The 144179-nt window shown below is 41.0% G+C and overlaps 1 protein-coding gene across 2 annotated transcripts; it reads left to right on the top strand.

The window, feature by feature from the left end:
- The first annotated feature begins 50234 nt into the window (after positions 1-50234).
- On the top strand, positions 50235-135986 carry UGT8 (UDP glycosyltransferase 8). Of its 2 annotated transcripts, none has more exons than XM_039337811.1 (6): positions 50235-50500; positions 96802-97625; positions 114191-114333; positions 129647-129723; positions 132667-132886; positions 133798-135986. In XM_039337811.1, the coding sequence occupies exons 2-6, from the start codon at positions 96804-96806 to the stop codon at positions 134159-134161; spliced, it is 1626 nt and encodes a 541-aa protein (XP_039193745.1). In that variant the 5' UTR covers positions 50235-50500; positions 96802-96803; the 3' UTR covers positions 134162-135986. The 2 variants fall into 2 exon arrangements, with proteins under 2 accessions (XP_039193745.1, XP_039193744.1); XM_039337810.1 differs by lacking the exon at positions 50235-50500 and adding an exon at positions 53931-54427.
- The last annotated feature ends 8193 nt before the right edge of the window (positions 135987-144179 follow it).

Below are 144179 nucleotides of genomic sequence, written 5' to 3'. Positions count from 1 at the left end.
TTTAATGTGTACTTTGCCTTCTTTCTGTTGTTTTGTGATATATTTTATTCATGTTAATTCTTAGAATAGAGTTTAGGAATCCACACATCGTTAGTAATTATAACTTCAGCTTCCTTTCCATTTTCATGAATAGTTTTACTCTGCTTGCAGGGAGAGACTAAACATTTGTCTCACGTTGGGTGGCTTCCGACACTGCAAAAAAAAAAAAATGCTTTCTCTTTCAAATGTACATCTGTTACTGTCTCTCAAATAAATTGGTACATCATTACATATTTGTAATCCTGCTTTGGATAATATGATGTGTTGTTGTCATCTTAGATACCTCTTTTTTCCATATCTTTGTGAAATTTAATCCTTTACCTTAGCTATGTAATTCACACACAAAAAGACCAAATATGGCACAGAATTGGCAAAAGCCCAAGGAAAAAAATGATAGGAAAAGTGATATTGAAATAGGAAACTAAAGCCAGGTCAAAGTCCAATGTGGATACAGGGATGAAATTTTTTTTTGAATAAAATGAAAACAAAATAGTGAATAGCAGTAAAGAGGATATCTAGGAAAGAAATTGTTTTCTATTTAGGGGATTTGACATTGCACTGGTTGTACTCCTGGAGCTTGAATATTTCTAAACAGCTGTCATTAATGAGATTTGGATAACTAGATACTGTATATAGAGATACAACTCCTTGGTCTTAAGGACAACAATGACCTTGTTACATTTCATAATTATTATTAACATAATCAGAACAGATGTTCATGGTTCTCTTATTTGTTGCATTCAAATAAGCAGAAACGTATCTTCAATGTCTTGCTGAAAATTGTTTCCATTCTTAAGTTCCATTATTCTTAAATAGAACTTCTTTATTTAGAGTAAAGTCTAGCAGTTTTTGTATGCCTAACAAAACTGAGCAAAAATTGAAGCCAGTTTGGTCTACTCGTTAAGGCACCAGGCTCAAAACCGAAGGCTGTGAGTTCTAGGCCTGCCTTAGCTATGAAAGCCAGCTAGGTGACTTTGGGCCAGTCATTATCTCTCAATCCAATTCACCCCATAATGTTGTTGTTGTGGAGACAACAGAAGAAGGGGGTAGTATTAGATATGTTTCCCTTATTTATAAAAACAATACAGGTAGGATATAAATAAAATAAATCATAAATGTAGGGAAGATAAAATATGGAGATGGGAAGATGGTTTGAATCTGGTTGCTTCTGAAGTCTAGTTATACATAAGAGTTGGGAAAAATTTGATCAGATAACAAGAAATCTGAAAACAACAGAACTACAAATGGTGTCTCTAATCACTGAGCATCCCAGAAGATTCAAACTTATCTTTGACTCTTAACCAAAACTTTGATATATTCAGAAGCAAAAGTGTCAGAATGTTTATTAATCGTGTTGGTAGAAATTCTAGCCCACTGAATAACACCAAACAGCAAGTTGAAATTAGACAGAGATTTATTGGATACAACGGTTTGCAAAGCGTGGTGGACTCCAAATAAATATTTTAGCCACACCTAGTCACAACAAAGACACACGTTATATGCATTCTATCCCAACCCTTGGCCCCTCCTCTGTGGCTTCATTGGCTGAGCTTTAGAGGTTACAATCTTATCAGGATTGCCTAAACAAAATACATTATCCCTGCCCCTTACTATTTTGCTTCACCTATTCCCTTATATGTATTTTAGCATGAAATCCTACAGCTTAGTGTGGAAATCCTATAGCCTACGTGTAGAAACCTTACAAGGTATGTGTACATATAGAAATTGTGTAGAAATCTTACAGCCTACGTGTAGAAATTTTTGTGTAGAAATCTTACAGTCTACATGTTGAAATTTTACAGAGTACCTGTCACTTAACTTTACTTTTTATCCTAAAATTTTATTCCTTACAAATCCACCCTTTTCCTTTTTATACTTAATTAAATTTTAGAATCTTCTTAAATTCTTTTCAATTTCTTTTTTTATGTTCATTCTCTATTATGTTTACTTTTTCTTTAATTTCCTTAAAAGCTAACAGTGTCTGTATCTTTTCCTCCTGTTTGATGCCATCCATTATACTGGTTACAGTTGTATGGACTAAATTTTTAATCATGGGAATTAGGCAGGGCAAACACATTAGTCCTAATAATATTATGCCCACCATGAATAATGCTTGTTTCAAATTGCGAAAGATTCCTCCCAAAAATCCCCCTTCATCTAAAAGACCAGTCCAAGTCTGGACTGGAACATGTACAAGTTGTCTCATTTCAGTGATTAATTGCTTCACCTCTGCACCTGTTTCATCTATTTCTAAGCAACAATTCGTTAAATTAAACTTCCCACATATCCCTCCTTCCTTAGCTAATATATTTTTTCTTTCTTTATAGTGTTATAAGTTAATGGATCGGATCCTGTACCATCTATTCCAAATCCATAACTTACTATATCAGAATGGTTCTTAGTGATTTCCAACTCCATCATATTAGTTCCATATATTCTTTTAAATTGGGTAATACCATTACATCTTGGATAACCTCCTCCAGTGTAATAACACACACAACTCCATGCTGAACATTTAGTAGATCCCGCACAACGTAACCATTGATTGGGGTTCCCGTGTGCAAAGTTCAAATTAGTGGAACATATATATTTATGATTTTGTTTATATGCTGTGATCCAACTAGAGTCTCCACACTTTGTGGTGAGATAAGATAGATTTAATACTGTGCATGCATCAAATTGTATCAAAGCCTTTTCTGTCCCTTTTTCTAATATTTTAGTATTAATCTTTCTTCACCTTCAGGTCTCTGTCTCACTCCTACTTTAGCTAAACCCACATATATACTGAAATTCAAATATGTTGGCATCGATGGATCATAGCACTGTATCTTTTTGTCTCTTCCCTTACAAACTGAATATTGTGTTTTATTTAATTGACATATAGATTGAAATATACACCCCTTAGGTGCTTGGGTATGATATACCAAGCTTTTAATTACTGCGTTTCCTTTGGTGGCGTTGGTAATGCAGGCTTCACATCCTTCTGCTTCTATTGCTCTTCTATATTGCTCCCTAGAGAGGGAGAGGTATACAGCCAGGGACAAATATACAGGACTAGGGATTCGCATTTTATATTAATCTTCTTCTTCTAAACTGATATGTTATGAAGGCATCCTTTTCTTTATCTAAACTGTGATATTTTATGAAGGCTTCCCGTTGTTCTTCCTGGACTAGTTGGATTGAAGGGGTATTGTTGAGTCCTCGGCTTAATGGCAAATGAGCACAGAACATCTCGTGGTTTCAAGAAGTGTTTATTGTGGTCTCTTCTGCTCCGTTACAGCTCTGAGGCTCGCAGGCCTCTCAGCTTCCCTTAAGAACGTTTCCCCGGGCCGAATGGCAACAATTGGTGCGCTCCGCGCCTCGCACATGTGCGCGAAGCCGGCGCCAGCCAGTCTGGTCCCAGGCAGCTTGCAACTGCCCTGGACCATTGCAACGTCCCGAGCCTGCTTTGCAGGCTCAGGACACAACACCCCTTCCCCCCTGGCTAAGACTAATAAACTATATGAATAGTTACACGCAACCTCAACACGAGCGTGGTGTGCCAACCCATGCTCCAAATGGTACCGGTCTATTGTTCTGGGGATTAATACCCAATGCCCGTATTTCCATTGTTCCCAACAACAGACACCCTCTCACTGTTTCTGCTTTGCCAGCAGAGTTATAAAGTCCTCAAGATACTTAGGAGATCTCTTGACTCTCTGTGATCTCCTTAGACCCTGAGAATCCCCAATTTCTTTTTGCACAGAGGATGACATGAATTTGCCCCCTCTTTCAGACCCTGGTGGTCCCCATGGACCATGCCCCGTTGCCTGGTCTGCTTGCTTGTCCACCGGGCTCGTCAGACCAGGACTTTGTTCTCCCAATAACCTGGTTGACCTGCCTAGTTACAGGCTCTCTGGCCCCTCTATAAAACTGCCACTGTTAGGAAACTCTGTAGAGCCTCCCAGGCCCACACTGGACCTATCAAGGGGCTGCATTCCTTCACTCCCTAGTTCCGTAACGGGACTGTCTGGGGTTTCAGTATTTCCCCAAAACTCAATTGCCCCCCCATCTGTGCCGGAAGTGTCAGAATTGGGATTTGCCTCTCCGGCCACCTCCCTATGTGAATACCTCCTTCTGGAAACAGCAGCAGTACTGGGCCAACTAGACTGTTTGTGTGCCAGCTCTCTTGCAATGTTTGAGTTATTAGGATGCTCCCGGTTATTCTCCCTGACTGGAGTGCTGAATGGTATTGGTGAATGATGAGTATGCCCCTTGGGTGATTCCCTGGCTGGAGTAGGCACTGGTGCCTGTGTGCTTTCTAGTTTCCATGGATTCCTGTTTGGAACACTTGCGGAATCTTGGAATAGGCCGTCTGTGGCCTCTCTGTTGGGGCCCGGCTGCTGCCAACGCCCATCCCTTTGCCCATAGTGGTCCCCCTCCCCCCTGGAAAAGGCCCAGGAGTTTCTGAGGGAAAGTCCAGTCTTGTACGCAGCTGGTCGATATGCTGCCAAAGGACACGACCGTCATCCAACGAGACCTCATATGACAAAGGGCCAGTAACCTTGCATACTACAGCAGGAACCCACAAGTGACCAGGCCCGTAGTTACGGGTCCATACCGGGGCACCCACTTGCAGATACCTCGGTGCCCTGGGTTGTGTAGCCTTAGGAGGCAGTCTGTCTGGGTGCAACCTATCAAGTTTGGTAGTCAGTTTGCGCTCCCATCGAAGTTCAGCTGGGCTTTTCCCAGTAGAAGTTGAAGGTGTAGTGCGGTACACAAGAAGAAAGTCTGCCAACCTGTGGTGCCAGTCCCCATAGGTCAGTTTCTTTAAAGCATCCTTGGTGATGCGGACCATCCGTTCAGCCATACCGTTGGTGGAAGGGTGGAATGGTGCAGAGGTGGCATGACGAATCATGTTGGCCTGTAAGAAAGCTTGAAATTCGGAAGAGGTGAATTGAGGGCGATTGTCAGACACCAAAACATCTGGAAGCCCATGTGCAGCAAAAATCCCCCTCAGTACTTGAATGGTCTTGGCAGCGGTGGTTGAAGAGACAGGTACAACCTCAAGCCACTTTGAATAGCTATCAACAAGGACCAAGAAGAATTGACCCTGAAAGGGCCCAGCATTATCAATGTGCACCCTAGACCAAGGTGACTGTGTTTCCTCCCATCTATGTACAGGAGCCTGGGGTATTTCTGGGCATGAGCGCTGACACAGGTGGCAAGCGTGCACCTTAGCTTCTATTTCCTTGTCTAACCCAGGCCACCACAAATGGCTGTGCGCAAGCGCCTTCATTCTTACAATGCCAGGATGGCCCTCATGAAGGGAAGCCAAGACCCTAGACCTCATTGAGGTAGGAATAACAACTCTGCTGCTCCACAGCAGACAACCCTGAAAAGTGGATAACTCATGTTTCTTAAGCCAGAAACTCTGAAACTCAGTAGCTGGACAACTCTCTGGCCATCCAGACAAGACCCAGGATAATACACGAGTGAGTGTGATGTCTGTGGCTGATTCAGCAGCCACATCCCTGGCATTTAAAGGTGACTCAGGCAATGCCTGAATGGAAAGGATGTTGATGGCAGGGGCAGGGTCAGCCTCTACTATTTGTAAGGATAATCTACTGAGGCCATCAGCATGGCCCATTTCTTTGCCAGGTTTGTGAATTAAAGAAAAATCATAGGCTGACAGGAAGATGGACCATCTCAGCATTCTGGGAGAGATGATATGGGGGGTTTCTTTGTTTGTAGTAAACAACCCCAACAAAAGCTTATGGTCAGTGTAGACCGTGAAATGTCTGCCATATAAAAAATCATGGAATTTTTTAATCCCAGCAGCAACAGCCAAGGCCTCCCTGTCTATCTGAGCGTAGTTTCGCTCAGCAGAAGACAAGGTTCTGGAGTAATATGCAACAGGAACCTGAGTTCCATCAGGTCTTAGATGGCTAAGTACTGCTCCCAGCCCATAAGGGGAAGCATCACAAGCGATGCACACAGGAAGAATTTCATTAAAATGTGCAAGCACATTATTGGATATAAGTAAGGCCTTAACCTCATTGAAGCTTGCTTCATGTGCTTGTGACTACTGCCACACTGCCTGTTTGTCCAAAAGCCTATGAAGTGGTTCAGCTACATTAGCTTTGTTAGGAATGAATGTATTATAGAAGTTCAAAAGGCTCAGAAAAGCTTGTAGTTCAACTTTGGAGTTAGGCCTAGGAGCTTGCATAATAGCCTTTAATTTAGACTCAGCAGGATGAATGCCATTGGCATCTATTTTGAATCCCAGAAAATCTGTAGAAGGCACCCCAATTTTACATTTGTCTTTTTTAAGTTTGAGGCCTGTTTCCCGGAACCGCAACAGGACAGCCCTCAATCTCTTAGCCAAATTTTGAGTGGAGTCTCCAGCTATTAAGACATCATCAAAATAGGGGCAAACCCCTGGTATACCCCTCAAGGTATTTTCCATTACGCTTTGGAAAATTCCAGGAGCCACATTTACTCCAAATTGTAGCCTTTTTACTTTGAATGCCCCCCTGTGTGTTACAGTGGTTTGTGCTACAGCAGCAGCTTCATCAACAGGTAACTGTTGATAAGCCTGTGCTAAATCTAGCTTTGCAAAAACACGCCCCCCCTTGAGGGAGGCCAGAATATGACTGACTACAGGTACAGGATATGCATGTTGTTGCAATGCCTTGTTTAGAGTGCATTTGTAATCTGCACAGATGCGAATGTCCCCATTAGCCTTAAGAGGCGTGACTATGGGAGTTTCCCAAGGACTTGAGTCAACAGGTTCCAAGACACCTTGCTGAATCAATTTGTCCAATTCAGCATCAATTTTTCCTTTTAAAGCAAAAGGTACTCTCCTTGCTTTTACTCTGATAGGAGTGACAGTGGGGTCCAGCTTTAAGGAAACTGGGGGCCCTTTGTATGTACCCAGCTGAGGGCTGAAGACATCTGCAAATTCTTTGCAGACTTCTTGTAGACCTAATGTTTGCAAACTGTTAAGCCCTGTAACTTGTATTCCCAAGGCTTCAAACCAATCAAGTCCTATGAGACTCGTGAGGTCAGCCCCAACTATCAATACATCTAATGGACCTTCAAAATCCTTGTATTGTACATTAAGGGTGGCCTCCCCCTTAACACACACCTTGGAGTTTTGAAAGTCTGTTAGAACTATATTGGATGGCCTAAGCTTGGCCTGGAACCCACTGCTAGAGCAAATCTTTCTGAATGTGTGAATGGAAATAATTGAAAGTGCAGACCCAGTATCTAGTTCCATAACCAATGGAACTCCTTGCAACTTCACCTTAAGTGACAGTTTTTTTTTAGTGGCTTGTGTGTGCCTGTCCTATAAATGCTTCTCCGTGATGCACAGAAACCCACCCTGTTTTGGCTGGGGACCCTGATACCTTTTAGGCGCAATTCTTCTCGGGGTTGTACCTTCTGACGGCCCAGACACACAGCTGCTATGTGGCCTTGCTTTCCACATGCTCTACAGATTGCAGAACGGAACCTGTAGTCGGTCCTCTTGTGGCGACCTCCACACCCGAAGCACTTGGGTACAGCTGAAGACTTTTCTTTGCCTTCCTTCTGCTTCCTTTCTTTAGCTGGGTAGAGATGATCCACCTCGTCTTCAGGATCCTCTTCCGAGCTCTCCTGGACTCCCTCATGGTGCATGGAAACAGCTTCTGGAGTGCTCCTGATAGGCCTCATGTTCTTGATTGCCCCACCTGCTGCCTCTTCTGCAGTAACCTCTCTCAAGGCATCTTGGAACAATATGTCTTGCTTTGCAAAAAGTCTCTGCTGCAAGTCTCTGTTCCTAAGCCCACATACAAATCTGTCTCTCAGCCTTTCTTCTAAGTCTTTAAACTCACAAGGTTTAGCTGCTCTTCTCAAAGCTGCAATGTATTCTTTAGCTGATTCACCAGCTCGTTGATCCCTATGTTCAAAAGTATGTCTCCATGCAATAACAGACAACTTGGGCTGAAAATGTTCTTTTAGTAATTTTTTTAAATCTGTGTAGGTAACAGTTTCAAGAGGCGCAGGGGCTGCTAAATTTTCAGAAATTTCAAATGCATCTTGACCACAGACACATAGCAAGGTAGCGGCCTTTAAGCCATCTTCTCTTACTTGGTTTACTCTAAAATAGTTTTCTACTCTGGCCACATAAGACTCCCATCTTTCTGGGTACATGACATCAAATTCAGAGATCCTCCCTATCTTTGCCATTTTCTCCTTTTAAGGAAGGGGACTATCAGCCAGCTTACCTCCAGCGACGCTGTACTGGTAGGCAGGTGCTGAATTTAACGCCGTCTTCCTAGCTGCTCTCAGGACTCCTGGGTAAGCTTACAATTCTTCTTAATTAATTGTAAGGCATCCCACCTTCGTCACCAGTGTTGAGTCCTCGGCTTAATGGCGAATGAGCACAGAACATCTTGTGGTTTCAAGAAGTGTTTATTGTGGTCTCTTCTGCTCCGTTACAGCTCTGAGGCTCGCAGGCCTCTCTGCTTCCCTTAAGAACGTTTCCCTGGGCCGAATGGCAACAATTGGTACGCTCCGCGTCTCGCGCATGCACGCGAAGCCGGCACCAGCCAGTCTGATCCCGGGCAGCTTGCAACTGCCCGGGACCATTGCAACGCAGGACACAACAGGTATCTTTTAAAGTATATCTTACCACTTCGGTCAATATCTCATATATTCCTCAAAAGGTTTCAATTTCTTTTCAATTACTATATCACATGATCCAAAATGTTCTTCACATCCAGTACATCTTACACAGTAAATACAATGGAAACAACAACAACAATCAACATGGCATTTACAGTCACAGTACCAACACATTTAAACAGGAATTTTACAAAGTATCTGTCTATTGGTTAATGGTTATATAGGTGTATTCCAGTTCTTCTCATATTTCATTTATTTAAAAAAAATAACCTTATTTCTTACTGCAAGAATGGGTATTAAATTTCACATCCACCCCATCTTCCTCAAACCAGAATTCTAAGCAGAAAAAAAGTTAAAAAGTTCAGACCCCCCCCCTTTTTTTCTTTTCTGTCCCCCCCACTCTTAAAGCAACACAGCCAGCTGGGGTGGAAAGAGACAGGAAAAGAAGAAGAAATTACACAACAATCTCACCACTAACAAAATAGTTTTCTCTTCTTCACATGCATTTTCCATTTCACTTTTACAGCAACAACAAAAAAATCTGCAGTTTACTGTTTTTTTTAATAATTTTTTTATTTTTTATTTTTCCAAACTCCCCCCCATACATATACCGTGATATTTATCAGATGTTAACATACATTCTTTTTACATTCATATATAAGATACTTTTAATAAAATGAAATAAATACATACACATGACTTTTGGTGTTGCTCGCCCATTTCCCCTTTCACTGTATCCACACTCCTTCTTCTCTATCTTCTTTCTCCCTTTCTTCTCTTCCCTACTTCCCTCTTCTTCCTCTCCTCTTCTCTTTCCTTCACCACTCTCCTCCCCTTTCTCCCCACTTCTCCTTTTCCTCCAACCTTCCTACTTCCTTCTCCCCTCCTTTACTCTTTTCTCTCTCCTCTCCTTTCTTCCCTCTCATCCCTCTTCAGATACAATTCAGGGGTAATGTCCGAGCAACTCCTCTCTCCAAATTTCCCTATCTGTATTATATACAATAAGATTAATTTTCTCTTACATTAATACTTCTATTTATCTAACCTTCTCGATATATACTTCTATAAATATTTATACAACCTCCAGTTATTCAATACTGTGTCGCCTGGGTCTCCCTCCTTATCTGCTCCTTCTTCTTCCATCTAAATTGATGTTAACTATCTTTTAACCGTATTCTCTTTTCAGCCAATCATAAAAAGTTCCCCAGATTTCATAGTAGTCTGACTCTGTCTTATCTTTAATTGTCATTGTTAGTCTATTCATTTCTGCACATTCCAGTATTTTCCCAATCACCTCTCCCTCTGGGGGGGGGGCTTTCAGTGCTTTCCAATTTTGTGCAAACACAATCCTGGCTGCCGTAATTATATGAATAATTAAATATGTTTTCTCTTTATTGTATTTCCCTGGTAGAATACCCAACAGGAATATTTCTGGTCTTAGTTCTATACATTGTTGTATCATCTTTTCTATCCATGTTCTAATTATATTCCAATATGTTTTAGCTTCTACACATGTCCACCACATATGGTAGAAGGAACCTGGTATCTGATGACATTTCCAACATATAGACCTGTCCTTAAACATTTTAGCTAATCTTTCTGGAGACATGTGCCATCTGTAAAACATTTTGTACATATTTTCTTTATACGCAGTTGCCATTGTCAATTTATAGTTTCTTTCCCATAGTTCAGTGGTTCTCAACCTGTAGGTCGCGACCCCATTTGGGGTCGAATGACCATTTCACGGGGGTCGCCAAACAAGGCTGTCTGACATTTTTTCCCCTTTTCTTTAGCTGTGCTATTCCCTCTTATTCTATTGGCTTTTGAAAGCCAATAGAATATTCTCTCTTGAATAGAGTCTAATTCTATTGGCTTTCAAAAGCCAATAGGAATTGTCCAGGCTGTCTCTGCCCTGCTGAGCCTGCCAAAAGCCCCAGTCTGCAAACGGTGCTGCAAGGCGAGCTTTCTGGAAAGCTTCTCTCCCTGCTGAGCAACTACTAAAAGTAAGTAAAAGAGGGCCAGGGGTGGGAGGTGGAAGGCTGGCGAGTGCAGGGAGGGTTGCTGGCACGTGTGGGGCCCAGCAGGTGCCTTACCTGCCTTGGGCTGGGCCAGCTGGTGGCCCAGCCGGTGGTCGGCCTGCGCCGTCGCTGCCGTTTGCCATGGCTGCCCAGGAGCGCCTGGGCCTGCCTGCTGCCGCCCCGAATGGGCGGTGGCCAAGGTAAGGCTAGCGGGGCAGCAGTGGGCGCAGGGAGGGTTGCTGGCATGCGTGGGGCCCGGTGGGTGCCTTACCTGCCTTGGGCTGGGCCAGCTGGTGGCCCAGCCGGTGGTCAGCCTGCGTCATCGCTGCCACTTGCCAGCTACGCCTCGGCCAGTGCAGGGGGCGGCACCACACATGAGCAGTGCTCCCGGGCAGGGAAATACAGGTAGTCCTCGACTTACGACTGGTTGTGGGGTCGCGGCATTAGGAAGGTTGAGAACCATTGTATTAAATAGACGTATAAGACAGAATAATGACATAAAAGGGGTAAAAATTAAGAGGGAAGAATATAAGCTACAAGCATTCGCAGACAATTTAGTATTTATTTTGGAGGAACCATTAGAGACAGGACCTGTATTAATAGAACAAATAGAAAAATATGGTGAGGTAGCTGGGTTGAAAATTAATAAAGATAAAACCAAAATGTTAGTGAAAAATATTACTGAAAAACAAAAAAGAGAACTGGTGGGAAAATTAGATATACAGATTGTAAAGAAGGTAAAATATTTAGAGATCCATCTGACAGCAAGATGCACAACAATTAAAGAGGATAATTATCATAAATTGAAAAGACAAATTGAAGTAGATTTGGATAAATGGAAAAATGTACAACTATCATTAATGGGAAGGATTGCAATAATCAAAATGAATATATTACCACGATTATTGTTTTTGTTTTCAACAATACCAATAAGATTAGATAAGAAATATTTTGAGGGGCTTAATAAAATAATCTTGAAATATATTTGGCAGGGGAAAAAAGGCAAGGATTAATCTAAAAATGTTACAAGATACAAGATTGAGAAGTGGGTTTGGTCTACCTAATTGGGAATTGTACAATCAGGCTGCAGCATTATCATGAATGAGAGAATGGATCTTACTGAGGAATACAAGATTATTGACATTAGAGGGACATGATTTACAGTTGGATGGCATGCTTTCATATGGTATGGAAAAAACAGAATATATAGCTATTTCCAGAGACACCATATAAGGAATTCTTTATTTGTGGTCTGGGAGAAAGTAAAGAGAAAGCATTATTTGAAGATTCCAAATTGCAGTTTACTGTTTCTTTCACAGTCTGGGATGGGGGAGAAACTCACTCACACACACACACACACACACAAACACACACACACACACAGGATCAGCATATCCACACATTCACTTCCATTCAAATTGCTTGTATAAACCCTTTCACATACAGATATTTCATTTCATACTTTCTCCTGACAAACAAATAACTATTATTATAATTTCAAGGAACTGTTCAAAAGCCAATGAGCTCCTTCCCCCCCCCAATTTCTTTTTCTGTCAGAGCTTCCTTATTAACTTTCTTGCAAATGAGACAGCCGGCCGTTATTTGTTTCACAACAATGAAAACTCTCCTGTAGCCATACTTTTCAGAAACATGTCTTCTAAAACCCTCTTGGAGTGTTTGGATTACTTCACGTGTTATGGCTTTATTCAACACCTGCTATCCATCAGGTAATATCCATTTTCCTTCTGCATTCCTTTCCTTTTGTTTTATTATTTGGATTATTGTGGCAACCATCATTTTATTCTGTTGCCTAAATTTCTCTACATCCCTTTGCACATATACCTTTTGTGCCTCCTTTAACAAGTCATCTATACTTTTCCCTGTCCATCCTTCCAATTTTTGTAGTTTCTTACTTACTGTATTTTCTGGCATATAAGACGATCCCTGACTTTGGAGAAGATTTCCATGGTTAGAAAGTTGTCTTATACGCCGGAAAATACGGTATATCCGGCCAGGATTTTACCACAAATTGTATTTTTACCAGAAGAGTATTTGCTGGGTCATCTGGATCAGTTCCAGAATACTTTCTCATTCCGTCTTTCAGTCTTTGGAGGAATGTAGCTGGAGATTCTTCTTTTTCTTGTTCTATCCTTAAAGCTTTACTCATGTTCTGTGCTTTTGGAACAGCTTCTCTTATTCCTCTTATCAATAATACTCTCATATCTTCCATGTTTTGTCTATCTGCAGCATTATTATTATCCCAATTTGGTCTTACTACAGGAAACTTTACATCTGCCACAATTACCCCCTGTGCTTGGGGATTATGTTCCCTAGTCCAGACCAAATGAGCTGCTCTTTGAATTAACTGTCTTTCTTCTGCTGTAAATAACGTGCTCTGTATCACTCCTAATTCATCCTGTTCTGGATCGTATAACTCTATGTAACCCTGGACTAGAGCATGTAGGTTTGCATGTTAGAATATCTGGCATTTATTGGGTTAAGTGTGTCTCCTTAAAGGCTTATGGAAAATGTAGTTTTAGCTAGTCAGTCATCCCATGTTAATGGGTCAGTGGGAGGAGTTTCTAAAGGGCATTAGGAGACTTCCTGGACACAAGCCAGATTGGAATGTCTTTGTCTGAAGAGAAGCATGGGCCATCCAATGTCACCCGATGACCCTGTTCCGCTATAAAGATGGTATGGAGAGAGCATTATCTTCTCACCTATGGGAATGAACAGAGATGTATTTGTCCAGAAATCACCAGCATAAATGCAAGTAATCTCTCTGAATAAATATATTTTTGTTATGAAATTATTGCTATTGAGTTTAACTATCTGACCCAGGTTTACAATGCAACTTAATTCTGGATCAGAATACATCTCATGTGTATATGTTTGCTCCTAACAACAGATCCAGTTCCTCTGCTACCCCTATTGGATCTTCTATCATGCTTTTCATTTCTTTCTTAAAGGCACGTAATTCAGATACCTTTAAAGGCTCATGTACAAAACTGATACGGGCCTGTCCTTGGCCATCTACTCCATTAGGTACTTTTCTTAAAGGAAAAGCCTGTAGTGCAGTGTTTCTCAACCTGGACAATTTTAAGGCATGTGGACTTCAACTCCCAGAATTCCACAGCCAGCATTGCTGGCTGTGGAATTCTGGGAGTTGAAGTCCACATGCCTTAAAATTGTCCAGGTTGAGAAACACTGCTGTAGTGGTTTATCCTTAAAGGGAAAATTCTTTATATCTTTCTTCAATTGTTCCAATTCTTTTACTAATACCTTGTAGGGTCCACCTCTCACAGCTCCCTGGGCTTGTGTTACAGGAGCTGGTAGGGGTGGTGGAATAGGTATTTGTACATTTGTTGGTTGTGGTGGATTAGGATTATAAGGTGGGGGTAAATATTTCATGGATTTTTCACCATCTTCTTCTTCCTCTATTTCATTCTTCTCTTCTTCCTGTAAATATATTGAGGTTATTTTATGAGGGCTAGGGCCACTCATAGTCAAGGTGACCCATTTATCTGGGTTCCAAATTAAAGCATAGTCTAACTCATTGACTAATGATCTACATGTTTTCCTTGACACATACTCATATAAATTCTGACAAGCAAAATAGTCATTTGTTCCTAATCTAGGCCACTCTACTTTTTCATCTTCCCACCAGACAAAACAACACAAATTAACCATATCTTCCTTGGTTATGTCTCGTTTACTAATTATTTCATTATATGGAGGTTTTCCCCAGTTACTCAACAAAATCCCTAATGGACTTTCTTTATCTATATTTAATTTGGGGTTCCTCCTTATTTTTCTCAAACACTTCTTTCCTGGAGTACTCCCTGTGTTGCCCATACTGGTTTACTGCCTCATGTATTCTAATTGAGACTTCACATATATTCCTTAATTCACTTCCCCTGATCCCCCTAGATATGCACTCGCGTGAATCTAGAGTTATCAGAGGTCCACTTTCGCTAAGCGGATACTTGGGATGTCTCACACACTCCCAATCTGTCTCAAATTCACACAGGTCTACCCAGTCTTCCCACCGACTGCCTAGGCAGTGTATACTGGCCACCCCAGAACACTTACCTAGGTCCGTGCACGGAGTTGCCCAGTTCCCGGAAGCCAGCAACACACACACCGGTTCAATTCATATCTCTGTCTAATATCAACTCTATGGGTTCGCCGAGGAAAGCATTGCTGCTCCTTTACCAACAAGATGAGATAGGCTGTCGAAATCTACAGGGCATGTCTTCCACATCACCTTCTGGATCCGGTGCAGACAAACGATCCCGGTCTCGAGCCCCACATCTGGGCGCCAGAACTGTTGGTAGAAATTCTAGCCCACTGAATAACACCAAACAGCAAGTTGAAATTAGACAGAGATTTATTGGATACAACAGTTTGCAAAGCGTGGTGGACTCCAAATAAATATTTGAGCCACACCTAGTCATAACAAAGACACACATTATATGCATTCTATCCCAACCCTTGGCCCTCCTCTGTGGCTTCATTGGCTGAGCTTTAGAGGTTACAATCTTATCAGGATCGCCTAAACAAAATACATTATCCCTGCCCCTTACTATTTTGCTTCACCTATTCCCTTATATGTATTTTAGCATGAAATCCTACAGCTTAGTGTGGAAATCCTATAGCCTACATGTAGAAACTTTACAAGGTATGTGTACATGTAGAAATTGTGTAGAAATCTTACAGCCTATGTGTAGAAATTTTTTTGTAGAAATCTTACAGTCTACGTGTAGAAATTTTACAAATATGTGTCACTTAACTTTATTCTAAAATTTTATTCCTTACAATTGGATATACTATAATCTATATAAGAAAAAATAATTGATTTATTTGAGTTTTAAAAAATCTTTATTGTATCTAGTTTGATAGGTTTTGTGTTTTTAAATTTCTTTTAAAAATTGCCTTCAAAATTTGCCTCATTTGTTATTTTATGAAAAATTCAATAGCAACTTAAAATTTTGCAATAGAATTTCACCAACACAAACATTTTAATTTTTTTCAAAGCCCTCCAGAACTTTAAAGCTATGCTCATCCAAACTTATGCCTTTTAAACAAAAAATGTTAGTTGGAAAAGGTCCTACCAAACTTTTCTTGATTCTCTGGCTATCATAGACTAACATAGCTGTCCTCCTACTTTGTCTACAAAACAATATGTTTCTTTATAAGCATTTGGTTTTGTAAGAAATAGCATAATTGCTTGTGTTGTTTATGACCACCCTGTTGTTGTCTCTGCCTTTACATACAAATGCAATGGTTAAAATTTTTGCAAAACCTCTTAGCAGAGACAAGAGTAGGGCAAATAAATGCTTGTTTCTGCATCAATGAGGTTGCTGATTTGGACAGAGAACAAAACTGATTTTGAAGAAGATGACAGTTTCAGTGTTTGGCAATTCTAATTGAAAAGATCTCATGTATGAGAACTAGAAAGATCTCTGCTGGAGACTTTGGATAATGACCACTAATCAAATACAAATGATATGCTGTGCTGCATCGCTGTAAAGGGGTATTTAGCCAAGGATTTGTTACAGTAAGATACTCATAGATTTTGTTGAAGGAAAAGTCTTCATCATGGTTCAGTCCAAGGCGGGAATAAACAACAAGGCGACTGCTTTAGAAAGAATGTTGCAGTTTATTGAAGAGGAGAGCCAGATAGAAAGATGATTCTGGAAAAAAAGAGAGAGAGCACATGTAGGGAGTGGGTTTTTATACCTTCTTGATCCTTTTGTTTGGAGTTGTTCCTGTGGAATGACCTTTGACCTGAGTCTGAGTGTGGCTTTCTGGTATTCTGATGGTTGTGGATTAATTCTATTATATCCCAAAGGTCATATCCTGCTTCCCTGGGGCTGTGGCTGATGACTCTTAGATTTTTGATGTGAGGGGTTGTTGATTCTAGGGATCTTTCTTCCTAATCCCAGTTTCCTGACTCCAGTCTTTCTAACAAGATTATTACATCTGCATTTCTGCAGACTTGGTTTCTGTTTGGGACAGAGAGACTTGGGGGGGTTGGTTTCTGCCTTTAAATCCTTTAGGGAAATATATTCTGTCTTTTAAATATTTCCAAAAATATTTCTTTCTCTGGGGGGGCTGACTTTCCACAAATCCCCCCTTTGTACCATAATAGTGTAGGTGACACACTTTTATTGGCACAAGATTAAAATTGATCTGATCAGGGAGACTTGGTAAACAAGCTTTAAACTGTTAATGCAAAAAAGGGAGGCACTAATAGAGTTCAACCATGAAGGTTTAAAACCAAGGCAAAAGTTCTGTTAGATGGAAAAGAAATTTATAGTGTCCAATATTCTGTGCCAATTCTTTTTCAAATGTTGAATGTCACTTTGAGCTTCCAGTCAGGTTTTGAAGCACATGCCTCTCAAAATTCTTCACAGGCATCATCAGTACATAACCACTGGCTGCCCATTTTCAAGGGTTGTTTCCTGCCCTAGCTCTTATTTCAGTGCATCCAGGTTTGTAATGTTCAATTGAGGTTAGCCAGAATGCACCCAGGCTATTACATTTTCTTAAATTGCACATAGTGAGCCCTAGGACTCCCAATCCACTGGTAAGTCCACCAGTGCAAGATATTCAGGGCTTAGGTTTGGAGATCTTTTTCCTGCTACTTCCCTAGTCAGGGCATATGAATTGCAGATCACCTGAGGGGGCCTGGTTCCCTCCCCCTTGGAATTTGCTGGAAGTTATTCCTACAAAATTTTAATGACACAGGGCAAGAATCAGGCTGGAGCTTTACTGAAGGTAGGTGAAAGAGATAGACTCAATGTGATTCTGAATGCTGTGTGTGCGTGTGTGCATGCAGCTGTTTCTACAAACCAGGCAATACAACCATCCTGGACAAATTTTGCCTCCCATCAGACAGAAGTCCAAGGTGTTCAGTACTTGCTGTGCCAACTATTCCCAAATGCCATCACTCCATAAATACATTCAACTGCTTAATTACAACACAAATGGGGGCAAGAAAGAAAACCTTACAGTGAGTTTCTACCCTCCTCCCATAGTCTTCCTAGTTTTCTTCTGAGGCTTCACGTGGGGACCAATGGCTCCAGGACTCCTTCCTTCCTCTGCAGCTTTCACAGGCATCTGGGGGAATGGTAGGACTTGGGAAGATCTGTTCCACTCAGGTTGCATGATGGCTTTTTAGTGGATGGCTGGATTCAAAACCGAATCCTATGGCTCAGATGGATGGAGGCAGCGTCTGGGTCAGTGTGGTCTGCTTCCAAAAATTTGTTGAGTCATCTATGCAGGGCTGAAAGATATGAGAACAAGATCTCCTCCCCCCTTTTTGGGTGGACTCTCCCAGGAGTGGCAGATAAGAGCATGGAGAACAGAGGATAAGAAAAGGAGAAGTAGAATTGGGGGAAGGTAGCTTGCAGACAGAGTTTGAAAAGGTAGGAACAGATAACATGGGGGAAACACAGATGAGGACAAAAGAAAGGCTGGATTCTGGTAAGAGAACAAAAATGAAAGGTCTCACTTCTGAACTGAACATTTGCAACATGTTAGGATTTAAGGACTTGCAACTTGAAAAATGCTGGTCATGTTTCAGGAAAAGGATAGACAGATAAAACCCATTTACAACATGTACAGAAAATGCAAGAGTGAAACTTTTCCAGCATATGAACTTAAAATATTCCCTTCTGCTAACTTTGGACTTAAGAGTACAGAGAGAGAAAGGAAGGAAGGAAGAAAAAAACATTTTTCTTCACTCTGTTTGTTGGCCAGACAAACAGAGAGAGTATTTTTCTTTTGATGGCTTATTTTAAGCAGAATTTCTAGCAGAATTTTAAAATTCTTTTCTCTTTGGATTAGAGACAATTAACAGTCACATTTACCTCACACACAAAGACTTTGACACACATATACACACAAAGACAAGGAAAAGAGAATAGAAAAGGAAACAGAACTTTTAGTTTTACACATCCTAATCATTCCCACCATAAATCTCAGTTAACTCAAATTAGGAAAGGCACAAATCTTAAACATACCATGTGGTTGCAGAGAAAGAGCGAGAGAGAGAGAATCACTATTTCTTATTTTCCCTTTAAGTACTTTTATTTAGCCAAATTGGTTTCCCAGCAAAACCCTGAGCAAAGTCCATTTTTTAATAGTTTCTCTACCTGTTTCTTTTTCATACCTGCCTGAACAGGTAGCTGATTCCCGTCCCAGGCCTCAAGCAAGCTTTCCACTGGGGAGCAGTAAAAGTGCTACACTCAATTTGCCAGCAAATTTGGAAAACTCAACAGTGGCCACAGGAATTGGAAAAGGTCAGTTTATATTCCAATGCCAAAGAATGTTCAAACTATCGCACCATTGCACTCATTTCACATGCAAGTAAAGTTATGCTTAAAATCCTACAAGCCAGACTCCAGCAGTATGTGGATCGAGAACTTCCAGAAGTACAGGCAGGATTTTGAAGAGGCAGAGGAACTAGAGATCAAATTGCCAACATACACTGGATCATGGAGAAAGCTAGAGAGTTCCAGAAAAACATCTACTTCTGCTTCATTGACTGTGCTAAAGCATTTGATTGTGTGGATCACAACAAATTGTGGCAAGTTCTTAAAGAGATGGGAGTACCAGACCATCTTATTTGTCTCCTGAGAAACCTATATGCGGGTCAAGAAGCAACAGTGAATCACTGATTGGTTCAAAACTGGGAAAGGCATCCGGCAAGGCTGTATTCTGTTACCCTGCCTATTTAACTTATATGCATAGACATCATGAGAAAGGCAGGGCTAGATGAATCAAAAGATGGAATTAAGATTTCCTGGAGAAATATCAACAACCTAAGATATGCAGTGGAGAAGAGCCTAATGCTGGGAAAGATTGAGGGCAATAGAAGAAGGGGACGACAGAGAATGAGGTGGCTGGATGGAGTCACTGAAGCAGTAGGCATGAGCTTAAATGGACTCCAGAAGATGGTAGAGGACAGGAAGGGCTGTAGGAATGTTGTCCATGGGGTCGCAATGGGTCAGACACGACTTCGCAACTAACAACAATAATTTATCTCCAGAAAATATCATAAATAATTATTAGCTAGTGAAATATAGCTGCTTGACTGTATGAAAGATATGGCTTTCAATAGCTACTAATCATTTAATCTTTTAATTGATTCTAATTTAAAGCATTGGAGTAGGCATTTACTCCAACTGACTCTGATTTTGAAAGTATATGAAATATATATTAAAAACATTAAGTACAATAAAATGAAATAAAAACATATGAGGTAACAGGAACATCCAGTAAAATGACATAAGAATAATGTAGCATTCTAGTACTCTACATCAGTGTTTCTCAACTATCACAACTTTAAGATGGATGGACTTCAACCCCAGAATTTTCCTGCCAGCATGGGGAATGGCTGGCTGGGCAGTAATCAATCTGAAATTAAATAAAGTATTTCATAAGATTTGGCAAACTTCATGAGAGAGCTGTGTGTATATAGTAATTGCAGCAAGGCCAGAAAATAATTTCCCTCCATTTGTCTCCATGGATTACTCCATTTAAAAGGTGTACATCTAATTTGTTAGTATACTGTGCCAAGCAAAGTCCAGCTAACTTGCATTTTCTACCCTTAGAATGGCACAGCTATAATAGAAGAGGCAAATCACCTTCTTGCAGATTAGCAGTGTGTTTTAAGTTAAGGGTGAGATCATTTATGCCTAGTCTTGAATTAAAGTTACCTCCTAGTACAGGGGTCTTCAAACTTGGCCCTTTTATGACTTGTGGACTTCAACTCCCAGAATTCCTCAGCCAGAAAGGCTGGCTGAGGAATTCTGGGAGCTGAAGTCCACAAGTCATAAAAGGGCCAAGTTTGAAGACCCCTGTCTAGTACAATTTGAGTTTGGGAATGATTGCTAATCAGCTTAGATCACTAGTTTTCTAGTCCCTGTCATTTTCCTTTACTCTGAAATTTTATCTTTAATATGGGTAAGCAAACATTTAACAGCAGAAGACAATATGTTCTTGAATAGAAGTAGCTTATTACAATACAATATGCCTTCAGTTTGATGAAACTGAACATGATTAACTCCTCATTTGGTCAATTTCCAGTCAAAGATCTTACTGCTTTTAGTGAAATTGCACAATATTGATCAAATATTACTTCTTTCATCTATGTTTCCTATGAAAAGCTAAAATCAAAATGTATTGTATAATTATAGCATCTAGATCTCTTATCTCCCATGCTGCAGTTTTCCAGGATAGCAAGGAAACATAATGAGGTAATAGTAATTGCTACCTATAAGCTGGGAATCTAGCAGCAATCTTTCTGGTATTTTTTTTCTTCTTGGCAGCTTTTTCTTTTTATTTTCAGCTGTTATGTTCTTGTGAGTAGATTGCTTTAAATTGATTTGTTGTTATACCAAGGTATTTTAAACCCTAACACTCATAATTCATTGCTGTTAGACATGTTGGCAGGGGTTTTTAATAGTCAAAATGCAAAACCTCTGGGTAACATAATGTTGTCTACCATTGCAATACACAATTTCGGAGATAGCTAATTTTATTAGCCATCTGTCTCTTTCAGAGATATGTTGCCTGTGCCATCTTCAACTCACTTAAAACAAATTGTCTCCAATTTATAATAACCAAAGTGATGAAATAAAACATATAGTAATTATAAACTAGCAAAGACAAACTTATAGAAAAACATTACATAAATTGTGTACATGTTAGATGCAATTTTGCCAATTTTTTTACAAAATTCTATTCAAAAGGTGTGTTTACTATTTCATTCATAAACGTTGCAGTAAGTAATCAAGATTTAATTTTTGTAGGTGACAGCAACAGTGACTCCCAAAGTAAGAATGTTCACTGATACTGGGTTATCAGTACTTCAGCATATTACTTATATTTAAGAGAAATTGCGTAACTAGGAAAAGAGACCGTTGCAAATGGATGCTATAGGTGCACTTTCACATATTTCAAAGCATCTTTTGGAGTTTGAAATGAAATGCTTCTGCGCGGTCCTAATTATAAATAATAATTAGTAAATTATAAACAGTAAATACAACATTTATTGGTTTACAGAAAACTTAGAGCCAATTTGATATTATTTCAATTTGTAATTTGAAATAAAAAAATAGAGTTATAACAATTTACATGAAAAACAAGCTTGGAAAAAAATGTATCTGTCATGTGTTGAATGGCATCCATGCCCAATAGCAGCATATTTTCTTCTAGTGGTTAGCTAGAATCAGGAGACTTTGAGTTTAAGTCCTACCTTAGTCATGAAACCAGTGACTTTGGACCAGACACACACTCTCAGCCAGCCTACCGCACAGGGTAGTTGTTGTGAGGAAAATAGGAGGAAGAAAGTGTGTTTGCCACCTTGAGCTATTTGTAAAAATAATAAAGGCCGGATACAAATAAACAAATATTTGAACTGCAGGAAGATTGTAAGTTTTTCTTTGCATGCTTACACATATGCATGTTTAATAAAAGAAGCAAATTTAAGTGAGACAATAAAAGTGAGGTGAAATAAATAAACTAATGAAAGGTGCAAATAAATTTTAAGTACATTTTAGTACTTAAGTACATTTATATGTCTAATTGGCGTATTGTAATTAGAATTGTATTAGAATTATAAATTGTTTTGTTTTAAAAACTGTCTCGGCAATCTCTTACATTTCTTTTGACATATTAGCAACTGAAAACAAAACACAAGAATTTTCAGTAGAGTTTTTTAAGTTACATGGCTCTAAAGCAGTGGTTCTCAACCTGTGGGTCGGGACCCCATTTGGGGTCGAACGACCATTTCACGGGGGTCACCAAACAACGCAGTCTGCCATTTTTTCCCCTTTTCCTTAGCTGTGCTACTCCCTTTTAATCTATTGGCTTTTGAAAGCCAATAGAATAGACTCTCTAGAATAGAGTCTAATTCTATTGGCTTTCAAAAGCCAATAGGAATTGTCCAGGCTGTCTCTGCCCTGCTGACCCTGCCAAAAGTCCCATTCTGCAAATGGTGCTGCACCAGTTGAGTAGTCCTCGACTTACAACCGGTTGAGTAGTCCTCGACTTACGACCGGTTGGGGGTCGCGGCATTAGAAAGGTTGAGAACCACTGCTCTAAAGTGAGATAGTTCTGGCCATTGCAAAGAGAAAGTCTCCAAAGGTTCTTATTATTAATCTGATCTTGCTATCTGTACATTTTGTTACTATCCACTAAGCAAATTTCTTTATACTTTCCTCTTTTTTCTTCTTATTTAAGCTGATTTTTTTTTATTGAATTTTTTCAGAAATTTTACAGATAAACATCCACCCCACCCTCCCAAACCACCCCACCCTCCCCCCCCCCGACTTCCCAGAACTGGATATAGGATTATTTAACAAATTTTAAAAATAACGTTTACAATTTATAAGATAATTAATAATAATAGTAAAAATCATAATAATAATATATATAATAATAATATACATAACATAAACTTTAAAATGAATAATATATACTTAAAAAAAAGGAGGAAAAAAGAAAAAAGAAAAGAGAGAGAGAAAGAAAAAAGAAAGAGATAGACAAAAAATAAAATATATATAAAAAAGTATATGAGCAATCATTACAAGTTATAGAAAAGCTAAATAATATTTTCCCATATCCAAATTGTGTTGTATAAAATTTATCCATTTTTCCATACCACAAAGAATTTCTCTTGAGATTGCTCCTTTAAAAAAGCCGAAATCTTTACTATTTCTGCCAAATACGAAACTTTATAAAACCACTCTTGTAAAGTAGGCAAGGATTCCTTCTTCCAATATTGTCCTACTAACAGCCTAGCGGCTGTAATCAAATTTAACATCAATATAGCCTCCTTAGCGTCACAATCAGTATCAATACCTAATAAAAATAATTGCGGAGTAAATTTTACCCTCCTTCTAAAAATTCTTTGAATATTCCACCATATCTTAATCCAAAAAGCTTTTATATGCTTACACGTCCACCAAGTATGATAATAAGTAGCATCCAAGTGCCCACATCTCCAGCATTTCGGCTGTAGATTAGGGTACATAATGGACATTTTCTTTGGATCAAGGTGCCATCTATAAAACATCTTATAAAAATTCTCTCTTAAATTTTGCAAGCTGATTTTTTATTATATTAATTCCTTGTGAAGCAAATGAAAACTATTTTTGCTCTACCTATATAATTATTTTTTTATTTATATGGCTGTATCTGGCTACAAGAAATCAGTTGGTCAGACTGGGAAAATATGGGAAATATTATTAATAACTGTGAAAAAGAGCACTGTAATAAAAGCAAATGAGAAAAATGGCATAGAAAGAGCTCTGATAGCTGCTAAAGATATTAAACAATTTTAAATGGAAAACATCGAGAGACATAACACTATGGGAAGTGAAATGTATCTTTATTCTCTTAACAAATGTGCAGCCCATGATTCAGAAAGTATTGTTTTTTAAGTGGCTGCACTTAGAAGTTGGAGAGGGAGAGATTCAAATTTCTTATCTTGAGCCTTTTTTAAAACAAAGGTTTATTATAATTTTAAATACAGATTAAAAACCAACAATAACTAATATTTAGAAGGAAAAAGGAGGAAAAAAGCACAAAGACAAAAGCGCAGAAATCAAAGAAAAGAAAAAAGGTGAAAAAGTGACTTCCAATTTTCTTTCACAGCAGCTAACTTCTTACTCTGTGGTTAAACATTGTTTACATTTTCTGAATAATAATATTGTGACTCCATAAGGGCTTTCCAGTTACCATTAAACTTAGACAATGTCCTATCTCTAATTATAAATTCCCTACATTGAACTTGACCTGTAGTTAGTGCCCCAAAACTATTTTTTGGCACAGTCATTTCAATTCATGACTAGAATTGAATACTACTAGACTAAAAGTAAAATAGATGAGGTTAAATGCCTTTTTGACCTGTGTATAATAAGAAAAAAGATCTTTAAAGGACAAAGTATTTGGATGTCAAAGTGATATCCTTTATAAAGCTTTTGAAGGCTGAATAAGGAATACATAAATTATCAAGAAATGCCTCATATGAGCTTTGTACATTTATAGACATGGTCAGTAGTGGGTTTCAGCCAGTTCGCATCACTTCGGCAGAATCGGTAGCTAATTTTTTGTTGCCCGGGCCTAGAATGGACTTCCAGAAGCGGCATCCACACAGAGAACCGGTTGTTCACATATTTGAATCCCATCACTGGACATGGTCTGTAATCACCTGTGTTCAAGCTACTATGTAATAGTAGCAGCAATTCATACATTCTTCAACCAAATAATTATGCTGATGATTAATGTAGATGAGTTAAATCAGAGTAGATGGCACAAACTGTTCAATACCAGTTCTTTCACTCAATTACTATGATTAAAGTGTATTACAATGGATGGATTCGTAGCTGGCTGACCGGCCGTACTCAGCATGTGGTCCTCAATGGAACCGCATCTACATGGAGGGAAGTGTGTAGTGGAGTGCCCCAGGGCTCTGTTCTGGGCCCAGTGCTCTTCAACATCTTCATCAACGATTTGGAAGAGGGGATAGATGGGGAACTCATCAAATTTGCAGACGACATCAAGCTGGCAGGAATAGCCAACACTCCAGAAGACAGACTTAAGATACAGGAAGATCTGGACAGACCTGAACACTGGGCGCTATCTAACAAAATGAAATTCAATGGTGAAAAAAACAAGGTTCTATATTTAGGCAAGAAAAACCAAATGCACAGGTATAGTATAGGGGGTACCTTGCTCAATAGTAGTAACTGTGAGAGGGATCTCGGAGTCCTAGTGGACAAACACTTAAATATGAGCCAGCAGTGTGCTGCAGCTGCCAAAAAAGCCAAACAGAGTGGTAGGCTGCATTAACAGAGGGATAGAATCAAGATCACGTGAAGTATTAATACCACTTTACAATGCCTTGGTAAGGCCACACTTGGAATACTGCATCCAGTTTTGGTCACCACGATGTAAAAAAGATGTTGAGACTCTAGAAAGAGTATAGAGAAGAGCAACAAAGATGATTAGGGGGCTGGAGGCTAAAACATATAAGGAACAGCTGCTGGAATTGGGTATGTCTAGTTTAATGACGAGAAGGACGAGGCGGACATGATAACAATGTTCCAATATCTCAGGGGCTGCCACAAAGAAGAGGGAGTCAAGCTATTTTCCAAAATGGCTGAAGGCAGGACAAGAAGCAATGGATAGAAACTAACCAAAGAGAGAAGCAACCTAGAACTAAGGAGAAACTTCCTGACAGTTAGAACAATTAACCAGTGGAACAACCCGCCTCCAGAAGCGGTGAATGCTCCAACATTGGAAGTTTTTAAGAAGATATTGGACACCCATTTGTCCGAAATAGTATAGGGCTTCCTGCCTGAGCAGGGGGTTGGACTAGAGGACCTCCAAGGTCCCTCCAACTTTTATCATTATTATTATTATTATTATTATTATTATTATTATATTATTATTATTATTATTATTATGATCATCGCACAGTCAGCCAGATGTTCAGACTGGATTTGGCATTTTGTCTACCTATCGAGTCCTTACCCAGGACCTGGGATAGGCAGATGTGGATGTTTGATGGTATTACAGGTATCGTCGCAGGATGGAAGCAGTTCCTAATAAGGCCGCCTTTTGCAATTGACTAATAGCGAATTTGTCAATGCCAATGGTGTTCAAGTGGTGCTCCAGTTGTTTTGGGATTGCACCCAAGGAGCCTATGACTATTGGTACTACCCTTGCTTGCTTTTGCCACAGTCTTTCTATTTCTATTTGTAGGTCTTTGTATTTTGTTATCTTCTCCAGTTCTTTCTCGTCTATTCTGCTGTCTCCAGGCACTGCCACGTCCACTATCCAGACTTTTTTGTCTTTCTTATCGACAATTGTTAAGTCTGGGGTGTTATGTTGCAGGTGCTTGTCTGTTTGAATTCTGAAGTCCCAGAGCAGTTTAATTTTATCATTTTCTATGACTTTCTCTATTTTATGATCCCACCAGTTTTTGCTTACAGGCAAATGATATTTTTTGCAGATCTTCCAATGCACCATTGTTGCTACTTTGTCATGCCGCTGCTTGTAGTCAGTCTGTGCAATCTTCTTGCAACAGCTTACCAGGTGGTCCACTGTTTCTTCAGCTTCTTTGCATAGGCGGCACTTACTGTCTGTTGCTGTCTTCTCAATTTTGACTTTATATGCATTTGTCCTTAAGGCTTGGTCTTGTGCAGCCAGAATTAGTCCCTCGGTCTCTTTCTTCAATTTTCCTGCTCTTAGCCATTGCCAGGTCTTGTTATTATCTGCTTTCCCAGCTATTTTTTTAATGTATTGGCCATGTAGTGCTTTGTCTTCCCATGCCTCTATTCTGTTCTTCATTTGGTCTTTCTTGTAGGCCAGTTTGGTCTCTCCAGTAGTCAGTAAGCCTTCCTGATATACTAATTTCAGTGCATCTTCATCATTGTTCTTCAGATATTCTTCCAAAGCCATTTTTTCTTCTTCAACCATCTGATGTACTTGTAGCATTCCACGCCCACCTATTTGCCTTGGTAGATAAAGTCTATCAATGTCACTGCGTGGATGAAGGGCATGATTCATTGTCATTATTTTTCTGGTCTGCCTATCCATTGCTTTTAGTTCTGCTTGAGTCCAGTCCACTATTCCAGCTGTGTACCTAATGACTGGGATTGCCCAGGTGTTGATTGCCTTTATGGTATTTCCTCCATTGAGTTTGGACTTTAAGATCTTCTTCACTCTCTTGATGTATTCACCTCTAATCTTTTTCTTGACTTCAGTGTGCTTGATGTTGTCAGCTTGAAGGATACCCAAGTATTTGTAGTAATCTTCCTCATCCAGACTCTTAATGTTATTTTCGTGGGGCATCTTGATTCCTTCAGTTTTCACTATTTTTCCTTGTTTGATAGCAAGTGTGGCACATTTGTCCAAGCCAAACTCCATTACAATATCTTGGCTATATATACGGACAGTGTTGAGCAGCGATTCTATTTCAGATGATGTTTTTCCATACAGCTTCAGATCATCCATGTAAAGGAGGTGGGATAGTCTGGCAGATGTTTTTGATGTTTGATAGCCATGTCCTGAGTTATTCAGTATTGTTGACAGAGGAAACAGTGCAATAACAAATAGTAATGGTGATAATGAATCTCCTTGAAATATTCCTCTCTTGATATTAACCTCTCCCAGTCTCTCACCATTGATCTGCAACTGTGTCTTCCATTGTGCCATCGATCTTTGCACAAATTTTCTGATGTTTCTACTGACTCCTGTTATTTCTAGGCACTTGATTATCCAATCATGTGGCAGAGAGTCAAATGCCTTTTTGTAGTCAATCCATGCCACATTCAGGTTGGTCTTCCTTTCTTGCAGTTTTCCAAGATCATTTTGTCTATTAGGAGTTGATCTTTTGTTCCTCTGCTATTGGGGCGGTTTCCTTTCTGCTCAGGTGGAAAGAGATTGTTTTCAACTAGATGCTGTTGTACTGCATCAGCTACCACACCAGTTAGTAATTTGAAAGTTGTTGGTAAGCAGGTAATTGGCCTGTAGTTACCTGGTGTTGCCCCTTTTGCTGGATTTTTCATTATTAGGTAGGTTTTCCCAGTTGTTAGCCACTTTTCAATTTCTCCTCCTTGTAGTATATTGTTGAACTGCTTGGCAATGAGTGGGTGTATAACAGTTAGATGTTTCAACCAAAACCCATGCAGTTCATCTTCACCTGGTGTGACCTGACCAATTTTTGTTATTACTAGTTCTTTCATTTCAACTTCTGTTTTATTTGCATCCACCTCTTTTAACCAAGCCGCATCCTTGTTGTATTTCTTTGGGTTATCCCATATCTGCTTCCAGAACTGCACTGTTTCTTCCTTGTCAGGTACTGACTGATTCCTTGCAGTTTCTCCATTGATGGATTGGTAGAAACGTTTCTGATTGGATTGAAATTGGAGGTTCTGCCTATAGTTTGCAATTCGAGCTTCATATCTACTGATTTTCCTGGCTATAGCTGTTATTTGTTGCTTTTTTATTTCCAGTGCTTCCTTGATCTTCCTTGTTTCTAAGTGGTATTTGTTGATTAGGTATTCTTTGGTCTTCTTGTTCTTCAGCTTCTTTTCTTTCATCTGTTCTAGCTTGCTTGCATGTGATCTTAACTTGCTGATCTTATTTTCTAGTCTAACCTTCCATTTTTCTGGTGCACTGTTTGTTTGTTTTTCTTCTTTGTTGATTTTGCATCCCAGGTATTCAGTTATAACTGCAGCTGTGCTGTACATTAGTTGGTTTGTTTCTTGCAGTGAATTGGTGCTTATACTTGATATTGCAGTATTTGCATCTTTTAATGCTTGTGCTAGCTATTTCTTTGAAACAAGCTTCAATGCAGGCAGCCTTATTCTGTTGTTTTTGTGCTGTTCTAGATGCTCAGTTATTCTTTGTTTCAATTCTTTTATTTCTTTAGTTAGAGGGTTTTGTTCTTCCTGAGGAAGAGGTGCCTGGTTTCCAAATGAGAACAGTTGTATATCTCTACTGGATTCTTTCACTGCCAACTCCCCCTGGTTTGCCTCTACATTCTGAATTACTTCTTGTAAGGCTTTGATTTCTTTGCCCTGGGTAAACCTTTGCAGTTCGTCCAATTCTGTTTCTGTAAATACTTTATTTCGTGTTATAAATCGGCGTTGATCTGCTAGTCTCTGTTCTGTTATTTCTGATTCTGGATGTTGTTCTTTCCAGAACTGGTGCATTCGTTTTAGATATCCTCGTCTTGTTGGACTTGATCTGTAGTAACAGATCATTATTTCTTTGTTTTCCATCACTGTGTATCTGCGACGGGTAAACACCTTTTCTTCCAGTAGTTCTGCAGCTGCTGGCCCTGGTTGCTCAGCCAACAGTCCTGAGTCCTGTAACCCATTTTTCACCAGATATCCAGGAACTCCAATATCTAGCGCGGACCTTGTTAACCCGGGCGACATCCGAGCCGGTATGGCATTCTGAAATTTACGTCTCACCATATTTTTTATGGGAGAGACACTCTTTGTCTGACTCCTCTGATGAGACCTGTCCAGTATGGTTGAACCTCTGGCATAGCTCTCATCTTCCTCAGAGTACACAAGCCCCACAACCACGTCAAGGTAGTGCCTCACTGGGGGATAATGATTATTATTATTATTATTATTATTATTATTATTATTATTATACAATGTTCTGAAAAAAACTAATGACTACCTAGTTAATTTAGGTACAAGAGAATTATTCTAATGATTGGGTGAGTTAAAAGCTTCTTGAAAAAAAGTTCAGATTGTCCCTTTGATCAATGCTGTACCTAATGAAAGACATTCTGCCCTATCTGAACATTCAAGTGCATGTAACATCAGGCAACAGCATGTTAGACTGAATTAAAACAATTATGTCCAAAAGACCAAATGATCATGACTTCTAGATAAAGGTACCAAAAATCAGGATTAATAATGACCCAAAAATAGGTAGATGCCTCCCTAAATTGTTTTCTGAATTACAAGAATATTCCTTGACAAAATTGATGAAAACCAGCTGTTCTTTCTAATAGAGAAAAAACAAATGTAGATTTAGAAATAATTGATTGATACTTGGACATTATTAAGTTATATAAACTATGGAATGGCCCTAAAATCAGATCAAGATTAATTAACATGTTTTCTGAGCAGTAGTCACAGACCACTGCATTAATATCTCAGTTTGAAGATCAAAAATAGATTTTGCCTCGCAATATTTCTGAGTATGGGAAAAATAATATAAATTATAACAAGAGATTCTTATTCAGTAATTAACCATGTAGTGTTTTTAAAATTAATAATAATTCCTCGTGTGAGACTATATTTTTAATTCTATGACATTTTTGGCAGATGTATATGTTTTTGCAAAATTAGTGTTAGAATATGCAGCACTGGGAAAATTCAGATTCAAGTCCATCTCTGGCATAGAAGTTAATTGGTAACTTTGTGTCTGTGATTCTTTATCAGCCCAGTTGTCTCCCAAGTGTGATAATTTGAACCTGAATATTTGTGCCTTACGTGAGAACTTTGCATTGAATTATTCAGAAATTCATTTGTTTTCTTGGTTCTCTATGTTATTACCAAAAGTCAACACCAAGTGTCACCACTCTTTTTATCATGCTTTTTTCAATGAGCAAGTACATGCTCATTGAAAAAATGCTAATCATCTTTAAAATGTGGTATGTTTATATAGTAAACATGTTTATATAGAAATTTCTGCCAGTTCCTCTCCTGTCACTGTTTTGATTGCTGGGAAGACTTAATATATTTGAATATATAAGAACTGATAATTAATTATATGTTTAACATTTGGAATATGGCAAGCATGTAATTTCATTGCCTAACCTGAAGATAACATGTGTGTGTGTGTGTGTGTGTGTGTGTGTGTGTGTGTCAATGTCAGGATCAGTAGAGGCATAGTTATTCCCAGAGTGCTATGTCACATTCTAAACAAGTATAGGAACAGACAAGACAGTAGTAACTAGGTTGAAAGACTCTTACAATTTTTATTAAAAATTTTCACATAAGTAAAAGATAACCATGACATTATTTAGGGTGAACTTAAGAAAGAAAAAGAAATGAAAGTTTTTTGTTTGTTTGTTTTTAAGTAGAAAAGACAGTGCCAGTAGAAAAAAAAAGAGAAGAAACTGACTTCTGATCTTCTTTGCAGCAGTTACAAATCCATTATTTCTCCTCCCTCTTTAAAGTTACAATTTAAATCTCTTCTTCCCATATTCAGCCCTTTTTAATCAGTAAATCCTTAAATCACCAATTCATTTTTTCCCATTTGCAACAAAAAAGCTATAAGAGGTTTCCTTTTGTTGGTAGAAATTCTAGCCCACTGAATAACACCAAACAGCAAGTTGAAATTAGAGATTTATTGGCTACAACGGTTTGCAAAGCGTGGTGGACTCCAAATAAATATTTGAGCCACACCTAGTCACAGCGAAAACACACATTATATACATTCTATCCCGACGCCTTGGCCCCTCCTCTGAGGTTACAATCTTATCAGGATCGCCTAAACAAAATACATTATCCATGCCCCTTACTATTTTGCTTCACCTATTCCCTTATATGTACTTTATCATGAAATCCTATAGCTCAGTGTGGAAATCCTATAGCCTACGTGCAGAACTCTTACAAGGTACGTGTACATGTAGAAATTGTGTGGAAATCTTGCAGTCTACGTGTAGAAATTTTGTGTAGAAATCTTTCTGTCTGCGTGTAGAAATTTTACAGAGTACGTGTCACTTAACTTTACTTTTTATTCTAAAATTTTATTCCTAACAGATCCACCCTTTTTCTTTTCATACTTAATAAAATTTTAGAATCTTCTTAAATTCATTTCAATCTCTTCTTTGTGATTATTCTCTATTATGTCTACTTTGTCTTTGATTTCCTTAAAGGCTAACAGTGCCTGTATCTTTTCCTCCTGTTTGATGCCATCCATTATACTTGTTACAGTTGTATGGACTAAATTTTTAATCATAGGAATTAGGCAGGGCAAACACATTAGTCCTAATAGTATTATGCCCACCATGAATAATGCTTTTTTCCAATTGCGAAAGATTCCTCCCAAAAATCCCCCTTCATCTAAAAGACCATTCCAAGTTTGGACTGGAACATGTACAAGTTGTCTCATTTCAGTGGTTAATTGCTTCGCCACTGCACCTGTTTCATCTATTTGTAGGCAACAATTTGTTAAGTTGAACTTTCCACACACACCTCTTTCTTTAGCTAATATATAATCTAATGCTAATCTATTTTGATACACAGCCACTCTAAGCTTATCAGTAGTTTTTGCTAAAATATTTAAAGCAGTATCTATTTTTCTTCCAGCTAGTTCTAATACAGCTTGCAATCTTATTATTCTGTTTAACATATAAATGGGGGTTCTATATCCCCATGATCCATCTTCAGCCCATGTAGCAGGCCCATAAACACATACAATCTTCTCTGGTGTCCATTCATTTCCTCTCATTGTTTCAACATTACATGGTATATCTGAGTCAATAGATCTTTTATAGCGATTTAAATGATCATAAACAGGAATCCCCAAAGTCTGTTTAGTTCTTAGGGGGTAATAAAAAGAAAGATGGTTTGATCCATCCTAAAACACATGATCCACCCCAATTACTAGATAAACTTTCATAGGCTTGGTTACCACAAATCCAATACATATTATTTGGGGCTATCCATGTACTGTCATCTGTTTTATTTAAATATGTCCCCCATCCAGTGAAGTTAAACTTTTCTGGTTTACTTTGATTCCCTACACTTGTCCATTGCTCATATTTATCATTCTAGTATCCTAAACATATCAAATCTCCAACCTTTTTTATTCCACTTCGTTTGAAACAGTTTTTCCCTACTAAATTAGTACTTAGGGTCCATATAATCTGTTGGTCATTTCCAGATCGCCCTGTGATATTTCCTTGTTTAGTCATGTTGTTGAATATCACTGGGTCTGCTTCTAATGCTTCCCAAGGCCATTGTTGTCCCATATTAGTTCTTCCACATACAAAGCAATTTTTAATGGTCAAGGTTTTGGCTATCTCTTCGGCCATATCCATAAACAAGTTACTTGCTTTTTCACTGATATCTATTTTCTTTTCCAATTGTCTTAAAGTATTATAAACTGACCATCCAATGGTTTTTTCTTCTCCTGCATATATCTTTTCTTTCTTTATAGTAATATAAGTTGATGGATCTGTTCCTGTTCCATCTATCCCAAATCCATAACTTACTATATCAGGATGGTTTTTAGTGATTTCCAGCTCCATCATATTAGTACCATATACTCTTTTAAATTTAGTAATACCATTACATCCTGGATAACCTCCTCCAGTGTAATCACACACACAACTCCACCCTGAACATTTAATAGATCCTGCACAGGGTAACCATTGATTGGGGTTTCCATTTGCAAAGTTCAAATTGGTGGGACATATATATTTATGATTTTGTTTATAGGCTGAGATCCAACTAGAGTCTCCACACTTTGTGGCGAGATAAGATAAACTTATTACTGTGCATGCATCAAATTGTATCAAAGCTTTTTCTGTCCCCTTTTCTAATATTTTTGTAGAATTGACGTATATTAATCTTCCTTCACTTCAGGGCTTTGTCCTGCTCCTACTTTAGCTAAACCCACATATATACTAAAATTTAAATATGTTGGCATCGATGGATCATAGCATTGTATCTTTTTGTCTCTTAACTTACAAACTGAATATTGTGTTTTATTTAATTGACATATAGATTGAAATATACACCCCTTTGGTGGCATTGGTAATGCAGGCTTCACATCCTTCTGCTTCTGTTGCTCTTCTATATCACTCCCTAGAGAGGGAGAGATATACAGCCAGGGACAAATATTCACATTTTATATTAATTTATATTAATTATATTTTATATTAATCTTCTTCTAAACTGTGATATTTTATAAAGGCTTCTCGTTGTTCTTCCTGGACTAATTGGATTGAAGGAATATCTTTTAGAGTATATCTTACCACTCCAGTCAATGTCTCAGTATATTCCTCAAAAGGTTTCAATTTCTTTTCAATGAGTACTATATCGTATGGTCCAAAATGTTCTTCACATCCAATACATCTTACACAGTCAATACAATGGAAACAACAACAATCAACATGGCATTTACAGCACAGTACCAACACATTTAAACAGGAATTTTACAAAGTATCAATTTAAACGAGTCATCACCCGGAACACAGGTCTACTGTCCTTTTGGTTCAGCTACTGGTCCCTTCACTCGTGTATAATGAGCCCACCCTTTTTCTTTCATCCGAACTGCAGTTTCAGAGGTCAGCAACACATGGAATGGTTCTTCCCACTTAGGTTGCAATTTCTCCTCCTTCCACATTCGGATCAGGATCCACTGTCCCACCTCAAACTTGTGGACAGGAAATTCCAAAGGAGGTGTTTGGATCAGCAAGCCTTGTTTCCTGCAATGATTAAGATACTGCGACAGTTTATGCACATAATGTCTTATTACTTTATCCCTTGTTACTAAAGAGTCCATGGAAATGTTTCCAGGCATAAATGACACACCATACAACTCATAAGGAGACAATCCTAAATCTTTCCGTGGTCGTGTTCTTATTTGCAACAATACTAAAAGTAAACATTTTATCCAAGTCATTTGAGTTTCATATTGTGGAATTTCCCACTTGAGGTAATTTAAAATCAACTTGAATACATTGAAATAACCTCACCATTAGATGTTATAGAACATTTTATATATTTGTCTACATATCATACTTATTGTATAACCAACCATATATTAACCATAGAAAAGTATCAATTATCCCTCCCCTAGCCATTCCTTTGTCCGTATGTATTTACAAACAGATTACTTAGTAAAGAGCCAATAAAGGAGCGCTCACCAAACTCTGCTTGAGTTTGTTTGCATACAAATCTTTATTCAAAACAACATAGCTCATTTATAATCCCCCCCCCCAAAATTTTTTTCTCAACTCCTTCGTTTTAAACAAGGGTTGAATTATAATTCCTTCAATTCTCTTAGGTATTATTATTTATTTATTTTTATCAGTGTGTCCTGCACAGAGATAAAAACATAAAAAAATAAAACAACAAAAAGCAACTCCACAAAATAAATAAATAAACAAGCTTAATAAAATATTCTGAGTTACTGAAATAGTTTTGTATCAAACTCTAGTATCACCTCTTTGGTTTTAATATAAAGTTAGTCAAATTCCAATTTAATCAGATTCCATTCAGATGAAAACAAGTTTCCATTAAATAGGTTAAATCATTTACAAATCTAAACGAATCAATTCAAAGTCATTTCTATTGGTTAATGGTTAAATAGGTGTATTCCAGTTCTTCTCATATTTCATTTAAAAAAAAATAACCTTATTTCTTACTGCAAGAATGGGTATTAAATTTCACATCCAGCTCACCTTCCTCAAACTAGAATTCTAAGCAGAAAAAAAAGTTAAAAAGATCAGACCCCCCTTTTCTTTTCTGTCTTTCTCGCTCTTAAAGCAACACAGCCGGCTGGGGGTAGGGGGAAAGAGACAGGAAAAGAAGAAGAAATTATGCAACAATTTCACCACTAACAAAATAGTTTTCTCTTCACATGCATTTTCCATTTCACTTTTACAGTAATAACAAAAAAAATCTTCAGTTTACTGTTTCTTTCACAGTCTGGGATGGGGGAGAACACACACACACACACACACACACACACACACACACACAGGATCAGCATAGCCACAAATTTACTTCCATTCAAACTGCTTGTATAAACACTTTCACATACAGATATTTCATTTCATACTTTCTCCTGGCAAACAAATAACTATTATTATAATTTTAAGGAACTGTTCAAAAGCCAATGAGCTCCTTTCCTCTCCCAATTTCCTTTGCTCTTAGAGCTTGCCTATTAACTTTCTTGCAAAATGAGACATCCGGCCATTATTTGTTTCACAACAGTGAAAACTCTCCTGTAGCCATACCTTTCAGAAACACGTCTTCTAAAACCCTCATGGAGTGTTTGGATTACTTCACGTGTTATGGCTTTATTCAACACCTGCTATCCATCAGGTAATATCCATTTTCCTTCTGTATTCTTTTCCTTTTGTTTTATTACTTGGTTTATTGTGGCAACCATCATTTTATTCTGTTGCCTAAATTTCTCTACATATACCTTTGCACATATACCTTTTGTGCTACCTTTAACAAGTCATCTATACTTTTCCCTGTCCATCCCTCCAATTTTTGTAATTTCTTACTTATATCTGGCCAGGATTTTACCACAAATTGTATTTTAACCAGAGGAGTATTTGCTGGGTCATCTGGATCAGTTCCAGAATACTTCCTCATTTTGTCTTTCAGTCTTTGGAGGAATGTAGCTGGAGATTCTTCTTTTTCTTGTTCTATCATTAAAGCTTTACTCATGTTCTGTGCTTTTGGGACAGCTTCTTTTATTCCTCTTATTAATAATACTCTCATATCTTCCATGTTTTGTCTATCTGCAGCATTATTATTATCACAATTTGGTCTTACTACAGGAAACTTTACATCTGCCAAAATTGCCCCCTGTGCTTGGGGATTATGTTCCCTAGTCCAGACCAAATGAGCTGCTCTTTGAATTAACTGTCTTTCTTCTGCTGTAAATAACGTGCTCTGTATCACTCCTAATTCATCCCATGAGTATATGTTTGCTCCTAACAACAGATCCAGTTGCTCTGCTACCCCTATTGGATCTTCTATCATGCTTTTCATTTCTTTCTTAAAGGCACGTAATTTAGATGCCTTTAAGGGCTCATGTACAAAACTGATACGAGCCTGTCCTTGGCCATCTACTCCATTGGGTACTTCCCTTAAAGGAAAAGCCTGTAGTGGTTTATCCTTAAAGGGAAAATTCTTTATATCTTTCTTCAATTGTTCCAATTCTTTTACTAATACCTTATAGGGTCCACCTCTCACAGCTCCCTGGGCTTGTGTCACAGGAGCTGGTAGGGGTGGTGGAATAGGTATTTGTACATTTGTTGGTTGTGGTAGATTAGGATTATAAAGTGGGGGTAAATATTTCATGGATTTTTCATCATCTTCTTCTTCCTCTATTTCATTCTTCTCTTCCTCTTGTAAATATATTGAGGTTACTTTATGAGGGCTAGGGCCACTCATAGTCAAGGTGACCCATTTACCTGAGTTCCAAATTAAAGCATAGTCTAACTCATTGACTAATGATTTACATGTTTTCCTTGACACATACTCATATAAATTCTGACAAGCAAAATAGTCATTTGTTCCTAATGTAGGCCACTCTACTTTTTCATCTTCCCACCAGACAAAACAACACAAATTAACCATATCTTCCTTGGTTATGTCTAGCTTATTAACTATTTCATTATACGGAGGTTTTCCCCAATTACTCAATAAAATCCCTAATGGACTTTCTTTATCTATATTTAATTTGGGGTTCCTTCTTATTTTTCTCAAACACTTCTTTCCTGGAGTACTCCCTATGTTGCCCATACTGGTTTACCGTCCTGTGTATTCTAATTGAGACTTCACATAAATTCCTTAATTCGCTCCCCCCTGATCCCCCTAGATATGCACTCGCATATCAGAGGTCCACTTTCGCTAAGTGGATACTTGTGATGTCACACACACACTGTCTCAAATTCACACAGGCCTACCCAGTCTTCCCACCGACTGCCTAGGCAGTGTATACTGGCCACCCCAGAACACTTACCTAGGTCCGTGCACGGAGTTGCCCAGTTCCCGGAAGCCAGCAACACACACACCGGTTCAATTCGTATCTCTGTCTAATATCAACTCTATTGGTTCGCCGAGGAAAGTTTTGCTGCTCCTTTACCAACAAGATGAGATAGACTGTCGAAATCGACAGGGCATGCCTTCCACATCACCTTCTGGATCTGGTGCAGACAAACGATCCCGGTCTCGAGCCCCACGTTGGGCGCCAAAACTGTTGGTAGAAATTCTAGCCCACTGAATAACACCAAACAGCAAGTTGAAATTAGACAGAGATTTATTGGCTACAACGGTTTGCAAAGCGTGGTGGACTCCAAATAAATATTTGAGCCACACCTAGTCACAGCGAAAACACACATTATATACATTCTATCCCGACGCCTTGGCCCCTCCTCTGAGGTTACAATCTTATCAGGATCGCCTAAACAAAATACATTATCCATGCCCCTTACTATTTTGCTTCACCTATTCCCTTATATGTACTTTATCATGAAATCCTATAGCTCAGTGTGGAAATCATATAGCCTATGTGCAGAACTCTTACAAGGTACGTGTACATGTAGAAATTATGTGGAAATCTTGCAGTCTACGTGTAGAAATTTTGTGTAGAAATCTTTCTGTCTGCGTGTAGAAATTTTACAGAGTACGTGTCACTTAACTTTACTTTTTATTCTAAAATTTTATTCCTAACACTTTCACCATCTTTTTTCTGCCATCTTCTGCCAGGTTCTGCCATTTTCACTATCCATTCCTCCATTGTAGGTATTTCAGCATTTTCCATCTTTGTGCATATAATAGTCTTGTTGAAGTTATCATATACAAAATCAATCTTCCATAAGTCTTATTTAAATGGCTATAAGTCCTAATAAGAAAAGTTATGATTTGATTATTGATCTTTAAAATTATTTACATTGTTGTTCGTTGTTGTTGTTGCTTTTTTTGCAAGTCTGCAGGCATGGTAAAATGTCCCTTCATGTTTTTCATATTTCCAGCATTGATTAGAAATATATTTATATATTCATGATAATTTCTCCAGAGTCCTATACAAATAGTACATTATTTTATAAAAATTCTCTCAAATTATAATACAATGTGAATTTCAGTCATTGTATCTAATTCTCTCCTAAGATAGGGAGAAAAAGAGGCATTTAAAAAGAAAGAAAAAAGAAAAAAAACCTAACTTCTGCCTTTCTTCAAACAGTTATAAATATAAAATACATTAAACTCTTGTTCTAAGACTCATGATAGTACACAGTAGTTCTATAATCATAAGCAATTCTAATCATCAGATCCCAAAAGTAAAGTTTCATTTCTTCCTGTTTCAAGCAAAAAGTCCAAAAGTGGTTTCCACATAGAGACAAAACTAGACAAAAAATCTGTTGTTTGTTGTTCAATACCACCAATTAGCTTCTTATTTATGTATATTAAATATCTCTCTTAACTGTGCTTATGAAATTTCTCGGGGACTGAAAGATAGTGTTCCCTAAACTAAAGAAACACAGCCAAATAAACAATAAAAACTGGGATGAAATGTAGTTTGTCACTTAATACCTAATCAATTGTACTTTTTAATTATTTTAGATGTTGCCACCATATAGAAACATTTTTTTAAATATCTGCATATCTTGTATATATTGCAGCTGCTGTATGTCCTATTGGTTTCCTTTAAAAACTTCTAATATTTTTATTTTGAATAAATCTGTGCTGGAAATATCTTAAGAATCATAATTGTATGAAGTGACTGATGCATAATTGGCAAATTGAGAAAATGCTGAAAATTAACTACTTGCAGGTAAACTTTACAGTAATACCAAAACAGCTGTGTTTTTACTTTTGCTATGGAGTTCCAGAATCCAAAAGGACAGAGATGGGAGGGAGATAGGCAGGATGGCTGAATTAAGGTGTCCTTGTGGTAGTAAGTGTGGCCGGGTTGCCAAGTGCCTACATTTTGATGACATGATGGTGGATGCACTGCAACATCAGTAATTTCAGGGACTGAGATTAAGTACCATTTGTTCAGTGCTGCCATAACTTTGAATAATCATGAACAAATGCTTGTACCTTGAGGACTATTTGAATAGATTGTGGCTATTTAAGATAGTGTTGTTATTTTCAGATGTCTAAAATAAACTACCGTATTTTCCGGCGTATAAGACGACTTTCTAAAGTGCGGAAATCTGTGTCGAAGTTGGGGGTCATCTTATACGCCGAGTCGTCTTATATGCTGGAAATTACAGTAGTTTCCGGCGGATAAGACGACTTTCTAGGAAATCAGCGGCGAAGTCGGGGGTCATCTTATACGCCGAGTCGCCTTAAATGCCGGGAAATACGGTACCAAGTTGCAGTATATTTCTATCTTGCTGTAAAGTGAGGTAGCTTCTCTGAAACACTTTTTACATTTTTTTCAAAATAAAAATAATATAGATCAATATACTTGTCAAACCCTGTAGAGGCATTGCCTGTGAGTAAAGCCATGCAATCCTTAAACTAGAATTAGTGAGGTTGATTTAGGGACTTAGACTTGTTAGGTGACCTCTGCTGGTTGGGTTTGTGTCAACCAACATGTGTCAGAATTTCAAATAGATTTTTCCTCTTGCAATAGATAATGAACAAACAATACACAAATCAAGCAACTGGGCTCACTAACAAGTCTAAATGCTTGAATCAACCTTCCTGATTCTAGTCTAGGGATTTCATGGCTTTACTCATTTTATTTTTTAAAAAAAATACTGGGGTTGTTTTGATTTTTTTTCCAGTTTTAATTCACTGCCAGTCACCCAGAATCACAAGTACAGGATGGTCAACCTTATACATGATTTAAATAAATAAATTACACTTAGGAGATGTTCAGTCAAATTTATTTTGTTCAAAATACAGAGTGGATGAATTCTGACTCTAGTGCTAGGAGTCACAAGTCATCTTCCCAGTTTTGATTTGAATCAAGCATTTATTACCCTAGTTCAAATGGAGCCCACTGTCAAACAGATATAAATCTTTATAGCACCTGTGAAAATTTCCAGAAATGGGGCTGCAGCAAGTTGGCTGTGGCAAGTTGTCCCATCTCCCCAGAAATACCACATTTCCAAATATATTGGGGTTTTCTTTTTTGTAAATTATAGGAAATGTAAGAAAAAGAAACATTCCTTTAATTATGATTTTCTTTTTGTATGCTACTGTTGAAGGAAAAGTCTTCATCATAGTTCAGTCTAAGCGGGGAATAAACAACATGGCGACTGCTTTAGAAAGAAGGTTGTTTATTGAAGAGGAGAGCCAGACAGAAAGATGGCTCTGGAAGAAAAAAGAGAGAGCATGTGTAGGGGGTGGGTTTTTATACCCTCTGGGCCTCTTAAGGTTTGAGGCTTTGTATTTCCTGTGTCATGTATTTTGACCTAAGTCTGAGTGTGCCCTTTGGCATCTGTGGGTTAATCCTATTATGTCCTGTCCTAGAGTTTGGGTGGGGTATGTAGATTTTAGGTGTCTTTGTCTTCTTAGTCTTCTAGCTTCAACCTTCCTGAATGGTTTATATCTGCATTTCTACAGAGTTGGTTTTTGCTTGGGGGAGGGAGACGTGGGGATATTTAAAAAAACAGGGCATGCTTTTCTGCTTCTTTAAGATCCTTTGAGGAAATACATTTTCTGCCCTTTTAATATTTCCTTTGGGGGGGGCTGACTTCCCACACTACACTTATACTTTCTTTGCAACATGTCCCAAGTGCCATTTGCATGAACTGTACAGGTTATTTGCTGTAACAGTTACTTCTTGGACTGATAAAGTTTCAGAAGACAGTTCTGTAAGCTGTAACCTTCTGTGTTATCAATGAAAAAACCCTTCACTTTGCAGGTTGACAGAAAAGCTGTTAGTAGGAAGATAAAAAAAGGTTGTGCCCTAGTGTACTTTTGAATGTATTGATTTTTAAGTGGGAAAGAATTTAAGTTACTGGTTCTTGTCACCCTTCCCTTTCTTATCAATCAATCTTACTGAATATTTTTTGCAAGAATCATCTTGGAAAAGTTATTTTTTCAGTCAAATGCCAAAGTATGCACCAGTGATTTAAGGGTTCTTCAGAATTGTGTAGCTTTTTCTCTTTTCTCAATTTGCATTTATTTACATTTCTTCTTCTTTGTTTTTCTATGAAACATAAATTACAGAATGAGAGCAATTTAATCAAAAGCTAAAATTAGAATAAGCTATGCATTTTGCTAAATGTTTCTAGAATTCAGTTCAGAAATCCTCAAACACCAGTAAATTATCCATAATTGAGTAAAAAAAAATTTTTCTTGTCCCAGAAAGCTTGGATCCTTTTACCTGGCATGCGAGCCCAATAAACCACACCAGATAGGTAGAAAGGAATAAGACTGCAAATAAAATTATCTGCAAATAAAAGGCTGTCCAGAAGCAAGTTCCAAAACGGGCCCACTCCTGTTTGGAGTGAAGTCCCCTTTTACACATTAAACATAAAATACATTAAAATGGGCTGTCCCAACTCTTTCCCCTTTTTAGTTTTTCCCATTGCACTCCACATTCTGAAAACATTTTATTAAGCTTCCACAGGAATTGTTGGGTGTATGATGGTATTGCTCTATGCAGAATGAACAAACAACGTTTCTGCTTGATGGCATAAGTTTTTTCTTGAGCAATTATTGCCCATTTTATTATTTCTAACACATCATTCATAGAATTCAAGGATTTCATACTAGATATCTTTGTGGTTCTAATAATCTACAAAAGTTAGTCTGGCTCTCATCTAGCGCATGAGTGTCCAATGTTTTGGCTTGCCTGGGCCATGCGAGCCCAATGAACCACACAAGACAGGTAGAAAGAAATAAGATTGTTTACTGCAAATAAAAGGTTGCCCAGAAACAAGTTCCAAAATGGGCACACTCCAAAAGTGGACCCCTCCCCCTTTTATATGGTTTGAAAAGTGTACATTGCCATGAACCAGTCATGGGTGCATACATCACTCTAAATCAATACTGAAAATCAAGATCTTGCCTACATTTCAGTAGTCATAGTAACATAGCCCAACCAAAAGTTACAAGGCATGCCAAGACCTTTACCTTACCAATAACATTCCTACACTAAAAGCATTCCTAAGTAGCCTGGTATCACGGTCTTGTCTATTCCATTAGTGGACATGGTCTGCCCTCCATTTATTACTATCATCTCTGCCTAAGAAAGCAGGTCAACCAGTGGATAATCATACCAATAAATATAAAGCACCATATACGTTAATATATATGTTAAAATAGGCTGTCCCGAGACACTAATCTTGGCTTTCAATCAGGAATGACTGTGTCAAAGGTTCCAAGCCCAGACCTGAGTCCAATAGAAACACAGTCACTCTGGTTTATTCAGGCTGGGAAAGTAAAGGCACACTTTGGTTTATGAAGTGTTAACCAGGAGTCACAAAGTAAAGTCAGCGCTGGGAGCTACTGCCTCCCAGCACCCTAAATAGATGGATACTGTGCCCCACCTGGACCCACCCCCACCCAACTAACCACCATCCGGAGCGATGATTAGGAGCAGTCATCCCACAGCAGCATCCCTCTTCATCTACCAAACAGCCGGTCCAGGACTCAGTTATGCAGATTACAAGCCTGGCAGCAAGGAAAGGCAAGGACCAGGAGCAGACTCAAAAGCCCCCACCATCTTCTCCATCAATCAGCTGAACTGGAAAAACAGGAAGTTCCAGGCATCCCCCATCATCCTGCATGTTGGCTGGGTGGCAGCCGGTTCTCGGACCTCCAGAGGGCTTACTGCTGCCCAGCTGAGTCCCCAGCATGCTGCTGAAGGCTGTCGCCGTTGCTTCCGGCAGCTGCCATCGCTCCATCCACCAACGGAACCCACCCCACTTAGTGTCAAACTCTATAGGGGCTTGACAGGCAGCTCTCTCTATCAGGGCTCCACCTGGAAGGCAAGGAGAGATGTGGGATTAGTACTCAGCTATGATGAGTTCTTTAGTCCAACCCCTTCCCTGTTTCTGAGGATGCCTTTGATGGAACAGTTTTATTAAGCAAGGAGCCCTCGTATCTTTTTCCCCCACCCAGTATGCATCCGTGGAAGGATATCCCTTCCAACTCACCAGATATTGTAACTCACCCGGGTGAATTCGAGAATCCAACACCTCTTCAACTTCATATTGATCTCCCATGATAGGACCCGGCAACCGGGGAACAGGCCAGAGGGAGGACCCTTTCACTGGCTTCAGCAAGCTGCTATGGAACACCGGGTGCACCTGACTTAGGAGACAAGGCAGCTTCAGTTCCACAGTGACTGGGTTGATCACCCGTACTATCGGAAATGGTCCCAGGAACTTTGGGCCTAATTTCTTGCAGGGCACTTTAAGTCGTAGGTATTTAGTGGATAGATACACCATATTTCCCACCTGGAATGGCTTGTGGCATGACTTTTTTTATCAGCCTGGGTTTTATAAACCTCTGCTGCTTTCATTAGAGCCATTTTCACAGTCCCCCAGACCTCCCGTATCTTGTCAATCCACTCTTGGGGTTGGCAGGGAAAAAGGATCCCCTGAGGGTACTCAGGAATCGGTACAAAATTTACACCATGGACCACCTGGAAAGGGGTGAATCCAGTGCCACTATGAACTGCGTTATTATATGCCACTTCAGCAAATGGCAATAACTCAGCCCAGTTCATTTGCTGGTATGAGACCTAACATCGCAAGCACTGTTCAACCATTGCATTTGCTCATTCATCTGCCCCGTTGGTACTTGGGTAAAGGCTGAGCTAAGCCCCTGGGATGACCCTATCATACGGACAAACTCCCTCCAAATGTTCACGGTAAATTGCACCCCCTGGTCTGATATTATTGGCCAGAGCACCCCGTGCAGGTGGTAAACCTGCGACACAAATAACTTTGCCAACTTCTGGGTAGACGGCAGCCAGTTGCATAGGATGAAATGGGCTTGTTTGGAGAAGAGGTCAACTACTGTCCATATGACGGTGCAGCCATTATTTTTCAGCAATTCTACAATAAAATCCATTGCTATGTCCTCCCACGGTCGTGATGGATCTGCCATGGACTGTAATAATCCAGGGGGCTTCCCCATGTGATGCTTTGTGGTAGCACACACAGGACAGGCTCTCACATACATCTCTACCTCTGCTTTCATCCGGGGCCACAGAATTGATACTTAACCAGGTACAAGGTTTTGAGGAACCCGAAATGGCCAGTCTGTTTAACGTGTGCAGGATGTACATTTTGTTGTCTTTCCACGCTAACCCCTCCCTCTGGGTTAGGAGCGCTTGATGCTCCAGGAACCATGGATCAAGCTGCACTGCCCTTTGCATCTCATGAACCAAATCATCCACAGTTCTACGTGCTGTCAATTGGGCAGCCTGTTGTGGATAGGGAGGCATAATGGCATGCTCCTCCTGATGGCTGTTGTACTGGGGTATTTGTGATAAAGCATCAGCCATGAAGTTCTTATCCCCTGGCATGTACTTCAGTTGGAACCAGAACCTCTGAAAATATTGCGCCCATTGGACCTGCTTTGGGGATAGGTGACATGCTGTCTGTAAGGGCTCTAGATTGGCTCCCTCCAAGAAATGTCACCAAGTTAACACCCATCGTATAGCAAAGGCCTCCTTTTCCCATATCACCCAAGCCCGCTCAGCTTCAGTCAGCTTACAGGAGGTGTATGCACAGGGCTGCAATATTCCGTGCTCATTCACCTGCAGCAGGACAGCTCCAACTGCTACATCGCTAGCATCGGTCTGGACGATGAATGGCTGGTCAGGATTGAGGTGTTTCAAGACAGGCTCTTTTGCAAAGAGGGCCTTCAGGTCCTCAAAAGCTCACTGGGAATCTAATGTCCATGCCAATGGCTGACCGGATGGGGTTTCACCGCTGAATATTTGGTCTTTAACAGATTAATCAAAGGCAGAGCCACTCTGGCGAATGAGGGATAAATTGTCTAAAAAAATTTGCAAACCCCAGGAAGCTCTGTGATTGATGGCAGGTCCGTGGTGCCTGCCACTCCAGTATGGCTCTGACTTTGGCAGGATCCATCTCTACGCCAGCACCAGATATATGGTAACCCAGATAGTCTAGTCAGGTTTGGTGAAACTCACACTTAAAAAGCCTCACATATAAGTGCGCCTTCAGCAGTTTTTTCAATACTTGTCGGACCAGTCGAGTGTGTTCCGCCATGGTGGTAGTGTAAATAAGTAGGTCATTTAGGTACACGAGAACCCCGTGGTACAGATGCTCATGCAATACCTCATTTATCAGCTGCATGAACACCACAGGGGCTCCCTGTAACCCGAATGGCATCACCCGGAATTGGTAACTCCCAATGGGCAGTTAAATGCTGTTTTCCACTCATCACCGTGTTTTATTCGGACTCTATAATTGTCCTCTCGTAGGTCTAATTTGATGAAAACCCTACCTTTTGCTAGGTGTGCTAACATGTCCTTCAGCAGCAGCAGAGGGTACATGTTTTCCACAAACACCCTATTGATTCCATGAAAATCCACACACAGGCTTAGGGTCCCATCTTTCTTCTCCTTAAAAAGAACGGGAGCCGCAACCCATGACCATGCGGGCTGAATAAACCTCCAAGCTAGGTTCTTGTCAATGTAGCTCCGCAACTCCTCCATCTCCTTGGGCATCATTGCATACATCTTAGGCTTTGGGAGTCTAGCACCTGGTATGATTTTGACTGTGCAATCGGTAGGATGATGACGTAAAATATCACACTCCTGTTCGCTAAAGACTTCAGCAAGATTGGAATATACTGAAGGAAAAGAGGGGCTGGACACCACCATCCCCTCTCTGGACTCCCCCTCCCCCCTGCTCTCAACATCTTTCCGAGCCTGCTCGTGGGTAGGTGGCCTAGGACCAATTCCTATCTGCAATTTCCTGTAACCACCTTCCTACCAGATCATAGGGCCCCACTTATCCAACCATACCAATCCAAAGAAAACAGACTCGGTCATAGCTGGTACCACTATAAACCGGAGTATCTCCCAATGTCCCCCCATTTCCATCCATACCGGCTCTGTGACATGGATTGTAGGGCTCCTCCCAACAGGGAGCCATCAACCTGCTCAAATTTTATGGGTTTAGGTAGTTCCCTCATCCATATCCCCAACTCAGCGACCACATCCTACTGAGAAGACACCAGGTGCAACCAGAATCGATCAGAGCCCCATACTCCCCCCTATGACTTGTCTGTGGTCCCATTAGAGCAACAGGGATCACAAAGGGACGTATGGGTTCAATCACCATCAGGTCCTCTGCTGTGTTGTTCCTGCTATCATACACAACCAGCTGGTACCTTGTTGTCGCCTCATCCTCTTTAGGGCCACCCCGGATGTCAGGAGTTTCCGCCTGATGCATGGCTCGTGAGTTCTCTGGGGCTTTCCTTGGTATGGTTCCCCCTTTTCCAGGAGTCCCTGCTTTAACCTGGGGAATGGGAACTGGGCACTCAGCTACCCGGTGTCCCGGCTGATTACACCTGAAGCACCGGAGCAACGGATGAACAGTTTCAGCAGTAGGACCCACAACCAGTGCTGGGATTGCTCGCCCTTCTCCCCTCAGCTTCTCCACAGGCCATTGAGGGCCTGGGATCCCATGCCCTTTGGGACAAAACTCACACAATCCCACATCCAGGTCAACCACCACCCGGAACCATTCATGTAACTGGTTCGGGATACCGGGCATACACAAGCCTGGCGCAGGTCACGGTCCAAGCCCACCCAGAACTGGTGGATCAGTAGGTGTTCCAGCCAGGTCCGCAGCTTGCTAGCTACCCACTGGAATTCCCACACATACTCAACTGCTGACCAGCCCCATTGCTTCATTGCCAATAGCTCTCCTTCTGCTCGTTGGGCATGGGACCCATCTTCAAATCAAGCATGTAGAGCTTCCAGGAAGAGACCTGCATCTGCCAACTCCCTTGCATGTTCACTGTGCAGGTCTGCCACCCATTCCGCTGCTTCACCCTGCAGCGCTGCAGTCACTGCCACTACCATAGCCCACTGTGAAGTGTAGAACTGGGTCCAGGTGGCTGATGGCCTGGCTGAGAAACATTGCTAGGCAGTCTGGATCCCCGTCAAACGTAGCCTGCAAGGGCGGAGGACCCCCAGGACACACCTTGAGGCCACAACCCCATGGGCCACCGGAACCCTGCAAGGCACCCACTGGTCTGCTAAGGGTCCTGAACCCTAGGACATAGATCCCACCGGGCTGATGGATAGGCCACTGGAACCTGGGCCCTGGTGGAGCCCCCACCGGGCCCCAACATCATGCTTCCTTCCCACAACATCTGCGGTTGTCTGGCTGAGGCAGCCAGGGATGAACTCTGTTCTGAAGCTCTCACCTGCAGGGTGTCGCATGCCTGACTGGGTGTGGCATCCAACCTGAGCTTTGGGCTAGCCAACCAAAACCTGGTCTGTGACATCTGGGCTGACTGAGACACTGTTTGCTGCCAGGCCGCACCCTTAGTTCCAACCTCCCAGTGTTGCCACGCAGGGGTATCCCGGAATCCGGCCTCTCTGAATCTTTCTTGCAATATGTCCATTGTGTAACTTACTGGAGCTGTGGAGTAACTCCCCTCCATCATCATCAGTCAACCGCCTCTCCCGCCACTCAGTCAACTGGGGGCCAGGAATTCCCAGCATGGGTGGTTGGCGAGTCGCAGGACCAGTAACAGCCGAGCTGTGCTACCACTCCCCTGAGAAACCTGCCTCCTGCATCATCCCTGAGGCAACTGCGCATCAACCACCGACACAGCTAGTCTGGTCTCATGCACCTTGGGCCATACCGCTGGCTGAGCGCTGTCCTCTACAGCCTCTGGTGTTGCCAAATCTGCCGCAGCTGGCTCTACCACTTCTCCCATATCCACTGTTGACTCAGTTCCCTCAGCCATTCTCCGTGTACCTGCACAGTCCACAGTCAGGAACCACCAGAGAAAACAGATGGTGTTATGTCCCGAGCCTTTGCAAACGGCTCGGGCGTTTGCAGGCAGTCCCGGGCAGGTGCAAAGCTGCCCGGGACCAGACAGGCTGTCGCCAGCGCCGTGCGCATGCGCGGGTGCTGGCGCGGGAAAAGTAACCCATTTACCCGGGAGTTGCCTATATAAGAGGCTGCGAGGCGTTTGGGCGAGGCTGAAGCCATCTTCCTGTAAGCTGAACGCTGAATAAAAGAAACTGAGAACTCCAGCTGCTTCTCGTGTCTGTTTTCCCGCCACAGACTCAACAGATGGGGACAGGAAAAGAGCATCTCTGACTTTCTGTCAAAGGTCCCAAACCCAGACCTGAGCCCAACAGAAACACAGTCACTCTGGTTTATTCAGGCTGGGAAAGTAAAGGCACACTTTGGTTTACGAAGTGTTAACCAGCAATCACAAAGTAAAGTCAGCGCTGGGAGCTACTGCCTCCCAGCACCCTAAGTAGACGGATACTGTTCCCCACCTGGATCCACCCCCCACCCAACTAACCACCATCCAGAGCGATGATTAGGAGCAGTCATCCCACAGCAGCATCCCTTTTCATCTACCAAGCAGCCTGTCCAGGACTCAATTATACAAATTACAAGCCTGGCAGCAAGGAAAGGCAAGGACTAGGAGCAGACTCAAAAGCCCCCACTGTTTTTTCCGCCGATCAGCTAAACTGGCAAAACAGGAAGTTCCGGGAGTCCCCCATCATCCTGCATGTTGGCTGGGTGGCAGCTGGCTCTCGGGCCTCCAGAGGGCTACCGCTGCCAAGCTGAGTCCCCAGCATGCTGCTGAAGGCTGTCGCCATTGCTTCCAGCAGTTGCTGTTGCTCCATCCACCAATGGAACCCCCCCCCCAATTAGTGTCAAACTCCGCAGGGGCTTGACAGACTGCAGTAAAGTTCATACAAAACATACCATGTTTTTGCTTATTCTAACCAAAATATAATATTTGAGAAAATTTCATTAATGCTTCTACTGTTTGTATTGCACAGAATCTTACTGAAATACCATTGACTTCTGTCCTATAAATTATTAGTTAAGTCTTGGTAGACTTGAAAATGGCTTCTGTAAAGCTCTCAACTGCGTATGCATTTTGAGAAATGTGTTATATAACAAAGAACTTGATGAAGCATAATAATACAGAGAAATAGACTCTTTTACTTTAAATTATAATTTGGGCCATCTGTCCTTCTCTCCTCCAGAGGGAGACAAAACCTGTTTGGTTTTATGAGTTTCTTTTCTCCTTTCAATATGGCATCTTGATGGTCTAGATGAAGGTCTCATGTTTCAGGCCTTCTGATAGGCCTTGAGCTCTGCATTAATAATATCCTTATTTATATCTTTGTTCTCAAATCCTCAGCACAAATAGATGATTGGGTTTCAGTTTCTCTCATAATTTTGCTTGATGGACTTCTGGCAGTCTCTAAATTAGATGATTCTACTGCTTGCTTCTCTCCACCAATTTTTCTTTTGGAGGGATACCACATTGGGAAGTACTTCCATTTTGTTAGTAGCACACTGCAGGACTCAGCAGGTAAAAAATATGGTTATGCTTTTATGGTGTCTTTTTCTTCTGATATAGTAATATTTGCTTTGCTCTTAACAAATGATAATAGTGAACTAAATAGAATCAGTTTATTTAGAACAGATGTCAGTTAACCTTGTACTAGATGATGGTTTTGATTAAGAAGAAGGTTGATAGTGGATGATTCTGTAATTATTTTGAAGTCATGTATAAAATACTATTATGCTGATAATCACAGAATCATAGAGTTGGAAGAGCCTAGTCAGGCCCTCAAGTCAAGCCAGTGCATGATATATTTCTTATTTCTATTTTGCAAAAGCTATATTTTAAAAATATCTCCCTTCCTCTCTGAAATTTGTGAAACAGGTTAATGGATATATTGTGGAATAAGTTGTAATAATCAACAGCTATTTCATGAAAGTGATAGATAGGAGTATGTAATTTTGCTGTACAACTGTTTCTCTTTGGAGAAATATGTAAAGATTTGTCTGTTGATCTAATGCAGACATGTCAAACTCGAGATGTCATGTGACGTCGCGCAATGTATCGGGACAGTTTTGCCATTGCCGGCAATGGGATGGGCGCAGCTTCCAGATGATGCATCTGGCCCGCGGGCCAGCAATTTGACACCCCTGATCTAATGAAACAGCTTTTCCTAGTTTTATAAAAGTGATTTTTGCACTAAGCTATGTTTGCTTAACTACCCTTTATTGTATAAACTAGAGTTCTCTGGGTTCATACATCATTATGAGCTAAAATTACATTTTCACTAATGTGATATGGGAACCAGATAATTAATTATTCCATAGTATTATACTCTATTGTTTCTAATAATTAAATATATATTGCTTATATTTTATTTCATAAGTTATGACTAGCAATACTTGTTCTACATGGACTGATATATGTCTTTATCATGTGAAAAGGTACTTCAATCCTCAATTTATATTATACAACTTAAATTAGGAATGATTGTGAGCATTTATTAATATGATGAACATGAAAATTAAAAATCCATTTTCTGTCTTTTTCATACACAGTATAACAAACAGACATTATTTGTTATTTGTTTGGACTATGCAATGTACTAAATAGTGCTTACTATTATAGGATAATGATTATTTTCAAATATTAAAATAGTCTCAGCCTTTTCAAGTCTCACATTGTTGCTGTGGAGTCTGCTCCCAATTGTCTCTGTGTATGTTCATTTCTATTTCTTCCCAGCAATGTGGCAGCATGCAAACACCAAGCTATGAAATACTATTTATGAAAGGCTTAAATTATCCAAGATTTCTCAGAAAACAATGTTTGCTAAGCGTGATTCTTTCAAGAAATTTTTGAATTGTCTGGCTGCCAAGTTTCTCTTTAGAGATTGGAGGAAGGCACAAGGGTGCAGCTGTCTTAGATATAACATTAACTTTTAGAGAAGACTGTTTAAAGAGTTTTTTTAATCCCACCTTTATTATTTTTATAAATAACTCAAGGTGGTAAACATACCTAATACTCCTTTCTGTTCCTATTTTTCCTGAAACAACAAATCTGTGATGTGAGTTGGGCTGAGAAAGACCGAGTGACCCAGTCACTCAATCAGCTTTCCTGCCTAAGGCAGGACTATAATTCATCATCTCCTGGTTTCTAATCTGGTACCTTAATCACTAGAGCAAATGGTTCCCTAATCAAAAATCAGAATTTGTCAAGATTTTACAATAGTTAAAATCGTCAAGATTTAATCAAGGAATAAAATCAGACATAAAAATCAGCTATTTATTTCTTTTCTTAGAGACCTAGATGAGCTCTAGTAACTAATTATAATATACATATGTGCGTATATACATAAACACATGCACCTATATAATTATTATATTTATTATGTCCACATTTTTGTCTTCGGGCTGAACCTAAAATACAAATGTCACCAAAATAATTGTCATCTTTTTTGAAAGGTTGTTCTATTCCCGATTGCTAAATAAAGAGTTCTGAATAATTTTTCCTGATAATAACATTTTGATTGGTTTGAAATTAATAAAAATATCAGTCAGTTGTAGAATTTGAATTTTGGATTACAATATGTGAAAGTAGCAATGTGCCTCTGTTAAGTCAAATTATTGCTGAATTATGCCTGTTTGTCTACCTCGGGATCCTTAACTGATGATATGTATATCTCAGTTGGGATTCAAAAATAATGAGGGTAAGAGGTAATTAATTTAATCTTTTAGTCAAATCTTTAAAATTAACCCCAACTTATTAATAAATACCTGAATGCCTGTAAATGTATATACATTTCTTCTTGAAGAAGTGGAGGTGTTTTTCCTAATAACATGCCAAGTGTTTCGATAGGTCCTACCAGTCATTCTATGAAAATTGATATGCATTAGTTTATACTAGTGAAAAACAATCTGGGACATTCCTTGCTTCATGATTAATATATGAATTCTTAAATTATTCTTAAATTGTTAATTTTTTTCCTTACCCAAACCTAGGGGGAGCTAGTTTGGTGTAGTGGTTAAAGCACCAGGCTAGAAACTGCCTTAATTCTAGTCCTGCCTTAAGCATAAAGTCAACTGGCCAGTTGTTCATTCTCAGCCCTAGGAAGGAGACAATGGGAAATAATGTTTGAAATCTTGCTAAGAAAACTGCAGGTATTTGTCCAGGAAGTTATCAGGAGTCAACCCTGACTCAAAGGCATACATACATTATACACACACATTACACATACATACATATATACACATAAATGTCCAAACTTGCATAATTCAGTGCTTTTACAAAAGGATATTTGTATTCCAAAAATGTATTGTCCTACTTACTTACTTACTTACTTACTTACTTACTTACTTACTTACTTTATTTAAATTATTTCAGTGACTGTTTATATTATAGCAATAACTCTGGGCAACATACAGAATTAAACAGCAACAATCCCACAATCCAAACCCACATTGTCCAAGGTTAAAACAATAGCCCCTGTTTTATTTTTGTTTTTTTAAACAACTTGCCCAATTGGCTGATCCAAATGCTTGGGGAATAGTTAGGTCTTCAATTCCTTACAAAAAATTAACAGATTTGGGGCTATCTGGAGTTCGATATGCTGTTCTACAGAGCAGGCACTGCCTGATTCCTGAGTTCAAAACATGTCACTGCTTGATGGAAGAGACCTGAAGCATGTTCTCCCTACTTGATCAAGTGGGGTAGGCAGACACTCTTGAAGGCAAAGCAAATATGGCACAATATATTTCTTTAGCTACATTTGAAATTCTTTCTTGAGATCATAAAGACTCTTGAGCATCATAGGTGACATATTTGCCCTAATAATCTCCCCTGTCTCTGACCTAATTGAACAGCAGAAGCCTATTGGCTGGAATTCTTCAGAAATGTTTTTTCTGATTTCAAACCACCACATTCTAACTGAAATTCCATCATATACATAAAGGAATAGCCTGTTAGCTGAAGGGACCTGGATAAGCGGAAGGAAAGTAAAAGTAAACTAAGAGAAAATAAACCTACTGTTGTGTGTCGCAGGGATAGGGAGAATAGTTTCTATAATTTTGCAGGTCCTACCTCTGACAAGCTAGATTTCTTAGGGGATATTTCAACCATACAATCTTTTTTTACTACGATACAGAGTCACTAGATTAAGTGCTAATTAAGTGCTCATTAGTAAATGAATATATGGTGTCAGGAGAGTTAAGTAAATACAGTGCTGCGATTTCTATCCTGTTTTATTATCTCTTAATAGTATAACAGCTAAGCAATTTAAAACCTCCTGGTAGCATGAGAAGTACAAACTGAAGTTGCAATGATTACTCAACTGGTGACCCTGTAATGCTGTTCACTAGTTAGAAGAGCATATTTATCGCCACGGCTACTCTTCTTGATGAAGATTAGGGTGATCAGAAAGAAAGCAGTGAACTGAACAAAGAAATTGGAAGATGTGAGGTAATATCAGTCTGTTTTTATTGTTTTCATTTATTTCCATGAGAAATCATTGTCACCTTTCTATTTTCCAATGTAATACATCTATTGAAAATACATAGTGATAGTGATTATCAGAGTTATATATCTGTGTGTGCATGCATAGAAATATATTCCACAGGGAAGCTTATGTTCAACGACGTATGCAAATAGTTAACTTTGCAGTTCAGTTCTAAGTAATCAAGGTCCACACGACCTACCAGATATTCAGCTGACTAAATTTGTACCAAATCCAAATCCTACTCAGTCAAGAAACGGTGTGGGAATAATCATTTTGGAACTCTTGTATTGGTATGTAGTAAATAATTTAGGACTAATCTTAATCTGTCCTATCTTTCTCCAATATTGTAACCTTTTTTCCTATCTGTTTGACATTTGAAAGTGGCGTAGTCCAGGGGACTTCCAGTTTGCGTCACAGGAAAATGGAAAAGATGCTTTACCCCTTAGGCCTGCAAAATATACCTGATGATAAAGAACAAGATTTTTAAAAACGGAATATAGAGCTGTCAGTCACAACTTGGGAGACAAAAAATGAAAAGAGAAATTGAGGGAGAAGGAAAGTGAGACTTGCTTAAGATATATAAATGGGCAGAATTCAGCCCCCCCCCCAAAATACCCTACCTAAATTGTCTTTCTCATTCCAAGCAACTTTTACAAAAATAGAAAAAAAATTCCTGGGTGATTTACAGTAATTACCTTGGCCTGAAAACTATTTGGCAAAGAAAGAAGATTTGACCTATTAGAGGGGATATTATGTGATTAAATATGTCGCAATGGGGAGGATATGACGTCACAACTAACAACAACAAAATAACAGATAACCCTTAGATTTAATTAGAAATCTAAATGAAATTTTAAATTTTAAATGAAAGATATGATTTAGAATTAAAATAGCATTTTCTTTCTTTTTTTGATATGGGAAATATGAAATAGGATGGCTAGTATGACTAACTTAGCTATATAAATGTAATTAATATTGAGAAAATCATAACTGACAAAGATATTTCAAATATTAATAGGAAATCAAACTTTAACAAGAGCATAAAAAACAGGATATTGATTTATGAATTGATATTTTTGTTATTTGTGTAACATTAGTAAAATATGAGGTTGTTTCTCCAGTACAGGAGATGGAGAATCTACCAATGGGTTTTCTCTGTCTGCCTGCTCTTGAGACCAAGTAGCCAAACTTGACATGCCCCCTCTTGCTAGGAAACCCAGTCTTAACTTGGTCTCAGCACTTGAAGATGTATCAGGTTTGGCTCTCAACAGATAGCAGGTTAGAAATCCATTGGTGAATTCTCCTTTTTCCCCTAAATTGACTAATGTTAATTGGAATCCTCCCTTAATTGTAAATTCTAAATTGGAATCCTCCTTTACAATTTTCCTTAGCATTGGGATCAGTGCTATCTTAAATTACTGAATTGGGAAGTGGGAGGTGGGGGGAGGCTTTTGCAGCTCTCCATTTCTTATTTTTCCTAGGGCTCTGGGGAAATATTCTGGCAGGCTTGCCTTAGATTTCCTCATTCCCCCCCCCCCGTTTCTGCAAACCAGACAGAATCTCGTGCTGCTGGCTTGAGATTCTCAGTTGTTCTCCGACAACCGGAAATACCCGCGGGTGCCATTTTGGTTGCCGTCGGAGGCAACGAAGTTAAAAAACTAGCCATTTTTATTGCCTGCTGTTTGGAGGCTGCCTGTTGATTTAATTTTCGGCGCAGCACTTAGCGCTGCCACAGTGTCCGGCCCCAACACCAGCAATCTTCTTTTCAAAGCCTCTGGTGCCGTTCCCAATGGAGAGCAGGTCGCGGCCCCATTTTGAGGCCGCCGCCCAGGGAACGAAGTAAAAGAGCAGTTTTCCTTTGCTTCTTGCACTTATTTGGGGACTTTTCCTGATTTTTGGAATAGGCCTTGTATGCTTTGGGGGCCAGCGTCTTTCAGCCCCACTGAAGTCCATTAGTTTAATAGTGCCTTTCACGGACCTACCGTGGCCGCCATTTTGAACCACGCCACGCAGTCATTTAATTAGGCCACATTGAGCCCTGCCCCAGTGACTGCCTGCAGGCCTCATCACTTTACCATAGTGAGAGTCTTGTGGGCAGTAGGTCAAATTATTAGAGGATAGAGCCTCAAACCACCACAAATCAATACTTGCAATTTAACACATTGACCAGCCGCCATTTTGAACCTCATCCTTTCTTGCCAGGCCTTGTCTCAGGCCCTCTGCACCCTTCATTGGGAGTTTTTGCCTTTTCTGGTGCACCTTGACTGGCCACCTAAGGCCTCTGGGCGGAGCCCAGAGAGTAACCCCAAATGTGCCTTCGGCATCTAACTCAATTGCCGTGACCAAAGCCCAGATAGATTCTTTTCTGGTCAGGTGGTCAGGGGAGCAGTCTTGTTACTTGTTCCAATTTTGCTTCTGCCAACTACTTGTCTGCCAGAGCTTTGTCTCAGTTTCCCTGGGACTGCTCAACCAGGATGGAGGACTCAACGATGGCTCAACCCATGAGCACTGCCTCCCCATCCTCCAGTTATGGCTGCCACAAATCCTCTATCCAGGAGGTGGCAGGCAAGTCCAAATCTAAGGCTAAAACCATTCTCAAGAAGCCTTCCAAGTTGTCGGAAAAGCAAGCCAGCCGTAGGCACCAGGCTCTGGAGAAGGAGTTCTCCAGAGCGCAGAGGCAGGCCGGATTAGAGACGGATCAAATGGCGGCCCCTGAATTTGACCTTCCCTTAGGCCCTTCAACTTCGGCTCAAGGCGTGTGGTCCCTCACAGGGACGCCTGTCATGCTCAGCTCTCCTTCCTCATTGGCTCAACACACAACAACAGCTCCAGGTTCAACCCCAAAGGCCACCTTCACTCCTATGGCTGCAGGACTCAGGGGACCAGACATCGGAGATATTTTCTCCAACGGCCACCTTGAGGCCTTGCTCTCCAAGGTTGTGGACTGAGCTCTAGCAGAACGGTCCTTCCATCCACCTGGTCAGAAGCTTCCACATCAGCCATGCCACCTTATGTTCCTCCTACAGGGCTCCCTATACTTCAGGAGCCCATGTCTCCCACGCACTCCTCCATGAGCGGTTACTCTTCCCCGCAAGGTGAGGAGCAGTTGGACTTTAATCTGTCAGAGGAGGAGGAACTTCCCCCTGAGCCCTCTCCTTCGGGAGGCCTGTTCAATCCAGCCCTGTTTCTTACCCTGCTTCGCAAGGCCACATTAACGACAAACATAGGGTCTGATCAGTTCTCTCAGCCGCAGGCAACATCGAATTCCAGCCCAAATCCGATATTTTTTGAAACAGTGGCAGCCCAACATCATGTTCCGTGTCCTTCTATTTTTCTTAAAGGGATCAAGAAACAATGGGCCTCTCCTTCTCCTTCCCTTCCGTAAGCGGGACTGACAAAAATATATTTAGCACCTCCACAGACCTCAATGATGCACTGGAGGTCCCCAAGATAGATGAAGCCTGGACCCCTCTGGTATCCCAGACTGCGGTCACTGGGGACATGTCGGAGGCGCTCAAAGCAGACAACAGGAAGTGGGACCAAATTTTCCGGAAGACCCATCAATCAGCAGCATGGGCAATTAAAACAGCCACTTGTGCGTCCTTTTTTGTCCGGACTACCCTTTTATGGCTTCGTCAGTTTCAGGCCAGAGTCCCTGCTGAGGACATTTGGGTCCACCATGACCTAAGCAAAATGGTGGCGGCCACTGAGTACGCTGCAGATGCAACGCTTCAGTCGGCCAACTTTGCCTCTGGGTCTCTAGCATCCAACATCACAGCCAGAAGGATGCTGTCAGCCTCCCTATCGGACTCCACATGCAGAAAGTACAGACGAAGGCTTCTGGGTGAAAACAGTTCCGGTTTACTTCAAGGAAATGCAATGACTTTAACACAGACAAGCATTAAACCAGCTCTGTGCTATACAAAGTTTGCGCTGGGAGCAACTGTGTTGAAATATTCATGAGCAGGAAGAGTCATGTGGTAACTCAGTCAGCCAATGTGAAGAAAGTGCTACTGAGTCTGTGCAAAAGAGTTTTGGGTTAGGAGCTGGATTTCCAGTCTCAGGGTTTGTTTCTGTATCTCTCTGTAAGAAGTCTTCAGTTAAGCTATGTTGCTGTAAAGAAGAATGTATGGTAATGTAAATATTTTGATATAAAGAAGTTATTTTGAATCAGCTAAATGCAGTCAACTGTGAGAGCTTCTGATTTATTTTTTTTAGCAATAGAGAAATTAAAATTCTTTAACAAACTGCCTTCCAGCATCACACCTGAATCATGCACATTACCCTGCCGCACCCAACATCCCTACCCTCCTGGCTTCCAATCAGCGTTTCACAACTTCGGTGTGGCATCGATCCTCCTTTGCACGCCCTGTGCTAACAAGGCATTCTCTGCTTCTTAGAACTGCCGGCAGCTTCCTTATCTCCGTCGGAGGCTCCACACTCACATACTTCTTTGAAATGCCGCGCTGCTACACAGCCTTTACTTCTCCTTTCAAGGTCAGTCCCCCCTTGTCTTGTGTGTCAAGCCCGGGAGGGCTTGACATGCGGCCCCCCCCACCAGGTGTCCTCCTGCAATAGGTAAAACATAGATTAGGTTGGTGGGGGAGTTACAGGTACATGTCCCTTTCCCCCTGGCTTTTGCGGATATTTACGATGGTATTTGCATATCAACCGAGGGGCTTCCATATCTGTTTCCCTCACCCATGATGCCTCTGATAGAGGATATCCCTTCCATAGCACTAGATATTGCAATCGACCCCTCCTATATCTTGAATCGAGTAGTTTTTCGATTTCGTAATGACCTCCCCCAACTTGACCTGGTGGTTGAGGCATTTGCCTAAATGATGGTTTAGTTACCGGTTTTAGTAACCCACTGTGGAAAACTGGGTACACTCTACCAAGGGTGCGAGGTAGTTTTAATTTTACTGTCATGGGGTTGATTACCTGTTCTATTTTGAAAGGTCCGATATATTTTGGGCCTAGCTTTTTGCATGGTCTGCGTAATTTTAAATATTTGGTGGACAGAAACACTTCTTCACCCACTTGGAAGGGTTTCTGTGGACCTTTGTCAGCTTGTTTTTTCGCTGCTATCTCTGCTTTTTGTAGGGCTTTTTTAACTGTTATCCACACATTGTTGATTTGCTTTATCCAATCGTTGGTTATTGCGATCCCATATCCCCTTGAGGTAATTCGGGAATAGGGACAAAATCTATCCCGTTAACCACTCTAAATGGAGTGAACCCTGTGCTGCTGTGGAGGGTGTTATTATACGCTACCTCTGCAAATGGTATGAGTTCAGCCCAATTTGTCTGCTGGTAGTTGACATAACATCTGAGGTATCGTTCAATCATTGCATTGGCACATTCAACTCCTCCGTTCGGGCTGGGATGAAATGCAGAACTTAGTCCTTGAGATGATCCAATAGATTTGATGAAGTTTCTCCAAAATTGGGAAGTGAATTGTACCCCTCGGTCTGAAATGATGCGTCGACGTACCCCATATAATCGATAGATATGGGTCACAAAGAGTTTTGCTAGACATTTTGCGGACAGTAATCTTTTGCAGGGAATAAAATGTGCCTTTTTTGAAAACAGGTCTATTAGTGTCCATATTACAGTATTCCCGTGACTGGTTGGTAAATCCACTATAAAGTCCATACCAATCTCCTCCCAAGGATGGTTTGGGTCAGATACTTGTTGTAACAGGCCTGATGGTTTCCCCACTCGTGGTTTTGTGACTGCATACATGGAACATTCTCGAACGTACTTTTCTATATCCTTTTTCATTCCTGGCCACCAAAATTGTCGTTTGAGTAAATGTAGGGTTTTCAGAAACCCAAAATGGCCAGCTGCTTTTACATCGTGATCTCGGCTAAGCACTTCTAATCGTAGAGATTGTGGAACATATAATTTTCCCCCTTTCCAAGCCAATCCATCTTTCATAGTGAGAGTTTGGGGATGACGTATTAACCATGGATCAACCATAAGGTCACCTTGTAGAGTTTGTACCGAGTCTTCCACAGATCGTACCACCGAAACTTTTATCTCCGAATTGCCCACTCGGGGGTATGAGGGCTTGAACCACTTCCTCCCGTTTACTATGGTACTGCGGTTTCCTTGATAGTGCGTCCGCAAGGAAATTTTTTCCTCCCGAACATACTTTAGTTGGAACTTGAATCTTTGAAAATATAGTGCCCACCTTACGTGTTTTGGGGCTAAACGTCTGGGCGATTGTAGTGCTTCTAGATTTTTGTGGTCAGTCCACACTTCGAACACCTCTTTCGCTCCTTCTAGAAAATGGCGCCATTTAGCTAACGCCCACCTCACTGCATACGCCTCCTCCCAAACAGCCCACCTACGCTCAGTTGTAGTTAGTTTACGAGAAGTGAATGCACAAGGCTGTAACCTTAAGGCTTGTTCATTTTTTTGTAACAACACCGCTCCTACCGCCACATCGCTTGCATCCGTTTGTACCACAAAAGGTTCTTCTAGGTTGGGATGTTGTAGGAATGGTTCTCTAGAAAACAAGGTCTTTAATGTTTCAAAAGCATGTTGGCACTCAAGTGACCAGGATAAGGATTGATTTGGTCGAGGGTTACTCCCCGTAGGTTTAGTACGCAGTAGGTCTGTTAATGGCAACGCCACTTGGGCAAAAGATGAAATGAACTGCCTGTAGAAATTTGCAAAGCCTAGGAAACTTTGTAATTGACGATGCGTCTGTGGCGGTTGCCAATCCAACACACTCTGAACTTTTGCTGGATCCATTTCTATTCCTCCTCCTGATATTCTATATCCTAAATAATCCAATTTACTCTGGTGAATGCACACTTCGATAATTTGACATATAATTGGGCATCGAGGAGTTTCTATAGTACCTTACAGACTAATTGCACATGATCGTTCTTATTTTCTGAATATATAAGAATATCATCAAGGTACACCAGAACTCCTTGGTATAAATATTCATGCAGCACTTCATTTATTAGCTGCATGAAGACAGCAGGAGCTCCTTGTAACCCAAATGGCATTACTCTATATTGATAGCTCCCTAACGGGCTGTTGAATGCTGTCTTCCATTCACCTCCTTCCTTTATACGTACTCTATAATATGCTTCTCGTAAGTCCAATTTCGTGAAAATTTTACTTTTTGCCAAATGAGCCAATAGATCTTTCATAAGTGGAAGGGGATATAAGTTTTCTACACAGACTCCATTTAAGCCCCTGAAGTCCACACACAATCGTAAACCCCCATCTTTTTTCTCTTTAAACAAAACGGGCTGCAACCGTGATCTAGCAGGTTGAATAAAACCTCTTGCTAAATTCTTGTCAATATATCTCCTTAATTCTGCCATCTCATTTTGAGTCATTGCATACATGCGAGGCTTCGGGAGGGTTGCCTCTGTTTCTAGATCAATGGCGCAATCAGTTGAACGATGTGGTGGTAGTACGTCACATTCCTGTTCACTGAAAACGTCTGCAAGGTCGATATATTCCAAAGGAAACTCAACCTTCCCCTCATTACTGGTTACCTGTGTCCTGGTTGTTTCTTCTCCTCTTTTCACCTGTTCATGGTGAGGTGGTTAAGGGCCTATAGCAATCCGTACTCTGCGACACCCTCCTTTCCACCAAATAGTCGGGCCCCACTTGTCCAACCAAGCTAAGCCTAATATTACATCTTCTGTCATGGATGGAACTACGATAAACCTTATTATTTCCCAATGTTCCCCTAATTCCAATCGCACAGGCTCAGTAATAAAAGTATCAGGTAATCCACCTAATAAGGATCCATCCGCTTGTTCAAAGCGTACCGGTGTTTGTAATGACCTTACTCTAATACCTATATGGCGTACTAGCCGTTCACTAATGAGACACCTAGTACACCCGATATCAAGCAGGGCATTACACTGTGTTTGTTTTCCTGAAAATGTACTGATGATGGTAATAGGGAGGTTAAATGGACGAATGGTCTCGCTTACCATGGAATCTTCTGATGTCTTTATATCTTCATGGTATATGGTTAACGGGGGCTCCATTCTGCCGATACCTTCGTCAATAGCTGATTTCCCCCCTCGGGTTTTTGGGTTGTCGACACGTTGTTGTACTGCCCTCGATCTCTCAGGGAATTTCCTCGGTGATTTCTTTTCTGCCACGTCTATCCTTCCTTTAGGAAGCGGCCCTCTGCACTCTGCAGCACGATGGCCCAGCAGGTTGCATCGGAAACAACGAAATGTTGCACGAGATGATCCGTCAGGTGGGCTGGATATTGGACCTAATTGCCAGAACTGTTCTGAATTTCTACAAAAACCTCATTGATTATCACCTCTAGGACGGAATTCTTGCAAGCCCGTATCCAAATCCGTGACCACTCTAAACCATTCTTGTAATCTCCCTGGAATTCCTCGATATATACACATGCTTGTCTTAGCTCTTTGACTAGCCTTGCTTGAAATTGGTGTATCAATAATCGCTCAGGCCAAGTCCGTAGTTTGCTTGCTACTCTTCGGAATTCTCTAACATACTCAGCAACTGGCCGACCCCGTTGTTTGATACTAAGAACCTCTCCTTCTGCCCTCCGGATTCTAGACAAATCCTCAAAACGGATTCGAAGGGCCCCCAGAAATGCTCCAACATTCGCTAACTCACGGGCATGATCAGTATGTAAGTCGGCCACCCATTCCAAAGCCTCTCCCTATAGGGCTGCTGTTACTGCTCCTACCATGGCCCATTGAGAAGGGTAAAGGTGGCCATATCTATCCATATGTCCAATGGCTTGACTCAAAAAAAGGGCTAGCTTATCAGGATTGCCATCAAATGTCACATTCAGTGGTGGAGGACCCCAATCAGACCCCTGCGGCCATGGTTCGGGACCCCACCCTGTTGTATATGAGGGACCTGTTGAAACTCCTGCTCCAGATGTAAGTGAGTCTGACCCTCTTGAGAGTTGAACCCCAGGGCCTGATCTCAACCCTTTAGATGGAACCTTTGAGGACCCGCCGGTCCCTCCCCGTGATTTATCCATAGTGCGGCTGTTACCTTGTGTCCCCACCCTTTCCTGATATAACTCACTACATGTGGGTTCGGGTTTCAATTTCGGACTGGCTAACCTAAACTGACCTGAAATTGTATGAGTAGAGGAGGAACCTATTTGCGACCATGATGTTGCTTCTGGTCCTGGCATCCATCTCTGCCATGAAGGCGCATCCTGGTATCCTCCTTCTCCAAATTGCTCACGTAACAGGTCCATTGCAGTTTGGCGAGGGGCTGTGGCATAACTCCAGTCCTCCTCCTCCTCATCTGTCGGGCGTCGCTCCCACCATTGGGTTATCATCCGACCTTCTTCCCCTGGACCAACTCCACCTCCTTCTGCCATACCCGTTACTATAGGACTTTGCCACCATTCTCCACCCAGAATATGGCCTCTTGATGCCATTTCTTGGGGTCATTGTCCCTCAATGGGAGGATTGGGCAAGCATGCTTCCCTCACCTTAGGACGCACCGCCGGTTGTTCAGCAATAGGAGCTTCCTCCTCCTTTTCCTGTTCCTGATCAGGTTCAACAGGAATAACATCTTGTACACCTTCAGCCATCCTGTAATAAGTCAACCTATGCCAGTAACTCACCGAGGTGGATTCAAAACTCAGGCTAGATACAGGAAATGCAAATACCCAGATTAGACTCACAAAGGGAGGACCCTCCTACAACCATAAAGGAGAGGGGAAACTAAACAAAGGGAACAAAATGTTTGGGGTTTGGTGGAGTGCAAACTTTCCTGTCAGCCTCCCTACCAGACTCCACACGCAGAAAGTACAGACGAAGGGTGAAAACAGCTCCGGTTTACTTCAAGGAAATACGATGACTTTAACATAGACAAGCATTAAACCAGTTCTGTGCTATACAAAGTTTGCGCTGGGAGCAATTGCCTCCCAGTGTTATTTAAATACACTGATGTTTTCACTCCACCCTATGCAATTATGGACCACACCTTCACCACACCCGTGCTCATTAGCCTTCACCTGCATCACATTCGAATCATGCACATCATCCTGCCGCACCCAACATCCCCATCCTCCTGGCTTCCAATCAGTGTTTCACAACTTCAGCGTGGAATCGATCCTCCTTTGCATGCCCTGTGCTAACAAGGCATTCTCTGCTTCTTAGAACTGCCGGCAGCTTCCTTATCTCCGTCGGAGGCTCCACAGTCGCATACTTCTTTGAGACGCCGCGCTGCTACACAGCCTTTACTTCTCCTTTCAAGATCAGTCCCCCCCCTGTCTTGTGTGTCAAGCCCGGGAGGGCTTGACAGATGCTATGGCTGAAACACTGGCAGGTTGACGCCAAAGCCAAATGGCGTCTAGCGACTGCTCCCTATTTGGACAATAATTTATTTGAGGAGTCCCTGACTCCGTACCTTGTGGAAAACAAGGACAAGTGGAAGGTCATGGCTCACTTGAACAAACGGCCCGACAAACGTCCCGCTCCCTATTTTCGTAGGCAGTCCTTTCGGCCGGCAGCAGGTCCAACAGCTACTCAGCCCTCACGCTCATACACTCCCAGACAGGACAGACCGTATGACCATCCTTATGACAGACCAGGCTTTCGCTCCCAGCAGCAGAACCAGGCTAAGCAACCATGTCGGGGGGCAGGACGCCCCTACAGGAAGTCTAAGTGACTCACACTGCACTTCCCATCGGGGGAAGGCTGGGCCACTTCTTCCATCAGTGGGAACTCACTTCCATGGATACCTGGGTCTTACAAACCATCCAGTTTGGTCTGTCCCTGGAGTTCCTCGCCATGCCCCCGGACCGATTCATTGCCTGTCCCGTTTCCAGGGATCCACTCAAACAGGGACTCATGCAGGAAGCCATTCAACATCTTCTGGAGATTCAGGCCATAGAACCGGTACCACCAGACCACAGGGGAGGGGGATTCTACTCCATCCTCTTTGTGGTTCCCAAGGCCTCAGGAGGGTGGAGAGCAATTCTGGACCTCAAAGGTCTAAACTATTACATCACTTACAAAAAGTTCAAGATGCAATCACTCCAGTCCATCCTGGGGGGCATCAGACGGGAGACTTCCTAGCGTCAATAGACCTCACGGAAGCATATCTCCACATCCCTATCCATCCAGCTCACCGGCGGTTCCTCCGGTTCTGTTACAGGGGCAGTCATTTCCAATACAGGGCCCTTCCTTTTGACCTCTCCTCAGCTCCCAGGGTGTTCACCAAGATCCTGGCCGTAATAGCCGCCCACTTGAGGAAGGTGCCAATACGCGTCCAGTGTTACCTGGACGACATCCTGATTCAAGCGTCCTTCTTCCAGGCAGCTCAAGCGGACCTGGAACGCACCATTCAGGTCCTCCAACGACATGGCTTCTCGGTCAATTTTCAAAAAAGCCAGACGGTTCCCTCACACAGGCTTCTGCACTTGGGAGCCGTCATAGACACCACAAACTGCATGGTCTATCTCTCCCAGGAGCGATTAGTCAGCATCAGGGATCTGGCTCATCGGGTGTACAGGGACCGTACAGTTCCACTGGTCTTGCTGTCCCAGCTCCTGGGAAAGATGGTTTCCTGCATAGCCATAGTTCCCTGGGCCAGACTTCACTTGCGGGACCTTCAATAGTTCCTCCTACCATTTCAGCGGGTGAATGCCAGTGCATCCAACCATCAGGTCAGGATCCCGGTTCACATCCTCAGGTCCCTGCGCTGGTGGTTCTCACAAGCGGTGACCAAGGGATCACCCTTCAAGGAACCGAACTGCATCACCATCACGACAGATGCCAATCTGTTCGGTTGGGGAGCCCATCTACAGTCTCAGTTTGCACAGGGCCGTTGGTCCCGCACAGACTTGAGGCACAACATAAATTGGCTGGAGCTCAGGGCCATCCACTTAGCTCTTCGCCAGTTCAAACACTGGATCAGGGGACGTCACATTCTGATCCTCACGGACAACGTGGCATCCAAAGCACTCATCAGTCGTCAGGGGGGCACCAGGTCCAGGTCTCTTATGTCCAAGGCACGGCTCCTGGGTTCCTGGGCAGAGTCCAATCTGGCCTCCCTCAGGGCCGAACACATCTCGGGGCTTGAGGACCAACAGGCAGACTTTTTGAGTCGCTCTACGGTGGACCCCTCGGAGTGGGGGTTGCATCCGAATCTGTTCTCCGAGATCTCCCACAGATTCGACCATCCGATTCTTGACCTGTTTGCATCGTCAACCAATGCCCAACTCCCCAGGTATTACTCCCACTATTTCCTTCCAGGGGTGGAGGGGAGGGATGCCTTGTGGACCCCATGGCCACAAGGTCTCCTCTATGCCTTCCCTCCCCTCCCACTCATACCGGCAACCATGCGCAAACTACTCCAGGAACAGGCGGAGGTGATCCTCATGGCACCGTACTGGCCAGAGAGGCCGTGGTTTGCCGACTTGGTGACTCTTTCCCGGAATCCCCCATGGAAGATTCCTCCACATAACGTGTCCCTACACCAGGGGCCCCTCCAACACCTGGACCCTCAGTGGTTACAGTTGACCGTTTGGTGCTTGAGCTCTGCATCATGACACAAGAATTATTTTTCCCCCGCGCAATTGCCATGATTCAGGCCTCTCATCGCCCAGCGACCAATCACATTTATGATTCTACTTGGAAGAATTTTTGCCATTGGTGTAGAAGGCAACAGCTGGATATGTATAAATTAACCATCCCTCAGATCGTTGATTATCTTCTGGACGGTCTGGACAGAGGTCTGGCCCCTGCGACTATTCGCAGACAGGTGGCAGCCCTATCAACATTGCTCACTTGTTCGGATTCAGTTCCCTTAGCTCACCATCCTAGGATTCGCGCATTTATCAAGAGTGATTGCAACACCAGGCCTCCCGTGGTACACAGGTACCACTCTTGGGAATTGTTTCACGTACTTCGCGCTCTAACGAAACCACCCTTTGAGCCCATAGCTACTATTCCAATGCGGAGCTTGTCTCTCAAGGTTGCGTTCTTGATTGCCATCACGTCAGCCAGACGTATCTCTGAGTTGGCAGCTCTGTCGGTCAGGAATGACCTTTGTATTTTTCACGATGATCGGGTGGTCCTTCGGCTGGACCCCGTTTTCGTGCCCAAGGTCAACTCACTATTCCATAGGAAACAGGAAGTCATTTTGCCAAATTTTTGTCCCAATCCTTCCCATGACTTGGAGCAGCAGTGGCACACACTGGACGTCCACAGGGTACTGCGGCATTACATGAAGCGCACGGAGCCTTTTCGTAAATCTGAGGCCCTATTTATCTCCTTCCGTCTGGCTTCTCTGAGACAGAAGGTTTCCGCTGGCACTATTGGCAGGTGGATCAGGGCCTTCATTGCGGAGGCATACCAGTCCTCTTCCCGGCCGGCTCCAAGTCATCTTACTGCCCATTCCACTCGCAGTGTTGCGACCTCTGCGGCATGGGCCACTCAGGCATCCATCGAGGAGATTTGCAGGGCTGCGACATGGTCCTCGCCTTCCCCGTATGTTCGCCACTACAGAATTGACCGCTTTGCTTCTGCGGACGCCTCCTTTGGTCGGAGGGTCCTTCAGCAGGTGGTCTCCGGGTGTAGATCCAGCCTTATCTGTTTCCCACCCATCGGGACAGTGGGGCTTTGGTATGTCCCATTGGTGGATTCTCCATCTCCTGTACTGGAGAAGGGGTGTTGTCTTACCTGAACACCTTTTCTCAGTACGGAGATGGAGAATCCACACCACCCTTTAGGTCAGTTAGGCCGATTATAGGGGATTGGGAGCGAACACCTCTTTCACCTTCAGCCACTTTCGCCCTCGTTAAGACTGGATCTCCTAGCAAGAGGGGACGTGTCAAGTTTGGCTACTTGGTCTCAAGAGCAGGCAGACAGAGAAAACCCATTGGTGGATTCTCCATCTCCGTACTGAGAAAAGGTGTTCAGGTAAGACAACACCCCTTCCATTTAATTTTGTATGCATCAACAGTAGCAAGAATTGTGTGTAATGAGAGGGAAATGGAAAAAATATGGGGAAGAAAGGAGGATCAGGGGAAAAACACTGGATTGTGCAGTATGAACAGATTTATATTGAAGAAGTTAATGTTAAATATGTGAACCCAGACAACATGTTGTTTACTAAGCACTAAAGATTGTAATTGTTAAAAATCAATAAAATATTTTTTTTAAAAGTGCCTTAGTCCAGCTCTTCCCATCATCTCTATTTTGACTCTTTTTAGGCTGTTCTGCAGAAATCTCTATTTGCTAGAGATTGTTTCTAGAGAATAGAGCCTGGTACAAGAGTCTTTGAGTCACGACCTGACTCAAGTGGCTTCACGATCTGGACCTCAGCTTGGCAAACTAGTTCATCAACTGGGTGGGCCCAGTACGCAAGTCCCATGGGCCAATAGTTCTGGTATGCATTTTTGTCTCTCAGCGAGACAAGGTCTTCTTCCTGTAAAGGAAACTGGAACCAAATCTGGAACAGAAAAACTGGAACCCAAAATTTCTCAGGAACAAAGGGAACTGGATTCACAGGATACTCAGGAACCGAAGAACCTGGAAAAACAGGAACAGCTGGAGCTGGAAACGGAGGAACAGCTGGAACTGAAGAATCGGGAACAACAGCTGGAACTGAAGAATCAGGAACAACAGCTGGAACTGAAGAATCAGGAACGACAGCTGGAACTGAAGAATCAGGAACAACAGCAGCTGCAGAATACTCAGGATACTCAAGAACCGAAGGGTCTGGAACCACCGATAGAGTATTGAAGATGGCTGCTACAGTTGTCATCAGGGTAGTGAAGGCTTCATATGTGGGTGTGTGGGATGCATGGGGAAGGCAATTTTTGGCCTTCAGACATTTGTCAATCGCTGGATCATGACAAATAACTTTGATAGTAAGTCCTCGCAGGCTCCTACAAGGCTAATTCTTGGTATGCTAAGACAAGTGATCAAGATGATCAAAACTATGCCTAATCTCAGGTGTCCCCACTTAGCGGCAGTTTTGAAGCAGTTTGATTGAAGTTTACTGGGTGCCTGAGGTTGAAGATTGGCACGTTGATCTGGAACTGGAAGTACGTAGCGTTTTGGTCTCTGTGGCATCTGTCTGTTTGGACAGGCCAAGAACTCAGGACTTTCTAGCCAGATCAATTCTGTTAACTGTGTGGCAAGGTTGGGCCACTTCACTTGGTTCACAAACTTCTTATCTGTTGGCACATGTTGCCATTGTTCAGGGCTTGAAGATGTTTCAATCCTTTTCACTCTGTTGCCTACATAGACGTAGAAATGTCTGCTTTGCTTGCAGATGTAGCTTGACATCACCTTGCTGTCTGTGTAGAAGGTGGTAGACTGTAGTTCAAGGCACAACGTCTTCGCTATCAAGTTGGTAATCTTTACAGCCAAAGTGGCACTGCATAGCTCTAACCTTGATACGATGTGGCCTTCTTGTATTGTTAGTCTTGCTTTTCCAAAGAAGACACCGAGACTGCAGCTCTCCCCGCTGTAGACTCTGATGTATCTTTTTTTTTTTTTTTTTTAAAAATTTTATTCATAATACAATTAAAACAACAATGGACAAACATGACATTCCAGAGTGAATTTTTCTATCAGTTCCTATCATAGTACAAAAATTTTATACATTGTTCTTAACCTCTATATAAACCTCATCTTCGGGAGGGTTGCCTCTGTTTCTAGATCAATGGCGCAATCAGTTGAACGATGTGGTGGTAGTACGTCACATTCCTGTTCACTGAAAACGTCTGCAAGGTCGATATATTCCAAAGGAAACTCAACCTTCCCCTCATTACTGGTTACCTGTGTCCTGGTTGTTTCTTCTCCTCTTTTCACCTGTTCATGGTGAGGTGGTTAAGGGCCTATAGCAATCCGTACTCTGCGACACCCTCCTTTCCACCAAATAGTCGGGCCCCACTTGTCCAACCAAGCTAAGCCTAATATTACATCTTCTGTCATGGATGGAACTACGATAAACCTTATTATTTCCCAATGTTCCCCTAATTCCAATCGCACAGGCTCAGTAATAAAAGTATCAGGTAATCCACCTAATAAGGATCCATCCGCTTGTTCAAAGCGTACCGGTGTTTGTAATGACCTTACTCTAATACCTATATGGCGTACTAGCCGTTCACTAATGAGACACCTAGTACACCCGATATCAAGCAGGGCATTACACTGTGTTTGTTTTCCTGAAAATGTACTGATGATGGTAATAGGGAGGTTAAATGGACGAATGGTCTCGCTTACCATGGAATCTTCTGATGTCTTTATATCTTCATGGTATATGGTTAACGGGGGCTCCATTCTGCCGATACCTTCGTCAATAGCTGATTTCCCCCCTCGGGTTTTTGGGTTGTCGACACGTTGTTGTACTGCCCTCGATCTCTCAGGGAATTTCCTCGGTGATTTCTTTTCTGCCACGTCTATCCTTCCTTTAGGAAGCGGCCCTCTGCACTCTGCAGCACGATGGCCCAGCAGGTTGCATCGGAAACAACGAAATGTTGCACGAGATGATCCGTCAGGTGGGCTGGATATTGGACCTAATTGCCAGAACTGTTCTGAATTTCTACAAAAACCTCATTGATTATCACCTCTAGGACGGAATTCTTGCAAGCCCGTATCCAAATCCGTGACCACTCTAAACCATTCTTGTAATCTCCCTGGAATTCCTCGATATATACACATGCTTGTCTTAGCTCTTTGACTAGCCTTGCTTGAAATTGGTGTATCAATAATCGCTCAGGCCAAGTCCGTAGTTTGCTTGCTACTCTTCGGAATTCTCTAACATACTCAGCAACTGGCCGACCCCGTTGTTTGATACTAAGAACCTCTCCTTCTGCCCTCCGGATTCTAGACAAATCCTCAAAACGGATTCGAAGGGCCCCCAGAAATGCTCCTCATCTTTTATACAATACAATTATATATACAATTATATGTACAGTTATGTATATCTTTTAATTCTACCATTAGTTTGAAGTCCGAGCAGTTCTTAATTCATACCAGCGGTAAAATTTGCCCCAGATTCCGAAGTATTCGTGTTCCGTTTTGTCTTTCATAATCATTGTAAGCCTGTCCATCTCAGCACATATTAGAATTTTATGCAGGATCTCTTCTTCCTTTGGGGTTTCCTTGTTCCTCCAATTTTGAGCAAAAACCAGCCTGGAGGCTGTTAAAATGTGTAGCATTAAATAAAATACGCCTTTGTCATGTTTTTGCATAGTTAAACCTAATAGAAAGAGTTCTGGTTTTGGTTCTACCGCTTGCTCTAATATTTCTTCCAACCATATTTTAATCCTGTTCCAAAAATCACAAGCTCGCGTGCATTCCCACCACATATGATAGTAAGTTCCACTTTTCAAATTGCATTTCCAACATTTAGGGGAGACATTGGTATACATTTTAGACAATCTTGTGGGTGGGAGATGCCATCTATAAAACATTTTGTAAAGGTTCTCTTTGTAAGAGGTGGCCAAAGTAAGCTTCTTGTTTCTTGCCCATAGTTCTTGCCATATATGCAGATCAAAATTAAGACCAAAATCCTTACTCCAATTCAACATAGTCACTTTTACTTGTTCCTCGTACGTTGCCTGATCTAGCAAATAGTAGTATAATTTTTTAATCATTTTATCCTCTGACCCCAAAATTATTTTACCCAATTCTATTGGTTCTAATTTAATACCTAACTCTTTTTTGTCTTTCCGATATCTTGCCTGCAGTTGCAGGTATGCCCACCATTCTAATTCTATCCCTTCATCGTGGATGGTTTTCCTGGATTTCAATTCCCCTCTTTCATCTAAGATATTTTTATATGTTATGATCTTGTCTAATTGAGTAAATTTTGGGTGTACATATATTTCTAACGGTGAGATCCAGCTAGGTACTTGGGTATAATTTGGTTGCCAAATTTTTGTCCATACATCAATAAGAGCTTGCCTAATATAGTGACTTCGAAAATATTTATGTACTTTATATTTATGATCCCATAATATGGCATGCCATCCTATTTGTAGGTCATGGCCCTCCAGACACAATAGTCTCCTATTTTTTAGTAATATCCAATCTCTTACCCATACTAATGCTGCGGCCTGGTAATATTTCTCCAAGTCTGGAAGACCAAATCCCCCCCTTTCCTTTGAGTCCTGTAGTAATTTTAATTTAATCCTTGCTCTTTTTCCTTGCCAGATGAATTTACACATCATTTTGTTCAAATTTTGAAAAAATTTCTTATCTAATTTTATAGGTATACATTGGAACAAAAATAAGATTTTGGGCAACACATTCATTTTAATCACCGCAATTCTGCCCATAAGAGAGAGCTGTAGGTTAGTCCAAATATCAAAGTCTTTTTGAATCTGTTCTATTAACTTATCATAATTATCCCTTTTAAGCGTAGCGCATTTGGCAGTCAGTTGTATCCCTAAATATCTAATTTTATTTATAATTTGAACACCAATTCTGTCAACCAATTCACTTTTCTGTATTTTAGTCATATTTTTGACAAGCATTTTAGTTTTTTCTTTATTTATTTTTAAACCTGCTATTTCCCCATATCTATTCAATGTTTCCATCAGTCTAATCCCTGATTGTAGTGGTTCTTCAATAATAAAAACTAAATCATCTGCAAAGGCTTGTATTTTAAATGTCTCTTTCTTGATTTCTAGACCTTGGATCTGTTCATCTTGCCGGATTGCTCTAGTTAATACCTCAAGAGATAATATAAATAACAATGGTGATAGTGGGCAGCCTTGCCTTGTGCCTTTTTGCATTTGGAAACTCTCAGTCAGTTCTCCATTGATTATTACTTTGGCCACCTGCTTAGAGTAAACTGATTTAAACATATTTAAGAAATTTTCCCCAAAGTCCATATACAATAATTGATTAAACATAAAATCCCATTTTACATTGTCGAATGCTTTTTGGGCATCAAGAAAAATTAAACACATTTGCTTTTCATTATGTACTTCATAATATTCCAATATGTCCAAAACAGTCCTAATATTGTTTCTTATATATCTTTTAGATAGAAAGCCGTTTTGATCAATATGTATAAAATCCACTAAGAACCTTTCCAATCTTTGTGCCATTATTGCCATGAAAATTTTGTAATCTGAATTCAAAAGAGAAATGGGTCTATAGTTCTTAATTTGTGTCAGGTTGGTGTTTTCTTTAGGAATCAACGTGAGGAAGGCTTCTTCCCATGAAGCTGGTATTTTAGCTTGGGTTAAAACCTCGTTAAATAAGTCCAACAGCATTGGGCTTAAAGATTCTTGTGCAATTTTATACATTTCTGCAGGTATACCATCTGGCCCAGGTGTTTTATTATTCTTCTGTTTCTTAATTGCGACCGAGAGCTCTAAATGTGTTATCTCTTTATTTAGGAGAGTTTTAAATTCTTCTGGCACCTTGGGTAAATCGACTAGTTGTAAATACTGTACTATGTCATTGTTATTTCTCTTTTCGTCGTCCTTATATAAATTCTTGTAAAACTCATATGCCACTAGCTTTTTTCCTTCGTTCTGGCACACCATATCACCTTTGGCGTTATAAAGGTTGGTAACTCTCTGCTTATTATTGTGTTTTTTGATTTTATAAGCCAACCATCTCCCTGGTTTATTGGCATTTTCAAAGAAATTTTGTTTAGTACGTTTTATCTGCTGTCCTAGATCTTCCTTCGTAATAATATCCATCTTATGTTTAATTAAATCAATCTGTTGTTTCAAATCACATCTTTGTGGTTCATTTTGCAGGTTATCCTCAACTTTACGTAGTTCTTCTTCCAGTTGTCTTTGGCATTGTGTTTTGATTTTGTGTTGCCTAGCCATATAAGAAATTACAACGCCTCTCATGTAGGCTTTGGTTGTATCCCATAAATTTTGGCAGTTTGTATCCTCCTTCTTGTTTGACTTAAAAAACAGATCCAATTGTTCTTCTAATTTTGATTTGAATTCTTTATGATTTAAGATTGCCCTTTTTAGAGTCCATCTCCTCGTGTTTTTTTGCCCCTTCCATTTAATTCTAATCGGATTGTGATCAGCCCAGGTATTTGTATCAATCATAATCTCCTCTACTTCTAAATTTAAGTCAGCTGACATCCACACCATATCAATTCTGGACCAAGATTGATGACGTCCAGAATAAAAAGTAAACTGTTTTTTCCCAGGATTCCTTTCTCTCCAAATATCCTGTATATTAAACTCATCTACCATTTTAAAGAAAATATCAGATATTGTTCCTCTAATTCTTTTTCTATTCTTTCCACATTTATAATCTAGATTATTATCCACAATTGCATTATAGTCACCCATTATACAAATGCTATCATGTTCCAATTGGCTAATAATGTTGTAGAGTTTTTTATAGAAATGTTTTTGCCCCTCATTCGGGGCATAAATTCCAACCAAAAGAATTTTGGTTTTATTCAAAATTACTTCCACAATTAGAATTCTGCCATCTTCGTCCTTATAAATTTGCTTAGCCACAATTTCTTGTTTAATATATACTACCACACCTCCTTTCTTATATTGCGAAAGTGCTGCGAACATATTCCCCAGTTTAGGACAATTTAATAAATATTGATGTTGTTTTTTAATGTGGACTTCTTGTAACATTATTATATCTAAATTCATCTTATTGAGCCTATTGAAAAACTTCTTCCTTTTTGTTGGAGAGTTGAGGCCATTAACGTTGATAGATATAGATTCAACACATTTCTTCCCCTCCTTATCTATGTTTAGATCTAGTTACTATTGCTGGTCTAGACTCTTGAGTTTGTAAATCCTTCCCTCTTTCCACTGTTGATCTTATCGGTCTAGCCTCTTTAATTTCCTTAAACCTACTCTCCTCCTGCTTTTCTTCATTTTTCCCTTCATCAGTGTCCTCTCGAAGCTCAACTCTTTTACCTCTAGCTTCAATGGCTTGCACCAGTGTCTCTCCTTCCTCTCTTGCTTCTCTTTCAACTAAATCTTCCTTACTACCAAAGTTTTCCCTGTAGAATTCCTCTGCTTTTTCTATTGAGTCTAGGCGAAACTTTTTCTCCTGCCATGTTACCAGAATTCCTTCCGGAGTTAGCCATCTAAAATTGATATTTTTCCTTATCAGTTTGGAGGTTATGTATTGGTAAGGCCTTCGCAGGTCTCTCACTCTTTTGGGCACTTGTTTAAGTACAATCAGCTGTTTACCTCGATATTCCAGTGTATCATCTCTGAATCTGAAAAGAATTTCATCCCTAACTGATTTCTTAATAAACCTAATGTGCACTTCTCTGGGAAGATTGTGTCGTCTTGCGTAATTTGTGTGTATTCTGTAGGTTTCATCTATCTCATTGGCCATCTCCTCTCTTGTAGACCCCAACGCTCCTGCTAGAATATCTGACATTATTACTGGGAGTTCTTCACCTTTCATCTCTCCTACATTTTGAAACCATAGATAATGAGCAGCCTTCTCAAGTTCCAAAGAAATAACTGTGGTTTCTAATTCTTTATTGGCTTGAACTAGCCTTTCATTCATTTCATCCACTCTCTGCTCTTCTTTATCCATCCTTTCCTCCATTTCTACTAGTTTTTGTTCATTTTTCATAAGTTGGTGGTGGAAGGATTAAAATTTCCCATCCATAGATTTAATTTTATCTTTAAGTTCACCTGTATCATTCCTTATTTCACCTATTTCTTTTTTCAGATCTTCATGGTTTTTACACATTAACTCTTGCATTGATTGCAGCATTTGTTGCAAGTCTTTAAGTGGGTTTGCCCTATCTTTTTGAGCCATTTCTTCTAGTGATCTTTGCCTAACAGAACCTGGTTCCAGCAATGTAGTTTGAAGTGTCTGCTTTCTCCCTATTCCAGCCCTTGTAAGATTTGGAGTACTAGACATTTTTTTCAATTTTCCAAACCAACCTCCCCACTTATTTACAATTGTTAAAATGTTTTCCAGAGTATCAAAGTTGTTACTAAGAATCAAGAAGTTCTTAACATTACAAGGCAAGGGCAAATTTGCTACACAGTCTCTTTCCCTAGTAGTTTTTCCCTTCCCACTCTTACAGCAATTCTCGATTTAACCAGCAGGTGTCACTCTAATATTGTCTCTGGTATTAAATTTGTCTATTCATTCCAAAATGTCTACCTCCGTTTTTTTTCTTCCAAGCGATCTCCCTTGTGCCTTAGAGTAGCTAGCCTTCCAGGGCTAAATTTCAGTCTCTGGAGTAAGGGAAGAAGGAGGACGCCCCCTTTCTCTTCTCCACAAATCCAGCCAACGTAGCAAGTAAGCAGGCAAGCCTTTTTAGCCAAACCTTCCTTTTCGCCGCTTTTCCAGGAGCGAGGGAAATCCCTCCTCCCCTCTTGTAGGCTACTAAAGTCAGTAAGTTTCAAGCGAAATCCTCCAGTACGATCTCACACCAGATCCCTTCTAGCCAGAATCTCTGCTCAGATGAATTTGACTGGAACTGTCATGTTACCGTCCAGCTTTTCCACCGCTAAGCTTCGGCCAGCTGACTGCTGTCATTTCTTCACTGTCGCCATTGTCGGCCGTTTTCCCTTCTCCGCTTGACTTGTCAAAGCTTCTCTTGGGTTCGTGGCTCCTGGCTGCCGCCTGAATCCACTCCCCAGGGCGCCTTGTTGTTCCCAGTCCCCCTCCAGGGAACTAGGGACCCCAAAGGATCTGTCAAACAGTCGGGAACGGGGTTAGATGCTTCAGAGAATCATCCAACACACCCGTTCTTCCTGGCAGCTGGCCCCGCCCCCCAACTCTGATATATCTTATGCTTGCAAACAAGACGACGTAAGTGTGGCTTTCCCCCCTGTAGAGTGAGACGTATCTTAAGGCTGCATTTGTCTTTGTTGACCCATGTAAGGAAGCGTACAATTCTTTCTTTTGCACTGTGGCAGATGAGCTGGAGACATACATGCGCTGTACTTTCATACTCTGGAGACATCTTGGGAGTACACTCCATGACTCCCAGTCTTGTTTCTGTTCTGGCAGACACGGCTCATCTCAGGGAGAACGCGCGTAACTGCAGACGTTGTTTGTCTTGTTTGTCCTCTATGGACAAAGCTAAGTTGTTGTAATTCTTGCTTGTCTGGAACACTGTTGCTTCCAAAACAGGTTTGGTTGTCACAAGCATGCAGTGTTCTAGGTGTGGTTTTAGGTGAGGTGCTGTTCCATTACTGGGAATGGATGTTTTTGAGATGCTCACCTGGGTTGGGGTTTGCGACTGATCAACACAAACCGTCCCTCCTATGACCCATCCGAGTTCCGTCTTAATGGCTACTGGGGTTCCTGGTGGACCTTTGATTCTTTCATCAGAGCCAATGGACTCTGGGGCATCTCTTCCCACCATGAGTAGGATTTCAGCTTCAGGATCTAGAGGAGGGATTAAATCGGCTAGTGTGCTAAGTGAGGTATTTTTCTTGTCGCCTCTGGTGTTGAGATTTTGCTGCGAACATCTGGTAAGGTCTCCCATTCTAACACAGATGGTAACCGGAAATGTAAGCTTCCGTCTATCACAGTGGTTCTCAACCTGTGGGTCGGGACCCCATTTGGGGTCGAATGACCGTTTCACAGGGGTCACCAAACCATGCTGTCCGCCATTTTTTTCCCTAGCTGTCCTACTCCCTCTTATTGGTGGCCACACCCACTTGGGGGTCACCACAACATGGGGAACTGTATTATGGGGTCACGGCATTAGAAAGGTTGAGAATCACTGGTCTATCACTTCTTTGCGTAGACCAGTGATTTTCCTCCCCGCCGTGTGCATTGGTACTGTGCACGTATTTATTGCAAAATGCTTCAGGAGGTCAAAGAGGTCGAAAAAGGTGGGCTTAGCTATAGTGACTTTGCTGTGTGGGTCTAGTATGGCGTACATCTTTACGGCCTTTTCAGGTTGCCCGTCGGGGTAGACTTTTGCAAGACAGACGGGTGAGCATGAAGGAGGGCATGGTGAGTTGCCGCATATATCTGTGTAGTACGTCCCATACTGTTTTGCCTGCTCTTCGGAGCCAGTTTGAGTCTCTGTCATCAAAGTCGCTTGTTGTGTCTCCTCAGAGGGCTTCTTAGTGTCTAAATGCAAGGCTGTCAAGTGCCTGTCGCTGTCACACAGGTGGCATTTCACCCTAGCTGTACAATCTTTGGCCATGTGATCTATAGAGTCACAGCATTTGAAGCATATCCTATGCTCTTTGAGTAGGACCTTTCAGTCATCAAGGGATTTTTTTCCCAATTCTCTGCAATAGTTGAGAGAGTGTGAAGAATTATGAATTGGACAAGTCACGCCTTTTCTTGCTGGTAGAGGAGTCAAATGAGAACTCCTCAGTGTTCGTTCGTCGGAAGTCTTCTTTGGGCGAGGCGTGATGTCTGTTTTGTAGACTGAAATGGTGGTTCTGTCCTTCGTGGCTTGGACGGGTCCCTTGGCTACATCAGAGTTTTGACTGCTTCGCTTGGTCAAGAGATTGAATTTTGCTGCTACTATGTATAAACAATCTTGAGTGAAGTGTAGTTATGGAAATTGTGAAATTGTGATTGAATTTGTAAATGTGTTGTGAAATTAAAAGAATTTTCATAATCTTTTCTGATTGCCAGTTGACATTTATGGATATATTCAGCAGTCTTCTATGTAGTGACTGTTACATTCCTTATGTTGGGTATTGTGGATGATTCCTATTTTTCCTATTGGTGAGTCTTTTCAGTATGGTTTGGAGAGCTTTCACTGCTTTTTGTGCTATAATAATCCCAAGAGGTTGTCGTAGGCTGGGGTTGTCTAAGATATATTCTTAATGTATTAGAGAGTTATCCTTTTCATAAGTTGTATTGGTTGTGGTTGCGATAGCTTCTATAACTGAGCACTTTTTCATAATGTTATGTGGGTGTGGTTACACTGGAAGGCGATGTACAGGAGTTTATTTTTTCTTTTTGGAATTCTGGGATATAGCAGTGTGCTTTTTGCTTGTCTGAATAATGTTCTTGTGCAGTTCCACTTCTCGGAGATTGGGTTGTTGCTTAGTATGGTGTTTTTAATTTGGCATTGTTTTCTCTGCTGATAAGGATATCTAGGAAGGGTAACTTGTTTTCTATAGTACATACTCCCTTAGAGTGTTGTATGTGTCGTGTACTTTGTGTAATTGTTCCTTTCTTATTATAGTATTATATAATGGATTAATGATGGGGTTTTGTATGGGTGAAAACTATTGCTTCTTAGCTCTGAATGAGATGGGTAATCCCAGGGTTGTTCTTCAGACTTGTTTGAACATTGTCCATGGAATTGGAAATAAATGATGAGACAAAGACAGTAAGTTCCATGAGTCTGGGAAATTCGGTTTTTGCATGTTCTGTTAACAAAAGAATGGAATCTAGATTCATGCATGTGAAGAGTGCTGTAAATCAAATGAATTTTGAACCATAAAATTAATAAAGGAATCCATTGCAGGAACATTATACAGACAAGGTACCAGACATATAAATCAGAGGAACATCCATTCTCTACTATTAAAACAATCATACATTGCAGCAGACCATCTACCCCCTCCTAAAGGTTCCATACTTCACCTATTCACTTTATATATCACTTTCAATCTGAATTCTTTCTTGCTTTTTCCAGTGCATAGTTTTGGCCCTTGTTTTCTTTCCGTTTTTCCTTTTTTTCTTTCTTTTTTTAAAAAAACAAGTTTTATTAATTTTTCAAATGTTAACATCCAGATACTTAGGAAGCAGCATGGTGCTAGAGAAATCAGTCAATAACAAAATCATTCATATATATATGTATCAGGTTACATCAATAACATTCCCTCACTGTTTCCCACAAATATTATACCATATTCACGTTAATAAATTTCTAAGTAGGCTCAATCAATCAGTACATTTATCAATGGTATTTTACTTATATGTATCCAAGTCTTGTTTAGAGGTTTTATTTAATTCCAATTTATATATTCCAATTTAGTCTTTTATAACCAATGTTTAAACTTTGGATAACCTTGATTTACCTCATTTCATTATAATATAATTAACATAACTAAAATACACATATTATTTCAAAATTTACCTTCTTTATAGACAAATAAATTCTAATTCTCATTCTAATAACTCCTCCTTTAATAACAAAATATCTTTCATTATCACAAATCTCTTTCCATATACCAATTAAAGTTATAGTCTAACAGTTAATTTTGACTCCCATTATAAATCTAAGTGCTAAATATTTAAAAAAAACATTATCTCTAAAAAGCTGCTTCACCCATTAAGTAGATTTCTAAATCCCATTTTTAAATCTAACTCTGGCTTTCCTTTTGTGCCAAGTAGGTTTCCATGCCAGTGCCTCTAAAACCTCGGATGTATCTCCCTTCATTCCTATACCTGTTGTTTGAATCAAGGGAGAATGTCCAGTTATCAGTCTTTCAAAAGAACTGTCCCCTTTGTAATTGTTAAGTTGTTGCCCTAATAATTCAAATCTCCATGTTTTGTTTAGGGTATTTATAGTCAGTTCAGTAGTCTGGTCCTCTTCTTGCGATTTCATCTGAGTAGAATAGAGTGTCATATCTGGTATTGTTGTTATTTGGTTATCTAAAATGTCTAAGTTCTCCACTTTTGGAGTTACAGGTGCTGTAGTTAAAGTCAGTGATTGAACATCAAAGTTCTCAGCCACTTGTGCATATTGTATGAAGTCTTCTTTAATGTTAAATTGTTCATCTTCTGTTATTTTTTGGGTTATTGGTTGATCAGTTTGAGTCTGAGGTTCAATTTGTAGTTTTGTAAAAATGTCTTTGGCTTTCACTCCTGAAATGATTAGCTCTGTTGCCTCACGGATGTTTTCAAGGATAAGTTTGTAATTAAGTTGTGGATAGGATTCATTCATTTCCAAGGTGATTAAAGATAGTCCTTTAGTGGAGGCTTTAAAGATAGTCCTTTAGTGGAGGCTATGTTTAGTAAGACTCAGCTATTGTCCACCTCCACAATTTGTAGGAAATATTGTCACCACAGCTGTTTCTACCTCTTCTCCAGTACAGGAGATGGAGAATCCACCTATGGGTTTCTCTGTCTGCCTGCTCTTGAGACCAAGTAGCCAAATTAGCCACGCCCCTCTTGCCAGGAGATCCAGTCTTAACTTGGTCTCCGCTCTTGCAAGACTTCTGTGACTTGGTTCTCATCAATTGCAGGTTAGCTAGAATTACTTTGGTGGATTCTTACCATTTCTTTATTATTGGCAACACTAAATTGTCATCTTTGATTTTTTTTCCCCACCAGGGCTGGGATCAGCTCTGATCTCAAACCTATTTGAGAGGTGGGGGTGCGTGGGGGGGAAATTTCCCATAAGTGTGGGGGGGAATCCACAGCCAAGGGGGGAAATATTCCCCAGTTTTGGCAGCAGGATTCCTCAAACCTTGTCTTCTTCCCTCATTGTCGTTTTTGCATCCCTCGACTGATTAGGCCTCATTTTAACAGCGGTGGCCATTTTAGCTCCACGTGGAGGCCTATTCAGGCCTAACAGGCCTGGCCATAGGATCAATACCACGTGAAACACTGGTAAATCTCATCCCCTTTTCCCTTCCCTTTCTCTCTTCCCCAGGGCCCTGGGTGGGGGGGGGAGAGAAGGCAATAGCAGAGACTGCTTGCTGCGTCTTTTCTCCTGCCCTCCCAGCTTTCCTTCCCCAATTTGGGAGTGGATTACAGTCTCCTGCCTCGGATTCAGCTTGAATCCAGACTGTCGGAGGCTGTATAAGCAACCCAGAGCCCTCACGGACGCCATTTTCACAGCCGAAATTTCGGCTGTGAAATTAACTTCCCCTGTTTGGTGCACAGCACAGGGAGCATTCGGGGGCCTGCACAATCGCATCGCAACGCCCCCAGAATGCTCCGATCGTTCGGGGAGCCCAGATCTCGCCGTGAAGCCTAAATTCGGCAGAATTAGGTCACGGCCGCCATTTTGAAACCCCGAACGATCCGGGAAGCCGGATTTTGCTTCTTTCTGCTTGGGAAGCAGGGGGGAGGACAAGCCACCATCACAGGCCTCTTCTCCATCGGTTAGCCGCCAATTGAAAATAATTCCAATTGCTCAAAAATATTTTTTTTTTGTACCTTAATTGGGGTTGCTTGCAAATTTTTTTATTACTGGTGCACACTGTCTGGCCACCTAAGGCTTCCGGGCGGAGCCCAGAGAGTGGTTCCAAACGTGCCTTCGGTACCTGCCTCATTTACCATAGTCCAGAGAGAATTATTTTTGGTCAGGTGGTCAGGGAGCAGTCTTGGTATTTGCTCCAATTTCGCTTCCGCCAACTACTTGTCTGCCAGAGCTCCTTCTCAGTGTTTTTCTTACTGAGATTGCTCAAGTGGGATGGAGGGATCACCGTTGCCTCAAACCTTGGGCACGCCCTCTCCATCACCCAATTACGACTGCAATAAACCTTCTGAACAGAAGGCGGTGGGCAAGTGCAAAGCTAAGACAAAACATATGCTAAAGAAGACATCCAAGTTGGCGGAAAAGCAAGCCAGCCGTAGGCACCAGGCTCTGGAGAAGGAGTTCTCCAGAGCACAGAGGCAGGCCCAATTGGACATGGATCAAATGGTGGCCACCAAAATGGAACTTCCCTTGGGCCCATCAACATCATCTCAAGGGGTGTGGTCCATCCCGGGAATGCCGGTAACATTGGGTTCGCCCTCCAAATCGGCTCAGCAAGCGACACCTGTCCCGGGCACCATCCCTGAGTCCACATTCACGCCCACAGCCGTGGGACTCAGGGGTCCAGACATCGGAGATATTTTCTCCGACGGACGCTTGGAGGCATTGTTAACTAAGGTTATGGACAGAGCTCTGGCTCAGTGCTCAGTCCACTTCAAGCAGGAGGCCTCCACCTCGACCATGCCACCCTATGAGCTCCCTATGGAGCCCCCAGCACCTCAGGAACCCGTCTCTCCCGGCCAGTCCTCCATGAGTGGATATTCTTCCCCTCAGGAGGAGGAGCAACCGGAAATTACTCTCTCGGAGGATGAGGAATTCCCCCCGGAGTCTTCCACTTCAGGGAGTTTATTTAATGCCAACCTGTTCCTAACAATACTCTGCAAGGCCACCCTGACAGCAAATATAGGGACAGACCAGTTCCCTCAGCCGCAGGGAACGACAGGCACCCCATCACGGCCAATTTTTGTCGAAAAGGTGGCTTCTGAACATCATGTTCCTTGTCCTGCCATGTTTCTAAAGGGGATCAAGAAACAATGGGACACTCCATCTTCTCTCCCTTCAGTAAGTAGAACGGACAAAAGGCTATACACCACATCCACGGATCTCTCTGATGCCCTGGAAGTCCCCAAGGTGGATGAAGCCTGGACTCCTTTGGTTTCCCAAACTGCCATGGCGGGGGACTTATTGGAGGCTCTAAAGGCAGATGACAAGAGGTGGGAGCAAACATTCTGCAAAACACATCAATCTGCAGCATTGTCCGCTCCACCCTTTTATGGTTGCAACAACTTCAGGCCAGGGTCCCAATTGAGGACATGCGCACTCATCAGGACCTGACCAAAATGGTGGCAGCCACAGAATATGCGGCAGACGCAACAGATCCATAGCGTCCAACATAATTTCTAAGAGGATGTTGTGGTTAAAGGCCAAGTGGCGCCTAGCAACCAAGGCCAAGTGGCACCTAGCAACTGCTCCTTATCTAGGCAGCAATTTGTTTGGGGAGGCCCTCACACCTTACCTAGTCAAAAATAAGGATAAACATAAGGTCATGGGACATTTAAACAAAAAAGCTGAAAAACAGCCTACACCTTATTTTCGGAGACAGTCCTTTCGTCAGCAGGTGGCCACAGCCGCCAGCCAACCCCCCAGACATATGTCCCCAGACAGGACAGGTCATACGACCGTCCCTACGACAGGCCAGGTTTTCGACCCAGGCAACAGAACCAGTCAAAACGGCCTTTTTGTGGACCAGGCCGCCCCTTCCGTAAAACCAAATGACTTCTACTCCAATCTCCCAATCGGGGAAAGGTTAGCCCACTTTTTCCACCAGTGGGAACAGACCTCCATGGACAACTGGGTCCTACAGACCATACAGTCCGGGTTGTCCCTGGAGTTCCTTGCAACACCTCCAGACCGATTCACAGTCTGCTCAGTATCTAGGGATCCCAGCAAACACAGGTTTATGCAGGAGGCCATCCAACATCTCCTGGACATTCAAGCCATAGAACAGGTTCTGACAGGTTACAGGGGCAAGGGGTTTTACTCCATCCTTTTCGTGGTTCCCAAGGCCTCAGGAGGATGGAGAGCCATCCTGGATCTAAAAAATCTCAACAGGTATATAAAATACAAAAAATTCAAGATGCAATCCCTCCAGTCCATTCTGGGAGGCATCAGGCAGGGCGACTTCCTGGCATCAATAGACCTCACGGAAGCTTACCTTCACATTCCAATTCACCCAGCTCACCGTCGGTTCCTACGTTTCTGTTACAAGGGCAACCACTTCCAATACAGGGCTCTTCCTTTCGGCCTATCTTCAGCACCCAGGGTGTTCACGAAGATTCTGGCACTGGTAGCGGCCAGACTGAGGAAAATCCCAATTCGTGTCCAATGCTACCTGGATGACATCTTAATACAGGCAGCATCCCTCCAGACAGCTCAGGCGGACGTGATGACCACCATTCACGTTCTGCAACAACATGGGTTCTCAGTCAACATCAAAAAGAGCCAGACAACTCCTTCATCCAGATTACTGCACCTGGGAGCCATCATAGACACATCAAATTGCATGGTCTATCTCTCCCAGGAGTGTGTGGTCAGCATCAAGGAACTGGCTCGCCAGGTATACAGGCAACACACAGTCTTACTCTCTCAGTTACTGGGCAAGATGGTCTCCTGCATAGCCATAGTTCCCTGGGCCAGACTCCATCTGCGGGACCTTCAATGGTTCCTTCTCTCATACCAGCGACAGAATACCAGCGCATCCAGCCGCCTGGTCAAGGTTCCGGTTCACATTCGAAGGACGCTTCGCTGGTGGTGCTCTCAGGCAGTGACCAAAGGGTCACTCTTCAAGGAACCAGAACGAGTCACCATCATAACAGATGCCAGCCTGTACAGTTGGGGAGCCCATCTACGCTCTCATTTCACGCAGGGACGTTGGTCCGCCGCAGATCTGAGAAACAATATAAATCGGTTGGAGTTCAGAGCCATCCACCTAGCGTTACAACGCTTCAAACACATAATCAAAGGTTGTCACGTTCTAGTCCTCACAGACAATGTGGCGGCCAGAGCGCACATCAACCGACAGGAGCACCAGGTCCAAATCCCTCATGTCCGAGGCGTGGCTCCTGTTCACCTGGGCAGAATCCACCCTGGAGTCACTCAAGGTGGAACACATTTCAGAGGTCAACAACGAACAAGCGGACTTCCTAAGCCACACCACAGTGGACCCTTCGGAGTGGGGCCTACATCCAGACTTGTTCTCAGACATCTCTCGCAGGTTCGGTCGCCAGGTTCTCGACCTGTTCGCTTCACAGGACAATGCCCAACTCCCCAGGTTCTATTCCCGTTACTTCCTTCCGGAGGTGGAAGGGACGGACGCCTTACGGACCTGGTGGCCACAAGGCTTACTTTACGCCTTTACGCCACTACCACTCAATCCGATGACCATCCGCAAACACGAATGAGTGGAACTGATACTTGTGGCCCCTTACTGGCCACAAGGCCCTGGTTTGCCGACCTGATGAACCTGTCCCAGTCACCCCCATGGAGGATTCCTCCGCATCAGGTGTCACTGCATAAGGGAACCCTCAGTCACCCGGATCCCCAATGGTTGCAACTGACTGCCTGGCGCTTGAACGCAGCATAATGGCACAAGAATCATTTTCCTCGTGAGCCATCTCCATGATTCAGGCTGCGCGCCGTCCTGCGACCAATCGCATCTATGATTCCACTTGGAAGAATTTTTGCCTTTGGTGTAGGAGGCGACAACTTGTCATCTCCAAATTGACCATTCCCCAAATAGTGGATTACCTGTTGGACGGACTGGACAGAGGCCTTGCCCCTGTGACTATTCGCAGACAAGTAGCGGCCCTGTCCAATCTTCTCTCGTGTCAGGATTTGGTTCCCTTGGCTCACCATCCCAGGATTCGTGCATTTATCAAAGGGCCGTGCAACACCAGACCTCCTGTTGTTCACAGATACCCAACTTGGGAGTTACCGAGAGTCCTCCGTGCTCTCACAAAACCACTATTTGAACCTCTAGGAACCATTTCGTTGAAACACCTGTCCCTAAAATTGGCATTCCTGATAGCCATCACATCAGCCAGATGAATATCGGAACTGGCTGCATTATCGGTCAGGAATGACCTCTGCATTTTTCACAGTGACAGGGTTGTCCTAAGTATAGATCCTTCGTTCGTCCCAAAGGTAAATTCCCTGTTCCACAGATCACAGGAAGTAATTCTACCAAATTTTTGCCCAAATCCGATGCATGACTTGGAGCGGCAGTGGCATACACTGGATGTCCGCAGGGCTTTGAGACGGTACCTCAAGTGCACGGAGGCATTCCGTAGATCAGAAGCCCTCTTTGTTTCATTCCGATTGGCTTCCATGGGACAGAAGGTTTCTGCAGGCACCATTGGCAGGTGGATCCGAAATTGTATAGCGGAAGCGTACCAGTCTGCTTCCCTGCCGACTCCAAGTCATCTTACTGCCCATTCTACTCACAGTGCTGCAACCTCTGCGGCTTGGGCCACTCAGGCATCCATTGAGGAGATTTGCAGGGCTGCGACATGGTCCTCGCCATCTCCATTTGTACGCCACTACAAAATTGACCGTTTTGCTTCGGCAGACACCTCCTTTGGTAGGAGGGTCCTCCAGCAAGTGGTCTCTGGGGAATCTATTCCGGCCTTATCTGTTTCCCACCCATTGGGACAGTGAGGCTTTGGTATGCCCCATAGGTGGATTCTCCATCTCCTGTACTGGAAAAGGGGCGTTGTCTTACTTGAATGCCTTTTTTCAATATGGAGATGGAGAATCCACACCCACCCTAGGGTCAGGCCATTCTAGGGAATTGAGAGCCAACGTCAAGTTCATCTTCAGCCGCTTCGCCCTCGTTAAGACTGGATCTCCTGGCAAGAGGGACGTGGCTAATTTGCCTACTTGGTCTCAAGAGCAGGCAGACAGAGAAAACCTATAAGTAGATTCTCCATCTCCATACTGAGAAAAGGCGTAAGACAATGCCCCCTTTACCCATTAAGTAGATTTCTAAATCCCATTTTTAAATCTAACTCTGGCTTTCCTTTTATGCCAAGTAGGTTTCCATGCCAGTGCCTCTAAAACCTCGGATGTATCTCCCTTCATTCCTATACCTGTTGTTTGAATCAAGGGAGAATGTCCAGTTATCAGTCTTTCAAAAGAACTGTCCCTTTGTAATTGTTAAGTTGTTGTCCTAATAATTTAAATCTCCATGTTTGGTTTAGGGTATTTATAGTCAGTTCAGTAGTCTGGTCCTCTTCTTCTTGCGATTTCATCTGAGCAGAATAGAGTGTCATATCTGGTATTGTTGTTGTTTGGTTATCTAAAATGTCTAAGTTCTCCGCTTTACAGGTGCTGTAGTTAAAGTCAGTGATTGAACATCAAAGTTCTCAGCCACTTGTGCATATTGTATGAAGTCTTCTTTAATGTTAAATTGTTCATCTTCTGTTATTTTTTGGGTTATAGGTTGATCAATTTGAGTCTGAGGTTCAATTTGTAGTTTTGTAAAAATGTCTTTGGCTTTCACTCCTGAAATGATTAGCTCTGTTGCTTCACGGATGTTTTCAAGGATAAGTTTGTAATTAAGTTGTGGATAGGATTCATCCATTTCCAAGGTGATTAAAGATAGTCCTTTAGTGGAGGCTTTAAAGAGTCCTTTAGTGGAGGCTATGTTTAGTAAGACTCAGCTATTGTCCACCTCCACAATTTGTAGGAAATATTGTCACCACAGCTGTTTCTACCTCTTATCTTTTTTGATAGTATGAAGGACAAATAAAAGTAGTCAACAAGCACAATTGAAAAGAGAAATTCCAGTTGCTATGCCAAATTTTGCCACATGATGTCCCCAGCAGACCACAAAATCTTTTCCCAAATGCTGAATAGTCTCTTATTCGGTTAAAACACACAAAAAGCCAATATTTTGCAAAGTTAATAGTTAAAGAAGTTTAAAAAGATGATAAGTCTCTATAATAAAAAGTTTTGGGCCCCTAAGGTATCCACAAAACAAAGATACAATTATTTGGTTGTTGAAGTTAGTGGTTCTTTCCTTTTCTTTCCAAGCTGCAAAGTCCCACGTATGCAAACGCTGCTGAATTGAGAGTGGGGAAATGAATTTCAAAAGGCTTTCACAGGAAGGTAATTAGGGAAAAAGAGAGGTAAAAAAGGATCTCACCCAAATCCTCCACTCCTGCTTCATATGCTTAGTTGTTATTGGGACTTTCCGCTGCTGCGACTAGGTGATCAGCCATGTTAATAGCCAGTCTTTTCTTTGTCAGTTCTAGGTAGCTGCCTCGGATCAAACGGAAGGGCTGCTGCGCTTCTGTGATCTTGCGAGGGTCCTCCCCAATGGTGGTCGCCCCTCCAGAGCGACTTTCGACCCTTTCCAGGGTCTTCCGATGAAGGGAAACCAGACGGCAGGGAGAAGCTTCCCGCCGCGCATCCGAAGGCGTCGCGTCCGGAACCATTTTTTCAAGGGAACTACAATCACAAGATTCCAATTACCAGGCACTGGTGCAATCTTCACATGTTAAACAAGTCAACTATTCCATAAGGAACCATAACCATATTTTAACATTTGCTTAGATATCACCATATACACCTAAAACTTTATTATTTTTCAATATTCCCAAGCATTTACCATTTTTCAACATTCTCAACAGCATTTGTATTTGAGTTGTACAAAATGAAGATAGAATATAAATCAAATAATAATATATAATTACTTTTAATCCATTTTTTTGAATACTAATTTGTGTAGCAATCATTTCAATTCTTTTTTTATTGAAAATTTTTAAGTTTTACAAGACAATTCCCTTCCCCAAACCCTCCCCTACCCTCCCCCGACCTTCCCAGAGCTAAATACAGGCTTAATTAAAAAAAAAATTAAAAAGATCTTAAAACACATATAAACCATAAGCAAATCTAAATACATTAATTAAACAAATTATAAAATAGTTAACAACAATATATATAAAAAAAATACAAGAAGAAAGGAAAAATGAAACGGAAAAAGAAAAAATCAAATGAATAAAATTTTTTTTAAAAAAATTAAAAAAATGTCTATAAAATATCTTAAATTTTAAATATAAATTATTCAAAAACTAAATAATATTTTTATATCCAACTTATATTGTGTGAAATCTATCCATTTTTTCCATACCAGAAAGTACTTCTCTTGCGATTGATCGTTCAAGAAAGCCGAAATCTTTGCCATTTCCGCCCAATAAGAAACTTTAAGAAACCACTCTTGCAAAGTAGGCAAAGATTCCTTCTTCCAACATTGCCCTACTAACAACCTGGCCGCTGTAATTAAATTTAACATCAATATAGTCTCTTTACTATCACAATCAGAAACAATACCTAACAAAAACAATTGTGGGGTAAATTTTATCCTTCTTCTGAAAATTCTTTGGATATTCCACCATATCTTAATCCAAAAAGCTTTTATATTTTTACATGACCACCAGATATGATAATAAGTAGCATCCAAACATCCACATCTCCAACATTTAGGCTGCAAGACAGGATACATACGAGACATTTTTTGTGGATCAAGGTGCCATCTATAAAACATTTTATAAAAATTTTCCCTTAAATTTTGGGCTTGTGTAAATTTAACATTCCTCACCCAAATAATTTCCCAGGTATCTAATGGAACTGGTTCATCAAAATTTTGTGCCCATTTAACCATACATTCTTTAACTAATTCTGCTTCTGAATCCAGTTCTACTAACACCCCATAAATTCTCTTAATATGAGTTCGTCTTTGATCTTTTATTTGTTTTAACAAATTCTCATCTTCTCTAAGCAAACCCACGTTACGATCTATCTTCCACCTCTCCACTATTTGTCTATAATGAAACCATGAATAAATAATATTTTCTTGTGTTAAATCTTCCAAAGATTTTAATTGCCAGTTTTTACCATCCCATCTAAGTAATTGTGCGTAAGAAACGCTATCCATCTTAACTCCTCTCCTTATCCCTTCTATCGCATGCCACGGTATAGCCCATAGTGGAATTTTAAAATCACTTCTATAATATTTCTTCCAAACCCGAAGTAAAGAAATCCTTATAATATGAGATTTAAAAACCCTATCAACCTTTTTATTAAAAATTAAATAGGCATGCCATCCAAAAAGTAAATCCCAACCCTCCAAGAGGAGTATTTCTACATTTGTTAAATTAACCCAATCATTAATTAATGTTAAAACCACAGCATCATAATACAATTTCAAATTCAGTACCTTGAGTCCACCTCTCTCACGAATATCTTGTATAATTTTAAGTTTTACTCTTGGTTTTTTCCCTGCCCAGATAAATTTATTAATACCTTTCTGCCATTCATTTAAATTAACCTCATTCTTTAAAATGGGTATCATTTGGAATAAAAAAAGAAACTTTGGCAGAACATTCATTTTAATCGCCTCAATTCTTCCCAAAAGAGATAATTGCAGCTTCTCCCAGTTTTCCAAATCTCTTTGTATTTTGACCCACAGCCTTTCATAATTATTTTTATACAATTTTACATTAGAAACAGATAAAACAACCCCCAAATATTTTACCTTATTAACAACCTCAAAATCTGTCAACTTAACCAAGGTCTCCTTATCCAAATTAGTCATGTTTTTAGGCAATATTTTAGTCTTATTGTTATTAATTTTAAAACCCGAAACCTGTCCATACTGATATATCAATTGCAATAACTCTACTACAGAATAAGTAGGTTGAGATAAAGTAACAACCATGTCATCTGCAAAAGCCCTTAATTTATATTCTTTTTTATTAACTTCTATTCCTTTTATTTGCTGTGATTCTCGAATTTTAATCAACAAAATTTCCAAAGTTAAAACAAACAGCAATGGTGACAATGGACAACCCTGTCTAGTCCCCTTCTCTATTAAAAACACCTCTGACAAACCCCCATTAACTATAAGTTGTGCCGTTTGCTTTTGATAAATAACACAAAGAGCTTGTAAATTTTTTTCTCCAAAATTCATTCTCTCAATTAATCTTAACATAAATTGCCAGTTCAGCTGGTCAAAAGCTTTTTCAGCATCTAAAAATATCAATCCTGCGGAAACCTGATTGTTTTTATCTAAATATTCTAATAAGTTAATAATTTGTCTAACATTATTCTTCATATACCTTCCAGTTATAAAACCCATTTGATCCATATGTATTACATGATGCAAGACCCTCATAAGTCTATTAGCTAAAATTTTCGAAAAAATCTTATAATCTACATTTAAAAGAGATATAGGTCTATAATTCTTTGGTAAAGTAAGATCTTGATCTTCTTTTGGAATCAAAGATATAAAAGCTCTACCCCATGACGGGGGAATCTCTGAACCCTGTAATATATTATTAAAAAGCTCCCTTAAAGGCTGAATCATCTCTTGTACCAAAGTTTTATAATAGATAGATGTCAGTCCATCCGTACCCGGTGCTTTACCTAATTTTAATTCTTTAATTACTGTCTCAATTTCCTCACTAGTAATCAAACTATTAATTTCTTGTTTCTGATCTTCTGTTAGTTTAGGAAAATTAGCTTCTTTTAAATAATTATCTATATCTGAAACCTGTACTTTAGTACTCATATATAATTTTTGATAATAATCTAAAAAAGATTTCTTAATCAACTCCTTCTGATATACCAATTTACCATTATAATTTATTTTATCTATAGTTCTCTGCTTCTTTCTCAATTGATAAGCCAACCATCTCCCTGGTTTATTGGCATTACAAAATATATTTTGTTTCATGTACAATAAATTAGTTGCAGTTTGATCAACCATCAACATATTAAATTGTGATTTAAGCAATTTTATAGATTCCTTAATCTTCTCATCTGTGGGGTTTAAAATCAGAGCTTTTTCTTTTAGTTTAATCTCATCTTCCAACTCCGCAATCATTTCAATTCTTAAACATACTAATGTTCCCATACAAATTTCAAAAATATTTTCAGCATTCTCTTTCTTTTAGTTCCATCCAAAATAATTCATTCCTTTTTTAATTATGTTAAATCTACTGGAGGCTTTCTGTCATTTTATCCATTTACCTGACACCAAGTGTAATTTTTTAATCTTAACCTTTCTCTACATTATTTGCTATTATATCTTTCTCTACATGTACATTATTCAGTACCTTTGTCTCACCCTATTTTTGAGCATTTTTTCTAAACTGTAGCTTCTTTTAGCATTTTACCAAGTGTCCTTTTTCATACTTCCTGTTAGCATATGTTTATTAATATACTGATTATACATCTCTTCAAATCAGTGGATGACCTCTCCCAGTGAACTTATTAAGATGTTAAATAGCTATAGGGAAAGAGCCAAGCTCTGTGACATCCCATATAGAAATAACCACAGATGAGACAGCTCCTTATACTTCTTACTGAAACTGATTATCAAGGTAGAAGTGGAAAGCCCATTGAGAAATCTAAGAGAAACAAAAGGCATGTGCAGTTTACTATCACACTAAGGATATTGTTATAAAATAACCAACATAAAATACTCTACAGATACTCCCTGATAACAATTGAGCCTGAAATTTGCAATTGTAAGTAGTTGTCATTAAGGGATACCCCCATGTGATTGCCTCACTCAATGACTATAATCCCATTTCTTTTTGTTGCTTTCATTAAATGACTGTGCAGGAGTGCATCAAGGGGTGTGGGAGGATTTGGGAGGCATAGTACCCACCAGTTGTAGGTTGTGAAGCCTCAGCTGGCTAGGCCAACCAGCATATGTGCCATGTCTCTCCCACCTGCCAGTCCCGAGAAGCCTGGGACTGCCTGCTCCACTGAGCCCAGAAGGCCTCAGCTTGCTAAGGCAACCAGGGCGTGGATCTCCTCTCTCTCCCTGGTTCTCCCATGAGGTGTGGGCTTTTGATCTGGCCCACCACATCTGGAAGACCTCAATCAGCTAGGGCCACCAACATGTGAAAACCTACTGTGGACTGGAAGACTTCGGCTAACACTAGCACACAAATCTCCTATTTCCCCCAGCCACTTCTGAGAGGTCTGAGCCTTCTCCCTGCCCCCCATGACTTGCTCCACTTACCTTTCTCTTTCTATGTACTGCTGATAGGTGTACTCAGCCATTGCGAGGCTCAGCAATCTTCCTCAAGGCTAGCCAGGAACAGGAAATCAGCCAGCAGGATTTCAGCATACTGATGGGCCAAGTCAGCCAAGGCTTTTTGAGTGTGATGGGGCAGAGAGAAGGCCCATGCCTCTTGGGAGTGCCAGAGGAGAGGGGGCAGGCAAGAGGCACATTCACCAGTGGGCCTAGCTGGATGAGGCACACAGTGGTGGTGGGAGTTGTAGAGTCCCACTGTCATAAGAGTAGGGGGATGGGTAATCAAGGGCCTGGATTTTGATCATGTAACCGTGGGGGCATTACGAAGGTCAGAACTTCAGGCAAGAGTCCTAAGTCCCTTCATTCAGCCCCATCATAATTTCGAAGGATCACTGAAGAAATCGGACAGGATATCTAAACTTGTTTCCATTTCGTCTTAACCATGTGGCCCTTATTCATATGCAAATCTAGAAATTATTAATATTTTAGTTCTGGTGTCAGCAAAAACTCCATAAAGGTTCCCAGAATTTTATAGAAACTTTGTTTAACCTTGGTCAAACCAACCAACTTTCCACTCCTTTCTTTTGCTACTAGCAGTCTTTAAGTTTAATTCATTTGTATGATTTGATCTCTCTTCAGTTTTTCTTTCTCCTATCTTAAAGGCTTTTTGTTGAGGCTTTAGTAAACCTCTTTTGTAAATCAAGTAATAGTCATTATCCAGATCAGTCTCTTGGGTTGTCATTTCTGTTTTCACTATCATCTTGTTTTATAATTCACATTTTGAAACAATTTCTTTATATTCTAATATTTCTGCATCAGATGAGATTTATTTCAATTCTTTATCATATAGATCTTCCAAAGTATTCTCTTTCACATATTTCACATCACAATTATTTTAATTTTTCATTCTACACCCCATTTTGCAAGTTGTCTTAATACAAGAATAAGAATGATAGAAGATAGCATCTTATTTATTTCTTAACCTTTCTTTTTATTAAAAATATCTCTTAAAAGAGTTTAATTTAATATTTGCATTTATCTTCATTCTTGTATAATTCCTAATAAATAATTTAACAATTCATTATACTCTTTTAAACTATATCATTATTATTTAAACGGTTAAAATTACCAGAAATGTTACACAAAATAGAATACAAAATCTCTATAATGGATTAAGACCCTGCATACTTGGGAATGATTTGGGAGTGCAGTACTTCTTGTTGTGTTTAAAATAGCCCAACATTTATACTTTAGGGTCTGAATTCCCCAAGTGCTATTGCATGAAGAGTTACATTAACATTACCAAGAGGATTCTTTAGAACAGCAGCATTTTATATATGTTTCAGGCTCCTGTTAAAGCATGAAGTGCACAACACTATATTAACACTGGCTAATCCTGAAAAATATTTATTAGTATTTAATAGCCACCAAGCAAATTAAACCAAGTTTTATCACCTGGGAGTAAAGTTTCTGATAATGGAGTAACAAACCAAGAAATCTATTTGTTATATTTTTATGGAAAGTATCACAAAAACATAATGAGGAATATAGCAAGAGTAGAATTCTGACATGTAAGTTTTCTATTCATCTTTATTAGAATGTTGTATATTAACAAGTTTATATTAGAATTGTAATCAGAGCTAAAATAGATTAAGAGGTTTGTTTGATATAAGGATTCACATATAATATTAGCTAGTTGTTTATTGGTTTTAAATATGTGTTTAGCTATTTCATATAATAACATAGTTTGTGAGGCAGCTGCTAGTCATGTGAGGTCTTGTGAGAAAACGACTGGAAAGCCTTGTGTGGCCAACAGCTGTTCACAAAATGCCATTCAAAATGCTTGATCAACAGTAGGAGCTAGAAGATGGCAAAGATTAGCTAGGGTGGTGGAGTGCAGGGTGACATAAAGACAAAGATGGGGAAGATGGGGGTTGTCATCAATGTAGACAGGCTGCCAAGGACCTGAAGTTTGATCATATGACCACAGGGCTGCTCCAAAAGTGATAACTTTAAGGACCAGGTGTAAATACCATAGGTTCAGTGCTGTTGTAACTTGGAATGGTTGCTGAACAATTTGTTTATATAGAACTCTGTCCCATCTCTTCTTCATGGTACATTATTTATTAGAGCTACGGTATGCAAATCTTCCAAAAGAGGTGCTTTACAAAAAGGAGAAGTGCTATGAATCCCTTCTCTGAATAATTAAAACAGTGGCATCTTTTTTCCAGGTTCATGTGACAGTTTCATAAGTTCGTCCTGGCTTTCTCTGTGTGCATAGTTTGGAAAAAAATGTCACTACTTTAATGACTGAAAGAGAAGTGTGTTTTGCATGCTATTCTAGGCACTGGATTACAGAGTACCACATTGGAAGCTTCATATATCATTAGGATTTATAGAATGAAGTAAAATTGACTGAGAGGGTGATAGGAAAAAATGGTCTGGTCACACTATCTACCTTTAATGATAATTAAATATTAAGATATCAGCTGGAGAAGGTTACTATGACATGGAGATAAATAGCACACCTTATTAATATCTGCAGATCTTAGTTAAAGGTAAATATATTGTGAGCTATTGAACAACTGGCAAGTTTCCTGGATGAAGCTGTAGCTTAAAATGTGATTTGAAAAAAATTAGGTAACAGCTATTATATATTTCTGGCATGTGCCTATATCTTTCAATGATTTCTAGTTCCTTATTTTTTCTATAGCTTAGTCTCTTCCTAGCATGGTTTTTGTATAATAATTTTGCTCCTAGGAAATAATAGGTTTTTTGCTGTAAAATTTCATCTAAAGGTATATTTTAAAGATTTTTTTCTTTGATTGTCAGTAAAATCATTTTCAGTGACAATTTGTTAGAGTTTAAAACAATTTTCCCAAACCTGATGCCCTCCAGATATGTTGCAATACATCTCCAATAAAATATCTTGAATTATGGGAATTGTAACACAACTGAATAGTACTGGGTTGGAACAGACTGGCTTAAAATGTCCAATTGTTGCTAAGTAATGGCTCTTAAAATATTTAAGTGGCATTTCAGTTGTATTGAATAACGTTTTTGTTTATCATTTCAGCTATGAAGTCTTACATTTCATTTTTCATTCTTCTGTGGAGTGCTGTTGGAATTTCAAAGGCTGCCAAAATAGTTATTGTGCCGCCAATTTTGTTTGAAAGCCATCTATACGTTTTCAAGTCCCTGGCTTCTGCTTTGTATGAACATGGCCATCAGGCTGTTTTCCTTCTGTCTGAGGGCAGAGAAATCCCTCCATCAAGTCATTACAGACTACAGCGATACCCAGGGCTCTTTAATACAACCACCTCAGATGAATTTCTTCATTCCAAAATGAGGAATATCTTTTCTGGGAGACTAACGGCACTGGAGCTGTTTGATATTCTGGATCACTATTCCAAGAATTGTGACATGGTTGTGGGCAATAAGAAGCTACTGCATGCCCTGAAACAGGAAAAATTTGACCTTCTACTAGTAGATCCTAATGAGATGTGTGGATTTGTTATTGCCCATCTTTTAGGAATTAAATATGCTGTTTTTTCTACTGGCCTTTGGTATCCAGCAGAAGTAGGTGCACCTGCACCCTTAGCATATGTCCCTGAATTTAATTCACTTCTCACAGACCATATGAACTTCCTGCAAAGATTTAAGAACACTATTGTTTATCTGGTTTCAAGATTTGGAGTCAGTTTTTTGATTCTGCCAAAATATGAAAGGATAATACGGAAGTATAATGTACAGCCAGCAAGGTCCATGTATGAATTGGTCCATGAATCCAGCCTGTGGATGCTAAGTACTGATATAGCACTAGAGTTTCCAAGACCTACACTACCAAATGTTGTTTACGTAGGAGGAATCCTGACCAAACCAGCCAGTCCTCTACCAGAAGTAAGGTTTGCTAAATTTTATTGTTAGAAAGATTGTACAACTTGAATATTATATGTGAATAGTTTTCATACTTATGTATTCTCAGGATCGTATTATTAGCATGCTACTTTATTTTGTTTCTTATACATTCCTTCTTTCCTCTGTGGTCCTCTTGTAAACAGCTCCAGAGAATTTGAGGGATTTTGATTTGGAGGAAGATGACATTCAGGACATCAGGAAACTAATGAACAGACCTTTTATGTTATACATTGTTCAACCAGCTGTTTACCACATTTACACATGAAGTCAAGAAACATCAAATTTCAAGTGTATTAATCAATACCTGATAGTTCACGCTGTTTGATATTTTAATAACTATTATTTAGAAAGCAGAAGAGCTTCAAGCAAAGTTAAAAATTAATTGGTGTTCATTAAATCTATGAAAGGGGAGTTTAAGATTGTTTAAATATATGCTATATCTATTTGTCATTAAGAGATAATAGCTCTCTTAAAAAATAGTGCAGTAAGTTGTAATTTGAATGATATAAGTCACAAGGATTTGTTTGCTTTTTGGATCTGTTTTGTGTGTGTGTGTGTGATTCAGAAAAGAATCGTATATTTTTAAAATGATGTGTGGGTCACATAAAACATTGAGACATTGTTTGCAGTTGCATTAGTATATGCTTTTTAAATAATAATGTGACTGTACTTTTGAAAAAAAGGTTTCAGTCAAAGGGTACAAACAAGCATTTTTCTTAATCATCTTTTAGATGTAAATAATATAAAAGTCACATAATTGTATCAGTGCAGTCTTGCTGTTTAGCAGTTATCCATCTTACCTTTCTTGCCATTTCCTACGATACCTGTTTTCTGCATTTAACCCACTTGCAAATATTTTCTCTTTCATCCGTTGTGAATAGCAGCTGCTGATGTGCTTGCTCTTCATTCTTCAAGTGCTGAATAATAATAATAATAATAATAATAATAATAATAATAATAATAATAATAATAATAATAATAATAAGTTGGAAGGGACCTTGGAGGTCATCTAGCCTAAACCCCTGCTCAGGCAGGAAACCCTATACCATTTCAGACAGATGGCTGTCCAGTCTTTTCTTAAAAACCTCCAGTGTTGGAGCATTCACCACTTCTGGAGGCAGGTTGTTTCACTGGTTAATTGTTCTAACTGTTAGGAAGTTTCTCCTTAGTTCTAGGTTGTTTCTCTCTTTGATTAGTTTCCATCCGTTGCTTCTTGTCCTGCCTTCAGGTGCCTTGGAAAATAGTTTGACTCCCTCTTCTTTGTGGCAGCCCTGAGATATTGGAACACTGCTATCATGTCCCCCCTCGTCCTTTTCTTCATTAAACTAGACATACCCAATTCCAGCAGCCTTTCCTTATATGCTTTAGCCTCCAGTCTCCTAATCATATTGTTGCTCTTCTCGGTACTCTTTCTAGAGTCTCAACTTCTTTTTTACATCGTGGTGACCAAACCTGGATGCAGTATTCCAAGTGTGGCCCTGCCAAGGCATTGTAAAGTGGTATTAATACTTCATGTGATCTTGAGTCTATCCCTCTGTTAATGCAGCCTAGCACTGTGTTGGCCTTTTTAGCAGCTACAGCACACTGCTGGCTCATATTTAAGTGATTGTCCACTAGGACTCCGAGGTCCCTCTCACAGTTACTACTATTGAGCAAGGTACCCCCTATACTATACCTGTACATTTAGTTTTTCTTGCCTAAATGTAGAACCTTACTTTTTTCACCAATGAATTTCATTTTGTTAGATAGCGCCCAGTGTTCAAGTCTGTCCAGATCCTCCTGTATCCTAAGCCTGTCTTCTGGAGTGTTGGCTATTCCTGCCAGCTTGGTGTCGTCTGCAAATTTGATGATTTCCCCATCTATCCCCTCGTCCAAATCGTTGATGAAGATGTTGAAGAGCACTGGGCCCAGAACAGAGCCCTGGGGCACCCCACTACACACTTCCCTCCATGTAGATGCGGTTCCATTGAGGACCACAAGCTGAATACGGCCGGTCAGCCAACTATGGATCCATCTGGTGGTGATGTTGTCTAACCCACATTTTTCTATCTTATCAAGTAGTAGGTTGTGATCTACTTTATCAAATGCCTTACTGAAGTCCAAGTAAATTATATCCACAGCATTCCTCTGATCCACTAATTGAGAAAGAGGAATAAATATTTCAACCCTCCTACTTTGCCAGTGTTACTGAATGTTCTGATATTTTTTTCTTCATTCTAAAAGTGGTGAAGTCCAAATATATAATAAGTAAATATCAGACTCCTAAACTAAGAAAAAATATTACAATTTAAATAAATTAAAATTTGTTTTTAAACCTAGTAATATGGAGCATATGAATATAAGGGAAAAAGTTTGGAAAAATTAAACAATGCAAACTCCATTGAATTGAGTTTTCACTGTAAATTAGTACTTATTTAAAGATTATACATTTTCTAAATTAAGAGAAAGTCAATATTTTTCAGCTTTTCAGTTATATTTTTAAAATGTCTTTCTTTTTTTAACTGACAGAGGATTATGATAGAATGATACAGTGATTGCAAACATACAGCCAAAACGTTCAAAGTCAGAGGGATTTAAACTCTGCAAATTGAGCTAAGGGATTCATGTGGCTTGCAGGTCACCTGTTTTTTGTGAAATTATAAAACAACTAATTATAGGCAACAGGATTTTCAGTAAGATTGATGCATACTTTTAATAAAATAGTTAATTTATTTTACTAAGCTGAGTTTGAACATATGGAACAAAGGGAAGCAGCACTTTGTCAAATTAAATTTGTCAGAATATTCTTGTTTTGCTAATTTTTTTGTGAGAATGAATCTTATGAGATGGGTCTTTCACATCTCTGGTCAGGTCTGAATTTGGAAAAAGTCTGATATTAATTTCAAATCTGGTCAATTCATCTGCCATGAATTCATCTCTTTTTATCATTACAACTTATTAATATGGATGAATATATAAGAACATTTTAGAAATCATTGAAAAAGCAGCCCTGATTGAATCACATAGGGGTGTGTGTGTGTGTGTGTGTGTGTGTGAGGGTAAGATATAAATGTCTGTCTTGTACGTATTGCTGTCGTATAATCTATGGGTAATATTTTTAGCCAGGGAAGTTAAATCACAAATGAGGTCTGTAAACATGCAGAACTATTCATATGCATACTCCTGCCTGTCTTAGAAACACCTTCCCTCTCCAAGGGAACATGGTTATGATAGCTATTATCTTTAGTACTAATGAATCTGTGACAATTCCAAAATATTGACATTTCAGTGTGATGCAAAGGACTGGGGTACTTGAGAATTTTCCATCAATAGCAGCAGAGAATCAAATACTAGCAAATATAACAAATGTCATGAGATGATCAAGGCTTAAATAAAAATGGAGAATAAAATATAGTAAAGGCTCTATATTTGCCAATCTGCAACGTGCACTCCTCCTTACTAAGCATACTGTGCTTTTGGAAAAAGTATATTAAGGAGATATTTTCTTTCCTTCCTTGTTTTCTTTGCATAAAACCCAAGTTTTTAGAAAACAACATTGCTAAGAAGATGCTATTTTCTTCAGCACCAAACTGGAAGTGATAGAAATCACTACTTAGTTATAGAAAAAAGAATACTCTGTTTATTATTTTACAGGAAGTTAACAATGAAATTACATATTTACACAAATATCCCTCTGTGAAAATCTTACTCAAACAACTAATGGTTTGAATAAAGTTCAGTGATGAACACAAAAACTGTAGTTTGTTACCAGGACACATGGATTGCTATCATTTGTCAAATGAAATCAGGAGACTGGCAATGTCTTTCTGTCGGTGAAAAACAAATATGCAAGAATTATATAAACATTTATACTATGCTTTGATTAGTAATAAGAATTGTATCAGGCTGATTTTTTAAATTTTTTATAGACTTCTTGATAATTACGGTATCTAGGTGTGTTTCTCTGAATCTACATAATTAAGTTTGAAGAGTGCTTGATAAGGTAATGCTTTTGAGTAAGTTAGCAAAAGTGAGGAAAACTGCTTGGAATTTTTAAAAATTGAATATTGTATTGATTAGTTTTTGGCTGGTCATCCCCATTAATTTATTTCACTACTCTCACCTGTAAAAAAAATGTGTATATGAAACCACTTCAGCTTGTTGGCAATTATAAGGCAAAAAAAAATCTGGATGATTTCATATTTGAAAGTTGATATTATAGAAAAATGACAATATTATTTTCATATTTACCTCTTGTGTTCAAGGGGTTTTACTTATTTTATTTATTCAGTTTATATTGTTGCACCATCCCCTCAAGGTATGAGAAGCATCTATTTTTTCAAGCTCAGTGAAGCTTAGCTTTTTCTAACTTGATTCTTTCAATTTGTCTTGGCCGAACAATTCCCAGAATTCTCTGCAAGCATGGGTTATAACAGCATTGCCAGTTTTAGATATGGAGAAAATCTTTTCTGAAATACAGAACACCTCTTCCGCAGACATCAATATACCGTACCCAGAAAACTAGTAGTTCAAGTGGTTTCTGTTATGTCCTGAGCCTGTGCAAGCAGGCTCGGGACATTGCAAACGGTCCCGGGCAGGTGCCCGGGACCAGGCAGGCGGTCGCCAGTACTTGTGCGCATGCGCAAGTGCTGGCGTGCCAAAAGTTGCAGATTGACCCGGGAAAGGCCTATAAAAGAGGCTGGGAGTTTTGGGCGTTGCCGGCGTCTTCCAACTGTAAGCTGAACTAAGAATAAAGAAGTCTTGAGAACTACAACTGCTTCTCGTGTCTTGCCATTTCGCGAAGGACTCAACACTGGCGACGAAGGTGGGATGCCTTACATCAATCGAAAAGGTGTAAGCTTACCCGAGTGAATCCTGAGCGGCAGGAACGGCGTTGACTCGGCAGCTACCCGCCAATCCAGCGTGCATTCAGGGGTAGGCTGGCTGATAGACCCTTCCTTCTACAAAATGGCAAAAATTGGAAGGCTTTCGGAATTCGACGTTTCACATCCAGAGAGGTGGGAGTCCTACGTAGCCAGGGTGGAAAACTACCTCAAGGTAAATCAAGTACGGGAAGATAGTTTAAAGGCTGCCACCCTGCTTTGCGTTTGCGGTCAAGACGCATTCAAAATCGCTGAGAACCTTGCAGCACCTGTTCCTCTAGAGTCTGTCAGCTACGCAGATCTTAAAAAGCTACTGAAGGAGCACTTCCAGCCCAAGATGTCCATCATCGCGTGGCGCCACACCTTCGAGCAGAGGGATCAACGACCCGGAGAATCAGCCAAGGAGTACATCGCCGCATTGAGGAAAGCCGCCAAACATTGCGAGTTCAAAGACCTCGAAGAACGACTGAGGGACAGATTTGTATGCGGACTAAGGCATAGAGAGTTACAACAGAGACTTTTTGCCAAGGAGGACTTGTCATTCCAAGATGCCTTGAGAGAGGTCACCGCAGAAGAAGCAGCGGGCGGCGCCATCAAGAACATGCGGCCGATCAGAAACAGTCCAGATGCTGCGTCCGTGCACCAGGAAGAAGTCCAAAGGAACTCTGAGGAGGATCCTGACGAAGAAGTGGACCGTCTCCACCCCACAAAGGAAGGGAAACAAAAAGGAAACTCTTCAGCTCTCCCCAAGTGCATCGGTTGTGGAGGTCGCCACAAGAGAACCGACTGCAAGTTCCGCTCCGCTATCTGCAGGGCGTGCGGAAAACAAGGACACATTGCAGCTGTGTGCCTGGGCCGTCAGAAGGTACAACCTCAGGAAGAATTGCGCCTGAAAGATACCAGGGTTCCCAGCCAGAATAGGGTGGGGTTTTGCGCTTCGCGAAGAAGCATCTATAGGACAGGCACACACAAGCCCATTAAGAAAAAGCTGTCACTTAAGGTGAAGCTACAAGGGGTTCCATTGACTATGGAACTGGATACGGGGTCCGCACTTTCGATCATTTCTATGCATACATTTAGGAAGATTTGTTCCGGCAGTGGAACTCAGGTCAAGTTGAGGCCTTCTGACATTGTGTTAACAGATTTCAAAACTCCAGAGTGTGTGTTAAGGGGGAGGCCACCCTTAACGTACAGTATAAGGATTTTGAGGGTCCGCTAGGCCTATTAGTAGTAGGGGGTGAACGAACGAGTCTCATAGGACTCGATTGGTTTGAGGCCTTGGGAATACACGTCACAGGGCTCAATAGTCTGCAAACACTCGACCTACAGGAAGTCTGCAAAGAATTTGCAGATGTTTTCAGCCCCCAGCTGGGCACATTCAAAGGACCCCCTGTGTCATTAAAGCTAGACCCCACTGTCACTCCCATTAGAATTAAGGCAAGAAGGGTCCCTTTTGCTGTAAAGAGTAAAATTGACACTGAGTTGGACAAACTGATCCAACAAGGAATTCTAGAACCTGTTGACTCCAGTCCCTGGGAGACCCCCATTGTCACGCCTCTCAAGGCAAATGGGGACATTCGCATCTGTGCTGATTACAAATGCACTCTGAATAAGGCATTGCAGCAACATGCCTATCCTGTTCCTGTGGTCAGTCATATCCTGGCCTCCCTCAAGGGGGGGCGCGTTTTTGCAAAGCTTGACCTAGCTCAGGCATATCAACAGCTGCCTGTTGATGATGATGCTGCTGTAGCTCAGACCATTGTGACCCACAGAGGGGCTTTCAAGGTGAAGAGGCTACAATTTGGAGTAAATGTCGCTCCTGGAATTTTCCAAAGCGTAATGGAAAACACACTACGGGGTATACCAGGGGTTTGCCCCTATTTTGATGATGTCTTAATTGCAGGAGACTCTACACACAATTTAGCTGAAAGGTTAAGGGCTGTCCTGTTAAAGTTCAGGAAAACGGGCCTCAAACTTTAAAAGGACAAATGCAAAATTGGGGTGCCTTCTACTGATTTTCTGGGATTCAAAATTGATGCTACTGGGATTCACCCTGCTGAATCCAAACTGAAAGCTATTATGCATGCTCCTAGGCCAAAGTCTAAGGCCGAACTACAGGCTTTTCTGGGCCTTCTGAATTTCTACAATTCCTTTCTCCCACATAAGGCTAGTGTAGCTGAGCCTCTTCACAGGCTATTAGACAAACAGGCAGTGTGGCAGTGGTCACAAAAACATGAGGCAAGTTTCAATGAGGTCAAGGCCTTACTCACTTCTAACAGTGTACTCGCACATTTCAATGAATCCCTTCCTGTGTGCATCGCTTGTGATGCTTCTCCTTATGGGGTAGGAGCTGTACTGAGCCACCTCAGGTCTGATGGAACTCAGGTTCCTGTTGCATATTACTCCAGAACATTGTCTTCTGCCGAGCGTAATTATGCTCAAATAGACAGGGAGGCCTTAGCTGTTGTTGCTGGAATTAAAAAATTCCATGATTTTTTATATGGTAGGCATTTCACGGTCTTCACTGACCATAAGCCTTTGCTGGGACTGTTTACCACGTGTAAGCAAACCCCCCCAAATCATCTCCCCCAGGATGCTCAGGTGGTCTATCTTTTTGTCTGCCTATGATTTTTCCTTACTTCACAAACCTGGGAAGGAAATGAGCCATGCTGATGGCCTCAGTAGATTACCCCTGCCGGTAATAGAAGCTGAGCCCGCACCAGCTATCAATCTTCTTTCTATTCAAGCCTTGCCCGAGTCCCCTCTGAATGCCAGGGATGTAGCCGCTGAATCAGGCACAGATCACACACTTTCACGTGTCCTTTCTTGGGTCTTGTCTGGATGGCCTGAGCACTGTCCTGGTCCTGAGTTTCAGAGTTTCTGGTCTAAAAGGAACGAGTTGTCCACCTCTCAGGGTTGTCTGCTTTGGGGAAGCAGAGTTGTCATTCCCACCTCAATGAGGACTAGGGTCTTAGGTTCCCTCCACGAGGGTCATCCTGGCATTGTACATATGAAGGCGCTTGCGCGCAGCCATTTGTGGCGGCCTGGATTAGATAGAGATATTGAAGCTAAGGTGCATGCATGCCACTTTTGTCAACGCTCGCGCCCTGAAATGCCCCAAGCTCCTGTACATAGATGGGAAGAAACACAGTCTCCATGGTCTAGGGTGCACATTGACTACACTGGGCCCTTTCAGGGTCAATTCTTCTTGGTCCTCGTTGACAGCCATTCAAAATGGCTTGAGGTTGTACCTGTCTCATCCACCACCACTGCAAAGACTATTCAGGTACTGAGGGGGATTTTTGCTGCACACGGGCTCCCAGACGTCATCGTGTCTGACAACGGCCCACAATTCACTTCCTCCGAATTCCAAGCTTTCTTGCAGGCTAACATGATTCGTCATGCCACCTCTGCACCTTTCCACCCGTCCACCAACGGTATGGCTGAATGCATGGTTCGCATCACCAAGGACGCCTTGAAGAAACTGACCTACGGAGACTGGCATCACAGGTTGGCTGACTTCCTCCTTTCTTATCGCACCACACTGTCCACTTCTACAGGGAGGAGCCCAGCTGAACTTCATTGGGGGCGCAAACTGACTACCAAGCTTGACCGGTTGCATCCGGACAGACTGCCTCCTTCTGTTTCACACCCCAGGGCACCTAGGCAACTACTTGTGGGTGCCCCGGTTTGGACTCGTAATTACGGGCCTGGTCATACATGGGTCCCCGCTTCTATATCCAGGGTCACAGGTCCTCTGTCTTACGAGGTGTCCCTGGACAACGGTCGTGTCCTGCGTCGACACAGCGACCAACTTCGCCCTAGATGGGACCTTCCCGCTGAGACTCCTGGGTCTTTTCCAGGGGGGAGGGGGACCCCTTTGGGCAAGGGGAAGGGCATGGGCTGCTGCCCATTATCAATGAGGAAGCCACAAACGGCTCATCTCAAGATTCCGCAAGTGCTCCCAACAGGAAGTCATGGAGCCCAACTAGAACCCAGGCATCAGAGCCTACTCCAGCCAGGGAGTCACCCCGGGGGCATAATCACTACTCACCCGCATCACTCAGTACTCCAGTCAGGGAGGATAGCCGGGAGCATCCCAACAAACCATACCCTGAAAGAGAGCTGGCACACACTCCTTCTAGTTGGCCCGACACTACCCCTGTCCCTAGAAGGGGGCAAACACACAGGGAGGTAGTCGAGGAACCAAATCCCGACTACAACACCTCTGATTTCACTCAGGGGACAACTGAGTTTTGGGACAGTACTGAAAACCCCACAAGCCCGGAAACAGAATGGGAATCAGGGGACAGACAACCTCCTGACAGGTCTTGGACGGACCTAGGAGGTTCTACAGAAACGCCCAACAGTGACAGTCACTTAGAGGGGCCAGAGAGCCTACAGCTAGGCAGGACAACCAGGTCAAACAAAGAAAGAAGCCCTGGCCTGACGAGCCCGGTGGGCAAGCAAGCAGGCCAGGCATTGGAGCACAGTCCTTGGGAACCACCAAGGCAAAACAGGGGGGACAGGCACGCATCACCCCTCAGTTAAGGGGTACTTGGCAGGTACCCAGAAGTTAGGAGGTCACAGAGAGCAAGGAAATCTCCTAAGTATTTAGAGGATTTTGTAACTCTATTGTCAAAACAGAGTTAGTAGAGGAAATAGAGCACTGAGGCTGATGGAAAAAAGGGGAATACCTGGCATTGGGGAGTATGGCACTACACTCACAATGGGTTATGTGTTATTTTGGCATGGTTAATAGTTTTAGCCCGGGGGGAAAGGGGTGTTATGTCCTGAGCCTGTGCAAGCAGGCTCGGGGCATTGCAAACGGTCCCGGGCAGGTGCAAGCTGCCCGGGGCCAGGCAGGCTGTCGCCAGTACTTGTGCGCATGCGCAAGTGCTGGCGCGCCAAAAGTTGCAGATTGACCCGGGAAAGGCCTATAAAAGAGGCCGGGAGTTTTGGGCGTTGCCGGCGTCTTCCAACTTTAAGCTGAACTAAGAATAAAGAAGTCTTGAGAACTACAACTGCTTCTCGTGTCTTGCCATTTCACGAAGGACTCAACAGTTTCCATCTTAACTTAATTTAACATTGCAGTTTTCTCTAAGAATTGGTTTTGTAAGAAAACATTCAGTGATATATTTTCTCATCTGTGTTTTGATTTTCTCATAAGTTTTGATGTAATGAATAATAGCTGGCAAACATTTTCTGAACTAAAAATGAAGTTTTTAATTCTGAACAGATTGTATTTAAAATATCTCAAGGCACATATCTCATATATAATTGTTAAGGTCTTTTCTCCGCTATATGCATCTGAAAAAGAAGTGAAGTGGGCATTTATAAAAAAAATTCCAAACTGGTATTCAGATAATATTGAGCTGCAGATAGCCCTGTTCCAGGTGGCCAGATCCCTCTTAGATAAGGAGGAGCCGGGGATCTCTTAAGTGACACTTTGAGGAAAATTTACAGCATTGCTAGACAGTTACTTAATTTTGGTCAGAGGCAGACCCCTTCAGAGACGAACCCTCATAGTTTCTATGGGCAGATAGTTATTTATTATAACATGTAGTAGCTAGTAAACTGTAGTTATGTCATGAGGAAATACTGCTTTTTCAGAATATAGGGGAAACAGATACTTAGAACTAAGGATAAATTTCCTGACAGTTAGAACAGTTAATGGAATGACTCATCTCCCGAGGTTTTTAAGAGATTTGACAACCACTTATCTGAAATGGTATAAAGTTTCCTGCTTGAGCAGGGGGTTGGATTAGAACAGGGCTTTTCAACCAGTGGTACGGGTACCACCTGTGATAAATTGGCACCTGGCAGATGGTACGTGACCATCCTATAAAAGTGGTAGCGGGGGAGGGGAATGGCAGCACCGCACAAACCTGAGCGAGCGATGGCTGGAGCTGCAGGGCTGTCAGGGCTCAGCGGAAGCGCCAGGATCAATGCCGCTTTCCAGCTGATCGGTGCTTCTTCAGGGTTGTCAGGGCTCAGTAGAAGCGCCAGGATCAGCACCAGGCTTCAGCTGGAGCTCGGTGCTGATCCTGGTGCTTCTGCTGAGCCCAGAAGAAGCGCCGATCAGCTGGAATGTTGTAACATCTCCAGGGTCTTGTGATTTACATTCAGATGCTTGGCAACTGATTCATATTTATGATGGTCACAGTGTCCCAGGGTCATATGAAGTGACCAAAACCTGCTGCAACCACCCAGCAGACAGGGGAAATAAAAACCAAACATCACCCCACCCCACCCCTGCTGCCAATCCTCAACAGAAATGCTCACAACAATGAAAACCTCGGACAGGAGGAAGAGCGCCGCAGGGTGAGCAGGCAGGTGTCTTGCTCGACTGTGGCTTGGGGGGCACTTTTTCAGTGCCATTGTAACTTTGAACAGTCACTAAGCAAACTGTTGTAAGTCGAGGATTACCTGTACTTTATCACTTTTTTCCTTTTCCTTTTTTTTTTTTTTTTTTTGGTCATCAAGTTTTTAACACCTTGCTAGGCAACTAGTGGTACTCAGATGTTGCCATATCCTAAAAGTGTTACAGTGGGTGAAAGGGTTGAAAAGCCCTGGATTAGAAGACCTCCAAGGTCTCTTCCAACTCTGTTATTCTGTTATTTTTACTGAAGTTTACTTCAATAAAAGTTTACAAGCTTTATTTGTGGGCAGGATTATAAACATTATTTGGGGGCAGGATTATAAACTTCATTAGGAAAAAAAATCAAAACATGCTGACATACTTCTAGCATACTCCCAATAGTCATAAAGATTTTTTTTAATCTTGTCGGGGGGGGAGAGCGGAATCACTTGCTCTCCTCTTAGCTTCATCTTACATTTTGCTTTGCTATATGAGTAGTGTAGAATTAAATGGAAAGATTGGATTGGGGAGGGGTGGGGTGAGATGAGATGGCTTGAAAAATGAATGGAAAATGTTTTGTTTGCAAGCCAATTCATTACATTTGTCAGTCTGTCTGTCTCTCTGCGGTGTGTGTATTAGCACACCATTTTGCTGCATTAGTGGGAATAATAAGCATAGCACTTCAGAATCAAAACTGATACCAATAATATAAGTTTGAGAACATGCGTGGTCTCAACTACAGGTACCAGCATTCTTTGCTGTTAGCTGTCCTGGTTAAGAGTTATATTTCACTATATCCCAGTGTGAGATTTCCATGGAAACAGATAATGAAAAAATCTTTTTGTAATAATGTACTGTAGTATTTCCAGGTCTTGTAGCAGAAGCATCAATGAGCCACAAGCACTAATTTTCAGAGGATATCTTACCGAATTTAGCAGCACTCATGCTATGATCTTGTGAGGGGGTTGATATATGATTGATCTAGGCATGGAGACATGATAATGGATTTTAATAAAAGTTTGATTTGATCTAAATTCCCAATTTGATTTTAGACTTTATTTTCATAATTTATGTATTTATATGAACAACAAATCAGAATCACTTTGTATAAAAATATACCTTTACAAATGAATACTCAGGGCTTCATTAATAAATCCAGAAAACCATATAAAATCAAGCATATTTTAAATTGTAGCCATTTGTACATTTTTTTTAAAGGAGATAATATAAATCTATAACCATTGTACTTCATATTTTCAGTTTATTTTCTAAATTATGTATTAATTGCAAGTATCTTTTTCTATAAATGATTTGTCACAAAAGTATTAGGAAATAGTCACTGATGCTTCTGCATATCTGATTCCAAGAGCTGAACAGAGAGCATTTTAGACATTGAAGCTCAGTTATGTTTGTATTTGCGTGTGTTGTTTATCTGAAACAAAGCTCAGTATTAGGCACCACTGGTTACTGCCAGCTGGGACCTCACACTATATAGTCACAGCTGTGCATTTAGCATTTATGCCTGCAAAGAATAGCTAATTACAAAAAAAAAGAGGACAAAGAACACTCAGTAGTGTAAGTACAATACCATATCTGTCTCATAATCATGTATTTTAAAATACTAAAGCAGCATCTAATAGTAGCGACAACTTCAGTTAAACACATTCACCCACTTCATCCTTTTACTTCTAGAATATAATTTTATATAAGTTTTGATTTCATTTCATTTTACATATTTATTTTTAGGAATACACACACTGTCCTTTAGAACAGTTTTCAACAAGCAGACTACATTCATTTCAGTGATATTTTGTAGTGGTATCTTACTTTTTTCAAAAAGCTATAGTGATACTCATAGTCCTTTTAACATAGATTTTGCTTTTAAAAAATCTATGAATTGTAGATGGCATCTAGTTTTTCTTGTACCAGTACTTTATTGGTAGAATGTGTTCTAAGCAGTGTTTTTCAACCTGGACAACTTTAAAGATGGGTGGACTTCAACATCCAGAATTCTCAGCCAGACATCTTTGCAATTTATAATTTCATAATTTTATTGTATGAACCATATTATATTACGTCATTTTCTGATATTAATGTTCTGCGTAGAGTTTAACAGAGGTTTGGAGATTGAAGATATTCAAGTATCTTTAATCACTAATAAATATGGCAGAACATAACTTTGGTGAGCTAAAATTAGTCCATCATTTCTTTTTCAGATACTACTTAGCAAAATGTGTGTGTGTGTGTGAGAGAGAGAGAGAGAGAGAGAGAGAGAGAGAGAGAGATCCTCAGTCCCCCCGGAATGTCACTAATCCTGTTCATCGTCGTAGGCTCTGTCAGCAGAATTTCTGGCAATTCTACCCATGAATCATGAGAAAATTAAGCATTAAAATCGTTCTGGTCAACATGATTCTGGTCCATACAATTCCAAGATTCCACAGTTACAGCAATAGACATATCAATACAGAATCATGATGATACAAATATCAGTATTGCCCTCTAGAGACTTGCTGGATATGATGGTAGCAAACTTTATTCATCTAAAGCAGGCATGTCAAGCATATAGCCCGCGGGCCGGATATGGCCCATGCAGGCCATGCCCACCCCAACCCCTCAAGGGCAAAACAAGTCACGATATGGCCCACGATACAATCGGGTTTGACACCCTTGATCTAGAGTTTTGTCTTTGAGCGATAAATTACTTAACTTGCCATGTACCATATCAACATGAGAAAGTAGTATCCTACCTTAATTGTCTGCCAGATGATCAGAGGGGAAAAACAAAAGTTGTTGAGTTTAGTCACCACATGCATTCAATTATTCAGTCTTGGATATCCTGGCTGGATATTATTCTTACTAGTTTTGTAGTTGGGTGACAGCTACCCGAGTGCCTTTGCAAGTGTAGGTATTGTACCATATATTCCGGCGTAGGCAACTGGGTGTATAAGAAACCCCCAACTTTTGAGAAGATTTTCAGGGTTTAGAAAGTCGTCTTATACACAGAAAATACAGTACAATATTGAATTTCTGTTTATAGATGAGCACAATAGGAGCTCCATTCCTTTGCTGCTAGAAAGCGAGTGCTGCCCACCACTGCTTCCCTAATGCTTCCTGAATTCAGCTGGTATTTTTCAATATTTAATATTCATATTCAAACAAATGTTTCTTTTTTAAATATTCTCTCTGGTAGATCCCATAATCTATTTTCTTAATTTTCACTTTGATCTTTTTCCTTTGACCAGTATTTTTCTTAATCAATGTGATTTGCTGAATCAAAAAGTTTTTCCATATATTCATGACTGCTGCTATAGGTATAAGAAGTAAATCAAATGTTTCTTTTTTTGTAGATGTAATGTCCTTAATTTATATAGCTTACTGTTTTCTACTATTTAATTGCTTTTCCTGAAAAAGAATAAAGTGATGGGCGATGTAGAAAAATGTATGCTTTGTCCTGTTAATGCTTACTTCTGTAAAAAAAAAAATAGAGCTGGCCACTAGGGGGCAGATTGGTTTTAAATTCAGAGAACAGCTACCTGTATATTCCGGCGTATAAGACGACCCCCGACTTTTGAGAAGATTTTCAGGGTTTAGAAAGTCGTCTTATACGCCGGAAAATACGGGTAGTTGTGTAATTGGTGTGCTCTGTTTTTCTTACTTTCCACAGGTATTCATCTTTCTGAACTGGTGGTGCATTCTTTCTGAGCCTCTGAGATTTGCTATTAGAGCATATTATATACTGTGGAGAAATAATACAAATAACGAATTGTTTACAATATTCAGGCTGCTGCATGTTTTCAATCAACCACTCATTGTGAAGTTTCTCTTTGATAGTTCTATACTAGTGGAGTGCATAAACAAGAAGAATGGCATGAAATTGCCCTCTTTACTCAACCTCTAGCTGAGGATGTGGGATTGATGTGTGTTACCTGATTCTTCCTTATGGCTATTCATCTTGCAGAGAAAGGCTGTGCTGGCATATGTTCCTAGCTGCGTGAATTAATTACAGTAATTGGTTCTTGGTAGCCTCTTTTGTAGATAGGAGATACAAGAAATAAATATTTTGCAATCCATGGCCACACTGATTGTGTTCAATATTTCAGTGGATAGTGGCATGGTCTCAATTTGCAGACACCAGTGTCTCTAGTTATGTTGCAGCTTGATTGGCAAGCTGGTCAAAAAGTTATTTAAGATGACAGCATGTTCTCATAACTGTGCTAGGTTTGCTAAATCTAATGTATCCCATATATAGCTTTGTATCATGGTCATTCATTTTTCACTTTAGGTATTTCTGTCAGCCTCCCATACTCAAGCTTAAAGCATGAATTGAGCCCATTCAGTACTTTCTCCATGAACATGATTATACTTTATTATACTTTATAATTTATTAATTATTAAACATTTATGCAGCCCAACTTGCAATGATTCTGGATGGCTTACAACAGTCAGGGAAATTATAGTAAAACAATAAAAGATAAATATAAAAGATACTCAGCATGAGAAAATAACATGACAGAACAGTAGATTGTGTCTATTGATAAACTTATTATGTATTTAGTTCTTTGAGATAGTGCATTTTTTATTATTAAGGTAGTCTTGAGCTTTATCTGTGCAGGATCAAATTCTACTTAAATTTTTCCTTAAGCCCTCTACAACTCATATCTGGTGATATGTTAGGTCTATTGTTCATTCTGGAAGGATGGGCTTCCCTAAACAATGCAAGTGCAAGTAGCTGTCAAAATAGTGGTTACTAATAGGCTCTGTTAGTATCTGAAAATACATCCCTAGCAATTGAGTATCTGCACACATTAGACAGATCAATCACTAATAATTGTTTCAGTGCCAGGTGTGCTATTGTGGGATATTTCACATATAGCAAGCTGAAGATAACTTTTTACTTTTGTTAGCCATTTCTGTCTAGACATCAGATTCCACTTTGCAATCTTTGGGTATATAGTGTTATCCCTTATATTTTCCAGATTTCACCCACATTTCTAGTTCATTACTCTTATGTCTGAATCAGATACCACACTGAAAGCTAATTGGGTACTTGACTATAATTGAAGTTCTACAAGTCACCTGTGAATTCATAAAATCTACCTATTCTTCTAGGGACAGTAGCTCAGCTTTGATATTTCACTTATTTTCTTAAACTGTCCAAGTCAAGCCATTTTGAGCATAGGATAAGAGCATCTTAAACAGTAATTGCACTATTTATTGATTGATGAATGTTCAATTAAATATTATATTATTGTTATAACATCACACTCTTATTGGATATGTTTCCAGTAGTAGGTTTGTTGATAGCAAGCCTATTATTTCCATAGGACCTGCAAACATGGGTGAATGGTGCTAATGAAAATGGCTTTGTCCTTGTATCATTTGGAGCTGGAGTGAAATACTTACCTGAAGATATAGCAGATAAATTGGCACATGCTCTGGCTAGACTTCCTCAAAGAGTAATTTGGAGGTAAGTTATATTAATATCATTATTTAAAATATAAATAAAGTAGGATTGATGAATGTTTTTGTTTTATGGAAACCTGTGGATCCCAGAGCCCGGGGTCTATTGCTTTTCTCATTTGTACATAAATGTTTCTGTCTCGTTCTTGAAAAACTTTCCTTTCTCAGTTTCAGATGTTGTATTTCAATTTCAAGAGTAGTGTGAAATCTTGGGTGAGATGCAATACTCACCCATTCCATCAGGTTAGAGTCAGTAAGAAGCAGGGGAGCTATTGGCTCCTTTTGCTTCATGAAGCAGTCTACCTGAATGATTATTTTGCTGGATTTTAATAATACCTAGTGCCATGGTGGCAAATTTATGGCACGGGTGCCAGAGGCGGCATTCAGAGCCCTCTCTGTGGACACAGGTGTTGTCGCCCCAGTCCTAGGCCTTCAGCTGGGTTTTATAAAACCTTTTCGCTTTAAGCCTCTGCCGCCATGTGCAAAAAAAAAAGGTTCAATCAATCAATTTCAACTTCTCGCAGGAAAAAAAAGATCGCGCAAAGTTGGAATTGATTGATTGAACTTTTTAGTCCCACCCAGTCTGCCGTTACCACCACAGCCACGCCCACCCAATGGGCCATGCCCACCCAATGGGCCCCGCCCACCCAATGGGCCACAATCGCTCAATGAGCCACACCTACCCGGCACCTGACAAACATAAATGGGTTTGGGGTTGCAGTTTGGGCACTCAGTCTCTAAAACAGTGGTTCTCAACCTGTGGGTCGGGACCCCATTTGGGGTCGAACGACCATTTCACGGGGGTCGCCAAACCATGCTGTCCACCATTTTTTTCCCTTTTCCCTAGCTGTCCTACTCCCTCTTATTGGTGGCCACACCCATTTGGGGGTCACCACAACATGGGGAACTGTACTATGGCTCACGGCATTAGAAAGGTTGAGAACCACTGCTCTAAAAGGTTCGCCATCACTGGCCTAGTGCATTTGCTGTGTGTGATATTGTTAATAGAAAGACTTCTGGAACAAATCAATGCCATAATCCAGGTCAGTCAATATATAGTGACATTTGGATGTTTCTGGTCAAATTGTATAGTTCATTTAATCTCTAAGTGAATAGAAATTGATACAATATAATGCAAGGTTAAACAAAATATATTTCTGAAAATGTAATGTGTATATAATATATCATTTAGATGTATCTGTTAACATTCAGAATTAAAAATTGGTGAATATAAAGCAGGTATCTGAAATGAGCTGCTTTTGCAGTTGATTCAGCACTATTTTTGTTTTAGTGTAAAGTTGTTAATCTTCTAACGGGGTCTTATCATTGTTGGGGATATTATTAGAAGTGATTAAGAGTAGTGCCAGGACTGTATGTCAGGAGTATAATTCATGGTCACCATGAAAACTATCCCAGCTGCTGAACTAAAGTAAGCAATCTTTGTTTGAATCTTTATTTGAAAACCTCCAGTAATAGACATCCATAACTTGAGTAGGCAAACTATTCTATGTTTATAGTTCGCACAATCAGGAAATTCCTATTAATTTCAAATTAGGATACCTCTCTTTAAAGCTTCCACTTATTGGTTTTTGTCATATCCTCAGGCACTATGGAAAATAAATCTTTATCTTTTTCCATGTGACAGTCATTCAAGTATAGAAAAACTATTATCATATCTCCCATTAGCTTCTTGTTTTATGCTGAACCAGCAATGGTGAACTTTTAGGCTAACTTGAATGCCCCCACCTCCCAATAAAAGGGAAACAATTCTCCATTTCCCTTCTATCAAGGTTGGGCCCAAAGTAGAGACCCGGGACTCAACTTCAACCCCAGCAGCCCCCAGGCCACTGAAAAAGACCACCTCATGCTATTCCCCAAGGTATGCAAGCCTTGGGGAATGGTGCAGTTGTCCCATGGTGTAGCACTCTCCAGGATCTGCAGCATGCCACTTAACTTTCAGGTGGTGTTCTTTTTCTGTTCACAGGCCCTTGCAGGCTACTCAAGGCTGTTCCATATTATACAAGGCCTTTGTTCTTGAGGCAGCTTCAGAGAATACTGTTTTGTGGCCTCTGTAGCTTTTAAAAACATGTGAAATGGAAAGTACACCCTATTCTTGCATAGTTTTTCAAGGCTCCAGGGACGGCAAGAAGAGCATGAGCCTCTTGTGCGATTTCTGTAGAATCCGGAGGCTGCATGAGAGCACACCTCACACAGCTTCAAAAATTAGAGAATGGAGTGTGTTTTTGAGAATAGTTGTTAGGTGTTGGTGAACGCTGATGGCTCATCCAAAACATTATGGCATGCCAACTTTGACACATGTCATAGGTTTGCCATCACTGTGCTAAACATACCAATTTAAAAAAATATATTCTTCATAGGATTTAGCTTCCAAACCCCTTGCCATCTTTGGTGCCTCCAGTCTTTCCAGTATCCTTGCACTGGGAAGATCAAACCTGGACAAAACATTCTAGGTGTGGTCTGACAAGTACAGTGTGAAATGGAATTATCAGTTCTCATATTTACCTTATGCTTGTGCTTAATCTATGACCTGTGAGGACACCAAGATATTTCTCACAAGTATTGTCACTGAGTCAGGCTCACCTCTCTTATACTTGTATATTTTCTTTTTTATTTCTTAGGTGCAGAAGCCTGTATTTCTTGCCAGTGAAATCTAGGATTCTGTACCTAAGAAATAAAAACGATTGTGTTAGTAAAGGCCCAATGTTCAAGTCTATTAAGATTATTTTGAACCATGAGCCTGACTTCTGAGGCACTAGCAACACTCCATTCTCCAGCACTGGAGATGGATAATCCACGCAGTGGGTTGAGACTGTATTCCTGGCCAATCAGATCAGTCAGCCAAAGTTGCCACGCCCCGTCTTGGACCATGATCCTTTAGTCTTGACTGATCTGGCCATGAGACATCTACAACTTTTGGCTCCTGGGCAGGTATAGTTCCTTTCCATTAGGGGGGATTTTTTTTTTCTAGTAGCTGAAATTGCTTAGTTTAAAAGCTAATTAGAGATAATTTAATTCAATTTAATTGATCACTCAAAAATTTCCTTGATAAATTGTAAGACTCAGGAAGTCAGATTCCTACAGGGGAAACCACCCCCACTTAAAAGGGGGAAATCCCTAATTCCCCTCCCTAACCCAAAAACCCCAGCCACCTTCCAGCAGCCGGCAGCCGCCTTAAACAAACGGGGAGGCTCGGGCAACCCCTCGCGTTTAAAACAAAAAACAAACAAAAAAAAAAAGACAGAAAGGCAAGCAGTTAGCAAGGGAAGCGGAGGACAAAGGGGACGCATGCTGGGAGGGAGATTGATTAAGGGAAACAGCTGGCGTGCGAAGGAGCAGTCTTTTCACTCCAGGCTGCTCAGGATTTTTTAAACGAGGCGCCATTGTCTGCACAGCTGGAAGCACGCGCAGCTCTTTGTTACAACCGCACGTGGCATAGGCAGCCTTGTTAACACATGCGCAGTAGTCTCCTGGCAGCAGCGGCCATATTTTTTGTCCAAACAGGGGAGTTAAAGTTCCTTGAGAAAGCTAGGTTCAGCCGCTGGAGTGAATTAATAGGCAAGCAGTACTGGGGTACTAAAGCATCTATTATTCATTCAGAGACATTCAAATCAGACACATAGCTACTGGTTCCAGGACTTGGTGTCTTCTACCTAAAGTAAATAAGAACCTTTCATAACTAACTGTGTTTAGTTGCCTTTGGCTCCTTCCAGACTTCGGGTCCCCCATTAGTGGCCCGTACGCCTCTGGATTTAGTGGTGGGTTCCAGGCATCCCCAGTTGCGTGCCTGTCCTTACCCACCATAGTCAAGCCGGGTTCCAGGCATTCCCATTAGCGTGCCTGTTCTTATCCGTGCACAGTGACTAACTCTGACAATTTTGCAGAGTCTGCTCCTGAGTTCCAGACGCCCCCAGTAGTGCGCCTGTCCTTACTCAAAGTTGGAGCTCTCCTACTACCTGGGTCCCCCCTATCGCGGCCCAGCGTTAGTGGAGAATGGAGGAAGCAATCATTCCCTCCACTGGAGCCCCGCCTTCATCCTCTGGAGCACCTGCTTCAGAGGATTCGGAATCCTCTGCAGCCCCTAGAAAGGCTGCAAGGAAGTCATCAAAGAAGGCTGACAAACAGGCAATCAGAAGACACCAAGCCCTAGAAAAAGAGTTCGACAGAGCCCAGAAAAGGGCCAGAATTGAAAATAGGCAGAATGGGGGAATAGGTCCTGATCTACCGCTGGGTCTCCCTTCATCCCCACGGGCCATTTGGTCATTAGGGAGCTCATCACAGTCCCAAACAGAGGGTGGGATAGGCGAATTCTCATCGCTCTCCCGATCCCCCTCCCCACGGAGGTTACAGGAAACCCCGAGGACCATGCTAACCACAGCACCTGCAGGGTCGCAGGCAATGGTCACTCCTCCTGCATTGACGGGGGATCTGCTAGCTACCCTAATAGCACAGGCAGTGGACTGTGCATTTGAGGCCAGGGCTCAAACTTCAAAAGCCAAGCCTCTAGGACTTAGAACGAGGCATCGGGAGGAAACGGAGGACCATCAGGACCTCTCCTCCGTCTCAGACTCGTCGGTCTCTGAGGAAGTTTACCTGGACCAGCCAGGTACGTCACAAGGGATTCAAATGTCTGAGGAGGAGGAGGACACCTCACCTCAAGGGCCGTCCTTCAGCGGCCTGTTTAACCCTTCTCTTTTTGTTACTATTCTGCGCAAGGCTGAGGCCACAGCCCATCTGGGGCATGGGACACCAGCGGAGCCTGTCACAGTTGACACGGAGGCTGAGCCGACGTTCGCCGAAAAGGTAACCACTCAACACCGCATACCATGCCCGACCATGTTCCTAAACACAATAAGGAAACAGTGGGCAGCGCCAACCTCCCTACCGCTTCCTAGCAATGCGGAGAGGAAGCTATTTAACGTAGCAAGGGAGCTAGAGGGAACATTGGAGGTGCCGGTGGTGGACGAACCCATAGGTCCCCTGATATCGGACACGGCCATATCAGGAGATTTTGCTGAGGCTCTTAAAGCCGAGGACCGAAAGAGTGAGTCCAACTACAGGAGAACGCACCAGGCAATAGCTTGGGCTACCAGGGCGTCTACCTCCGCGTCCTTTTTCACCAGAGCCACACTTTGTTGGCTCCGTGAGTTACAGGGCCGGGTTCCCATGGAAGATATACGCACTCACCAGGAACTCAGCAAAATGGTAGCGGCCACGGAATATGCGTCGGACGCAACACTTTTAGCGACCAAGTTTTCAGCCAAGGCAATGGCGGCAAACAACACGAGCAGGCGCATCCTCTGGCTAAAGAACTGGCAGGCGGATACCAAATCCAAGTGGAAATTGGCTTCGGCTCCGTACCAAGGGGCAAAGCTGTTTGGTGAGGCACTAACGCCATACCTGACAGAGAACAAGGACAAGCGCAAGGTCCTTAAACACATGCTTAAAAGGCAGGACAAGAGACCCGGCTCCTGGGGAAGGAAACAATCCTTTCGTACAGAAGCCAGGGTCAACTACTTTCAAAATTCCCAACCCTTCCAAGCTAGACAGGATAGGGAAAGACAGGGGGACAGACAGAACACAAGACATAGGCAAACACAGGGAAGACGGCCCTTTCGGGGGAACAACCGCCCCTTCCGCCGTACCAGATGACTCCCGCCCAGACCTTCCCATAGGGGGCAGACTAGCAGGGTTTGCTCCCCAGTGGGAAGAGACCACCACGGACGTATGGGTCAGGAACACCATACGTCATGGTCTATCTCTAGAATTTCTCTCAAAGCCCCCGAACCGCTTCCGCCCGTGCCCCTGTCCCACAAACCCAACAAAGAGAAGGCTCATGAACGAGGCCGTTCAGCACCTTCTAAACATACGGGCCGTAGAGCCGGTGCCTATGAACCAGAGAGACCAGGGGTTTTATTCTATCCTCTTCGTGGTCCCAAAACCCTCGGGGGGTTGGAGAGCCGTTTTGGATTTGAAAAGGCTAAATTTCTACATAAAATACCGCAAATTCAAAATGCAGACACTACGCTCCATCCTTGGAAGCGTAAGGAAAGGGGATTTTCTGGCATCGATCGACCTCACGGAGGCATACTTGCACATCCCTATCTCTCTGGCTCACCGCCGCTTTCTACGGTTTGCCTACAGGGGGCACCATTTTCAATACAGGGCACTTCCATTCGGCCTGTCATCAGCGCCCAGGGTGTTCACCAAGATTCTGGCGGTTCTGGCAGCACAACTAAGAAACGTACCAGTCAGAGTCCAGTGCTACCTGGACGATATTCTAATCCAGTCATCGTCCGCCCAGCAGTCTCGGGCGGACCTAAAGTTAGTGATAAAAATGCTGCAGGACCACGGCTTCTCGGTGAACTTTCCAAAGAGCCATCTAACCCCAACTACGAGAATACTCCATCTGGGAGCGGTCATAGACACAAAGGAATGCAAGGTGTACCTATCACAGGAACGCCTCAGCAGCATAAAGAAAGCCGTAAAACAGGTAAGCCGCGGTCAGTCAGTGACGCTGGTCTGCCTTTCCCAGCTGCTAGGGAAGATGATATCGACCATAGCAATAGTTCCTTGGGCAAGGCTGCACTCAAGAGAACTGCAATGGTTCATGCTCCTGTTTCAGAGACAACAAATCAGTGCATCACGGAAGAGGGTAGGCATACCTCTGAGAGTACGACACTTCCTCAGGTGGTGGCTATTTCCAGCTCTCCTCAGGGGGTCCCCCTTCAGGGAACCAGACAGAGTAGTAGTCACAACAGATGCGAGCTTATTCGGCTGGGGAGGCCACTTGGGGACCAAGTGGACACAGGGCCGCTGGTCAGCGGTGGATCTCCGACACAACATAAACTGGCTCGAGCTGCGGGCTATTCACCTAGCGTTAAGGCATTTTCACAGCAGCATAAAAGGCAGGCACGTACTGGTCCTGACGGACAACGTGACAGCCAAGGCCCACATAAACCGTCAGGGGGGCACACACTCTCGCTCGCTCTCGGCCGAGGCCCTCCTACTGGGGGCCTGGGCGGAACAAAATCTGGCCTCCATAAAGGCCGACCACATATCGGGGGAGGCAAACATCCAAGCAGATCTGTTGAGCAGATCAACAATAGATCACTCGGAGTGGCAACTACACCCGAGGATCTTCAGGGAGGTCTGTCACCGCTTCGGGCTTCCCCAGGTGGACCTTTTTGCCTCTCCTTCCAATGCCCACCTAACTCGCTTCTTCTCCCGATTCCCATCCAAGGGAGCAGAGCAGACGGACGCGTTACGGAGCCCATGGCCAAGGGGGCTCCTGTACGCGTTTCCACCCTTACCTCTCCTTCCGGCGGTAGTACGCAAGATTCTGCGGGAAAGGGCCGAGGTAATCCTTGTGGCCCCTTATTGGCCAAGGAGACCTTGGTTCGCAGACTTGAGGAGTCTCTCCCGCACGAATCCATGGCGGATTCCTCCGGAGAGGATCTCCCTCAAGCAGGGGGAGATCTCCCACCCAGAGCCACAATGGCTACAACTAGCCGTCTGGCTCTTGAACGGTCAATTTTAGCCAAGGGGGCTTGCTCACAGGGTGTAATTAGGGTCATACAGGCATCAAGGCGCCCCTCCACGAACCGTATCTACGAGGCCACGTGGAGAAGCTTCCAATCATGGTGCTCTAAACAGGAATTGTTACTCGAAGGGATCACAATTCCCAAGATCCTAGAATTTTTACTAGATGGCCTAGAGAGGGACCTCTCGCCAAACACACTGCGCAGGCAAATCGCCGCCCTCTCAACTATACTTTCTGCCAGCCCCGGTGAATCCTTGGGCAAGCATCCCTTAATACGATCCTTCCTCAAGGGGGCTGCAAACATCAGACCGCCAACCGTGCACAGGTATCCATCGTGGGAACTACCACGAGTACTACAAGCTCTTACCAGAGCGCCCTTCGAACCACTCAAAACATGTGACATTCGCTATCTGACCCATAAGGTAGCATTCTTGGTAGCCATCACGTCAGCTCGGCGGATATCCGAGTTAGCTTCTCTCTCAATGAGGAAGGACCTGTGCCATTTTCACAGGGACAAGGTAGTCCTAAGAATAGACCCTTCATTCATTCCAAAGGTCAACTCCCTTTTTCACAGATCACAGGAAATAGTCCTACCAGACTTCTGTCCAAACCCAGCTCATCCCCTGGAACAACAATGGCACACCTTGGACGTACGCAGGGCACTAAGACATTACATTTCACGCACAGCGGAATTCCGACGCTCGGAAGCGCTTTTCATATCCTTCCACCCTGCTACTAGGGGCCGGAAGGTCTCGTCCTCTACCATCGGTAGGTGGATTAGGGCATGCATCACGGGGGCATACCAGGCGGAGTCCTTGCAAGTCCCCAAGCATATCACAGCCCATTCCACAAGGAGTGCTGCCACCTCAGCAGCATGGGCCATGCAGGCTTCTATTGAAGAGGTATGCAGGGCAGCCACTTGGGCCTCGCCCTCTCCATTCATTCGTCATTACAAAATTGACAGGTACTCCTCTGCAGAGGCCTCCTTCGGTAGGAGGGTTCTCCAGCAGGTGCTAGACCAAAGTTGCACACGGGACCAGTCTATTCCCCAACCCAAGGGACAATAGGCTTTGGTATGTCCCACTGCGTGGATTATCCATCTCCAGTGCTGGAGAAGGGGCGTTGACTTACCTGAACGCCTTTTCTCAGCACGGAGATGGATAATCCACACCCACCCTTATAGACTAGAATAATAGGGTATATTTAGTGGAGCCAAAACGTCTTACTGTCAGTCAATGGCTGCGCTCGAGTCAAGACTAAAGGATCATGGTCCAAGACGGGGCGTGGCAACTTTGGCTGACTGATCTGATTGGCCAGGAATACAGTCTCAACCCACTGCGTGGATTATCCATCTCCGTGCTGAGAAAAGGCGTTCAGGTAAGTCAACGCCCCTTTCACCCCAGTTTATGTCATCTGTTGAGCATCCTTTCTGTTCCCTCATTTAAATCATACTTACATATATACAGTACATACAAATAAATAAATATTATTGGGTCCAGCATACCTCCTCCTCATTAAGGACCATTCATTTAGTATGGTTATTCAACCAATTGGAAATTCATCTAGTAGCAATACCATCCATCCATATTACTCTATCAGGAAGGCAGGCAAGTTCATCAGATGCCACATAAAGTTTTGGTATACTATTGTACACTATTCCCCAGGTCCTTTAATCCAGCTGCTTTGTCAAAAAAAGCAGTAACATTGGTCCGGCAGTACTTATTTTTAACAAGTCCATACTGGTTTCTAGTAAAAAAATCTTTCTTTATAAGTGCTTGCCAATCACTTTCATTCAGGTTTCAGACTTGGCATGAGACTGAAAGACTATTGGCTGTGCTTTTGGATGACCTGTGGCAGGAGCAGGGTTGGTGTAGTACATCCATCCTCTCGTTACTTCATCTCTTGGCTGCCTTCAATACAACTTCTGGACCAGTTGCAGGGGTTGGGGATGGACAGCACTGTATTGCATTGTTTTTCTTCCTCCCTCTGTGGTTGGTTCCAGTAGTGTTGATCAGGAGTGAGAGGTCCACCCTTAGCCCTGTTTTGTGGGGTTGTACAGAGTTCAGTTCTCCTGTTTAACATTTACATGAAGTTGCTATGGGTGAGTTCATCTGTTGCCATGGAGCGAAGTTTTAGTATACTACTGATACCCAGCTGTACAGCTCCACAACTGGTGAGTTAAGTGATACTATTGAGGTTCTTTTTTGATGTTTGGAAGCTGTTTTGGGAGTTTGGATGGGGAATATCATGCTTCAGCTCAACCCTAGCAAGACTGAATGGCTTTAGGCAAGACTGAATGGCTTTAGGTTTGGGTAGGTTTCAGAAATTATCCTCCTTAGTGCTGCTGTTGGGTTTTTTTCCCTCCTGTCATGATACTGAATCTGGATATGTAACTAGAAAGGAAGCATTAGTAGATAATTTTATAATGTTGTGCTTGGTGTGGGGTATGTTGTGTTTGAAGCTGTGATAATCCCTGGAGATCATTTATCAAGCAGTGGGAATTATGTGGCCCAATTTTGGTTCGGCAATCTGGTGGCTTGGGGGAGTGTATGTGGCATGACAGTCCATTTCTCTTACCTGCTGAGGTGGGCCTGGAAGATTGGAGCTGGTGGTGAAGGCAGCTGGGTTGGACCGATGGTGGTAGATGCTGATAATTGTGGCAGTGGCATTGCCTAGCAGAGGAATAGCTTTGAGTGGCTGGCAGGGATGAGAAATCCAGAGGTGGGAGAGAAAAGGCCTCCACTGACTTTCAAAGACTATACCAGGGAGGAAGGTGGCAGAACAGTCAAGGTATGAGAGATGGCTACACATTTGTTGTCATTGTGGGGAGGGAAACAGAGAGTTGCTATGATGGATGCAGAACAGATTAGGTTGGCTGTGGCCACTGAGACCCATGTAGCTGCACTATTACCCCCATTAGATTGATAGCTATTTTACCTCCACTCCAGTTGCATCTGGCTGGCATTTTGAGGCTCTCCACATATGGTTTATCTTAGTGGAAGATCATGCAGTTAAGAAAGCCTTGTAAAATGACTGGTAGGGTGGATTTAATATCAGGCGGAAGATTTTTGATTGTTTAATGGAGTAGTTGTTATACTATAGCAGTCTAGTGAGAGGAGATTAGCTGGGGGTACTGTAAAGTTGATATTGGAATGACTAAAATTAATTGCCTAGAGGTGCTGAGTGCTAGGCACTGACATTAAGAATCCTTGGTTAGTTGAATGGTGTGAGAGAGGAAGGGAACAATGGGCTAAGACAGGTGTGTTAAACTCAATTTCATTGAGGGCCACATCAGAGTTGTGGTTGACCTTGGGAAAATAGGGGTATGTGGGCCAGGGGGGCATAACGAGTGGGCATGGCCAGCTCAACATTGCTCATGTTGGGGGCATCTGTGGTGGCCCAGGCAGGGCTGGGGTGATCCATTGTCTCCAGTCAAGAAAGACGAGACCAGGGTGAGCACCATACCCTTGTCCACCAGAGGAGCCTTGCTGTCCCTCTCAGGCCATGCGGAGGACCCCACTGATGCAGGTTGCCCAGAGCCCTGGGCAGTGGAGGGCAAGCACCCAGTCCAACCTTTCCCAAGGGGGCACCCAGCTGTACTTACCTCCTCCAATTAGGCTGCTGCTAATTGGCTCGCTCTCCTTGGCCAAGTTGCTCATGGTAAGTGAGGAGGGCAAAATGTGTGGGTCAGAGGGAGGCCCACTCCCTTTCCTTGTGAGGAAATGCGGCTTTGTAACCAAAGCATCCTCAGCGATAGGATGGGAGACCACCAAGAGAGGTCAGGAGGAGGGGACAAGGTGATGGTGAAAGGGCAGCAGGGTTGCTCATGGCCAAGTGTTAAGGCAGGACTTCCCTCAGATCCTCCCTCTCATTATAATCTTCCTTCCTTCCTTTCCCCCTTTTCTTCTTTTTCCTTCCCTCTCCATTCTCTTTTCCTTTTTCTTCCGTCCGCTCTTTCCTTCTTTTTATTTGTCTTTCCTCTTTCCCTTTCTCCTTTCCTGTCCCTTCTTGGATGCTCAAATGCAAAAGGGGAAACATTTCTCGATGCCTCCTTGCCTTGTGATCAAATGCCACTTTTACTAGTAGTCTGTGACCACTTAAAAGACTGAGAACAAACCAGGCTCAGTTTATCCCCTGCTTGCATTTAGTGGGGGCATCCACAGACAACAGTACAGCAAAACTATAAAAATGGTGGCTATGATAGTTGATCAGAGCTCCTCTGGTTTTTATGTGCAACAGCTTTAGCATTTAGGAACAGGGGTACGGTAAGTTAGTTGCTTTTCTATTAATACATAATCCTTAAAAGGGCTCTCCTGTAGGGACCCCACTATGGTCTAATTCAGACTGGAAATATAACAAAAGAAAATATTTTTCCCCACTCTGCTTTGTCCTGTTTTCCCTACTGGAACTGACTGTTTGCAACACACAAGGAGGGGATACTTTCCTAAGAGGTCACAATTCAGGAATACCAATGTTAACTTGGATTGCCAACAAAGTCCTGTCTGTGACAAAACAGAACACAAAATTGCTTTCTCCTTTGAACCCAAGTCTCAATGGATCCAGGATTGAAGCAGAATTGCGTGAACTGGGGCATCTTCAAACAAGTTGCCTCTCCTTCCTTCCTTTCTCTTTCTCTCACTCCCTCCTTCACTGCCTCCTTCCTTCACTGCCTCCCTCCTTCTCATTTCCATCTCCTTCCTTCCTTCCTTCCTTCCTTCCTTCCTTCCTTCCTTCCTTCCTTCCTTCCTTCCTTCCTTCCTTCCTTCCTTCCTTCCTTCCTTCTTTCCTTCCCTGCTTCTCATTCCCATCTCTTTCCTTCTGCGCTCAGGAAGGAACGATGTGTAGGGGGAGATTGTCAGTGCTGCCAGTGGCCATGTTGCCACCAGCCGTCGCTATCTCACGCAGGCAGGGGCGGTCCCGGTGAAAGGGAAGCCTCATGGTTGCAAGGCTAGGGCCATGGAGGTGCTGGTGGGAGGAAGGGTGGCACTGATCTACAACCTGGTTGTGTCCATCAAAGCCAGAATGTATTCAGCCTTAGATCCACAGGGCAGCCCTGGAACCAGAGAGGGACTGCCCCACCACTTCTGCCCAATCCCTGGGTGCGTGCACAGGAGGCAGTGAGCACCATGGTCCTGGGTGAAGTCAGCCTGCGGGGTGAGACAGCCAGCAGGGTCTGATTTGATTTCTCTCCTATCATGGTCATATCACTCCATGGTAATCTCCAATTCTTTGGTGCCACCACTCTCCATAGGGAGGTTGGGCCTATTTGAACACCTTGTCCCAGATGACTAATGGACCCAGTATGTGTATATGTATGTATGTACATATACACATTGAGCTAATGTATACATATACTGTGCTGCAGAGCTAGCTGAAGTGTTCACGGATATTTTTAATCTATCTCTGTCTCAGTGCTCTATCCCTACCTGCCTGAAGACATCTATTATAGTGCCAGTTCCTAAGCAGACAGTAGTGGTATCTCTTAATGATTATAGACCAGTAGCTTTAACATCTGTTGTCATGAAATGTTTTGAGAGGCGGGTGTTGAACTATATTAAGGCTAGTCTTCCATCTACTTTGGACCCATACCAATTTGCATATAGGGGTAATAGATCAACTGATGCTATGTCTCTTGTTGTCCATACTGTATTGAATCATTTGGAACAATGGGACATATGCAAGACTGTTATTTGTGGATTATAGCTCTGCCTTTAACACCATTTTACCCAACAGGTTGTTTTTTAAAATGTCCAATTTGGGAATAAATCAGAGGATTTGCTTGTGGATAAGGGACTTTCTGACAGGTAGGCCACAGTCAGTAACGATGGGATCTCACCATTCCTCTACTCTGATATTAAGCACAGGAGCCCCCCAGGGTTGTGTGCTAAGCCCTCTCCTTTATTCCTTGTATACGCATGATTGCACTCCACTGTATAACACCAACGCAATTATTAAATTTGCGGATGATACAACAGTGGTGGGGCTCATTAATAAGAACAATGAGTCTGCTTACAGGAAGGAGGTACAAGGGCTGACATTGTGGTGTAATGAAAATAATCTCACACTTAACACCACAAAAACTAAAGAACTTATAATTGACTTCAGGAGGAAGAGAGATGTACATCTACCATTGTATATAAATGGTGAGGAGGTGGAGAGGGTGGATAGTTTTAAATTTCTGGGCACTTATATCTCAGAGGACTCTCATGGACTATGACTGTTAATATGCTTGTGAAGAAGGCACAGAAGAGGCTGTACTTCCTGAGAATGCTCAGGAAGATAAATCTATCTCAGCATCTACTTCTGTCCTACTATCACAGTACCATTGAGAGTGTCCTGATATACGTCATTTTTGCATGGTATGGGAGCAGCTCTGTAGTGGACAAAAAAGCTCTACAAAGAATTATTAAAACTGCCCAGAATATTATCGGACTCCAGCTACCAGCCCTGGACAACATGTTTGAATCTCGCTGTATGAGGAAGTTGCATAACATTCTCAGAGACTCTTCACATCCTACTTACAATCTCTTGGGACTGTTGCCTTCTGGCAGAAGATATAGAACATTTAAAACTCGGACCACCGTTTTCTGAATAGTTTTTATCCCAGAGCTGTAATTGCACTTAATAATGAACTAAAGGGCCACCATCAGTGAACTGTTGGACAATATTACTTGGTCTGTTGGGTGGATGTTTGGGTGGTTTTAGGGGTGGGGAATTGTGGTGGGTGGAAGTGTGTTTGGGGATTATGTGTGTGGGACCTGGTCTTTGGGTGTCACGAAAATTTCGTTGTATTTGTTTACTGTGTATACTCATACAATGACAATAAAGTTTATTATTATTATTTATTATTATATACATATACATACACACATGTCAAGACTGCTAACATTGGATGTTCTTGCTTGCCATATATGAAGAAGCAAACATGTTTTATTTAGTCTGCATATCACTTCTAGAGTTAAAGCAGACAATACCAGCCTAGCGGATGGGAAAGTATGCTAGTTAACCATAACAATATTTCAGTACAGCATTACCAAGGTCAGCTGTAACCAGAGGAGTACGTGGGGGGACAGTTCACACTTCAAACTAATTGGAGAATGTGATTGATGACTGTAAAATGAAGGAGTGAATTATGCTTTGTTATGGGCGATTGGGGGAGGGAGGATTCAGTTTTTGGCTTCATTATGTATGTGCTGAAGCTATGTAGCAATAAAAGGATTCTTTAGGGTAAATAAAGCCTCAAGGTTCTTTGAAAAGCTGCTTCTTTTCAGAACCATGACAACACACATATATATATTGAGCTAATGTATACATTGTGTGTGTGTGTGTGTGTATATATATGTATATATGTATATACATATAAACATGTGTATATATATATATATATATATATATATATATATATATATATATATATATATAAATGTTTTGTGTTTTTATGGTTTTAATTGTTGTGATATTGTTTGCTGTCCAGAGTCAAGTGGACTGAGATGAATAAATGTACACCTGAAACAAGCCTGTTCTCACACAGCTGCTATGGTACCCACTCCCCCACAATTCAATATGCCAAAAAAAGAGAGCTATTGCGCTTTCCTTCTCCCCACTCCCATACTGTGTCCTAATATGGAGGATCCAAGAAACATCCCAATATTTTGTTTTATATTCTTTTTATTGATAAATTGTACATTGAAAACTAACAGTACATTAATGTATTCTTTTTGGAATGTGGTTTTAAGTTTCAATTTCTTTTGTATTTTAGATTTTCAGGTAAAAATCCCAGGAATTTAGGTAACAATACAAAACTTATAGAATGGTTACCACAAAATGATTTATTAGGTAAGTATTGTTGGAAGTTATTGTTTAAAGTTACCCTCTTGTACCTTACCTATTTTTTAATACTAGACTTACAGGTAGTACTCGACGTACAACCACAACTGAACACTGTTGCTAAATGAGATGGTTGTTAAGTGAGTTTCGCCCATTTTATAGCCTTTCTTGCCACAGTTGTTAAGTGAATCACTGCATTTGTCACGTTAGTAACACACTTAAGTGAATCTGGCTTCCCCACTGACTTTGCTTGTCAGAAGATCACAAAAGGTAATTACTTGATCCCAGGACACTGCAGCCGTCATACGTGTAAGCCAGCTGTCAAGCATTCAGATTTTGATCATGTGACCATAGGAATGCTGCAACGGTCACAAGTGTGGAAAGTGGTCATTAGTCACTCTTTACAGTGCCACTGTAACTTTGAACAGTCACTAAATGAATGGCTGTAAGTCAAGGACTACCTGTATTTTAATCTAAATCTGTATAGGAATATCATTAACATGGATAATTAGAAAGCTGACCATTTCTATTAGTTTTAGATTAGAGATGGAATGGGTTTTTTGTATCAACATCTACATTCCCTCAAAGATAATGTGTGAGGTAGATGGGAATGAAATCACAAATGTCTTGAGCCAAATTATTCTCTCTAGTGTAGCCTTTTTCCCACTTCACTTCCTGAAGCCCATTTCTGTGTTTCAAGCAACAGACTACCAGGAAGAGAGAAGTAATTCTTTCTAGAGATTTCAAGTGATCTTTTTCAGAAAGCTTTTGAAATTCAGGTTACATAAAATGAAGCCAAATTGCAGGTTGCTACAAATTAAACTGTCTATTTTTTATGATAGACAATATACACAAATTACATTTGAAATACTGTATCAATTGAACATTCAAAAGACCTATAGATTTTTATGCAGTATATTCATATTGAAGTACAGGTAGTCTTTATTTAGAACTGCCTCATATTGTGACTATTATAGTGACTGTTTGCAAATTTGATAAAAACAAAGGATTCATTTTCTGACCAGTGCACACATTTACAACATCAAAAGCCTTCTGTGTAAAACTGATTAAGGGCTAGTCAATTTCAGACAACAGCTATGAATGTTCTAATCAACTAATTAAGGTCACGGAGCTTAGCTTGTTTAAGCAATTTCTACCATGGGAGTGTGCAAAGAAAGGATCAGGCACAGGTCATTGTATGATAAAACTTTATCTGAATAAAATGGCAGCAATCAGCAATTTTCAGCCTCTCTCCCTCTCTAAATTACATGAATCTCTTAGTTAGCAACTATGACATTTAATGACCTTTTTGTCAGAACTAACTGCAATCACTGAATTAAGATTACCTATATTATAGGAGAACTAATATCTAGTCTTTTAAATATTTAAGATGATGTACACATATGTTAGCCATCCAAATAGACCAGACAGGAAACACAACCAGATAATAATAATAATAATAATAATAATAATAATAATAATAATAATAATAATAATAATAATAATAATAATAATAATGTAGTAGTAGTAGTAGTAGTAGTAGTAGTAGTAGTAGTAGTAAAGTTGGGAGAGATCTTGGAGGTCATCTAGTCCAACCCCCTGCTCAGGCAGGAAACCCTATACCATTTCAGACAAATGGCTGTCCAGTCTCTTCTTAAAAACCTCCAGTGTTGGAGCATTCACCGCTTCTGGAGGCAGGTTGTTCCACTGGTAATTGTTCTAACTGTTAGGAAATTTCTCCTTAGTTCTAGGTTGCTTCTCTTCTTGCTTAGTTTCCACCCGTTGCTTCTTGTCCTGCCTTTAGGCATTTTGGAAAATAGCTTGACTCCCTCTTCTTTGTGGCAGCCCCTGAGATAATGGAACACTGCTATCATGTCCCCCCCTTAGCTTAGATGAGCTAATTCTGTTTTATTGTAGGGCTATATTTACAGAATCTGCAAATCTAAAAGTATAAAGCTCCTGCTGTCACTTTGTACAGCCTGATAAATTAAAGCAAATCCTTTCTCTTTCTATTATTCAGATGTGGGCATCCTTCTCCCCTTATCTGATCATTCCCTAGACAGCATCTCTTTTCATGAACTGAGCTCATTCTCACATTCTATTACATCATCTTAGGAAGTTTTGTCATCACCCTGGCAATAAAGGTTGTTGAGTACTATATGTATATTATGTTAATTATAGATTCTACCTTTCCTCCAGAAGCTCAAGGCAGTATATATACTACTCATTTAATTTTCCTCCACAACCCTATGAGATAGTTACATTGAGACAGCGATAGGTGAAAAGTCACCTAATGAACCTCCATGGCTGAGATGAACATGAACCTGGATCTTCCTAATCCTAGTCTAACAAATTAATTTTTAATTTAAAAAAGTAGTTTAACTATTAACATGAAAGCAATCTTTCTGGAGAAATAGCATTTAAGAATTCAATTTTTTTCTTAAACTTATTCTCAGGTTTAGATAAATAAAACATCTGATTGTAAAAATATATTCCCTGAGTTTGCATGTAGTATTAATATAAATTACTAGAATGAAAAATACCTCTTTTGGTTGCAAATAATGCTTGCAAGATTGTTAAATTCAAATATATTAATGTTATTTATTAAGGTAGTAACTTAAGCAGAATGGGGTTTTTTTGTGCAATATATATTATTGTTAACTCTATCATCATTAAGAAAGTGAAGCCATTTTTGTCAGTTTGTTTTTGATCTCATTTGTAGTCTAACAAAATGAATACATTTATTTAATTTTCTATGTCCTATCTATGGTAACTGTGGTGAGAAATTCCATTGTGCTTACCATCTGTAAGAAAAAAAAGTCAAAGGAATCTGAGTGGGTTTCTTATTCCAGTATTACATTTAATGCACATACCAATTTTAGATGCATGGGTTTTGTTCCCTATTATGATTAAACACTTTTGTTTCCTGTGCCTTACCTTTTGCTGCTGTAGGTGACTCTAATATTAAGGCCTTCCTTAGTCATGGTGGTCTGAACAGCATTTTTGAAACCATGTACCATGGTGTTCCTGTGGTGGGAATCCCTCTTTTTGGAGATCATTATGACACCATGACTCGAGTGCAGGCCAAGGGCATGGGTATACTACTAAACTGGAAGACTCTTACAGAGGATGAGTTATATAATGCACTGGTGAAAGTTATTAATAATCCCAGGTAAGAATTGTCTTTTCTTAAAAAAAAAAAGCTTGCTAAATTTTTAGTAAAATAAACGTTTATAAAGAACTTACACTAATTATATCATCCTAGCCATCTAGCATACGGGTAGTTCTCGATTTACAACAATTTGTTTAATGGAGGTCTGGAATTATGATGGTATTGGAAATGGTGTTTTATGACTTTACAAATCATAAAACACCATTTCCAATACCATCATAATTCCAGACCTCCATTAAACAAAATGTTACATCGCCACTCCTGTAATCACGTGATCGCGATTTGGGAGCTTAGCAACCTGTTTGTACTCATGACTGGTTACTAAGCACTCCACAATCATGTGCCATTTGCAATGTTCTCTATCGGCTTTTCCAGAAAATAGTGGGGAAGCTGGCACGGAAGGTTGCAAGTTGATGCTGCCTGCTGAGTAGATTTTGGCAGGGAAAAATTTCAGCTCGTGAATGGAGAAGCAGAGCAGTAAGAAAAGGAGTGTCAGGTGCCTCAGGGGAGTGGGGGAGGCCCTGGGAGGATAGGTACAGGCAACTTGGAAGTATCTCCCCATTCAGGGTTAGGGTTAGGGAGGATTTCAGCTCCTGAGTGGAGTCTCCCAGAATCTCTGTCTCCCCCTTAGTCACCCCATGCTCCTCTCTGAGGTTCTGTTTTCTCAGTGACTTGTGAGATTGCTTAATGACTACAACTGGGAATACCAGGATTGCAATTGCTCAGTAAGCAATCATGGAATATCTCATTGAATGGCTGCTTTGCTGAACAACCAAGATTATAGTCCCAACTGCGGTCATAGGTTGAGGATTACCTGTATAATAAATTAAGTTTAATTATTATAAAATAATATGGGAATGTTAGAACTGAAAATGCAGCAATGTTCTTGTTATTTTATTATTATTTCATAGCTACAGGCGACAGGCCCGGAAGCTGTCTGAAATCCATAAAGACCAACCAGCTCATCCTGTTAATCGAACAGTCTACTGGATTAATTACATCCTTCATCATAATGGAGCACAGCATTTACGTTCTGCAGTTTACACTGTCTCTTTATATCAGTATTTCTTATTGGATATTGCCTTTGTTGTGCTGCTGGGTACTGCCTTACTCTGCTACATTTTGGCGAGGATAGCAAAATTTATTTGCAAGCAAAGCAAACATTTTTGGTTCACTGATGAACATATTACTATCAATGGACATTACCAAAATGGGATACCAAACGGCAAGTATAGAAGAAATGGTCACATTAAACATGAAAAAAAGGTGAAATGAGCCAACTCAATGTACATTAGCAACGAATCAGTACTATAATTAAATTTTATAGCTGTAACATAGTCTAACACCTACTTAAAGTAAAACAATAAACAGTTCTAATGCTCCCCTACAGTATGTAATCTTATGCAATTAAATTCTGCAGAACTAAGAAAAATCTTTAGAAAAATGAAGCACAACCTAAAATACAAAATGTATTTTATTCTTAATACTGATGGAGAAAGGTCATTCTGGCACTGACGTTTTCTAGAAGCCTTAATTCTCTGAGGTAATTCATTAAGTATATTCATGTCTGCTCAATTTGTGAATAATATGTGTGTCTCAGAAAAGGAATGGTTTCCTTTTACTTACAAAGGTTCTTCCTTTTTTCATGCACATTTATATTTTAGCAAAGAAATCTTGGTTCTATTTATCTAAGGTTTAATTTGTTATCTGACAATGATGTTAATTAAAGTCATCTTTCACAGTGTTCAGTACATAGCAATAAACAAACTAGAATTATAATGCAGCCATAAAAATCATATTCTTAAAAGGCATTGAAGAATATGATGATACACCATAGTTTTGATATACTACATAATTTTTTCCATTTTCTTCCATTTCTTTAAAGAAAAGGAAATTGCACAAGAGTACCATAAGGTGTAATTTTATATTTATGTAAATTTTAGTTATGTTCCTTGCCTTTCCCTGGATTCATTTATGCCATAGTAAGATTGTTCTCTTTCAATAACTACAAGGGCTATGTGGATATAATAAATAAATATAAAAATAAATGAAGCAGAGAGAGAAATATTCTGCACTGCTCTTTGGAAAAGGATTGTTTTTGTCCCTTCAGCAATGCAGAATCAAACCATTTCTGTTTTGTTATAAAGTTGAATGTCTTAACTATTATATTACTACAATTAAGTTTTTGTCTCCCCAAACCATAGTGGTTCAGAGGTTCGCTTAGTTCTGTCTATAATCTTTAGAGTAATCTGGTCCATGTAATCCATGTTATCTAGTTGCCAGCATCATTTATTTGAATCTAAAGGAGGTTATCTTTTGGTCAGTTAGACTGTTTTTGTAGAGGTTTGATATCATGCATGACATTAAACCTATAAACTAGTTAAACTCTGTGCCTCTGCCTACATTTGTAGCATTATTTTTCTGGACAATGCTTTTTCAATCACTGCAACCAATATAGGTATCTGTTTTTAAACAGAGAATGGGAATACAGAGCATTAAAAATATTAGGACTGTCCCGTTACACCAGTGTTGGCAACTATATGTTTATTAAATTTCCTTGTCATCCTGTTTACTTGGAATTTGCACTGCACATGTTGTGGGTGTATACTTTATTTATTTGCAGTTTGAAATCCCATGTCTGACAGCGTTAGGAATAAAAACAAAAGCAAATCTAAACTGTGTATTCACTAACATGGGAAAAGTTCTTAAAAACTGTAGACTAAAATCATTTTCGTACACAGTGACATGATGCTTCATTACCATCCCATCAGGAGCCTCTATATTATAGCAATGAAGTAGAAATTGCAGATGCATTTCTAAAATTTAGTACAGGCATTTTTACTTTCCAGATACTTGAAGAGTGTGGTGTTATTAATATGCCTATAGCTTTATCTTTTTACAAATCTTATCAATATGTGGCAACTGAGGGAACACAAAGAGGCAATGAGTGGTGGGAGAATGACAGAACCAAGAGTGTATGAATGAGTTAGTTTTAATGTTTTTGTATTGAAGAAAGTACACAAACACTGACCGGATGATTAAGAATAATCTCCACTGTGATAAAATTTAAGCAATAAACATGGATTTAATACAGAAAAAAGTTGTTGAAAGTATATCTTTATTCAAATATATTGTTGTATGTGTAATTAGAGCTGCACGTACTGTCTGTATATATGAATAATATATATTGTCCTAGACTTTTTTTCAGAAAATGAGAGGAGTGTATACTTGTTTATTATATACATTCGGTGTCGTTTTATGAAATATTTAATGTATTTAACAATTTGCCAGAAACATTTTCAAATAACATCCATGGTTATCACCCATATTGCTCTCTTCCTTAGCCCCATTCCAATTATCTTCAATTCCTTTATGTTCCTTCAATGTAAACATATTGGATGATAATTTTTAAGAATGATAAAATATCTGTAGGGATCTCTGTTTTAAATAATGCAACGCTTTGTAGAAAGCTTTTTGCCATCTTATTTTTCAGTTCTGGCTATTACCTATCAAGGGTTTATTTAGCTTATTTTGTTAAGTGCCTTATCAAATGTTGCTATACCTTATAGCATTTTTAACTTTCAGAATAGCCCAGGAAGTAGTTTAGGCTGAAACATAGTGGTCTGCCCAAAACTAGCTCCAGAGCTTCATGAGTGAGGAGGAAATTGAATCAAGTCCTCATATCCAGATTTATAAAATGCATTTCATTGCCTTGTATGTTTTGGTAATTAAAATAAATAGGTATCTTTGAGCTTGCAAGCTAAAGATTGTTTGACATATTTTCATACCCCAGTTTTAAATAATCAAAATACATTTTGGCATTTGATAATCCTTACGTGGTAAATGACATATTAAATAGACAGTTATCTTTTTTTAGCTCTAAAATAGGAAAGGTACTACGAATTTTGCATGTAGTAATACTGTTTTGTGTGGCAGCAAAAAATGAACCCAAAAACATGTTTCTAAAGCAGTTCATAGAGATCAATAGATTCAGTGGAATTATAATCTTTTATCAATGTACTAATTTGATATAAAATCAATCTTCACTAATCTTGACTTTCAGTTTAAAATTAGCACTAAATATTAAAATACAAAATTCTGAAGACCTTAAGCTGAAGAAAATATGAGATATATTTATTAATTCAAATTGTTACTTTTTCTTGTATTTGTCATGATGATATCTTCAGTTTACTGCCAATCAGCTTTATGAAGTTAATATTTTGCTTGAATACCAAAGATTATGCTGGACATTTTTATTCAGTTAATTAAAACCTAGTTATCTGACCACTTTTGAAGATACTTATAATGACTACATACAGTATAGAAGATGTTTAGATAAATAGGAATGCCATTTACACTATTTTATTATTAGCTCAGTAAAGATGTCAATATTTGTGAATTCAGAATGTATTCAGGTTAGTATTTGGAGATGAAATGTGTTTAAAAATGACAACACATACAACAATGCATATTTAAATGAAAATATTTGTATTTTTTTAAACAGATCAATAAAGAAACAGATTATAATCAAATTATGAAATAATGCATGCAAAGTTACATGAATCACATAAACAATGAAGAACATTTGTATCTTGATACACAATCATTTGTATCTTTCACTTTAATTATTTAGCAAAGGGTCAAATTACAAATATGTATAAACACATAGATACATACACTGCACACACACACACACACACACACACACACACGCCAGGGAGAGATTTGTATGTAGCATTTTAACATTTAAAACAAAAAACCCTTTCATAGCTCTACTGGCTCAGAAAAAATACAAAGCAGAAGTGGAAAAGAACAGACAATATAATCTGATGATACAAAAATAATGATATGTACATCACAATATCACAAAATTAACCTTGATATTTTACAATTGTATCCTGATATCCAGTTGAAATACATAAGTGGTTTGTGTCATGATGTATGTTTTCTTACTACACATGATAGCAAAGGACACTACATTATTCCTAAAATGAATAATATAGAAGATGTATACCTCTCACATACAGCATTATCACAACACTGATAATCTGAACTTTTGTATTTGGCCTGGATTGGGATTAAAGTAAAGAGGTTAGCCTTTGATTCCTGTGTGATGGTCCAATAAAAATTGCTTCCCACTGTTCAAATTGCTACCATGTTTCCCTGAAAGTTAGGCCTACCCCAAAAATAAGCCCTAGCTTGATTTTTGGGGGTGGTCCTAATATAAGCCCTACCCCAAAAATAAGCCCTAATTTTGGGACAAGGCACACGCTTAAAAATCAAGCTAGGGTGGCGGTGTGGAACTGCTCCATGTGCCTCACACCTGCTTACCTTGCAGCCAGACCTCTCCTCACTGGCCCACTTCTTCTGAGGCATCTTCTGCATTTCTCAGTCACAGGCCTCTCCAAAAGTCACTGCAGATTAAATCCATAGCTCAGTACTAGGCTGCAGAGGCCTTCCGGAAAGGTCTGACTGCAAAATGCAGGCTGGAATGCAGCTGTAGAATGAAGCTGCTCCTTCAGCCCCAGAAAAAGTGGACCTGCTGGGCGGGGCTATCAGTGCCAGAGGTGAGTAAGGCATCCCCCGAAAATAAGACCTGGTACCTCTTTTGGAGGCAAAAAAAATTAAAAATAAAATAAGACCTGGTCTTATTTTTGGGGAAGCATGCGTATCTATCTCTGGAGAAAATCTTTCATTGACACCAATCACAGTTTTGTTCATTGGAAATAGCAGATTGTTTAATGGAGAGAATAGTAATATTTATTTGAAAGATAGGTGAAAAAAGGATTAAAATAGCATGCATATGTTGCTATTAAATCCTGAGGGTATTTTTTTCAAAATGCAATTTCAAGATGCATGACATGTGAAGTTGGGCCCACAGTTGGGGGCATTTAAAGTGTCAAGAAATTTGTCTAGCTCTTGACTATGTATATTCATGTAATATGTGAATAGTATTAAAATCTTGAAGATTTCCCCCCACTATTCCCCATCCCAAAGCTTTAGCAGCAGTAGGATGATTGTCCCACTCCATTTTCATTTTATAAGCTGCCTTGTATAAAATACTTGTATTGATTAGTGCTCTGTCAAGAATATTGTGCAATGTTTTATCAAATATGTCTGTATTTTGTATTCTGGGAATTATTGTTCCAAGTTACCTTGGTGCACCACACTGGAAAAGCCTAATGTATTGAAGTCGAACAATGATTTTTTTTCTGGTGTTTTTATTGTTAATTTCTGACTAACAGAAATCTTCAAAACCTGGGCTTGCTAAGAAACATGTTGATAATAAAAGAATCAAATGTAAAAAATAGACAGTGGATATAAAAAATCTACACACCTCTGATAAAATGCCAGATTTTTGAGATGTAAAAAAATCAGATCAAGATAAATCATTTCTGATTTTTTCCACCTTTAATATAACATAAACTCTACAATTCAATTGAAAAGCAAACTAAAATCTTAGAAAAAATAACAATAAAATGTACAATACAATAATGTGGTTGCATAAGTGTGCCACTCACTTATAAATAGGGATATGACTGTATTCAGAATTAACCAATCACATTCAAACTGATATTAAATAGTAAGTACAAATCTGCCGTCAATTAAAGTAGGATTTTTCTGACATTTACTCAGTTGCCTTTTAGAGCAAAAGTCATGGTCTGGAAACCGCTTACAAAGCATCAAAAGATTATCTTGATTGGTAGGTATCAAATCAGGAAAAGGGTACAAAGAACTTCCTAAGGGATTGGATAGACCATGGAACACAGTGAAGACAATCATGTAATGGAGAAAATACAGCACAACAGTAACATTACCAAGAACAGGATGTCCCTTCAAAATTGATGGGAAAAAAACAAGAGGAAAATTTGTAACTTGTAAGCCAAGAGACCTACAGCAACATCAAAGGAGCTACAGGAATTTATGGCAAGTACTGGGTTGTATACTACATGTCAGAATAACCTGTATTCTTCATATATCTGTGCTGTGGGTCAGGGTGGCAAAATTGAAGCCTTTTCTTACAAAGAGAAACATCCAAACCTGGCTATATTTTGTAAAAACCTACCATATATGCCGGCGTACAAGTCGACCCGGCGTATAAGACGATCCCCGTCTTTATCACCGGGCCGCATTCCTAGAACGTCGTCTTATACGCTGGAAACTACCAGTATTTCCGGCTTATAAGACGACTCGGCATATAAGACGACCCCCGTCTTTGGCGCGATTTCAGCGCTCGCAGAAGTCGCCTTATACGCCGGCATTTACGGTATATCAAGTCTGACAAAAGCATGTGGAAAATATGTTATCGTCTGATGAGACCAAGATCAAACTTTTTGGCCATAATTCCAAAAAGTATATTTGGCACAAAAACAACACTGCACATCACTAAAAGTACACCATATCCACAGCGAAATATGGTGGCAGCATTATGCTTGTAGGCTGCCTCAGCTGGAACTGGGGCTTTAGTCAAGGTGATGTCAATGCTGATAACATTGGATGTTCTTGCTTTGACAACATATGGAGATGAATCCATTTTCCTTTAAGTTTTACTTTTAGAATTAGAATTAGATGATACTGGGGGAGGGGAGGAAGAATGTGCATGGGAGATTAGTTAGACAAAACAATAGTGTATAATGGTGAGAACCAAGGCTGTTTGTAATAAGAGATAAGAAGAGAGCTGTGCATAGAGAAGCTCTCACAATCTCATAGGTTTGGAGCATTTTCATAAGGAAAAGTGGACAAAGATTCCCAAGACCAGATAATACCATACTGTTAAGCTCCTACTCCAAAAGTCTGAATGCTGTCATAAAATGGAAAGGTACTTCAACAAAGTATTAGTTAAAGACATATACACTTATGCAACCACATTATTGTAAGCTTTTTATTTTTATTTTTCCCTCCCTTTCAATTGAATTGTACAGCTTATATGATATATTAAAGATGAAAAAAATGTGAAGTGATTTGGTCTGGGGGTTTTTATATCTGAAAAACTGGCATGATAGACTTATATCCACTGTAAGTATTCATAAGAACTTTTTAATATCCAGTTGTTTGTCAGCAATGACAATAGAATCATCTGTTTATTTGTGAATCTTTGCTAATATAAACTAGTATATTCCAGTAGTTTGTATAAAGAAAGGAATAGGATGCTGTTTTGCAGTATACTTTACAAATCTAGGATTTAGCACATGACTGATTAGGGAATTCTGGGAATTGACATTTACATCTCTTAAACCTGCTGACATTGAGAAACATTGTTCTAACACAGGGGTTCTCAACCAGAGTTGTTCACACTCCCTGGGGGTGCGAGATGATATTCCAAGGGGTGCGAAAACTTGGGTTTAGATGTTTCAAAATTATAGTGTATATGTTCACGTCATTCAAAACCAGGTATTACTTTTGTAAGGGGTGCGAGAATATATCAGAACCATTCTAGGCGTGTGGGATATAGAAAAGGTTGGGAACTGCTGACCTAGCATATCTAGTATGCTTTATCAGTGTTTTCATGGTAATATATTTGGCAATACAAAATACTGTTCATCTGATAATAGAGGGTGGAATCCAATCTGACACTTATCAATTTTTCTCCTTACAACTGCTTGCTTGGAGGATTGGAGCCAACATAACTGCATGGTAGGCAACAAAGGAAATATTTATTTTCTGTCAAAAGCTCTTTCTACAAAGGATGGTGTTTGATGCATTTCATCAGCCCATTAACACTGATATTTTGATTATGGTTTTTGTTCCAACAGCTTCAAAGGTATTCATTGCTATTTTTATTTTTCTTGAAATTGATTTTCTTCTCAGTATACCTAGATTATACTCAAAAGAAATATGAATATTATTAAAGAAAGCATTGGTATTTTAAGTGGATCCAAATATGATTGTGTGTAAAAGACCTTATACGTGTTCTGCAAATAGAGCTGATTTTATATGTCAGTTCAACAAGTTAACTTTGAAGAAACATTTTAATTTCCTCATGGAATTTTTTTTAAAATTAAAACCTGTTTTTATATGATATGAGGACCTGTTTTCAGAAATCAGAATACCTATGTAGTGACATACCTTTGTGTGGTTAAAATGAGAAAATAGCATTCAGGAATGCATTTTAATTAATTATACTGAAATCCTACATATGTTCCAAGAAACCTTATCTATATCTATTTTAACATTTATTCATGATATTGTCTTTTCAATTCTGGTCTAAAAATTATTGGTCTATGAAAATATGTATAACACTTGAAATAATTTTATTCTTAGTTATATGTTCCAGAGAGTATTTTTTTAAAAAACAAGGATGATCCTTTAGAACAGGGGTCATCAACCTTTTTGGATTGATGGCCCGGTGGAAGAGGGAGGGGCAGGTGCCTTACATGCACATGCACAAGCATGAATGTAGTCACACGTGTGCATGTGCGTACAAACAGGCTGAAGCATGCGCAGCACGCAAATGGGGCTGTGAGCATGCACGCAAGGCTCTCAGTGATGACGGTGCCTGTATAAGGCTTGTACCACTGCTGCTAGGCTCATGGTGATGCTACCACCAGAGCGAGGCTCATACTGCAATGCTGCCCCTGACACGAGGCTCATGCTGCCACCTTTACGTGAGGATTGCACTGCGGCCCACAGCGATGCCGTTCCAGCACGAGGTTCGGGCCCCCACCCCTACATGAATATTGCACCATGGCTCACAGCAGCGCTGACCTGGCGCAAAACCCATGCCACCACCCCCGTGAAAGGATCGTACTGCAGCCCATAATGATGCCACCCCGACATGAGGTTCATGCTGCCACCCTTGCGTGAGGATTGCACCGTGGCCTACAGCAATGCTGCTCCAGCATGAGGTTCGCACCATGGCTCGCAGCAATGCTGCCCTGGCGCAAAGCTCATGCCGCTGCCCCACAAGGATCGCACCATGGCCCGCAGAGATCCCACCCCAGCACGAGGCTTGTGCCACCACCCCTGCACAAGGATCATGCTGTGGCCCACCTGCCACGGTGCTGCCGCTGGCAGCACAAGGTTCATGGCGATGCCATCTGTGTGTGGTGTGCCACCGCCCACCTGCTGCTTATAATGCTGCTGACCCCCATGCAAGGTTTGTAGCAACACTGTTGCCTGCGCGATACTAGCAGTACTGCCACCACCCGCACAACACTTGTAGCAATGGTGGCACAAGGGGGATGAGCACGTGCATATGCGCATGCCATTCCCAGCTACTCATGCAGCCCGGTAGCCAAGAGACCATGGCCCGGTAGTAGGCCGCAGCCCATAGGTTGGGGACCTCTGCTTTAGAAACAAAGTCAATTCACAATTATAAAGATGAATCAGTTAGCATGAAGGGATTATGAAAGTTAAATTAATTGTCTCATTTGTATCATGTAAGTGTCAGAACCTTTTTTAAACAGAGAATAATACCAAATTGTATATCTGTAAGTTTAAATTTCCCAAGGCATAATAGGAGTCAGAGGGACAGTATGTGAAATCTCAAATCAAAATGCAGGACATAAAAGTTCCCTTATTCCTCCAATTTTGAGCAAAAACCAGTCTGGAAGCCGTTAAAATGTGTAGCATTAAATAAAGTATGCCTTTGTCATGCTTTTGCGTAGTTAAACCTAATAGAAAGAGTTCTGGTTTTGGTTCTACCACTTGCTCTAATATTTCTTCCAACCATACTTTAATCCTGTTCCAAAAATCATGAGCTCACGTGCATTCCCACCACATATGATAGTAAGTTCCACTTGTCAAATTACATTTCCAACATTTAGGGGAGACATTGGTACACATTTTAGCCAATCTTGTGGGTGGGAGATGCCATCTATAAAACATTTTGTAAAGGTTCTCTTTGTAAGAGGTGGCCAAAGTAAGCTTCTTGTTTCTTGCCCATAGTTCTTGCCAGATGTGCAGATCAAAATTAAGACCAAAGTCCTTGCTCCAATTCAACATAGTCACTTTTACTTGTTCCTCATACATTGCCTGATCTAACAAATAGTAGTATAATTTTTTAATCATTTTATCCTCTGACCCCAATATTATTTTATCCAATTCTGTTGGTTCTAATTTAATGCCTAACTCTTTTTTGTCTTTCCGATATCTCGCCTGCAGTTGCAGGTATGCCCACCATTCTAATTCTATCCCTTCATCCTGGAGGGTTTTTCTGGATTTCAATTCCCCTCTTTCATCTAAGATATTTTTATACGTTATGGTCTTGTCTAATTGGGTAAATTTTGGGTGTACATATATTTCTAACGGTGAGATCCAACTAGGTACTTGGGTATAATTTGGTTGCCAAATT

Source organism: Crotalus tigris, unplaced genomic scaffold (assembly GCF_016545835.1).
Source record: "Crotalus tigris isolate CLP2741 ecotype Arizona unplaced genomic scaffold, ASM1654583v1 scf7180000017686.862900, whole genome shotgun sequence".
NCBI lineage: Eukaryota > Metazoa > Chordata > Lepidosauria > Squamata > Viperidae > Crotalus > Crotalus tigris.
The sequence above is the reverse complement of the archived record's forward strand: the minus strand, read 5'-3'. Positions and strand labels throughout refer to the sequence as shown.

Excerpts from the sequence above, each read along its gene's own strand:
- UGT8 (XM_039337811.1), top strand. The coding sequence starts at position 96,804 with ATGAAGTCTTACATTTCATTTTTCATTCTTCTGTGGAGTGCTGTTGGA. Across the intron at positions 97,626-114,190 it reads CAGCCAGTCCTCTACCAGAA|GACCTGCAAACATGGGTGAA; the intron begins GTAAGGTTTGCT and ends TTATTTCCATAG. Across the intron at positions 132,887-133,797 it reads AAAGTTATTAATAATCCCAG|CTACAGGCGACAGGCCCGGA; the intron begins GTAAGAATTGTC and ends ATTATTTCATAG.